The sequence below is a fragment of the Antedon bifida genome, chromosome 5, assembly GCF_963402885.1.
Source record: "Antedon bifida chromosome 5, ecAntBifi1.1, whole genome shotgun sequence".
Lineage (NCBI taxonomy): Eukaryota > Metazoa > Echinodermata > Crinoidea > Comatulida > Antedonidae > Antedon > Antedon bifida.
This window is the reverse complement of record NC_136230.1, coordinates 11,981,460-12,125,638: the sequence shown is the minus strand read 5'-3', so window position 1 is coordinate 12,125,638 and position 144,179 is coordinate 11,981,460. Positions and strand designations below refer to the sequence as shown.

Sequence of the window (144,179 nt, the reverse complement as noted above, 5' to 3'; positions counted from 1 at the left end):
TAAGACCATTGCAATAAGAAGTCTTAGCCTTAGAATTTCAGCGCCGTGGTCTTAGATTCTAAGCCTCCTCCAGGCAGGCTTACGCCAGAGCCATATATAGAGAGAGTTTCGACATTGAATGGATTAGAAGCCTTGTTTGTGTCCAACTATTCCCATGTAGCGTATGGAGTTGAGTCTTTTGTTGTACGTATGTATGTATAACGTTCAAAAGGCTTTAATTATCGAATTTAATATCAAAACAATCAATTTGTTTAAAGGTTTTTGTTAAAATAATAAAAAAATTATAAAGTTACTGCGAACATGATTTTAAACAACAAAAATAGCAATTTCGGAACGGCTCTGGTTGTGCGCTCCATGCACGCTATACGCGTGCGCGTTTAGTTTGTACAGCGATTCTCTATAGTAATGCATTGTTTTTACATTTTGTTTTTTAAAATCATGTTCGCAGTAACTTTATGATTTCGTTATTATCTTAACAAAAACCTTTAAACAAATTGATTGTTTTGATATTAAATTCGATATTTAAAGCCTTGTGAGTGTTATACATTTTTTAAGCAAATGACTCGACTCCATACGCTACATAGGCATAGTTGGACACAAACATGGCCGGCGTGCACACCACGTGACATTCTAAAATCCGTGAACGCAATGCTGTAACTCTCTCTATATATGGCTCTGGCTTACGCTAACCGCGCGACGCGAGCGATCCTAGGCTAGCTAGAAATATCATGGCGAAATTAACATCTTTAAATACTGCTGTGAATTGATTTTATGATACTAGTGTAAAAAAGGGGTATTGACCTATAAGACATGTGTATTATTATTTTCGCTGTGGTTAGGATTCCGGCACCGGAACTCAACTGCCCACCGTTAGGGAATCCGACACGCTATTGCGCATGCCCAGAGCTCTGAGAAGTGAATTATAGCTTGCACTAATAGTGCCACACCACCACACCACGGAGGTCGGAGTGTTATAGGGATTTACTGTAGCCTAGATAGTCGTTGCGCGGGGGGAGAGAGCGATGGATGAAACTTGGCCTATGCCATACATGAATTAATAATTAAAATACGACTACGCCACGCGTTAGAATAATTATAATGATATTAATAAGTATCAGTATCTATCTAAGAATTTTAGCGTTGCGACCCTGACTTCCCGAACAGTTTTTTCACATCCACGCGGTGGCTGCCGTCAACAAATCAACTTGTGATTGCATTATGTACAGTATAATGCGTTATGAAAAATCATAAAACTAGTCATGTAATTATATAATTCATAATGATATGAAGTTTATATATGAATGAAGCAACCACTTTTTAATTACAAAATAAATACTATAGGCCCACCGGTCACGTCTAACTGGTAGCCTTAGCCTGTGGATCCCATATTAGTAGGCATCTAGGCTAGTTCGCCGTATGTGGCGCAGCTATGAAATGATCCATCGCTGTTGATGATAAGTATAGAGTCGCCGATTACCTCGCTCTGGGCATGCGCAATAGCGTGTCGGATTCCCTAACGCTGGGCAGTTGAGTTCGGGTGCCGGAATCCTAACCACGGCGTATTATTTTTATCTACCAATTGTTACAATAGATAAAATCTATATAGGCCCACACCTACCTGACGATCAATTACTATTAGCGGTCCACAACCGCACCAACATTATTCTCCATACGCGGCCTAGCGCTACACTATTTTTACCAAAAAAGACTACATATAGTAACATATTTGAAATTTATTTTTTTGAAATATTTGTTTGTAAACTTTAAGCATGTATTAATTAACCAATATTTACTATCAAATTACATACAATTTTGTTGCCAATATTTTTAATTATTTGCTAAAACCTCCTAGTATTTACGTAATATTAACGCTATTGAATAGGCAGTGTGTCCATTCATGCATTAAAATGGCCTCAATATGTCCTACTGAGGAGCTTGTCGCTACTCCTTATTGTTAACTTACTCTTTGCACTTGTTGGTATAGCGCCCTCATTTGTCGGTAACTATAGGCTGGTTTGATTGTTTGAAATTTTTTACTAATAAAGTCTCAGTTAAGACCGCTATATTGCAATCGACTTTGCTAAAAGGCTTAACTAAGACTTTCGCGAGGGGCGAAGCCTAAGACAAAGTCTTTATATTGCAATCCGCCCATGTACTACTAAGAGAGAACACAGTGCATTGCAATAAATAAACAATACACCGCGTAATTAAAACCACATCCAAGTAACCCGAGAAAAATCTAAGTTGAAATCTGTTGAACATGTTTATTGTTTATCATGTCATGTCAACATTCAAAATGTACTACATTATATGATTATGTACGTTTTTTAGGTGTTCACATGCTTTGTTGTGTCAAATAAACGATCTCAATTACAAATGTCACCTACTATAATTATGTGCACAATTATACTTTTTGTTTTCAGTACATCATGTGTTTACCAATACACTAATATGTTTACATTTTCAACTCAACAGTATTGTTTCTATCAAAGCAGGTGAAACACTCGACATTTTAAAACACAAAATGTAAATCACCTACAATATGAAATACCCCCTCTGGAATTGACATTGTAAATAAATCACTGAGATTTTAAATGTCAAGGCAATAAGTATTATTACTAAGGCTATCAAAAAGGCCCATGCTCAACGTTTTTACTTTTTGCATAGACTTAAATATTTTGAAGTTAAACCTCCCATTAGGCCTACGTCTTTTTTTTATATAAATCTGTCATTGAAAGTATTCTCACTTTTATCATTGTTACATGGTTTACCTGGACCACATGTAAGAATAAGTTGGAACTCAAATGTGTTGTTAATTATGCTTCACGTATACTTATAATTTAGCAGATCTCAATTTGATTGATTAGAGATCACTCTACTAAGAAAACACATTTGATTTTACAAGACCCAACCTATCGCATGTACTATTTTTTAAGTTCAAGGAAGCGGTCCATCACTCCTCGTACAAAGAGATTCCGTAATATTTTTTACCATTTAGAGCACTGAATATTAGGGAATGTCTTTTTTAATGGTGATTTTTCTGTTTTTGTATGTATTGTGATGTAGCCTACAGAACAACACTATTTTATGAAAATGGTACACTAAATGGATATGAATTTTTTTTAACGTATCCCAGTAACGGCAAAATGAAACCAATAATTAAGAATTTAGAAAAATGTGTTACCTGAACACATTTTGGAGCATGGATACATTTTTAGACGTAACTGCCAGTTCAAACGCAAACACCACTATCATAATAGCCTATATTATGATTTGGGGCTTTTTTAACTTTAAAAGTTCCATATGACAGTGCGTATATCAATGTCTCCAACAAAAAATCTTAAAGGTTAAAATTACACTAACCGTATTGAACTACAGTATTCTATTACCCAATCAGTGCACTGTATCTATAGGTTCTTTGATAATTGTAGCAAAATAACTGGCAGCAGAACTAGTGGCACCTTTCATATTAAGGACAACAATTTCTTACCGAATTTGCAATATTATATAAATGCTACGTATAAAAGTACGGTACTATATAAAAAAATAGTATACAAGCAAAACAAATGCATGCATATACAATACACTATCTTAAAGAAAACATCAAAGGGTTAATAATTTTTATTTAAGTTAAAGCACAGGTACAGACATGAATTTTAAATATAATATCTGGTTAATTGTGCATAAATCAAATATTTGTAATAGAAATCAAGGATTTCCCTTAAAATGGTCAAACACAAAATGTTGTAAAATGTTGCTATAAAAACCAAAAAGACTTTTTTTCATTAGTTAAGTAGTTTAACCTTAACCTAGTGTAATAACTCCCTAGAAGGTGAAAAAAGATGGTGGATAATTTTTGCTATAGCATGAAAATAAAACTCTGAAGTTGAAAAAAAAATACTAGAAACGTAAAATTCAAGCTAACCCTCTAAATAATCTCAAGTATCAACTGAATCCCCGCTTTCCATAATTTTTTAACTGTCAACTAAACCTAGCCCTCAAATAATCTCAACTATCAACTGAACCAAACCCTATTAATAATCTCTTAACTATTAACTGAACCAAACCCTTTAAAAAAACATCACTCCAGATGTAAACCGCCAAGATATAACCACCTTCATGTAGATCGCCTAATGTGTATACCCTAAAACAAAACTTGTCAACTATTCAATGTGTATTAAGTGTATCTTATTCTGTAGTTATTAATTGTAGCATTGTGTAATTGTTATATTATTTGGCTTTAACTGTGACTACATTCAGACATGGTATGGTATAGTTGAAATACAGCTACTATAGCAGCTGTAGCTGAGGTTTCAGGCAAGTGACCAATATGTCACAGTAGGACAGCTATTCCAAGGCTATTTTCAGCCTGTTTGTTATAGCTGGTGTAAAGCAATTGCACAGTTATTTGTTTGCTATTTATGGCTATATGAGGTATAGTAATTGCACAGCTATTTATGGCTATCAAGTATAGCAATTACACAGCTATTTATTTGCTATGGCTAAATCAAGTAGGCATACAGCATTTCAAGCTATTTGTAGGCTATTTATGGCTATATCAACTATAGCACTTACACAGCTATTTATTTGTTATTTTATGTCTATATGAAGTATAGCAATTACACAGCTATTAGTGTGCTATTTATGGCTATATCAAGTATAGCAATTACACAGCTATGTGATTGCTATTTATTGTTATATCAAGTATAGCAATTGCAAGCTATTTATAGGCTATTTATGGCTATCAAGGTTATCAAGTATAGGTTTTATTTGCTATTTATGCTATATCAAGTATAGCAATTGCACAGCTATTTCCTTGCTATCTATGTTTATGCTATTTGAAGGCTATATAGTTTGATATTTATTGATATGCAAGAACAAGGCTGTCAAACTTTGCCCAGCTAGGTAATTGGTGGTATTATCAAATCACACAATGGTAAAGGATATGCTATTTTTTGTGTGGACCAATTTTACATGACTTGCATTAAATAAATATACAATAAAACATAGACATGAATAGCTATTGTTATACAATTGTTACCAATATTTACATTTATAATGGCCCTTTTTCATGAAATTATATCATCTTTGTAGGAAAATTGAATCTAACCCAATTTTCAAATAGCAACAATTACAGTAGCTAGAGAGTTTGTTTTCTATCCAATTTGACCAGAACCAAAACACAATGATATTATTACATTTTGAGATAATTGTCCAGTATAGCAAATGTTGAAATGACAGCGAATGCTTATAAAAGGCTACTGGGAAGAAATGGATATGATTTGAGCAAAGATAGAAGGCTCATCCTAGTCAGGTTTAGCCTTGCCAAGGCCAGTGCATGTTTAGCATCAGCAGTATATATTTGATTATTGGCTCCCATCTTTAATAATTTTGGTCAAACGATAATAAGTTTAAGCTGATGCAAATTAAAGGATATCTTCTTTTTGCTAAATAAACCAGCCTACTCCCAATGAGTATGAATGACATTTATCTAGAAATAGGGATGCTGTTGAGGTCCATAGAATTCTAATTACATCTGATTTAAAACAGGATGATAAATAATCCAGGGCATCTTTCGTGATGAATATGGGGTTACCCCAGTGTTCTGGTTCAAATTCAGCCCTGTTAATTTTACAGCAGTTATCGAAGCATGCCGTTTGTCAGATGCTATTGCAACCAATACCAGTATAGCTTCTTTTAAACTGCAAGATAAGTTGGAACTTAAATGTATTGTTAATTATGCTTCACGTATACAGTTGACATTTGATTTAGAAGATGTGAAATCTACACTATTTCCATGCACATAAGCTTTTAAAATTTGTTTGAAAATCATAAATAATACTAACCTAAACAATAAAATATAATTATCTGGAACGCCAACAAATATTGTGCATAGCCAAAAGACAGTAGTTTCGTCGTCTCGGTAGCGCTACATTAGCTGCTCTCCGGACTTTAGTTTCCTGTTGTATTTGTGATGTTTTATAGTCATTGAATTGATGTCTATCTTGTATGTGTTTTTGATGTCCCTTTCGTGTGTTTTTCTGGATTACGTTACTGTTTTTTCTGATGTTATTTGTTGCCAAACCTCAGTTTCCTACGAGGTAGGAAAGGAGGGGCTCGGGTAAAAATGAGGATAAGTGGTAATAAGAGTCCACTCCCCTCCATCATTCTTGCATTAGATCGCTAACAAATAAAATTGATGGAATTAGCAGTAATCTGAGATATTTACAGGAGTTTCGTGATGTTAATATAATGTGTTTTAGCAAGACCTGGCTGGGGGTAGACGTTCTCGATAGTGCATTACACATACAAAATTATGAGCTTATTAGAGGTGACAGAACCAGTGAATCTGACAAAAACAGAGGTGGTGGTGTATGTCTTTACTTCAACAATAAATGGTGCAATAATTCATCCGTTAAAGAAAGTTATTTACAACATAGAGTTGATTATAGTTGGTTTGCAGCCATTTTGTTTGCCGCGTGAATTCACCCGGGTAATTGTCTACATACACCCAAATGCAAATGAGGCGATTGCAAACAAAGAGCTAAGACGCAGGTTAAACGATCTCGAAAGTAAATCACCGGATTCCATTAAACTCGTACTGGGTGATTTTAACAAATGCCGCTTTAGCTATCCGGGTTATTTGCAATATATTACCAAACCAACTAGAGGCACTACGATCTTAGACAAATGTTACAGAAACATTAAGTGTGAATATAATGTGAAATCGCGAGTGCCACTAGGAGAATCTGATCATAATACAATGTGTATGCTGCCGAAATACAGACAACGTTTTAAAAGCAATTCAAGCCAATCACAATTAAATACCGCGCCTGTAGTGGATACATTACGCGGTTGCTTTGAATGTACGAACTGGTCGGTGTTCGACGATAATAATATCGACACTAATGTTACTGCTGTAAATGAGTACATTAAATAAAGTGTTGGAAATGTGATCCCGATCAAATACAAGAAAGTGGACGCAAATAACAAACCATAGATGTCGAGAAACATAAGACTGCTATTAATTGAGAAACAACGGGCTTTTGCAGATAACAAAGTAGTCTTGTTAAACTGAAACAAAAAGAAATCAACAAGTTAATCAAATCCGGTAAAGCTGAAGATGGTAGAACTCTTGAAAATAAATTTAAGAACTGTGATAGCCGCGGAGCATGGAAGGCAATGCGAACAATGTCTGGTTTTAACTGTAAAGAAAGTAATGATAATAGTAATACTAACAATTTTAATTTTAAACTCGCAAATGACCTAAATGAATTTTACTGCCGATTTGATAAAATGATTTTAGCGATAACATAAGGTCATTAGAAAACGAAACCAATAAAAAATACACTATTTTAAGTATTGATGAAACTTTAGTCGGGCAGGTGTTCCCAGGTGTTAAGGTGAACAAAGCTACGGGTCCTGACGGTATTAGCAATAAAGTGCTGAAGTTTTGTGGTCACCAACTCTCTCCAGTATTTACAACTTTTTTCAAACGTACTATTGATACTGGAGTTATCCCAACTATTTGGAAGACTTCAATAATAGCACCATTGCCTAAAACTAAACAAATTACTTCCTTAAACGATTACCGTCCCATAATTTTGACACCAAATCCAATGAAATGTTTGGAAAGAATGATGCTTATAATGATTATGTCGAATGATGATATTGATAATGATGTTAATCAGTTTGCATTATAGTCAAAACAGAGGTGTAGATGATGCAGTGATGACCTTGATGTGCCAAGATCTTTCATCAGATCAACTTTTATTTTCAGTGCTTTCAATTGTATCCAGTCTCACTTACTTATCGATAAATTGTATAAATTAAATGTCAATACTAAAATGTTGTTATAGCTTATCAGTTACCTTAGGGAACGACCACAGTATGATAAGATAGAAGATGCGCAATCTAAAGTATGCAAAGTCAGCACAGGCGCCCCACAAGGCTGTGTATTATCCCCCATTTTATTTACACTCTATACTAGTGACTATGTATGTGAAGACCCTAAATGCTCCATCATCAAGTATGCAGATGATACTGTAATAACGGGTTTCATGTCAGACAAACTTAACGGTTACTTCGATGAAGTAAATAGATTTGCAAAATGGTGTGGCGATAATTTACTTAGATCTTAATATTAAGAAAACTAAAGAATTAATTATTGATTTCAGAATTAAAAAACCTCAAATTGAACCACTTATAATCGACGGAGCAATTGTTGAAATATTGACAAATATAAATATTTAGGAACTATGATTGATGAGAAACTTACCTGGACAGACCAGGCTGCAACAACTGTTCGCAAAGAATTTCATTAGGAAACTCAAAAACTTTAGGGTAAATGAAGAAATACTTGTACTCTTCTACAAAGCCGTTATACAAAGTGTTTTAATGTTTAACTTAACTTGCTACTATGGTAACACGTATGAATACAATAAAAATCAATTTGAACGCATAGTTAAAAGAGCTAAGAAATGCATAAATGGAGATAATAATCTGCCTAGTGTTATGAAAATGTATGTTAATCGAATGGAACAGAAAATAATTGCAATTATGAACGATGATACTCATCCACTCCGTACTGGGTGTAGACTAAGAGTAATATCAAGGTTACGGACAGCACAGTACCGACTGTCATTTGTCCCACAATGTATATTTAAATATAATGACGACAAACACAAATAATTGTATTTTCGAACACCTGGGAACACCAGATAGCATTTATCCTTATCTGTACATATTTTACAGTTCTGTGTATTTTACTTTGTGTTTTAACATTTTACTGATTTTATTCTATTTTTATATTAAGTTGCCATGAGAAAAACCAATCAAATTTTTCGTTGATGAACTATTTGACAATAAAGTTAAAAAATTACGCGGTCACGCACGATTTAACGAAATCACGTTTGTAATCATATCTTCACAAGCATGACTCACAATTAAATAAAATGTGGTACTCATTTAAATTTCAGGTTATTTTTCATCATATGGCAATACAATTACGTGCGTAGCGCATATAACGCATGCGTACGCGGGCTTAACATTTTCAAAATTGTCAAATTTATTTTCGATGAAATTAGAGTACGTTTAGGCAATTTTAAGCGTTTGAAAAATTGCAATGAGTGCGCAGATTTTTACCCGCGCACTGCACGTTAATACGAAATCGTTTTGCCCGATTTCTGTTTTACAACCTTTCTTTAATGTCATCATATTTGATTCACTTTACAACTCGAAATTACGTTATACGAGCACGTCAAAAGTGACAGGCTACGCACGTGTAAATTAAAAAGATATAAGCATCTGCTTCAAGAATTTTCCCCTTTTCTTTGTTAAATCAATTTTGTAATTATAAATGTTAATTTTGTTGTTTATTTATTTACTTTATTTACAAAGAAAATAAAAGAAGTTGTCATTGTCATTGTCATAAATGTTTTTAAACATTTTCATCATTTTAAGGTCATGTTCAGCAATTTTGGTCGGTTGGTCGGTCGGTCGGTTGGTTGGTCGGTAAACACTAACTTGAGCACGCGACTGCATGTATATGGCCTTGTTTTACTTACAAACACTCGCTCCGTACTCAACAAAATTGACGAATTAGAAGCCGTTATTAAGAATAACTGTATATGCCCTGTTGATATAGCTGTTGTACAGAAACATGGCAGTCGAATTCAATCTCGACAGATTTCTTATCAATTGATGGCTTTAATGTTTTCACTAAATTAAGAGAGGAAAAAACTGGTGGCGGAGTTGCCGTCTACGTAACGGACAATATCCCTGTATGCAACGCCGATTAAAGATGTTATTATTCCCAATGTTCTTGAATGTTTGTGGCTGTATGTTCGTCCTTACCGACATCCACGCAAGGTGTCTGCGATAGCTGTCTGTGCTGTTTATACCTCCAAAATCTGAACATCAGCAAGTGCTAGTTGACCACATAATTTTTACTGTTGATCAGTTAAAGACAATATACCCAAAAATTGGTTTCGTCATACTGGGCGATTTTAACAGAGTTGATATCAACCCCATGTCTTGCTCACTCCATGAAACAAGAGTTCGTGACACCTACACGTGAACTTGCTATTTTCGACATTATTGTTACTAACATAATAACGTTTATTGTAAACCAGTTGTTGGTGCACCAATTTGTAATAGTGACCATAATACTGTTTTTTAGGCCCCGAGTGGCCTTAAATTAAATGGTAGTATTAGGAAAAGTATTTTTAGACCTGCCTAAGCATCGTATGTTTGAATTTGGGAGGTGGATAATTGGCCAATCTTGGGTTGAAGTCGATCCTAGAAGCTAAGTCACCCCAAGCTAAGGCTGATTTATTTTATCGTACAGTCAATAGCGCTTTTAACACTCACTTTCCACTAAAAACTTCTAAAATTCATACTAATGACAAATCTTGGATGACCCCAGAAATTAAGATTCTCATTAAAAAGCGCCAAGTAGCCTTTTGCCAAAATAAAACGTACATGTGGCGCATCCTTAGAAACAAAATCATTTTCTCTATCAAATCAGCAAAAAAATCCTTTTATCAAGACCGCCTTTCAAATTAAAAAAAGAATGATCCATCCAATTGGCATAAAGGAATCCAAATTATGATCAATAAATTACAATCCCATCCCAACAATTCAGTCCCCGGAGTCCCCCAAAGTGACCACTTTGAAATTGCTAAGGCAATCAATCAGAGTTTTGCCTCAATCTCACATAATAGCCGCCCGATTGAACGCCATAAGCTACCAGTCTACATTCCAACCTTACATCCCTACCAGATTCAAATCTGGGAAATGTTCACAGCCTACTAAGTTTGGACCAATTATTTTTTAACGTTATAATTAATGATGCGACCGTAAACGCCCAATCATCTAAATTTAAGTATGTTGACGATGTTAGCCTTGTTGAGGTCCGTCGTGCTAGCGATCCCACTTTTGTTGGTTCTGACGTTTGTGATCTAGAAAACTGGGCTAGTCAAATATTTCTCAAACTCAATCCATCAAAATGGAAGCCTTGCAAATTTGTTTTAAAAAACACCCTCCCGATCCTCCAAACTTAGTTATAGTTGGTAAATTGCTGGATTTTGTGCATGAAATAAAAATTATCGGTATCCCTATACAAGCAAATTTAAGATGGGATACTCTTGTTAGCAATATGATTTCTAATAGTAGCCGTAGATTATATGCTTAATCGTCTCAAGCGTTTTAGAGTTTCTGCTTGCGATTTGGTGTCCGTTTATGTGGGGTACGTTCGTCCTATTGTCGAGTATGCCTCAACAGCGTGGCATAGTTGTAGTACTATAAAACAGTCTCTCATGATTGAGCGAATTAAAAAAAGAGCGCTTCGGATTATATTGGGACCTAAGTACGACACATATCTTAACGCACTTAAAAGTACTAATCTTCAGACGCTTGATACGAGAAGAATTAAATTATGTAAAGAATTTGCACATCGATGCGTCTGTTCCAATTCCATTAAAGAGTGGTTTAATTAATTCTCGTTCTCACAGTATGCTCCTTAGAAAATCCAACGAATTTATAATCCCCCGTGCTCTTTCGTGGGAGTCACCCACCTTTATTGTAATTTTTTCTCATTTTCATTACCATGACTTAATAAATATTTATAAACGTATTCATTTACAAACCAATGTATAGTAGTAAAATAATTCTGTCATTCTCAAAACGATATAGATACATATTTGGCATAAATGTACCGAACCGAAGGAACCGAAAGATATGCCAAAAGTGCTATACCCTTTCTCGCCAAACTCCTTAATGACAAATGATTCTTGTTTTATTGGTCATCATATGCAATTTCTGCTCGCGTGCTTGTGTGCTAGTTTTTGTCTATTTTTAAATTTGTATATTTTTATCGATTCTTGAATGTTGTACCTTTATATTTTTATATTTGTAATTTTTTAGATTTTTTGTCCTTTTAATGTGTACATTATCATGTTAATATTGTTTTAATTCAGCCTTGTGCTGCGATTACGATATATTGAATAAAAAAAAAAAAAAATACATTTTAAAAAAATACGTGATTTTGGCCCTCCATCGGCAAAACGTCCTCCCGTCAACACTTTATCATAATTTTCACTGAGACTAGTTAGCACTACCGGATGAAGTGTTTACATTTCAGGCAAAGAAACACTTGTTTTACATTTATAAAGTACTATAAAAGTTATACAAGCAAGACAAATGTATACGTATACAATACATTAATCTTTATTTAATTTAACAATGTAGCATACTTAATTAAATCCATAACGTTATTGTTAATTGATCACATCGTATTGATTTCAGGAAAATATTATAATACTTTGTTTAGAGAGAAAAATATTATAACATAATGTTTGTAATATTTCAGACTGGAGCGTCACCTTTACATATGGCTGCACAAAACGGCCACACAGATGTTTGCACTATTTTGATCAAGGCTGGAGCTAAATTGGATCTTCAAAGGAATGTAAGTGTTACAAACATTAATACTAATATGTGCTATAATTCAGTGTGATTAAAACAAAGTGCTAATTTTACAATTTAAAGGGCGTGTCGGTAATAACATACCTAAATGAACCAACTAAGGCCTACTTTGTAGTGAGGATGACTGTATTGTCACTAATATTATTTTGCAAATTAATGATCCTGAAATTCAAGAAAGAACACAAATAGGGTCAATTCCTGATAAGTACTGTCTTGAAACATCGCATATAATTACTATCTGTAAACCCCGTTTGTACTGTCGCACTTGTAGTAATCGAGCTGTCACACTTTTTAATAACTGTCTGTCGCACTTTGTAATACATTTTTTAATTTGATTATGTCATAAACTTTATGAATTATTAATTATTACTGTAATGTTATTACGCGTTTCACTAATACTATTTTGCGACTGTTTTTTCTTACGGCCACGCATAATATTTAAAGCTCTGTCTACACTATAAATTTAGTTTGACAAAACAAAATGTGATGTGCCCAACTATGGTAGTTATATGACATCATCACATTTTTGTTTGTGCAAAAAACGATCGCGGGGGAAATTGTGAAATCAGTATATACAATTTTAATTATCATAACCCGGGTAAAAAGTACATTATGCCTACATCGGGAGAACTGATTATAGCCTATTATTATATTATATTAAAATCTCGATATAGCCGAATGATAGCCGAGTTGTTGAGTTGATGTTTGGTTTGAACAGGTTGCACACTATCTGCATGTGTATCGCCATTGAGCTTTGGCCCATGTTGCAAGCCGTCTAAAACGTGTTTGCCAAAATGACCCACTGATGATTGTCATTATTTGGTGTTTGAATTAAAGTAAATAATGTATTGATTAGTATCCAATTAGGCCTACCGCATTTATTTGAATAAACGCCCTTTCCCCTATAAACTATCTTTAAGATATTCAACATCCACCCTCTCATAAACAACCCGCCACATAGTATTTATCAACGCAATATTGTATTATAACACAAACACATTTATATTTGTAGAAGAATTTATTGACTGCTATATCTACAATTTACCAAGCATTGTTTTTTTATTTATCACTTCTTGATTATAATTAGGCCTAATACGGTGTTGTAGTTTTTACGTTCTCCTAGTCACGAATAGCAAAAGCAAATTGGAGCAAACAATTAATAGCTTTCACTAGTTGAAGGTTTGCCCCATTCTAACAAATACATTTACTTCAAAGACTAACACTAAAACAGCAAAAGCATACATATCAATGGAATTAACATACAGTAATAAAGGACATAAACAAAACAACACAAAACCAAGACCTACAAATGTGAAAACGACCACAAATGTTCTGCTATTATTTTTAACAACATTATTGTTAATCTTAAAATTCTTTGCTTGATTTGTTCATATCTAGAGGAATTTATTAATTATGAAATGTTACCAACAAACGCCTCCCTCGAATGAACGCCGCCACCCCTAAGACCCACCTCACACCAAATAATAAACATGGTACTTTAAAATGTTATATTCCTCATCTTATTTAGTTTAATTAGGACACTGAGAAACAGATTAGGATTGGATAGCGACTCTTTAACTTTCTTGGCGTGGTACGGCGGAACAGCACTAGTCCCTCAATTGTACGCACGCGCACCAGAGATCAAATTGATAGGCCTATAGGATCATCCATCAGTATTTTGTATTCACGAAGCTGGATCTCCGGATAGATACTTTTATTTATATAAACACATTAGGTGTACATTTATCTCAAATATTCTTTAAATTTGTAGCAAAAAAAGTTGAAATGTATCTTTCCAAAAATAAAATACTTCATACTTACCAATTCGGTTTTCGCAAGCCCATATTCAACTTAAAGAAACCATAAATCTTATCGGCGGTTTAAAAAAGGCAATTGTTTTAGAAAAAGGATTTAAGTGTACTGACTGGTTCCAATCTTATATCACTAATCGTACGCAAGTTGTTAGTGTAAATGGTAACTTTACTGAACCTGTCGAAGGTAATCACTTCATTTTTTAAATTGAAAGAATTTATTAAAACACAGCCATGTATACCATCGGACCTCATGCAATGTGTTTGCCCACAGTATTTTATTTACATGTACCATTAAAAATTACAAAAGTTTCCTCCAATAAATCTGATTAAAGCGGCCTCAAATTACGCTAAAGCGCGTTGCTTGGCGGCCCTCTTCCCCCAGCCAAGTGATGATCGCTTCACATAGCCCACCAGTCGGGGACTTTAGTCTGTCACAAATATCCTGGCGCCACCACTAGTTCAAAACGGGATTGCTGTCTTTGTGCTGTAAATGCTATTACCTTTTCACTTCTGAACTCGTCGCTTAAGCTGCTATTTCTGCTAATTCCGCTTAAGCACTAACAGCAGATTTGTTATCATGCCTTTTTGCTGTAAACGCTGTTGAATTGTCTTTCATTTCTGTACTTGTCCCTTAAGGCGCTATTTCTGCTAATTCCGCTTAAGCTTATAGCAGATTTGTAAGCTGCCTTTCTGTATTGAAAGCTATTTATTACCTTTTCATTCCTAAACCAATGTGGAAATCTTGATTGACCTAAAGAATCAAACGGTCAAAGGTCGTGTGACCCAAAATGTATTTATGTGATTTAAGCCAAATTGACTCTTGTAACTACACTGAAATAATTTTTGTTGGTCGTTAGTCTTAGGTGAATGTGTATTGTATTTTGTTAATTACAGTAGACCAAGATTGTAATTTTTAGAGGTTTTGCAAGTTTCAGCAAGACTATTGTAGGTCCTTTAAAACAAATGGTTTAATTTTCAAATTTAAACCGGTAACCGGTAATAACATACCTAAAGTACTGTCACTAACTTATATAAATAATACTAAATTAGCAGACAGAACCAATAGAACTATTTATATTGTTCTGTTAAACTTCAACACAACATGGTACAACATAACAACAATAGTTATTTTCATAAAATCATATTTTTATGATAACAATCATGGCCTGTTATAACATCATACTCGATCTGTCGGTCTCAACAATGAACACTGGAAACAACGCTTTTACATAATTTATATTACAGAAATCAATCATGCAAATTGATTTTTATACGCTTCTTTAAAAAAAAAAAATTGTAAATTTTAAAAAATCTTCCAATTACGACCGACACATTTACGTCGGAAATCATCAGCACATTATTTAGCCTAAAGCATCCACCGGTTGATCTGGTGTTTCGGTAAAAACAGACATTAAGCTATACAGCGAAACCATCGATAGTAACCCTTTGTTTGTATTTTTAAATAATATCCACGAATAGGCCTATTGATACGATGAAACCAAGTAAAGCGAGAACAAGTAAATAAATAAATAACTAATATAAATATTGTCGACGAAACGTCACGAAGGTAATTTATTCCTTATCGTTTCTTTGGTTCAACATAAAAGTAAAAATCCACAAAAAATAATGTAAATATACTGTATAAGCTTATGTTTTCATTGCCTGTTTATGTGAGCTTAGAATTAAAAGAAAATTTCGCGATTGCAGAGTGAGCCTGAGAAACAAAATCCGCTAAACTGTTATATACTATTATAATTTAAATGCGAAAAACACACTGTAAGTTTACGTCTTCCTACCATTGATAATCGGAATGTAATCAATTTTGATTTGCCAAACATTCTTTTTTCAAATCCTGATGAGCTCCAATTTATCTAAAGTTAGTATAGTTCAAACGTTAACGGAATGGGGTTATCCAGGTTTTCTTTTTTCATTATGTACTTTTTATATTCTAGTATTATTTCTTTTTACTATATAACTGGCAACCTGATAGATAACATCTCTGAGGTTTAACATTCATTTTACATATTATCGTAAACATGATCACGAGGAAGGTGTTTCTAAATAACGTAACACTTTACACAGCAGTTACATAATGAAATTGGTATATATACTAAGCGACTACATTGTCTATTTCTGATCATGTTTATTTGTAGAATATAGTTGTTTTATGCTTGCGTTGGTGTCATAGGCGATTTTAACGTGCAAATACCAGGGCACTTTGCCATGCCCAATAGCTAAGTCAAGTTGTTGACATAGCTACTAGAGAAGAGGCTATACTTGACGTAATTATTACAAATCTAAAACAATAATTCTTATAATTATTTTCACTCTGACTATACAGTAACTGTTACTTCGTCATCAAATTGTTGTTAAAAAGAAGACAAACAAAAGTTAATTAGCCGACCCATGTCTCCTCTTGCTATTCAACACATTGTTTTTGGATGAGGTTTTCAATGTAACTAACATTGATTAGAAGGCTAGAATTATTAAATACTGATTAATTATTCCAATCAGTACAATTAAAGTTCATAGTAATGACAAACACATGATGAATTTTACAATTAAAGAAATTATTATTATTAAGTGACCGATCCAGTGGCATCGTGGAATACACGGTTTAAGCGTAATACACATGTTCCATCCAGGGACCAAAATGCGTAGTTGTTTTCCCGGCAAAGTTTACCGACGCGTACGTCGTGTACTGTGTATACGTACGCTACAGCAAAAGCGTACGAATTATGTTCACGATCTAGGTTGTTCGAATTATTAAATGTACTACTTGTATGACACTTTGTACCGTGGGGTACACAAAATACACGTTTCATTGCAGGCCTACTGGATTGGCCTACAGTAAAACAAAACATGCCATTTTTGTTTTTAGCCAACATTTTTGTTGCGTTGTTTCGCCAGTCGCATGCCATCGGACCTCGCCGATGTGCAATGTTTTTTTAAAATAACAAGTGGGTGTTTTTTAAAACATGTAATTCTCTCGGATCGTCGGCTTTGTCATCATGTATAATACCACCAAAATTACGAGTGAGAATCAATAATATCATAAGGCATTTAATGAAAATGCAGACCGTCTTAAAATAACGCGATAAATCTATTCTCATGCTAATTATTGACTCATTTAAATGCAACCGTCTAATATGTATACAAGTACTCTAGGCTTTGATTACAGTTCTGATGATGAGAATAGATTTATCGAAATATGTCAAGTTATTTTAAGACCGTCTGCATTTTAATTAAATGCCTTATTGATTCTCACTCACTCAGAAGCGCCGTCCCCGTAATTTCTAAGGAAAAATAATAGTAGGCCTACTAATTTTGTAGAATTTATTTTATCAAACTAATTTCTAGTAACCAATAGTAAAACGTCTAATTCGAGAACTCATTTTCATTGCGGTTCACGCGTCGATATCTGCGCTGTATCAAAGTTACAGGAACCAAAATGTGAATAAAGTTACTTACTAGTGATAGGACGCACTTTTCTGGCGGTGTCCATTTGTACGAAACATTTATACAGTAACTCTATAGATTGAGAGAAACGAATTACAGAAACTATGGCATTTAAATTGGTATATTTGTGTTCAGAGAATTGAACACATAATTTGATTTTATTCTATACTTTCTTTGATAACACAGCGGCACTATAGTATATTTTAGTAAAACTGATATTTTCAAGTTTGATTTCAGGCTCAATCGTATTCCCGTTAATTCTGTGTCAAGACATTCGAGATAAAATGATGACAATTGTAAAATACATCATTATGCAAATGATATTACAGAATTATTGTGAAAGTGAAAATGTTGAATTTAAAAATAATGGAAAGAATTATGACCATGTATAAGCCTGGGCAAAAAGATGAGTTTTTAATAATTTGTTTTAACGAATCTAAGTTATACACGTATAAACTAGGCCCAATAACAATATTTTATAGACAATGCGGTGCTGAACAGGAAGCCAATGTAATGCTTTAAGAGTATCTGTAATATGCGAATAATTATTAATTATAATAAATAATAATTAATTATAATAATACCCTGACACAGAATACCATATATAATATGTGGAATGCACAGTATGTGTGTAATACAACATTTACAATTATTGAATTGTTGAATTGTTCTTGAAAATGATATAGATATACCAGTCATTACCGTACTGAATCGTTGTTAAGTCAGGATGATCCTGTTGTTATAGGCTAAAGTACACCATTAGGGTATTCATTTTTAAATTTCTCTACTGTAGGCGATGTGATAAACACGGAGGTATCGATATTATTTTCAAAAGTCAAATTAATGTTTTTATATCTCCAACGGGTAACGTAAACTACTTTTGAGGATTCTTGTGTAACTGAATGTCAAAATGTATCCGCATATGAATAGAATGGCTTCAAGACCTCTCAGTTTCTTGAGGAATTTGATGATTTGCCTTGAAAATCATACTTCTCGGTAAAAATGTGATACATACCTTTCATCAATCTGTAAGAATGGTTTGCAGCAATTCGTGACTAGTCATCATTAACTAGGTCACATCCTTAATCACTTTATCTGTCGGATCGTCCGGATGATCATAAATTAATTGATTGCCATGTGCTACCCAATACGTATGGATCCGACAATCATTTGATCCATTGTTGTATGGACCAGTGAAACCCCCAGCCAGAGCGAAAGATCGTTAATAATTACAGAAGTTTAAAATAATTGATCTGAGTCAGATTTGAAAAAAAACAAGGCCATATTCATGGCTGCAGTCGCGTGCTCAAGTTAGTGTTTACCGACCAACCGACCGACATAGTGAGCTGTAGAGTCGCGTTACACGCACGCGACTAAAAACACTTCTTTTGCATACGTCGAAGAACTGTTAATGCCTACAACACAGTTACGTCAAGGGTTTTGAATACGCATTTTTGCCCCCAAAAGATGCGTTTGCGAAACATAGCAAACATTTATAGTGGTTTAATGATGAGATTTAGGAAGCTCGAAGAGAACGGCGTCGATTGGAAAGAGCGGCGGACATCGAAGGTAGATAATATAGCCATCAGAAAAAATGTGGTAATCAGAACAAAGTAGTTATTAAAATATTAGTATTCTTGATAATAAAGTAAAACATTTTTTGTATTAATTGATTAGTTTCTGAATTCTAAACCGTACAGTTAACATTGAATAACAAAGCCTGGCCGCTACTTGCCACTAGTTCGAATAGAATGTTTTGTGATCAGTTTGCTAATTTGTTCATTTATTTTCATTCATTTCATTTTTCTCATTTTGAATTTTGAATCAAAATACGAGTAACTCGAAAAAAAAATCTAAGTTGAACTCTGTTAGAAGAATGTTTATCATTACGTCAAAATTCCAAATGCACTACATTATATGATTCTGTACGTTTTTAGGAGTTTTTTTAAAACGCTCTCAATTACAAATGTTACCTACTATTATGTGCACACATACATTAGTTTGGTTTGCGGTACACTATGTGTTTACTAATAAACAACGACAAATCATTTTCAACTCATTACAGTATTGTCTCTATCAAAGCAGGTGAAACACTCGAAATAATGACCACATTTTATAACGTAAAATCACGTACAGTATGAAATACGGTACCCACTCTGAAGACGAGATTGTAAATAAATCACTAGGCTATCAAAAGAGCTCAACATGTTTACTTTTTGCGTATAGACTCATTTTCTCATTTTTTCCAGCATTTTTTTTATAGTTTACCAGGACCCTATGTAAGGACAAGTTGGAACTCAAACATATTGTTAATTATGCTTCACGTATACTTAGAATTGAGCAGATCTCAATTTAAATAATTGCAGATTTTACTAAGAAAACACATTCAATTGTGCAAAGACCAACACATCCCATGCACAACTGTTCAAGAAAGAGGTCCATAACCTCTCGTAATAGGGTTTACTATCTGCCTTTATAGCACTGAATGTTAGCGTGTGTCGTGTTTTTATTTTATTTTTTTTGCCGTACAGAGCAACACTATTGATTTGATGCAAATGATACAATAAAAGGATATGAATCGAGATATCCATTGATTTGGTAAAACATTTATTTTAAAACGTAATCCCTCCCAGTAATGGAAAACAGAAACCACTAGTAAGAATTTAGCAGTCAAAATATGGAGCCTGGATACGTATTCAGTCGTAACTGCCTGTTGAAACGGAAACACCACTGTATTATAATTTACATTCAGACTACTTAGCACTACCGGATGAAGTGTTTACATTTCAGGCAAAGAAACATACAAAAATGAATATTATACAAGCAAAATAAATGTATACGTAACAATACATCATCTTAAGAGCATAAATATCGACCTTTAGGTGGCCAAGTCAAAAATAGATTTTCTTTAAAATTTGCACAATGAAAGAGGTTTGGTTGAAACATGCACAGATAAAATTATTTTTGATATCTGTATCTTGTTGCCATAGTAACGGCCATTAACAAAATTACAGCATTTTCTTGTAATTTTTCCTATTATTCACTGTCAAATAAGGTAAATGTTGATTTCAATAACTCTTACACGGATTGTTGAAATTTAATTTTTAACACAAGATGATGAAAGACTTATAAACAAACTGAAATCAAAACATTTTTGGTCGGGCATGGTAATGTACCGTACCATTTATTTTCAATAGGGGTGTTTTTCCTTGTGGTAAAAAATCCAATTTTGGCCAAAGTTTTGAGCTTCACAACGTCTATGGTAACACTTGAATTGCGTTGTTCTTGATTATGCCTATAATATGTATTCTATGGACCTTGTGTGAATGGATAAAAGGCAAACAAATTTGGAGAATACTTTTTTTGTTATACTGATGTCACAAAATTAGTATTTTTCTGATTTCAGGATAATGTTATTTCTAAAGTAATGGCATAAATTGATCAAACCCTACCCAAAATTGTTTAATAATCCAGAACTCAGTGTTTTGTGTTCGTACATATTCATAGCTATAAACATGTGTATTACGATGCTTAAATGAATTAGAGTATTAGAATAAAATCCCACTTTAGGGATGAGAATATTCAATGTTAACATCAATTTTTATGTTTACTGGATATAGCTAGGCATACATAAAGATACCAAAGCATGTACGTAGTGTAGACCTCTCATATCCCATGTACTGTATTTTGTCGCTTGTAACCCGTTTTCCCTTCATTACTTCAATGCTCACACTTGTGGCCATGTCAAGAACTTAATCACAAGATGTTTTTGTTAATCTTCATCTGGCCAACTGTGCAAGGCTATCAAACAATTTGATAGCTTTGGTCTGTGTCTCTTCTATGTGACGTTTTCTTTGAAGTTGTCTTTTCTATAAATATATTGAGTTGGATGGAACAACTCGGTCACCTGATACTTCATCGAAGTGAAAATCTAATTCTTGAACTATGATTTAATCGGATACTATAAAGGATATTACGTTTATAATTTACAGTCCCTTTCCTTTTTATGCAAACAAGGCCAACAGCCATAAGTCGCGTGCTCTCAGAAAAAAATGAACTTTTAAAAAGTAATGTACTTTAAAACTTTTCTGTACATCAAACAGTTCAAAAAGTACAGAAAAGCGATAAAACGCATAGTGATACTGGACCGACAGACCGACCGACCGACATAGTGAACTATAGAGTCGTGTCCACGCGACTAAAAATAAAGAATACTAAAATCAAACATTGAAGTAATTTTGTAGTTTTAATCAGGTTATTTAAAAAATAATGATTTAGCTTATAAAAAATAAAAAAACAGTAGGCCTAAATCAAATACAAACTCATTGAGTTTCAGACAGTGGGCTTCCAGTTTACTACTCTTTTTTTTAAATTATGATTGTATTATGCTAAATAATTTTTCGTTTCCATCAATTTTTTGTCAAAGTGAATAACTATTGTAACAGTGAAATGGCTTATTCAATAATTTAATGTGGGGAGGAGGGGGGTCATTTAAGCCTTTGACCTTTAACCCTGTGTCTCCAGAAGAAAGCAGATTAAATGTTATTTTAAAGGTTTAATGCCATATTTATATTTGTACCTAATACATTCTTATTCAAAATACTCAAGTTTAAGATATAAAATAATTGTATATAGTGTAATAAATTGACCTTTGACCTAGACTCCAAGGGCAAAATTAAATTAGTTATTCTGAATTTTAAGGATGTTTGTATGTGTTTAAAACATTCTTTACAAAAAACGTAGTAGCTATAGAGATAATTAGGGAAAAGTTTTCAAATGGCAGCCATTTTGAATTTATGAAAAATAAGTAATTACTAATAAACAACACAGGGTTAATTTTAGATACTAATATCTATATAGGTCTATATTTTAGTATGTTTTAACAACAACAACAAAAAACATTTTGGACTGAAAAATCTATACCCCCTATTTCTATATTACAAATAACATGAGCGAATGCAAATTTTAACAATTTATCTAGAAACACTACACAGAAATTACATTACATTCCCCACGATAATGGAAACAGCAAGAGCAATTCAACCAACCATGCCTGCGCCATGGTTACTTTTGAAGTGTTACCATCGGAGTTATAACTCTTTCAAAAACATAAAAAATGCCCATGTATGAAATTCCTGAAAACACCCCTAAGAAAAATAATGGTATCTCCTAAATTCAATAATTGATTTACCTACTGTAAATGTTTGTTTTACATTAGAGCAAGATTGGTACAAAAAAAGATATCACAAAAACAATTCACAAATTCTTTTTCGTCCATATCGTCCATATCTAAATAAGAGCAAAATTCACATGCCAAAATGGTAAAATGTGCGGTTACCATGGTAACCATTACATTTTTTTCAAATATATTTCAGTTTTGTTATATTTACCGAAAGTGTAATTAATTACTAAATATGAAGAAAATCCATTTTTTTGCATTTGGCCACTTTTTAATGAAATAGGTTGATATTTGTAGTCTACCGCTCTTAAAAAGCTTTATTTAATTTACCAATGTAGCATTATTTAAATCCATAAAGTTATTTTTAATTGATCATATCGAATTGAATTCAGTACGATATTAAATATTGTAGAGTGAAAAATACTATAACATAATGTTTGTAATATTTCAGGATGGAATGTCACCTTTACATTTTGCTGCATATAACGGCCACACAGATACTTGCACTATTTTATTCAAGGCAGGTGCTAATTTGGATCTTGCAGACAATGTAAGTTTAACAAACATTAATTATAGGGATGCTATATAATTCAGTGTGATTTAAAAAAAGTGTTTAATTTTATAATTTAAATGGGTGCCGGTAATAACATACCTAAATGAACCAACTCAAATTGCGGGTCATATTATAGATCACAAAGGCCTACTTTGTAGCGAGAATGACTGTATTGTAGAGAACTGCACGTACCCCTCACTTGGCTTGAAACACCACATTCACCATCAAGGTTAATCTTGGCATTAGGAAGTCAGATCAAGCAAAGATAGTTAATATGTCGCGGTCATTTAAAGCCCTGGTCCTGGATAATTTCAAGCAAGATCTCACTAAAGAACTCAATACTCAAGCATGGAGCTATAACTAATTTTATAGCTCCATGACTCAAGCAAGGACATAAAAAAACTGTCGATTTCTGATAAGTACTGTCTTGAAAAAACACATCGCATCTAATTACTCTGTAAACCCCGTTTGTACTGCCGCACTTTGTAATAATCGTCACACTTTGTAGTAATTGAGCTGTCGCACTTTGCAATAATAGTCCGGTCAAACTACGGTTTGACCTAGACAAAATTTCAACAGAATTTATTTTTGTTGTAGGTACTTCCTAAGACCAATCTGAACAACATATATTAAAGCATCCGATTTTGGCAATTATGTGTTCAACCACAATCATTAGAACATATTATTTTGCAAGAAACTATCATTGGAGAAAATAAAAATGTATTGTTCAACTTTTAAAAATTCAAGATGGTAAATATAGTTCAAAATGGCTGCCATTTTTCTCAAAGTTTGAGAAAGATGTATAGTTCTTAAACCTGATTTATTAGAAAAAAATGCATTTCAGTGAAACCTTATAATCAGACCAGCTTTATGTATGAACTAGTTATAGGCATACCAAAAATAATATACTACATTTATATAGCGCCATTTTCATGAAAAAACATGCTCAAAGGAGCTTTACATAGATACATAAAAAAACAGACAAAAAGTTACATAGATTGATATATAAAAGTATGGATACAGTTTAAAATAAATCTATTTAAAAAGGTTAACATTTAAATTCAGGTTAATTATTAAAAATTTGGCTTATTATTACTACTGTATTTATACATTACACTTATATATTAAAACATTAAAAATACAACATTAAAACGTATGACAAATTAAATAAAAATAATTATAATAAGAATGTTGTCACCTTTTAAAAATACCATTATTATATAGATCGTTAAAATTTAAAATACAGTTTATAAATTTCAACATAAAAAAATACAACATTTAAAAGTACAAAAAATAGATTTCTTAAAATACCATTGTTATAAAAAAGATTAAAAGTACTATTTATACTGTATATTTACTATCATTTTAATTTTTAAACATTATAAAGCATTACAGCATCAGAAAATAAATAAAAAATAAATAAGTTCACTGATCGTTACCATAGTGCACGTGCGTTTCCATATTTAAGTGCTCATCAAAAATAACACCCAGATTGTTCGCATTTGGCGTAGATTCAATTCAATAGTTAGCTCAAAATTCTGTTTGATTTATTATTCTTATGACATGGAGGAAAAAAAACGATTTCAATTTTGTCATCATTTAGTTTCAGCATATTTTCCATCATCCACATTTTAACAACAATTCCATGTTAGCAGAGGCAAAGCGTATGTCTGTGTCATCGGTAGGACAAAAGGAAACGTACATTTGAGTGTCATCGGCATATACATGATACCCCAATCAATGTCGACGAATGATTTCGCCCAAGGGTTTAGTATACATAGAATAAAGTTTTGGTGCAAGGGATGCAGTGGGTTCGAGCGCGAGCCATTTATTGAAACGGATTAATAACGATCACTCAAATAAGAAGAATCCATGCATTAGCATTACCGTGTATTCCAAATTGATTGTGCAGCCGCTGAAGTAACGCTTTGTGGGCAATCGTGTCGAACGCGGCCGAAAGATCAAGCAAAAAAATCATTAGGTAGTACACAAGCATGAAGCAGCAAAGAATTTATAATAGCAGTAATGATCGGAATTAGTTCATCAATACACTCCTTCACAAGCCATGTTGGTATAGGGTCAAGTTCACATGATTTTGTCTTTAAGTTTTTTTTAATTTTTATTTTATTTTATTTCGTTTCCTTTCAGTAGGGTAGCCCCCTCAGTAATAAAATAAAACTGCTCTTCCGAGGGGCCCTACGGCATATTTAAACATAATTTTAAAACAACTTAAACAAAACTTAAACTAAAACTAAGATTATTGCGGACTAATGGGTTACTGTCAAATTAAGGCTCATGTGAATGAGGGCCCTATTAGTAGTAGAGCAACTTCTTTGAATATCGAGTCGAATTTTGTAAATTTTAGAACTAAAGAATACATTAAAATCGTTGGACAAATCATCTATGTGATTATAGGCCGAGTTGGGTCATCAGTCTCACCAAAAAAGTCTCTCGAGAGTTTAAACAACTTCTTGTGATCACGTCCACAATAAACATTTTTTTCCGAATGATACTTAACCCTTGATTGATGAAGTAGTCGATTAACAACAGAGCATTGGGATCGATAACATTGATGGTCTACGGTTTACTTGGTCTTACGCCATTTTCTATCATACTTACGACGAAGATGCTTAGCTTCGTGAAGCTGATATGTGTACCAGGGACAGTTGGGCCTTTGTACCACAATCTTTGAACATAGAGGTGCATATTTATCTACCAATGACCTTAGGCCAATGTTGTAAATTGACAATAATTCCTCAGTTGTACGGAGCTTTCTTTCTGTATACTACCTTCTTATAAGTTGGACTAGGTTTTACAATAGCAGTAGTAAAACGTACAGAAAGATTATCGCATGTCATTTCACCGTAATTGTCTGAGAGTTCTGGGTCGATGACTGAGATGTTTGATATTATATTGCTTGTATCACCAACAATTACGACATCAAGTATATGGCCATGGATATGGGTCGGTTCCCGAACAAGCTGGCATAAACCTTAGGACTCAAGCATGTTGGTAAAACGCCGTGAATTACAATCGGTTGAGACATCCAGATGAAAATTAAGGGCTACCACAATCAAAATATCCTGAGTAATTGTTATACAAGATGAAAGAAATGTTGACCATTAAATCGCTAATATGCAGACCATTTGTAGAAGAAGGAGAAGGCCGATACACCACTACAAGACGCAAGACAATACCATTGGTTTCAACCTCACAGTCCAAGTATTCAAACTGGGCAAACTGCTTATGTTTGCTAGAATATTTTTATCTTGATAGATGTTTTACAAACTAAGGCTACTCTACCACCATGTCGATCATCAGGCCTTGGTTCCTGCTGACAATAATATCCCGGTGGGACTAATTCAACAATCAATACTTTATCATAGACGTTCCAAACCATGTCTCAGTAAATGAAAAAATAGAATATATAATTAGATAAAATAGTCATTGATAGCTAACGTTTTTCTCTTAACTGACCGTACATTTAAACAGCATATGTCCAAATATTTTCGTGCTTGAATGGAGTTTTCTACCCGGCATTTCACCCTAGCAAGATTGTAGTATAGAATAACCTTTAGAAGAGAATTTGGAGCTGATGGTAAATCTGCTAGGAGGGGTTAAAGATGATCCTTAGCTTGAACATATCCCCATTCTTTCGGATTCAAGTTGACACCTTTGTGTTGACATTGTTGTCCAAACTACCTCTGGAGTAATTGATGTGTTGGCACGATGAGTAAGCCCAAAACAGCTCCTTCTTTGAGTTCAGGCATACTTCCAACTAAGTTTACTTTTTTTACCTATTGCACTTGCTGACTGCAGTAGAAGTCTTTTGTAGATGAAAAAAAGCCTTCGACAGAGTTTGGCATGAGGCACTATGGGCAACAATGAACAATATAACAAGAGACTCAAGCGGATCCACCCCATCTAGCAGTTATGCCAAGGTCACCAATATGTAGTGGTTCAAGAATATGTTGACGAATGGTTTCATACATCAATTTACCCCAAGGCTGTTTACTTTCGCCTACACTCTTTAATATCTTTTTCGAACGCATTATGAATGATGCTCTTCCAAAACACCAGGGTACACCATTTTCGGAGGTAATGTCAGTTCCATTGTGCAGATTACATCAATATAGTAGACTGCAGTGAAGAGGAACTTGCCCTGACGATGAACCTGGACAGTAATATTTCCAGGTATGGCATAGATATCAGTTCCGAAAAAGCAAAGATCATGACCAATAGCTACAGGCCAATCTCAATCAAGATCGAAGTCACTGGGCATGAGCTTGAGACATTGAATAAGTTCATATATCTTGGTTCGACCATCAAAGAAGAGGGCTCAAGAACAGAAGTAATTGAAAGAGCACCATAACCAACCATTGCTGTCGCAGAGCTAAACATTATTTAGAGAGACAAAAACATTAGTCTGAAAATAAAACTGGTTACTCTGCACACTGGCCATATTAATCTTCCTGTATGTATTATGAGTCATTTGACAGGCGAACTATAGTATAATGAAGAATCCAGGTTCTGTAAATGAGATGATAACCAGTTACCCTTTAATATGCATATTTCAGTTGATTTGCATATTTCAGCTAACTAGCTCCGCCAGAATGGTGAGAGGTTGTGTGGTCGATCGCGTGTGTGTGTTTGTTGCATATGTTTCCAATTTGTGGAATTCCATATATTCTACATATGTGAAAGTACTACTAGAGTAGTTATGGTGATACGTAAAATTCTTTGAAAATAAGGTAAAAGACGGCACTTATGGTCATTTGTTGGACAAAATGTTCCATAAGAACAATTTGGAAAAAAAATAACTCTCTACAACTAGCGGTTGGCTTTCTATGGGTAGCTTATACCCTATATTTTAATCATTAATTTGCATATTTCAGCTAATTTGCATGATCCAAAGGTGTGACCGAGGTATGATTTGTGGAATTCAATCCCTTCATCATATGTGAAAGTATATAGAATAAAATGAAGTTTCTACCTATATTAGTTATGGAGATATGTAAATCCTGATAAATTACCTATAATCCTTTAAAAATAAGGTCAGTAGTCAAATACAGCATTTTCGGTCATTTTTGGACAAAAAGTTCCATAAGAAAGAATATAAACATGTATATTCTGAACAATTTAGAAAAACATTAACTCTCTACAACTAGCGGTTGGCGTTCTATGGATACTCTATATTTTTACCCTTTATTTGCATATTTCAGCTAATTTGTTCCCGGCCCAAGGTGTGAACGACGTGTGATTTGTGGAATTTCATCTCCACATCATGTGTGTTCATTTAAAAACAATAAAAGCTTTGTTTGCAATTTGTTTGACTTTAAATTCTAGAATGCCTTGACTATACCTGATATATAGAAAAATACTGTATATAGCGGCCATTTTGGTTTTATTGACATTAGCCTAATTTCTTCAACTACATTTTTTCTCCATTTAGGTCTTTAGAGATATTTACCACAAAAATAAATTCTGTTGTAATTTTTTAGGTATACCAATTAATGTTGCTACATGACCGGACTATAACTGTCTGTCACTAAGTTTTAAACAGTCTGAGCATAGAAGGAAATGCATCGACGGTGACATCAAACCATTTTCCAAATACTAAAGCACTGCTGACAATCAAACAAAGCTCTTTGAACTCCGTGTCTCTAATCGCGGCCCTCTATAACGCTGTGAATCAACTGTTACATTTTTTGAGAACAAAACGTAGCCATGTAGAAATCGTACGCGCAGTCTGATTGTTCTGTTGACATGTCTGCGTTGATGATTAATTGACAACAACAATATATTGCTGAACAATTCTGTTTTAATTTCATCACAATCGGACTACGAAAAGTTCGCTTTCTTTCGACAGGTAATTTTAAGTAGTTGGTAATCTATATATCAATTTAAGTAAGGGCAACATTCGGTAAATCGCGCTTTATTTCTAGAATGTTTTACTCGATAGTATAAAAATGTACTTTCGGAACTGATTTTAACCACCTGATGTAACCCTGTTTACTAATTGAATTGACTTCGATAATTAGTTATTTACAATTAAAACGAATTTAGGTTGAACGATTTGCCCCAAATACTAGGGGTGTTTTCTGATCGTGGTATACACTGTCTAATGGATGTCCATTTTGAAAAATACCCGCATTTCCTCCTACGATAATTGTTTTTAGTAGCTTAAAACCGTTCGAACAGCTCGAGTGCAGCATCATAATGTTGAAGACAGGCCGATTTTCTTTAAAAAATACTATTTTGATATATTTAATATAGGCCTACGTTTATACAAATGTATTGATTTGCGATGAATGGACCATTCCAATCTGAGAAGCTTCAAATTCCTCGGTAAATTATAGATGGCGCATTATCTCGACAAACGCTTAGTCAGGTGTTGTAAACAAAACAGTAAACTCTAATCAACAATAAGAGTGGCTTTCGGATAATTTTAGATCGACGACCGATACATGAAGATTCATCAAACTGGGGTAGGCTTATAAGAACTAAACTAGGTTATTTTTTCCGGCTATAGCTCACGTTTTTGGTCACCATCCAACCAGAAATTAGGCCTACTGATGTGTGCATGGTTACATAAACAAGAATACAAAAACTCAAAACCAAAACTCATGATATTATTTTTTTGCTCACAAAAGTGAATTCAGAACATCAATCATATATTTCTGAATAAAACTGAAAAAATTATTTGTTTAAATATATTGCTTAAAAATTCCTTAAAAAATGTTATAAATACTGGGATTTACTTTTATACGGCATCTGAATGTATACATACACCTTAACTGTATACCTATCCAAAATGAATACAGTGTTTAAACAGCGAATAATACTAGGCCTTAATTGTAGATTCATTCCATAACATAGTTTCATTCCATAAAAACTTATACAATAGTAACAAAACATTATCATATAACCATCACTTTTTCAATAATATTTCTCTGCTCGAATGCTGGATTGTACGAAAGCACATTAATGCCATTTTAAGTATATGTTTTTCGAACGTAATCCGTTCTAACGAATTAGTAATTCGTTTGAACGGATTAATAATCTGTTCAAACAAATTAGTAATCCGTTCAAACGAATTGAAACATATACAACAAGTGCTATTTAAAGTATATGTTTAAACAGATTAATAATCTGTTCAAACGGATTAGTAATCTGTTTGAACGAACTAGTAATTCGTTCAAACGAATTACTAATTCGTTTAAATAGATTAGTAACCCGTTTAAACAAATTAAACAAATTACTAATTTGTTTAAACGGATTACTAATTCGTTTGAACGAATTAGTAATTTGTTTGAACAAATTAGTAATCCGTTTAAACAAATTACTATCCGTTTGAACGGATTCCTAATTCGTTTGAACAGACTATTTATCTGTTTAAACAAATTAGTAATTCGTTTGAACGGATTAGTAATCCGTTCAAACGAATTACAACATATAACTTTAAAAACATTAAACCATGTCATTTCTTGTCTTAAATGTACGTTTTATGGTAAATTATGATAAAAAGTGAGAAACAATGCACTACTTAAGTAGCTCGCGGCGACCGACCGCTCGTGGACGGTCTTAGGCCTAGCCTAGCTAGGCTTAGTTTTGTAGGCCTAGCTGGTAAACATCGGTAACGTACGAACATCGTACGCTAGCTATATACCTAGCCTGACGTTGTATAGTTGCTGCATTAATTGTCTTTCTATTTTTGCCAGACTCCGTTGATACAAATCGGGGAAAACCCGGTATTTTCGCTGAAAAGTTAGGAGTCTTCCATTTGTTTTGGCCTCACGATCAATCGAAAAGCGGGCGAATTACAGGTGAAAAACAAAAATATCAATCCGCGCGCAATGCATTTTGGGATTTATAGCGGGCCGCTATAATTATTAGAATCGACTTATTTTTCACATTTTTAACCGTTTAAAGACGAAAAAAGTTATCGCAATAGGACCATATAGTATTATTTTTACATTAAATATAGTTTTTGATCTTAAATTAGATCTAAAAAACGTAGGGAAGGGGGCTTTAAAATGGCATTAATGGGCTTTCGTAGGATTGTCATGAGTTTTTTATATTAAATATTGTTATAATGTGTCCTATTAATAATGTATTGTTTGTTTAAGGTCTTTTACCAAACTGACTTTTAATGTGAAATCGAGTTAAATGTATTCAGAGTGAGATCTGACAATGTAAATTATCTTAATTAAAATAATTTACATTAAAAACTTTCAATAGTATTTATATTATATTTTATTAATGTTAATTGCTGTTCAAACACAAATGCACAGATACAAACACAGTCTACCAAATCATGGAGATATAATTAAGCTCAATGAGACTAAAAACTGTTAACTTATGATGTACACAGCCTATTTAATACTTTGTTGAAATGCAATTATTTTATCATTTCAATCATTGATTTATTTAGAGAAATTTATAAAACTTCATCAGACGTTTTAGAATGGTCATATCAGTTGTATTTTGATTATTTATACTACTTTATAACACTATATTTTCTCATTTTTTAGTAAAATAGTACCAACATGTATAGATAGTATTGTAGCAATATAACACCATGTTTGCATAGGAAAAAACAATAAAAATATGGATGTTTGTTTTTGAAAGAATATGTACGGTAATATGTACTGGATCAGTGTGTATCTTCACTATGTAAACTTTTATTTATGAAGAGTTAAAATCATGACTGAATTAAATGATTTAAAAAGATATATAAAAAGTTAGTATTAATGTGTTTAAACAAATTAAACACATTAATAACCATGCCTCCTCATTGCTAAGAAGTTTGTAATATTGTATGAAATATTATATTCTATGTTTAGGATGGAAATACACCACTCTTGTTAGCTGCTGGGTCAGGTCAAACTGCATGCTGCATAGCATTAGCCCAACATGCTGATTTATATTGTATAAACAAAGTAAGTTGTAAATAATTATTTCATAATTTCAAGAATAGAATAGTACTTTTTTTGTCCTCCTAAATCAGGAAAAATTTCAGATTTATAAAATTAGACTTTATATTAGCAGTTTTAATTAAGTTATTCAAGTCCATAGAAAATAAAAATGAACACAACTAATGATTTCTCATATAAAAAGATACAGTTAAATTCAACTATTAATGCGACATTCATTAAAATGGCATATTCACAATTCACAATATTCCCTGTTTTCAGGGGACAATAATATTTTTACGGTAATTGATTTTTTTTTTCAAATACAGCAAAAAGTTGGTGGATAGTATTTATATAACTATCCAAGTAATATTAGTAATTTTTTAGTCACTTAAACATTTTTACTGGTGTATGTTTTATTTATATGTTGTAATAATAGTGAATGCTGGTACCACACTCTATGCAAACTCCCTATATCTGTACCTGGCTGGTGCCAGACTATTATTGTAGGTATTATTTATTCCACTGTAAATTCACCAACCAATTTATTGAATCTTAAAGCAAAAAGTATATCAAACCATAGAGATATTGAGATAAAACCAAATGTTTTATCTTTTGATTCAAAAAGATGTAATGTGACAAGAAGCTTTTATATTAGCAGCCGTTATAATGAATACAATTCTAAGCTGAATCAATCATAGTATTATAACTGATCCAAGTAACCATTTTTATCGTCTGCAATTTGCAAAGTAAATTGAAATTTCACTAAAGAAATATGTCCTTTAAATGAAAAGGTTTTTTCTCTCCAGATATCTCATTAAATAAATATGCTCTTTTTGTATTCAGTAAATATAATCAATCAATATAATCAATGAAATGGTAGATAAGTATTGTTCATATCATTTACAAATCATCCATGTTTCAATTTGGACAGTTTTTACTAAAGTGTTGTATGTACAATCAAAATATAATATTATTCACAATTTATTAATAATGGCCTTATATCATAATTTTATATCAGTCGGCTCTGACAGAAAACTTTGAAAATAAACAAATAACCAATAATAAAAAAATCTTATTTTCTCTTTTTTTCAACCATATCATTTGTATTGATTTCTTGTAATATTTCTAGTTATAAATTGTATCTATAATTAAGGGCTGATCCTAAATTATGTTGCTATTAAAGACCCCTACCCTGCAATTTTGGACGTTTTTTGGAAAATAATACATATATATCACTTTAAAAACATTAAACCATGTCATTCCTTGTCTTAAATGTACGTTTTATGGTAAATTATGATAAAAAGTGAGAAACAATGCACTACCTAAGTAGCTCGCGGCGATCGACCTCTCGCGGACGGTCTTAGGCCTAGCCTAGCTAGGCTTAGTTTTGTAGGCCTAGCTGGTAAACATCGGTAACGTACGAACATCGTACGCTAGCTATATACCTAGCCTGACGTTGTATAGTTGCTGCATTAATTGTCTTTCTATTTTTGCCAGACTCCGTTGATACAAATTAGGGAAAACCCGGTATTTTCGCTGAAAAGTTAGGAGTCTTCCATTTGTTTTGGCCTCACGATCGATCGAAAAGTGGGCGAATTACAGGTGAAAAACAAAAATATCAATCCGCGCGCAATGCATTTTGGGATTTATAGCGGGCCGCTATAATTATTAGAATCGACTTATTTTTCACATTTTTAACCGTTTAAAGACGAAAAAAGTTATCGCAATAGGACCATATAGTATTATTTTTACATTAAATATAGTTTGTGATCTTAAATTAGATCTAAAAAACGTAGGGAAGGGGGCTTTAAGTATAGTGGGTGGTTGTCCTAGGAATAGTTGTCCTAACATAACACTAACAGGGTAATTTTCCTATAATGGAGTGATTGTCCTACAGTACAAGAGCGGTTGTCCTAGTGAGTAGTTGTCCAGAGGGTAGTTGTCTGGGTGTAAAAGACTTTTACTTTTATATGATGATATTGTAACTACTATAAAGTAGCTTTGCATCAGAGAGAGCTAAGTTCGCCAGACTGTGACAGTGACCTCCTCTGATGTAATGTACTCAATTCTCATTACATTGAACAACTGAGTTCCACCTGAGAAATTCTTTGGTGGAGTCGAACCCATGACTTCAGCCTGGTATTCATAGCTCTACTGACCACTAAGTTTGTGCTGATGTCTAGGGTTAGATTCCAGTACCACCACCATTATGTTGATAATAATGTAACTACTATGAAGTAATGTTGCATCAGAGAGCCATTTTAATAATTGTTAAGATGTTTTGCAAACACTCGTGAATACATTCCCAAATAATTCTCTTGTGGGACTTGAACCCATTAGTTCCTGAACTGTTGTGTATCCCAGATTATTAGGGTCCCAGAGCCTAAAAATTGTTCTATCCTTTTCATTGTCTATCATTATATATCCTCTACACTACTTTAATATGTTGGTGGTGCCATTAATTATTTTTGTTAAACTTATTTAAAATATATGCAGTACAGCTGGTGCACTTTATTTTATTTCACTTTTTACTAGAATGGAGACAATGCTATGCATCGATGTGCTCGAGCAAATATCCTGTATGAAGAACACAGGAATACTTTTGTGTTCTTCATACAGGAAGGACATATGGACATTTACAATAAAAACAAGGTTAGTTTGTTATTAAGTACTGTAATAAAATTATGTTAATAATATAGATGTTCTATTCTTTTTTTACGTTATATAATAAATAAGGTTTATTATTATCATTGACATTGACAATAATTACAGGCTACTGTTTTCTTGTCTGATCCTCGAGCAATCTATTGACCATCCACCATGTACCTGTATATTTGTTTGAATATTTGTATAAATATTAAAATGAAAATGATACTCCCAAACAAATTGTATAGTGATTAATATTTTTTTTTTTCATTACAGTATTCACATTGTATTGTTAAATTGTAAATCTAAATTGAATTGTTTATAATCACAAATAAACAGAACCATGCTTCCCTTATTGCTACTTTTCTCATATTTTACTAAACTGTAAACTGAAGTATTATACATAATTAAATACATATAATAAATAATGAGAGTACATTAAGTATTTGTTCTATATTTCTTTAAATTTTAGTTGTTGACATATCATTTGATATTAAATTTATCCTCTCAGTTGCTCATTAATACATATTAACAAAATCCTAATTTATTTCAGCTGGATGTACCCTGTCCAAAAAGGTTCCTTTTGAACTATTTGTAAGCTTTGGATTTAAAGCAAAATGATTTTTGTGGTCAAATTGTTCAGTTAATCTAATCAACAAATGTTTTAGACAATTTGAGAATGCTTAGAATGAACACTTTTATTCCCTCTGTCTAGGAGGTTACGTTTTCGTCCCTGTATGTTTGTTGTTTGTTTGCTTGTTGGTTTTGTTTGTTTGTCAATTCAACTGTCGTCTGAGGATTTGTTTAATGCTTTTCTACTGTAACTAATATTGAGATAATAAAAATGTAATAAATATTGAGAGATAGATAATCAGAACTTAGTGTTAAAGGCCTGCTACATCTAATTCTTATTTTCTTTTTTTTTTGTAATTAAGTCAGATTTGGTCAAAGCCCAATAGCTCAGTAATCAAATTTCAGGAATGTCATTAATTGTTTTACTTCATTATAGTTAATTTTTTAAAAATGTATGAAAAACTTTGCAATACTAATGTTCTTGACCCGGAATGTTGACAGAGTTCTAGTTTAAAGGGAAGGCGGTCATAACTCGCACAAAAAAAAATTATTCTTTAAAAAAGTGGTCCTCAGTGGGATTCGAATTAGGCATTCAACCATGGAAAGTTAGATGCATACTTATTTATTACATCAAATGCACATTCACGTACTTTGCAGTGCAATTAAGCTATGACACAAAATGTAATGTAGGTAGAGGTAGGTACAGTAAGCCCTCACCAGGTTTGCCATGGTTTTAATAGCAAGATAAAAATTAGATTTATATGCTGGAGAAAAATGAAAAGGGGGTTATGGTCTTGCAAATTATGTGACATTTTCAGCACACTTTTGTAATATGTTTAGGACTGCTTAGTATAATATATTTTGTAATCACATAATAACATGATATTTATAACCTTTTATTGTTAGGAGGGAAAGTCTGCCTTGGATTGCTATAATGAAAACAGTTGTGATAAATATGATAAAGATCAGAAAAAAGAAATCATTAACATTCTGAAAGGTAAGTACTATGAAACTTAAAACAAAGCTTGGAAAGGTAATAATGAACAAAATAAATATTGTGATTGCTTGTTAAAAAAATAGAAGTAATTAAATCTTAATATGATCATGGATTCTTTTATCAAGTAGTAGGCCTAATTGTCAGTCCTATTATAAGATACAATTCAACTGTCTTTTGTAAATTTGTTTTTGTTTTGTTTTTTACTATACCCCTTAATCAAATATTTACATCTTAGATGAATTTAATTAGACAAGCCTATTCAACTAGAACCCTCCCCATGGAATATCAAGTTTTTGAACTCAATATTGTTATAGATTTATTTGCAGATTTCCTAGATTGTTGAAATCATAGTATATCCTTCTATTAATGTATAATTCTCTTGCTTTTTGTCTGAATTTTTTAATAGTTTAAGTTATAAAGTTATTTTTGTATTTTATCATTTTTATCTTCCGTTTTGCGATGCAATTATACGCTATGTCTATATTTTGGTAATATTATAAAGTAAAGTAAAATAAAACGAAGTAAAATAAAACATACTATTGATTATTAATGATAAAAAGCATTGCCCTTTTGCAAGTTTTAAATTTTAAAATTAAAACATTCGAACCCTTTGTTACAACCGCTAATGTAGACAACTGATGGTCACTTACGAGATGTGTGGTCAGTAAGAGTTGTAGTCGATTGTGGTCGATTATGTGAAGCGGTCCCTTATGAGATGAGGTGATCCCTTACGTGAGGTGGTCGATTATGAAAAGCGGTCTTTTAACAGAGATGGTTGCTTACTATGTGTGATCGTTTTAAAAGTTGGTTGCTTACAAGAGGTTGAAAGACTGATAGTTAAGTAAAGATCGATGCATTTGCACATGATTTAGACATTTTTGTAAAATATATAACATTTTCTACATTAGCTGGCGATAGTAATCACATAAGCTGGGAGGCAATTTTCGTTACTACATAAGCTGTTGACCATTTATACATTAGCTGGTGTTGATTTTTATTTACTACATAAGCTGTTGGTGTTTTTACATTAGCTGTCGGTTTTACTACATTAGCGGTGGATTGTTCTACATTAACGTTTGTTTCGACATTAGCTGGCGTTTTCTACATTAGCGATTGTAACACCCTTCAAAATTAACTTTTTTTTACTCATGCATATTACTTTTTTAGGCGGACCTTTACCATTCATAGATATGACATCATCAGGTATGAATATTCTTCAAAAACCTTTATACTATACTAGAGGTACAGTTTACACTGATTTGCTGGTTTTCATATTAGAGGTTTGGCTGAAATGTGAGGGGGATTGTGTATGTGTCTTTTTTTAAAGATTAAAGCATGTTTGCCAATTGTCAGTAGCAAAGTTGTTAATACTATTTCCTAAAAATATGTCCGCAAAGATTCAATTAAGCCTGTGCACAGTGATTTGGAGACAAACATCTAGACATGCTGGAGCTGTGAACACTGTGTTATATGTATCCCCTTTTGCATTGAATGTTTTACAAATTGTGAGAATATCTTATTTTATTTAGATATAACAACCAAAGAATTAATCAACATAATCGCTAATGTCTCTGATTGGGAACAACTAGCAGTAAATCTTGAGTTTACCATGGCAGATATCGATCATTTTAAACAAGATAATCCAGATAATGAATATAAAGTGGCTTATAACATGCTGGATGCTTGGGCCATGAAATTATCAACTTCTGAGTCCAAGCGTTCGCAACTTGTTAAAGCGCTCAGGAAATCTGATGAAAAAGAGTTGGCAAATACAATTGAAAGTAAGTGAAGACAGCTGGCTGTATGCTAACTTCCAGACTGACTCAAACCTCCCAACTCTCCCAATAATTGTAGGAGTGTTATCTCCCAATATTTTTGTGATCTCCTGCACTCCTGATGTGCTATTTCTCACAATTTTTTGGATAAATAAAGAAAATAAAATCCTGATAAAGATTATAATAAATGTATGCACTGTTTAATGGTCTAGAAAACTCTGATCTCAGATATATCTGAATTTTCTAGTTGTAGAAAATTCAGATTGTATTCTGCTATTCAGGTTACCACGCTGTTAAATTATATTGAGCTAATATAGTAAATTTAATAATTAAATCAAAACATTAATAAAATTATGCAAACCCTAATCTATAACACTGCAATGAAATAGTTTATTAAGGTATACAATATTTTTTTAAATCCCTCTGATTAAGAATGGATATATCTGAGTTTTCTAGATCTCAGTTTTCTTGTTTACTAGCCTAGTGAAATAACGAGTTGGCACTGTATTTTCTGCCAATGACAGGCATATATTTCAGATACCAATATCTTTAGAATTCCCATGAAAAAATGAAAGTACCTGTAGGAAATTATACAGTAATTTATTTTGTTTATTTTAAGATATGCATGTTCCAGAGGAGATATTGGCAAGAGGACCTGATGCGGTGAAAGCATTTCAAAATGCACTTGAAGAAGGACAAACAGAGTTTAATCAAGGAAGAACTATTTTTGTAGGACTTGAGAATGTTGGAAAAACTTCTACTATCAATTCTCTTTTAAGAAAAGAGTAAGCACATTATATTATATCATTTTTTGTTGATTGTTTGCTACTTGCAGTTGGGAACAGTGTCCTATATATTTCATTGCGTAGATGTATTTTTGTTTGATTGGTATATAACTGTACACACATAGTTCCTGTGAACACACATTGTTGAGGGTCTATACTCTCTGTAAGGATAAGTGAAAAGGTACTGATAGAAACATTAACAGATGCTTTCAATTTGTTTTCGGGGCATTCCACAGTATTTTTTTGTTACGGACGGGACATTTTTGAGAATATAACTAGACATATCTTAGAAATAAAAAAGAATACAAGATTCAAAGTAGAATAAATGTATACATATATAGCCAATGTTTATTATGAAGGTCAAAAAAATAAAAAAGACTGTACAAAAAAATGTTTATTATGAAATATGTATGCGTCGCGGATGGGACGGCAAATGGACATGACTTTTGAGAAGGTTTACGTATTGTAATATTTCTCCTCATTTAAAAGAGATTTTAAAATTTTTTTTGTATTATTATGTTGCCAGATTGTTGTTTTAGATAACTGAATGTTAATTATAAAAATTGAACTGCAAATTTATTAATAAATATGATTTATATGTCGTTACGGACGGGACATTTCTAACGTCGCGGACAGGACAACTTTGTCCACGTTAAAAAATTGTATAATTTTGCTATTAAAAAAATTTAAAAATAAGTTTTTTACATCAATGTAATCTTTTATTTACAAATCAAAATATAATTCAACCTTTGAAACACTGTTTAAAAGTTTATGTCAAGTGAAAATATTAAAATTCATAAATATGAAATATTATTTATAAAATTAATTATTCGAAGAGTTATAACGAGAAGCAATATTGTAAAATGTTATCAAAATATTTATTTACACTAATATAAAAGTTATGCTTGGCATATTAAACAAGACTTCAAGATATTAACACATTTAAGGCGAATCTTTAAAAATTGGAGTTGGCGTTTGACGTCTGAATTTGTTAGTGGATCCAAGTTGCATCTGAAATTTTCTTCTATCCTTGCTTGGATTTAATAACTGTAGGCCTACTTCTATTAAAATTCAATGTTAATTATTTAAGTATCTGATTTATAAAAGGTTCTTGGTTGCAAATTCACCAAAGAATGAAATCTACAAAGCGATGACCGCACCCAATACTCCCATTCATACTAGTCATGTTGTTTTGGATTTAGGTATTGTTCTTTTGTGGATTGTTATTTTAAATACAGACCACAATGTTTTGTGATTAATAAACAACAGTTAACACCTTTGTACAGTACTTCTCAGCCTACAGTACAAAAACACTTTTTAATTCTTACAATATTTTCATCACATTCATAAAAAAAATGTCCCATCCGTAACATTCAATAAATTTTGATAGTAATGTTTTTTAATAAAAAAATACAAGTTTTAAAAAACTTGTTTAAATCTATTGCAATTTAATATCCTTAGGAGTTGAAAATTAAAGATTTAAAATTAGGAATTAAATAACAATTTTAAAGCCATTACTTCAATAAACACAAGTGAGGAAAAAACCCCAATCGAAATGTCTCAGAAGTAACAATTATGAATTTTGAAATGCAAGTATGAAATTAATAAACAATTTTAATAAAATAATTTATTATGAATAATTGGAGCTTACTTTGAAAAAAAAGTAACTGCAGTATATTTATGGGCAAAAATATTAACAAGATGCATGGTTTTATTATGAAATAAAAAGGATTTAAATGATATGTCCCGTCCTTAACAAAAATGTCTGTCCCGTGCCTACGAAAAATGTCATCAATATATTTTTGAATATGATATTTTCACCAAAAGTTTCAAAATATTTGTTTATAATGTATTGCATATAGTTTTAAAAGGAGAAAACAAAATATTAAATTGTGGTATCAATACTTTTAACTGAAATGTAAAAACACCATAAAACTACTATTAAAATGTCGCGGATGGGACAATTATGAATTTTGAAATGTATATATGAAATTTAATAAACAAAATATGTGTTATAAAATGCTTGAATGTGTACAATAGGGACATAGAGTAACTATATCTGGCAAGAAAATGTTCAAAATATGCATGGTTTGTGAAATAATTAAGATTTAAATGATACGTCCCGTCCGTAACAAAAATGTCCCGTCCGTAACAATATATTTTTGAAATATGATATTTTCATCAAAATCTAAAATTTTCCAAAAATTTGTTCATAATATAATGAGATATAGTCCTCAGGAGGAGAAAATGAAATATCAAGATTTTTGCATCATTACTTTTAAAATAAATGTAAAAAAACCGCCTAAAACGTCGCGGACGGGACATTTATGAATTTGAAATGGATGTATGAAATTAATAAACAACAAAATTTTAATTAAATACTTGATTGTGTATTATTGAGACATAAAGTAACTATATCTGTTGAAAAAACAGTAATAAGATGCATAGTTTATGAAATAAATAGGATTAAAAATGTCCCGTCCGTAACGCCAAATATGACTTTTTCATATTTAATATTCAATAACTTAAAAAATCAATATCAGAAAAATAAAAAAAATGTTATTTAATAAACTTCAACATGTCTACTTTGAGAAATGGCCAAGAGTTACATCAAAATCAGTAAATGAAATTTTTAAACCCACGGACCAAATACTGTGGAATGCCCCTTTCAACAGGATATTGTGAACCTCAAAATATGGTGACATTGAGTTTAGGTTTGGTGATGTTTAAAAATTAGCCATGGTCAAATTGTGGCCTAATAGATGTTACCTTATTGGTTTTTTTTAAGTGGTTACATTTTTTTTTAAACTATTTCATTAAACCGCTTAAACTGTTACTGTAGTATCAATTATAAGAATAAGACATTTAAAATATTTTCCTGAATAATTTTATTATTTCATCATAAAATAATATCAAAATACATAGCAAATGTCGATGAGAGTGACCATCAAAGCAAGGCTTGTATTCCGGTCACCCATACACATAGCCTAACTATCGTCTTTTTATTAGGATCCTTAGAAGTAATCTAAACATAAATAATCTAAATATCACAATGTAAAAGAGTAAAAATATAGTTAATAATTAACATTTACTATTAAAATTGTTGTTTGGTTAAAGTATTTGGCCCTTTAGTGTTCTGGGTATGTTGAGGGTTTAAAATAAGATTATAATGCAACATAAAAACAATGTAATTGCAGTATACCATCAAATTAATTTGTGTCTCTAGATTTATCAATGCAAACATTCTTTTCTGAATTATATAATGTCATTTTGCCATAGGTTTAATCCATTGCATATAATAACAGATGCAATGGTTAAAACAACGGTGTGTACACCAGATCCCAGTAACAAACAAATGTTGAAAGAAACAACACAGGATATTTGTAAGTATTAACTTTATTCAGATACATGCTCCTGTTAAAAAAATAAAAATAGATGTTTTAAAATTCACCCTGTGACATGCTTTGTCATGTCACAATGTGTTTTTGTATTTTTTTAACCAAATAAGTAAACTGCCATTTTAATATCATATAATTGTTATCCACTTTGACCAAGGAGGATCAATTATTGCAACAACATCATTCAAATGGTTTCAATGCTTTTTAAAAACCAGTATGTAACAGTGTAAAATATAATATATATGATTTTATTAACATTTTTGTAATTAAAAAGCTTTAGACATGTATCAGGATGCTATCACTGATGTCACAGTTAAACAAATGTTGAAAAGTCTACGCCATACAGAAGGATACACATCAATAGCAGGACCATCAAAGGAGAAAACCAAATCTGGTAAAAGACTTTAATTAAAGTTAATTGAAATTTAGTTAAACTTTGTTCTTGTCAAGTTAATTTGATTATAAAGCATGATATTATTAAATGTTAATTTATTATGCTCCTTATTACAACAAGATAGCGTCATCTTCAATTATATCAGAACATTTTTCAGAAAGTAGACATGAGAAAGAGAAAAACCCCACAGGGGCATCAACATCAAAACAGGAAGCCAAATTTGCTGAAACATCAACAAGTTCAAATCCAATGCCAAGCCCACAAAAAGAGGGTAAATATTTATTTTGAAATTTGCTTGATTGTGCTGTTCATACATAGTAATGATATCAGAAATATTGAAATGATTTAAGGAGCGGAAATTTGATCATAATCATGTGTCTGCTAATGAACATATTATCTTGCAAGTTACTTTGACAGTTAATAATAGTATTTGTATATTGCATGACACTACTGTGTAATCTGTTCAACTTGCAGCACAAAATGGTTAAATAAACTCATCACTAAACCATTGATTGGAAAGGATAAGGTTTGGAATACTTAAATATTGCATTGGAAATACCTTTTCTTTTAACAAAAAAAATTAGTGTCAACCTGCTCTATATACTCAGCTTGCCTCCATCTGTCTTGTTTTTAAAATTATCAAGATTTAAATAAAAAGGAACAGCTTTATTATGATGGATTTCTATTTTGTTTTTAAATGTTGAAATGATATTGAATTAAACTGTTGTATTGTGTATTATTATTTTATCACAACAGAACCAGTGTATGAAGAAAAACTTGATAGACCACAAATTCCTAAAGGGGTCTTGAACAAAGTTGAAAGCCAACTTCGCTCTGTAAGAGTAGGTGGTGACTCTAAAGTGGATAGCAACAAGTTTGTTATGAACATCTGGGACTTTGGAGGCCAACCCATATACCATGTGATACAACGGGTAAATTGTATTGATTTATCTAATTTCTTAGTTTTGCCTTTAATTTATTATGCCTCCTGTTACAATACTACCGTGGTAGTAATATATTATCATGCCATATAGAATAGCCAATCACTGATCACCGTTTACCCATAACTTTGTACAGTTCAGTTTGAGACACCATAGAATAAAGATATACTTGCACCTTACTGAAGAGTTTGTACTTATTAATACATATACCTCCTTCTGAGGTTGTGTTGGGATCAGGATCTAGTAATCTAGTAAAATTGTCTTTTGGCCTTGTTACAATATCAGCACTGACACTCACTTGATTTGAAGTAAGAATCTACCTCTAAGGTATTACAAAAATGTTATCATATGTTGATCTAATATGGTAACAGTATATCAGTTACAAAATACAATTATTATTATTATTACAATATTATAAATTATTTTATTCTTCATTTAATTGAATACAGTCAACTCAGTCTCTAGTCTCTAATTACCAGAAACCAAAACCAGACTTGAGGTCAAAAAAGTTCCAAATTCTTTTTACCTCCCTTTCTTTCTTTCTTTCTTTCTTTCTTTTATTCAATTTTTTACACTTAAAAAATAATACAAGTTATGTGAAACAATGGTAACACATTTGGAATATCAGAATTTCTGTAAACCTAGACATATTTTGCCAGCCGAAGGGTGTCCAGTTTCGGGAGACTTTAAATAAAATAGTATTTATTGATGTCTACCATAATGTAATATTAGCATAGATGGATGGCAAAGAGAGAGATGGGGAGAGAGAATGTAATAAAACATTCATTATCCATTAACCAATGATTAAGATTGTAAATGTTTCCAAGGTGAACATGCAGTTTGTGAGGAAAAAAATAAGTATCAAATGATCAGTTGTGCCAGTATACTGACACATGTGTATAAACGGTTTTTAATATTGATAATTATGATTATTTTTAATAGATATTCATGGTGTCTTATGCTGTTGTATGTGTGGTATTTAACCTGAATCAAGATCTTGATGCCCCAGCTAAAGTTCGTGATCCAACAACTGTAATTATATTTTACAAATGTCAAATGTTCTATGTAATTGTACATAAATAAAATGTTTCTTTCATGTTATCCTTTACCTTAACAAAAACTGTGAAAATAGCAGATGCCTGATATATGATTGTTGTTATTTCCATTTCCATGATAGTGTTGTTTTTCTATATAAATTGGTGCTGCTATAATTACCACAATAATAAGATAATTTGCCACAATGTTTTTTAAACTACCTGTTTAAGAATTTAAAATGTAAATGTTGTTCATTTTCTTTGTGATTTAGGGAAAAATGTATGAACATCGAATGACAAATCTTGAGATCATTCTGTTTTGGATTCGTTCAGTTTTTGTAAACGTAAGAAAAGGACAGAAAAACAAGATAATGCTGATTGGTACACATTATGAGAGCCTTGGTAAAACTGAACAAGAAAGACAACAAAGGGTACATATGTTATCACATTTTGTTTCATTAAACATTACAAAATTGTATATTGTAATTGATTCATTGGAAACAATTATGTAGTTTCATATAATAATGGTCCATCAGTTAGGTAAAACAAATAAAAGGTATACAAATATCTATGATTTAGCACACATTTTTAATTTGAATTCTTATATTGGTATAATTATACAGTGTACACTGGGTACATAAATGCGTGACATAACTTACTTTTTGCAGTTTACAAAAGGGAGGCGAGGGCCGGGTCTGGGCTGGCACCCTATACATTTTCCCTTGAAATACGTTTAATTCCAATGTGATGTTATTTATTTTAGGTAAAGGCAATAGAGAATAAACTTTGGAAAGCCCTGGAAGGAAAACCATTTGAGGACATGGTGTTTCAAGGCGAGCTCTTTACCATTGAAAACAGTCTCCCATTTGAAAAGAGCGGTGCTTCTAAAATCATTCTCCAAATACAAAAATTAGTCCAGATGATGATTCTTACTTTGCCAATCAAATGGCTACAAGTACTGCTTGAAATTCAACAGTTACGAAAAGACAAACTATATCTACCAACATCTGAGGTTAGAATATGATACATTTATATAAAAAAATTGATTGATCAATGTGTTTTAATAAGTGTTTAACATCCATTACATTTGTTTATTCTTAAATCACATTAAAGCATTAAACCCTGTTTTTTTTTTATTGCTGCATCGAATGGTGTTAAGGTGAAAAAAATAACTTGTTATTGATAGTAACATTAACAGTATCCTTGCTTTGCTGTCTGTGTTAATTGACTGTTTATGGTGAATCTTCAACAAATGTTTATCAAACAGGAATGGTGCAATTGTTTTAGTACCAATTGTGCCATAAACAAAATGAACATTTTGTTTGGCAATAACAATTATTGAAGTAAGTAAGTGGTAAACCTTGAGTTTACTGTTGGTTAGGAAACTTTCAGATTTCAAATCTACCTTGCATGATAAAGTATTATGTCCTATATAAACAACCTTTCAACATTAACGAAACGATTGATAACATCAACAGAAAACCAGTTTGTAATTAATCAACATTTTTGTTTTCATTTCATTTTTCATTATAATATTTATTTACCTTTTAGATTAATGATTTACTTGCTAGTTGTAAGATAACTGACAGAAAACTGTTTCTTGAATACTTGCACGACATCGGTGAGATTCTGTTCTACCCAGATGACAAGATCCTCAAAGAAAAAATTGTTATAGATTTGATGGGAGTAGTTGACAAGTTTAAAACAATCATCACAGTTATAGATCCCAGCATTCAGGTTTGCAAACTTCACTTCTTTGATTGGTGTCAATTATTGGTGAATATCAGACGTAAACATTGTTTTTCAGTGTGATGGATTTAGCTGTAAAAAAATAATATCTGCCACACAGAGAACGAAATTATATCTTATTAATTCTATTATATTCTAATACTAAAATATATGCTTGTAAACGTATTACTGTAGCACTCCCATTAAGGGAAGACCCAACAAAGTGTCCCCTTATGTTAGCTGTGATGTTAACCTCATTCATTGCACAAGTAAGTTTCAATAAGGTTGTCCCAAAGAAGAGGTTTTACTGACCAGAAGAACAGTAATTACTTTGTTGTATTGACAAATTACACTTGTGCTTTAAATTTTTTTAGCCATCTTTGAAACAGCTATGGAGAAATTTAAATGGGGGTAAACTAGATGAAAAACTGTTGCGGCATATATGGAAGGATGATTCAGATGAGATGATTATCTTCTTTGTGTCTCTGATGCAAACCTTTGGGTTAATGTGTGAAAAAAGGAGTAAAGAGGTATTTACATTTTATTTAAAATATTTAGTTCAATTATTTTTTCATATATTCCATCTACTACTCTTGTTCCATTTTTGTTTCTATAGAATGTTGAACGAACGTTCTATGTTCTTTCACGCCTAAAGCCCCAACGTGATGATACAAAGGCTGTTAAATATGAAGAGAAGCGTGCTATTTCTCTATTTCATGACTTTGATGGCTACCTACCAGATGATCTCTTCCAACGTGTTACAACTAAATTTATTGAGGAATTTCAAATGGAAGATGTTGAGCCTACATTGTCCTATGAGCATGTAGAACTGCATATTGATGGCCATCATTTTGTGGTTCTAAATGTAGCTACCATCAACAATTGCCGTTTGTTTCAGGTAAACTTAATAAAAATGATGCTATAAGACTAAAAACTAAACCTGAGAAAGTATCATCTTAGGAAATGTTTAATTACCTCTGAGAAAATATCAGCCTCAGATAGAATTATAATAGAAACATTATCAGTTTCAGATTTTCAGTTATATTCTCCATTATAGATATAACATAATAAAATAACAGTAAAATGGACAACATTTACTTACAAAAATTAATATAAATATAAATAAAACACACTAAGCATTACATAGCATTACAGACAAACAAACAGAAACATGTTGGCAGAAAATCGGTGAAAATATAGCAATTATCTACATTAAAAGGTGATTATCATTCATCTTGTATGGTTATAATATTATATATAGATTATATATAGATTATAGTGGCAATTGCTTTAATGAAAATTAAAGAGAAACAATTATGAAATGAAAATAAAACAAACATTGATTTTGATATTGCAGACAACAATAGTTAGAACAGACATCATGAATGCTGCTGGCCTTCCTGAAGATGATGATCCAAAACCTAGCATCTGTAAGAAGGTAAGTTAATGTAAAAATAATATTTATGAGTTGGATATGTAGAGTATTATAATAAGAGTTGATAATTAAAGATAATTAAACAATAAACAATAATTAATAATTTATTTATTTAAACATGGACAACTTGAGGCTGCAATGCAAATATTCAAATATGTCAAGCTTTTATTTTTTTCTATTCTAAACAAAATGGATATGTTGCATTTCAGTTGTAAGCGTAAATACTTTTTTGATCATTTATAAAAACTTTTGAATATTACAGTACACATTTTGTTGTACTGTAATGTACACTTACAAGTAAAATATTAATGTTTTTTGTATTTCAATATGTTTTGGTGATCCGATTCTGAAACACGCTTACATGTTATCATTCTTTGCTCCATTTACTAATTTTTTATTTAAATAGCTAATACTACTTTTTTTTGTGGGTAGATATAATCGACTAAATCAAATTATTCTATTTTCTAGGTACTAACTTTTCTTGAAAAAGAATTGCACTTTTTGAGTGAGAAGAATGCACATGGTGTTAAAGTAAAGATGTACATCCCTTGTGTGTGTGGTTCGAAAGGTGAACATACTCATATGCATGTTATACGCAAATTTGACAAAGATGTGTTGCCATGTGGAAGCAGAGGAATGGAAGTGAAACGTTACCGTAATCTGTTTGGAGACATTGTACTAAAAGGTAGAGGGTTTGTGTTTGTATTATCCATCAGTTTCACTGCTATAGGTTAAAATTTTAATTTTTCTTAACCCAAACAAAATGAATGAGGATTCAAGTTAACAATTTTGAAAATAAAAAATATATTATATTATATTATATTCTTTATTTATTTAGGTATATTTAATTGATAAAAGACATTTAAAAAATGAATATTAATTGTATTACTTTATTATAAGAAGTTACGATCTTTCAACTATTGTATAAATGCCATAAAATGATTGAAGTAAAAAAAACACCAAACTTTTTTTAGATTTATATAATAAGTCTGTGTCATGATCATTTATGATAATCCACAGAATTTAAAAAAAACAGTATTATTGTAAATGTACATCTAGTTTATACAGTTTATAAAATGTTGCTTTTCGATTTATTTTTTAGCATCTGAATCGAGAGATAGTACAAAACAAAGCATAGCTCTAGATTCTGACAGTGATGGTCACAGCAATGCACAAGCTTCCACTTCAAGGCTTCAAAGAATCACTCGTAAAGTGAAGAGATTATTTTCCTCCAAGAAGGATAACAAAGGTGCGGTTGATGGTGAAAGATTTATTATGAATGTTTGTCATCATCATCGTACACTACAATTCTAGGTTTTTAATGTTTAAACCATGCGATAGTTGAATGCAATTGACTTTCACAGATATAAATTAATATCAACACTATACAGCGCAATATATGCTAACAAGTTGAAGTATTATAAATGAAAAACTGTTCAGTTCAGCTAATACAGCAATTATCATTAGTGTATATTTTTGAAGATCATCATTTTTAAATCTAATTCCTGAATTGCCAAACTAATGCATTCATAAATAACTAAATTTATTTTATGATATTATAACTAAAAGAGTAATACTACATAAAATAACAATACAAAACAAGCATCTTGGTTTAACTTTTATTGTCATTGTAGCTTCTACATCAAAAGAAGCTGGTAAACAGAAGAACATAGATCCAGAATATGATACTGATGATGATGATACTGTTGCTAAGGCTCATAAAATGACGAAGGGGAAAACATCTCTAAAATCAAAAGTTAAGGGATCTAGTAAACGAAGGAGGATGTCAGATGTCAAGGATAACAAGGATAACAAAGGTATATATTATGATAAAATAATTATTATGTTTAGTTACTATTGTGAAGGATTAAAAACACAATTGATTCATAATTTTGTTTTTTTGATATAGACTATGTGGATGACCTAACTATTGACAAAGTGTCCAGAGAGATGGATCTTTCCTGCAGACGATTTGGTGTTCGTTTGGGGCTTACATGGTCTAAAGTGAATACTATTTTTGATAATGAAAAGCAAACAGATAAAGCTACAGCCAAGATCCTGAAACATTGGAGGAGCAACATTGGTAGTGACCTTAATCAGCAGCAAGTATTATGCACTGTACTAATACAACATGGTCGTAATGATCTTGCTGATCTGCTGTTTCACAAATATGTTGACAATGAAATACCCAAGGTTATCAAACATCCAGGTACATTGCATTTTATATTGTAATGATTCGTGCCATTAAATAGTATACAAGTAAGGAATGTTTATGAGTATACACCTACTTTTGATAAAAGGAGAGGCAACAATAGCCTCGCCTCTTGTAACATGTGGTTGCTCACTCACCGTGTAACAAAAATGAACGTGAAAAATGAAATTACAGGTACTTGTGTGCACATATAACAACATTGCACTCTCATTGACGTCATTAAGAGAGCAATAGCACATTTAAATAAAATATGACTCACAATTCTCAAATTAAATTAAGAATCATCTTAGGTGTGTTATATAAAATTTTGCTCATAGTACTGAATGCTTTAAAACAAATTTATTCTGATATTCATATTTTTATTTAAATTTGTTAATTGATACAAAATTATGTTTATTTTCTATGGACGAGATATTCCAAAATAAAATATTGAATGGAAAAGGGAGTTGAATTTAATTGAAACAGAACTCATTACCTTATTGCTTTTATTATCTCACAGCTTGTTTTGATGATCAAGATCTCCTATTCATCTGTGACAATTTACACAAAAGTTGGAGAATACTAGCAGTGCGACTTGGAATCAAATGGGACAACATTAATAAAATTGCAGACAAAAACAAACATGTAGAAGATTCCATAATGGAAGTATTGGTCCAATGGAGAAATAGCTGTCAACATACAGAAGCACATCAACTACCTACAATGATCAAGACTTTAAAACAACAGGGACGTGTTGATTTAGCTGATAGCCTGTGTACAAGATATGAATACAAAGATGACGTCAGTTTAGAAGTTGCAGTGTTTACAGACAAATCGGGACAAGGTGGGTAATGATTGTTATTGAAAACAAATGTTATATGTATACCTGATACTACTGTAGAAATAATCACTATTTGACTTTTTATTGTCATCAGCAATCATTTGATAAACAAGAAATGTTTAAACGTGATTAAGCTTGCTACCAATTTTTTCTAATGACAAATACAACTCCACTCGCAAAGATTTGTAATAGGACTTTATGTAGAGCATCTTGTGTATATGTTTGTCTTGTGAAGGGGATTGCCACCTTTAAGAAGGTTGGTGATTGAATTCGCTTATGGTTATCCTTGGAAATTTGCCAAGATAACAAACAAAAAAAACTGTGTCGAAAATGAACACGCATCTGAAAAAACATAAAAGAGAATGGTCCCTTTCTTCCCATTCATCACCAATAAAACAAGTGTATTTTTACTGGCCATACAGATGCCTCCAATCAGTAAACCACATCCATTATTGACCCATTATATTTTTGGGGAAAATCAAATATTTCTGTAACTTATGTTGTTGTGATAGGATTATGCAATATGTATTTTACGTAAGGACGTATACAAATTTTGTATATTTTCGAGCGTTAAGTTCTCTTGTATTTAGGAAATAGGTTAGCTATCTTGTAATTCTAAGAATACAATAATAAGAAAATAATTAGTAATTAGGCTCATGCATTATTCATGATTTCTGCCTTTTTTTCTGATGGGAAAAAACAAATTCTTACTGCCAATAAGCCTACCAATAGAATGTTATATTCCAGAAATGTTGCTTCATTTTAGCACCTCAATGTTTGAAGAAAAAAAAACCAAATGTATTTTATTTAATGAAGTCAATTAAATGTGTTTTTACAGGATGCTTAACAGACTTGGACTTCCTGATAATTTCTGAGAAGATGACAGATTGGAAGAATTTCTGTAGGCATCTTGGTATTGCTGATGTTGAGCTATCACAAACTGAGAGAAGGTTTTCAGCGCAGACTATAGAAGCAACGATGGAATCACTGGTACAATGGCGATGTAAGCAAGGAAGAGATGTGAACCAACGAGAGGAAGTAATAAAAGCCTTGAGAGCAGTTGAGAGAATGGATATTGTAGAATTACTAGAAACAGTCTAAAGTGTCTATTGAAAACCTACAATAGACCATATGAACTGCAATTATATTGTAACTCAGTTCAACAAATAAACAATTTGTATGAACAATAGGAGATACATAGTTAATAAAGGACAATAAAGATACCTATTGAAATAATGTTTTTAAATGTGCAAGATAAAACTATGTTTTAATAGACCAAAGTAATACAAGTACCTTAACCTAGGTCACGTACCTGACATCTGACTTGGTATAACAATTGGGATTATGAAATAAAATGATTTGAAACAATTTTTAATCAGAATTCTAATCAGCTGCTGTCTAGTGTGTGTGACGACCATAAGGCTTCTGAAAACCTAAAACAGAATGGTTCTTTCTCCCCATTCATCACCAAAACAAGATATTTTTACTGGCCATACAGATGCCTCAAATCAGTCAATCACATCCAATATTAGCGTGATGTGGCTTGACTCGTGTTTTCTAGGAAAAATATGTTAGATAAATCATGAATGATTCCACCGAACTTTTGAGTTAAAATAACGACTGAGGCAAACTGCCTTAAAATGTCTTGACATTTTTTGAGAAACTATTTTCATCATCAGAACAGAAAAAAACGCCTAGAGTACTTATATACCAATAGGACAGGTTGTATGTAAATAATTAGCATGATAAAACAACAAGGAACGCCGCGGCAACAAACAATCATGGCAAGCGTGACGCCCAAGTTATATATTTGTTTGTTAAAGGAAGGTTTACTCCACATGATGTGGAGGGCTTCCTTGACCGTAAGTTTGAAAGCGGAATCTGCAGAATCCAGAACGGTGAAGCATTCCGTATTAGCGAGGGCCTTACACCGTTCTGATTCCTGCATATGTTGAAAAATGTTTAGAAGCCTTGTCCCTTAAATGTTGACGCACCCGCATTGATAACTGTCTATACGATAACTATACATGGAATTACATCCCATACATTTGAATTTATATACAACACGAGAGCGGAACAGGGTCCTTAAGACTAAAAAAAGTTTGACATTTTAAATGATTTGAATGCTAATTTAATATTAACTATTTTCCAATATTTACGTGTACTCGATTCTTTTTTGTGCGCATTTGGCAAACTGTAAGTAGGGTAATTTAAAATAAAAAACCTGATTTTGTTCAATAATCGACTCAACTGAGGGGAAACAGTTCTTACTTAAAATGGTTTAAGGAATGGAAATGACATTAATAATTACTTCCTCATTTACATACAACCTGACCTATTGGTATAAAAATATGTTATATTATGATGAACTGTGCAATAAGTAATTTACTGTTGTAGGACTTTCTGTAACTGGATTTTTTGTATATATATTGTTAATGTCTACGATGAGTATTTTGTGCTTTGGTGGCTATAGCTAGTGTTTGTGGCTTACCCAAAATTTCACATGAGAAATATGTGTAAACCCACTGTATATTTATTAGCAATACTTGAACATTAACATTCATAATTTAATATATTTCATTGGTATAGCTTTTTTTCAATCTTTTTTATTATTGACCTGACTAAAATTGTAAACTTATCTTTACAAGATAAGTCTTGTAAAGATAAAGTACAATGTTGTGGTGGTGGTGTGGTGTATGCATGCTGTTTATTGAAACTTAAAAAATATACATTTATTAGTAGAGTTACTACATAAATACATATTTCATATTCTATTTTAATAAATGATATACAGTATTGTTAACTTTTTTGTATTGCATTTTTAAAATCTCAACGCGACCAATAGGCTCAAAAAGAATTTAATAGAAAAACAACACAACATTGAATTCTTCAATTGATCTTAAATGCATGGGACATAAAAATCACAAAATTTAATCATATTCCTGAGAATTATTGTTATTTACTGAAATTACATTGTTAGTTTTACATTGTTAGTTTTACATGATTTGTTTATAATAAAATTTAATATTAGGATAATTTCATTTTCATAAAGTTTACTCATGCGTGAAAACCAAATCAAAGCTGAAAGAGCTTCACAAAGACTCTGAATTCTTACAGTGTAATGGATCTTAAGCTTTATTGTACAACAACTGTATTATTGTTTGTATTGTGAATAAAAATTGGTACGACAGTACAAGCATGTAAAAAATTGAATTGTGTCAATATTCATTTTTCTTTCAACATCTACAGTAGACAATTTGCAGCATTTGACACAACCTTGATACTGGTGGTAGTTCCTGGATTAACATACTTAATCCTGACATGAACTGCATTATAGCCTAACTGGACCATGATACAACAAACCAAGTAACACAATACCAAAAGCTATATCAACTGCAGGAGTGGTTGCAACTTGCACAAACTTGTTAATGATGGTTCCTTGATTTACAGGCTGTACTTGCTTTTTGTACCGTGTTAATGGATAATGCCTTTAAACTGGAATAATGGTTATGATGGTTGATTATTTATTTTTCATTGATTTCAATATTATACAGTAGTACAGGTTTTTTTTATCATTTTGTTGTACAGCTATTGTGTAATGTGTAAATAAACAGAATTTCATTTTTTTAAATTTGACAGTACAGTTTTATGCATCCCATAAATCCTATTACTGATTTCTAATATAAATCAAATGTTGTTATATCAATGACTTTACCCAATAATGGGGTACACAGTTCATCATAGTGGTAATGAATTTCTTTAAAGGCAAGCTGATAAATATTGTTTTGTTTTTTGTATGTAACAGTTATAAAGTAAATTTACAGTATGAAGCTTTTGTACCATGTTAATGGATAATGCCTTTAAACTGGACATAGTAATTGTTATGATTGATTATTTTCCAGTGATTTTAATGTTTTTACAGGTTTTTATCAAGTTGTTGTACAGCTATTGTGTAATAGGGTGTAAACGAAATTTTCTTTTTTTAAATTTGACAGTACAGTGAGTTTTATGCATCCTATTTACTTGTTAACTGATAAAATAAATACAAACATAAAATAGTGAATTTTAGATTTGTTTCTAAAAAAAATAATTTGCATGGTATTTACAGTAGTAATTGGTGAAAGCTACTCAAATATTTCTATTAGATGATGCATTTCATTTGTAAAAATATGTTGTTATAATGAATAAATATTTGGATTTTGTTACTTTATATTGGTTTCAGTTCTATTTTGTTGAGTGTTTTGGTTGCTGCCTTTTTTTAATGTTCAGTAAAAAAGATCACAGGAAATACCTTAGCAAGGACAGGCAAAACCTGGTTCAAAAGTTGGAAATTTGGTAAGAGGGAAAGTTTCCTCATGTCTCTTCTGTAACACTTTTTATATTCAGGTGCTCAGCAAATCAGCAAACTGCTAAAAATAAATGTTAAATTGTATCAAGAAAAAAAAAGTATTAGATTGGTATAAACATCATAAACTAAATGTTTATGATTTGAATAGTGAGAATATTTCATGAGTTAAAAATTAACTGATCTCTCAGTAAATTAAATATTCTCTATTCAACATTTTTAGTTTTATAACTCAATACATATCAATGATGATGTGTTAATTAAAGATCATTAAAGTACATGAGGATGAAGGAACATACTTCACATGGTAAAGTATGTTGGTGCAGCGTAGATTGAGAATTGAGAGTTTATTAAAGGCCTACCTCGTCTGAATCCAATTCATTTAGTTGTTCCTCTAACTTGCGTTGATGTAAACGAATTGAATATCCAATCATAGCATACTGTATGACACATGCTGCCTCGTGTCGTCTCTGTTTACATCTTCCCTCACCTTCCAGCCTCTAAACCCTATACAGCACATCAATTATAATTAGTCAACCCCTCATGCATCATAGCATACTGTATGACACGTGCTGCCTCATGTCGTCTCTACATCTTCTCTCACCTTCCAGCCTCTAAAACCTACAAAATTCTAATTAGTGACTCAGCATCATAGGATACTGTATGACACGTGCTGCCTCATATTGTCTCTTTACATCTTCTCTCACCTTCCAGCCTCTAAAACCTACAACATATCAATCAGTAACTGAGCATCTTACAGTACATAAACACATTTAGTTTAATTTTTGAAATGTTAAAATGAATAAATTAAACGTTAAGATGTAATTTAATGTTTAAATAGCCTTCTGTGGCTTGGTTTGGTAACAGCATGATGCCTGCAAGATATTTGGCAAAACACTATTACAATCAATACCTGTTTGACCTCTTGTTTACTTTTGGTTGCCAGGATTTTCCTCCACCATATCTGTATTACACCAGCACTTAAACTAAATGAAAAATAACGGAATATAATAAATATACAATGATGCAGATTCTTACTTACTTTTTTACACTGACAATCTAAAAACAAAGTATTTTAATTTGATGCTACACCTTTTTCATAATGTTATAAGATTGGAATTTTACTGATTTTGATTCAATGACTTACACACATTTAACTGGGTAATAATTTTTAATAAAATGGTATTTTTAAATTATGTCAAATTGATTGTTCTTTTGATTTATATTTATATACTTTTTTTAAAAAGAAAAATGCCTCAATTTTACATAATTATGTATAGTCAATTTTGATGAATTTCCTATCTTATAGGCCCTACTACAAAATATTCCTGTAGCATTACTTCTAAAAATAAAGGTTTATTTCACGACACTGATTCTGCTCTACTGCAAATGTTTATATTATACAGATATTGCCTACTTTTTTAGAGGTGAAATATAACAATTGACATCCCCGAGGGAATGATATTTTTCTCGAGGAACTATATATTACATCTGCTATATTAAAATATGTAGCAAAGTGTATGTGTCGGCTATCTTAAGTAATAAGACTGCCTAGTTACCTTACTTTGGCGAAAAATGACCGTATAAATTCAATAACATTTTCACTTTACAAACTAATATAAAATTTAATATATTCTACTGCAAATATAAAGTCAACATGTACAGTATGAACAGGGATATATAGTATATATATATATATATTATAAACATCACAGGCACAGAATAAATACTATACCGTGATATACTGAAATTTAATTAATTAATTTGAAGATGAGGAAATCTGTGAGAAGGAGAAAAAGTCGCCCCAACCGAGATTCGAACCCGGAACCTTCTGCTTGAAATGCAGATGTCCTAACTAATAGACCACTGAAGAATAATATACAGATAATTACTAATTAATGATTCCTTGGCAATAAAATATTCACTTAGGCCTAGGCCGTTTAAATTAACAGAATAATTTCCATCAATAAGCAAATATACATAATAATATTATTATCAGGTCACATCTAGGGAGGACTAATAACTAAGCGAGGGCGCTATGTATGAATAGTTTAAATAGTTTAGTTGATTAATTTCTTCAAGCAAGTTATGGAGTGACAATTCATCGCGAGTTCAAGTCCCAGTAGATGACTTTTATTACTTTTATTAACTTATTTATCGCCAAACGCGAGTGTTGCCACACGAAAATTACACAGTCTATATCATCGTACTCAAGAATTTGCTGGATTTTATATATGTTTAATGACAGGGACACGATAATTACTCGAAAATTACTCAGTCAATATCATCGTACTCAACCAATCACGTTCACGCATTTATATAGGCTATTTAATATATATATATATATATATTTCTATGCCTGTAATAAATAAATATCGAGCCTACGCGTGGATCTTAGAAACACTTTTTAATATTTAATATGATGTATTCAAATTAGTCTTAAAAGCTTACTTATAAGTATTTTGGAAGAAAACAAATTGATGGCTGTAGTTGTTTGTCTTTTTGTGAGATTCACTCTCTAAACTTTATTTCAATTTCAGTACATCATAACTTAATTAGAATTAGTATATCACTGTTACATATCATTAAAAAAATGATGTTTTGTTTTGTTTCTTTTCATATTTTTATGTTATGGCTTTTTCTGTTAATACAAAGTGTCCCATGCAACATCATCCATACATTAAAATAAAATATACAGTATGTACATCAATAACCATTATACAGTGTATTATTAAATCATTAACAAGGCAATAATTGGCTAATTTGATTATATTTTCCAATACTCTAAATATGCGTACATTTTTATAAATTTGAAATTTAATTTTCTAAAAAGGCGAATTGCTGCCTATTCTCATGTTATTTCATTAGAATAGGCATCAATTCTCCTTTTTAGAAAATTAAACAACGCTAAAAACAAGTCTAAATTTAAATCATGTGAAATACTTACAAGTTAATGAAATGCGCTTAAATTAAACCTATTATATGGATTTTCATTAATTTTTTGGGATATATTCTATAGAATACCTAGAAGTACTGATACAAATTAACATCATAATGTTGATTAAAACACAGTGTAAGAGCGTTGAATATTTAATAAACCTTATCACCCCAATTGCTTTTATGAGCAAGCCACAGGAGACTGGATTATTTTTTCTTGGGAACTGCTGTTTTTTAACGTTTTTACGGAAGTCAATCATGGTACGTCGGTGTAACCTTTCTCATGATATCAATGTTGTTTGTGTCATAGCTTCTTTTTCTCGTAATTCTGCTGACGATAATTTTGTCACAGATCTGAAAATAAATTATAAAACGTTAATATTAATTAATATTAATGGACATTAAAAAGTGTAGAAAATGAAGTGAAAGAAATTATACAAATACGCCCAAGGTACGGCTGGTTAGTTTAAACTAAAATAGCTATTTTACGTTTTAACATTTTTGTTCAGACCATGATATTCAAAAGTGATCGTAGTCCAGTAACATAGGCATACGTCTACACGTCTTCCCTGATCGAAACGAAGCTGTAAACTTAGAAAGAAGATAAACCACACACACAGAGACCTACCAAAGCAACATGCTGTTACTAGCGCTGACAACAATTGATGCAAATATTAACTTTATAATTACACAAAACAAAAAATTACACATAATAATCATAATTCGTGCCCTGATAGATCTTACTGAACCCATTATGTTTCAATGACTGCGCTATATTTGTACATTCTGAATGCAAATTTTGAAAAATTTGCAAACAAACCCTTACATTCTAAGTTGTGTGACTTCATCCATTGTATCTGGTAACTTTCTATTGGCAGTTTCGGGTAAAAGTAAAACAAGTACTCCTGATGAAATGGCTAATACACTGAATGTTAACATGGCAAGTGGCGCCCAATACCTTGACAGGTGGAGGATATATGGTGATAGGATGGCTCCAATCCGACCAGATGTTGAACAAATACCAACAGCAACTGACCTATTGCCAAATGAATAAAGCAGTCTGTTAGTTTGACAAAGACACATTCATATAATATCATTACATCATCATCGTTATGGAAAGAAGAACATATCAACATTACAATAAAAAAGAACTAGATTATAACAATGCCAAAATAAAAATGATGGCGATGAAAAAAGATGATGTGCTTTAAGTCTACACCTCATGACGTCGAATATACAATTACAATTATTAGAACAGTTGCTCGTTTAACACAGTATTTAACTTTTTTTCAATTGAACTAGATTAGATATAACCACTTAATAGAAGAAAATATTTCTAACCGTATATTAGTTGGATAGGGCTCTGCAGTATAGAAAAATATAATACCGAATGCAGCGGTTACTCCAAACTTTCCTACCATCGCTACTGTCAGTCGTCCTATTCCCATTGCTTTTCAACAAAATAAAAAATATATTACAAAGTCAATTATTGGTAAAAACAAAACACAGTAATGTCTCACTATATTTATTCATAAAAAATCAATAGGTGATTCTAGTACGAATCACCAATAATTAAGACGAACTTTTAATTCATAGATCTTCTTCATTGGCTACCAGTTCATCGCAGGATTAAGTATGAATTACTCATAACCACATTTAAAGCACTACAGAATATTGCTCAAAATTATTATTTGAGTGGAATCTTGTATCGTATTAACCAGCTCGCTCACTTAGATCATCAGATGATACTATACTGCTTAGAGTTCCATCAGACTTTGGACAGCTGGAGAATGTTATGGAAAAGTTTACCGCGTACAACAAGATCTTCAATGTGGTCACCATTTGAGAAGTTAATTATTAGAATAGAACGTATAAAAAGGAAAGCAACAAGGATAATGATGTTTAGAAAGGTTCCTGTGACACATCTTATTTGTATAGATTGAAAGTGCTAGAATTATTATCTATTGATGACTTGTTTAAATTACATAGACTTTTATTAGGACTTAATGTGCTGAAATGTTACTGTCCTCATTCTTATAATAATGTAGTATATTAAAACTACTGAAAGGTGTCCGGGTAAGCTTTTACGTTGGAATTCGAAAGGTAATACTTTCGAAAGCTAATTCTGTTTTTTTTTCCTTTCCTAGACTATGGAAGCAAATACCAAATCCTTTAAACAAACAGTTTAATTACCTTAGTATCACTAGTTGTCGTAGACATTTATGGAATTTTAACTTGTTTTATTCATTCTTTAACATAAATTGTTTTATACATGTATGTACTGCAGCTGTGGGCATTATAAATTCTTTTATTATTATTATTATTATTGGTGTTGTTGTTTACTTACGAATAAAAATATTCAGTAAACAAGCAACGCCACCGAGTAACAATGTTGCTGATAAAGATCGTCTGCGTCCAAAATAGTCCAGAGCTACAATACTCAATGCATAGGCTGGTATCTCGGTAGCACCAGATACAAGAAAAGATATGTAATGATTAACGCCAAAATCAGAAGTACTCAGAGAGAGGCCAAAGTAAGAGATATTAACAGCAATCCTTAAAAAAAAAACAATATTTAAATATTTAAACAATTATTATTTTTATTAAAAATAGTCACGGTATTGATCGTTACCATCGTTTGAAGAAGTTTGAAGAAGGCCTGCAAAATGACAGACTCCAGTAACAGCAGGCAAACAAACTTCTCCAAACAATGGTAGATGCTAAGGTATTAGACAGCTTTAGTTTGCCAATTTCGAGTTTGACAAAGGAAGTTTTCCAATGTCTATTCTGAAAACTATTTAGTTTGCAGAAGTTAGGCCGCCAAAAGCCTCCAGTAACTAGTGTCCAACAGGCACAAAACCATCTCCAAATTGTTAAGTAAATTATGCTTGTGTAGAATATGCTTTAGGGAAGTGGAGACAAACTTTTATTTTTCAGAAGTTTCCTGAGGTTCCTTAAGTTTTTGTCACCATGCAGTAAACAAAATGAAAAGTTTGCTTGTGTAGACGTTTAGTGTTTCCTAAAAAAAAGCCGTACACATCAGGTAAACATACTATAAGCATAACTTACCAGCATAACATAACATTAAATGTTCGCTTACAAACTGGCCATGGTCTAAATAAATCAAGAAACGACATGAGTGAAGATGGTTTACCCTGAAAATATAAAAGTTCAGCAAGTGAATAGAAGAAATGTTATAACTTAAAAATAATTACATCCTAGTCAAAATATCTAAGAAGCTTACCTTAAAATAGAAAAGTGCGTTTTCATTTAAGGAAACATACATTTCTTTTGCTGTTGATAACTTAATGAAATACCCTTGTTTCGTGTGTAAGTGTATACATTTTTATTATCTTCATATTTTTATCATTTGTCTATCAAGGAATACCAGAACCAAGAAATAAGATAAATGTGCCCATGTTGACTTTTAAAAAGATACGGGATAAGATACATATACATCTTCACCGTTTATAAATTAATTCCAGTATTCAACTCTGGTGGTTTGTAATTTCTCTATGCCTCTTTAAATCCGTTCGTTGTTGAAACCTCTGTATATATTGTAATTGTTTTACCTTCAGGAAAAACCAATAAAAAACATGTTGTATCTTGTATGTGAATGAATATTAATAATAATTACTGGAAATTTTCAATATTATAAACAATCATTGTTTTAAAATTAAGAAATATTCGATAACGTTTCATATACCTGATTATGTAATAACTATTATACGTACCATGTGTTCAGAAAAGTGAAAATCTGTTGGCAAATTAACGTTGTTTACAGTTGCTGCCTTCTCAGTTATCTTCTTTGCTTCATCATATCTTTTTTGAGAAATCAGCCACCGTGCTGATTCTGGGAAAAATCTTGAAAAAGAGAGATTATTTGTATTTAAAGAGAGTAATTTCGGTCAAGAATTTAAGCAAATGCATTAATTATTATTTTGTTAAAAAAACTAAAATAATTTTCTATTAGGACTATAATGTTAAAACATTATAGAAAATTATTTTAGTTTAACAAAACAATGATGTATTTGTTAATGTATCGTATTTGATAGCTTTTAACATTTTCATACAGGTTTTACCATTACACTGGTCACACTGTTTATCGTTTATGCCAAATAAATGAATGAAAACAAAAATGTTAATCACTTCAATTTACTTTCACTCTTTGTGTTGTATTCTTTATAATAATTACAAAAGGAAAGGCAAAACTCCTGTTATGGACTTTAATATTTGACAATAAAACAATAAAATAAAATATGCAAAAAGTGTTACGGTATTTATACAGTGTTGGAACTTTCTCTTACGGTATATAAAGAAAATATAATAGCCCAGGTACACTAGCCACAAGCTGTAAAGTTCGCCATTCACGGATAAAGTATGCAAGTCCTGCCATGATTATTAGACCAAATGCAAAGAAGAACTCGATAACAAGTCCAGCATATGTTCGTTTGGAAACACCGACAGTCTCAAAATTCAATATGAACAAAAATAAATACCATAATAGTGTATCATTACAGGTTAAGGCCAATTTATACAGACGATCCGAGCGGATAATGGTAGGTGGAAAACCGTACCACGTAGAATTTGTATCTATCATGAGCGGGTTTCCACTCAATCGCTCCTTGTTTTGTAAATGTCATACGAAATAACATAGATTCTATATATGCTAATTTTGTTTTCCGCTTACCGTTAACGTTCGTTCTTGTAAATTGGCATTTAGTATACTAACATTACAGTTTTAAAGGTTTGCTCCGGCAATAAAGTAACTATTGTTTATATATACATATATATATATAAAGCATAATGTATGTAGGCATATATACGGCCTATCCACGTTGAAACACCGGTTCTCGTCAGGTCACCGAAGTTAAACAACGGTTAGAGCTTTGATAAGAATCTGGGAATATCGGTTGCTTTATATGTATATATGGAGCTGGGTTCAATTAGAAACATCTAGAAACCGCCCTTGAGCATAATGCATTATAACTCAAATTATAGATTAAAATACCCTACCTATAACAAAGGCAGTGATGAAAACAGCAATGTTTGCTGCCGCCGTGATGAATCGCAACGCCGTGTAAGCAGCAAACGATTTCACAAAGGAAGTTAATATTCCAGAGCCACACTGTAAGCCTACAGCTAAAAACAAAACAGGTTTCCTACCAAACCTATGAAGAAAATTAAAACAAAAATGCATATTTGTATCATGTAATAAATCATAATCCCAAATACAGTGTCATTGAAAGAATTATTTTATTGGTAAGTCGATATATGAAAAGGGATGTCTGTAATTTGTTTATGTCAAAGATATTTGAGGTTTTTAAGTCACGGAAGAGTGGTTTAGAATATGAAAGATAATTTGAGTCGGTACATATGCGAACTGTGATTTTGATTATAGAGCAATTCAATGGAAAATATGTGTACGGTTACAACATTCGCTGTTTAGCTCATATAACAACACAAAACAATGGAATGTTCTATTAATTAAGCGTTTAGTTGCAAATACATTTGACATATGAATTTCGCAATGATAATATATAAGTAAGACCATTCATCAAAATCTACTAACTACATATACCCTTACATTTAAAAACTACAGAAAGACCAATACGTCGCCGGTCGTCTGTTCAGTTAGAAAATGTCAAAATACTTACTTGTCCGCTAAAGCTCCAAAAACAAGTGAACCAACTAGTGTTCCAACAAAAAAAATTGACTGTGAAAGCGATGGCTTTGCGGCCTTTTCACAGACAAGATCAAACTGAAATTATAAAACAAAAACTGGTAAAATCAAGATAATGGTTTACAAATGATAAACTAAAAGAAATGTTAATAGTAATGTCAGGGCAATTTACAAAAAAAGCCACGGCAATTACAGGCCACCGTAATATCGACGTCGTTAAACACTGTTTGGTAATAATATGATAACCTTCTTGTTTATACATTTTCATTACAAAATTTGATACTGTAAATGATTTAATAAACATGCAGTAAGCTGTACAGCATATACAAACAAAATATTAATATTAAATGATCCTTATATATTATGTTTATTATCTCTTTCTTGTAATTATCTTTCAACTTTCGTATTTTATAATAATAATAATAATAAATGAAAATTTATATAGCGCCGGTATCCTCCACCCATGTGGCGCTCATGGCGCTTTGTGCATTAACAACGTGCGAGAACATCAGCGAATAGCGACGTCTTTAGGTTGGTTGGTTGGTTGGTTTGTTTATTTATTCAAACATTCTGAATAAGGCATTAGTATTCGACTTATTTTGTGCCGATCGTCGTCTTTCCTAACCACAGCAAAAAGTAATTCTTTGTTAAAGTGCACAACAACATACACTTAGATTACAAAGGGGAATAATATTAAATTGTATAAACTGTAACCCTTATTTAGTTGCGTTAGAGAGTATGTATTATAATCATAACATAAACCATTGGGATTTCCGCAGTTTGTGTATCACGATTTATTATAATGTATTAGCGTTCACAGCCAACTCATGCTAGACGTGATCTCTGTACTTGGTCGTCATACCGCCGCTATGTTGAAGTAAATTGTCCGAAAGAGAGAGACGTATCGAAAGAGAAATCTTACTGAAGAATTGCCAAAATTGCAGTATTTCAATTGCAATAATTTGCACGTAGAGAATCCCTGGATGAGTTACTTCACAACGGCGCCACCTCCTGTCTGAACTAAATATGTGCAATTAGACCGATTACACTACCAGGAATGCTATAGAGCTCCACTTTCTCCTAGAATGGAGAAAATAAGTATTCTATCCATGCTCTTAGTAATATAACATTTCACAAGTAGGCCTACCAAATACGATGGTGGACATGTCGTGATACCCCATTTCCAGCTTCGAAAGCACTACATATAGGTTGCCCTGGAAAGTTATATTATTGATAATGATCTAGTCAACGTCCAGATTCAGGATGAACCAGCTTCTCAGGCGAACCGAGATTCGCCGAATTTCTTATGGACTAGTGATTCTACAACTGTGCATGGTATTCGTTTAGTTAACTTTGATTTGTGTGACTCGTTATAATCGTATCACATGCATCATTTGCTCTTTACGATTATATATATTATGTGCAGTAGGCTACTTTGAAATTTTATTCAGTGTCTTCATGAGCTCTAACAATGTCACCTACCAACGTAATAACAAACAAAGGGGGAAAAATCACCACCACAATCATTAAGACGTCATTATAAGTAGAGCGAACACTCATTGAATATACTTTCGATCGTGGCGTGTAGGGTGGCCTTTATACGGCAATTTACAAAATAAACCACGGCAATTTTTTTTTAAAGCCAGGGTGTTTCATTTTTAAGTTGCCGTGGTATTTTTGTTGAATTTATGTGTTTTATTTTTAAGTTGCCGTGATGTTTTATATTAAAGTTGCCGTGGCTTTTTTTTAAATTGCTGTGGCTTTTTTTAAATTGCTGTGGCTTTTTTTGTAAATTGCCGTGATATTTTTTAAAAGTTGCCGTGACACTTACAGGCCACCGTAGATTTGATAACCCTGACCCACTTAGTTTGGTTTTCGGTAAACCTAAATTAAGTTTGATGTACTATCTAACAACTCTTTAAAGATTACCTGATTAAAAAGGGTTGATACAGCATAATTTTAAGATACGTTCGGGTCTTTTTTTGTGTCATTTGAATTTAAAACGAAATGTTTGGAGTTGTGGTAATTTAAGTTCAATGGATGGCGCCGGCATTATTTATACTCACAAAGCATTTATAAGGAATTGAAATGTCTTGTTTTGTAAGTAACTAAGTATGCGCCAAGTTTATGACTATTATTCGATATTTTAACAAATATTAATTTTTAATTTTAATATCTATAAATTTTATACCATTTGGCCTACTATCATAAAAATTAGAGTCATGGACTCATTCATTTTAATAAACATTTCATGAAAGATGTTATTGTATAATACTGACAATATAACGTTGCAATTTATACTTATCCTATACTACAAAGTGTAACACGAAAGCATCACACTCAATCGTGCATGATAAAGTGACCATCTAATCATTTCTTTTTTTAAATGGTTAATACAGTTGAACCTCCGTGAGCGTGAGTGGAGATTCTGTCCCAGCAATCCTGTTCCCAGCCCCATAATACAGTCCTTGCAGTACCACACAGAAAGACAAACTGTCATATTGATCAACAATCAGAAAAGTGTGAATTTCTACCACCGTATGCCATTCAGCTATAACATCAACGCGTACAATATCTCTTAAAATTCTCTCCTACAAAATGTCGACATTTAACCCTCACTGGAATATTTTTCTCAACTTAACAAAACGCCAATTCTGTGATAATTTTGTAGTTAAAGGATGGGTTTGTACTAGATAATGTGCTCTCTAACCATTGTTTGGAGAGGTATCTCCCTGGTTCGACACGGTGTCTCTAGGAACTTGTATTACAAAAAGAAACAAACGCGTATAATTTTTTTAGGGGTTCGTATATGAGAAACATTTGAACCTTTATTAGCAACCAATTACGATATCGATTAATTGTATTAAAATATATAAAACAATATAATTTGAAATACACTAAGACCGTGGTGGGCGACGATTTTCAATAGAAGATACCGTAGGTGCGCGACTGAGCTATGCTTGGGGCCAAGGTCAGAACATCTATAGAATTGGACCTTTAGTTGACCGCAAATTAAATAAAAGTTCCAGCTTGAAATTAATTATATAAAATATAAGATAAATGTTCGAAGCTCAATACACGGGTTCGAGCCAATGCGATTCCAGTGGTTAGTGGTGGTGAGATGGTTTCTATCACCTAATTCCACTAGTGCTGAAGCAAGATAGTTTTGAGACTTTTACCAACATTACGGTATCATATTATAGCATATCATAACATGGGACTATTTTAGATGTTTACGTAACTATCTATACTGTATTTGACTTTACCTCTTGGATGATAGTTGACTTGTACTGAGAGGTATCGTATTCCCATCCATTTGTACACAATGTAATGTCAAGTTCTCGAGATACGTTGTTTGTAAAAAGTGCTTCCGTGATGTCTTCGCTCGTATACATCCAGCATTGTGCTTCGTTTGGTATTGTATTTACATCATCTTTAGGTCTTCCTAAGTTTTGTTTTATCTGGATACATGCTTCTATTTCGACTGAATCACTGTTTGTACAATTAAAGTTTTGTAACTCCGGTACGACACACCAGTGATCTGTTTTAGCGGAGATAAACACATGCGATAGGCTATGTATTGCAACAGGAATGACGATTAGGCAAACCATGGCATACTGTCGCTTCTGATATCGACCGAAGTCGCCAAGAAGTTTTAGAACATCGTCAAAATCCATATTGTAAAACGAAGTTGATATCAATGTAACTATATAAAATGAATAAAACTCTGGAGTAGGAGAGGACTGCACCGCACTGGCCAATTGGAAGCCACCATCCTTTTATAAGTTAGACCAGCTAATGAAACTTTATGCTGTGTACGATTAGTCCACTATTGTTGCGTGTGTACATTGTACGGTTAGGTGATTCGCTAGACTTGATCCACAAGTTTGTAGTAGTTATTGTTTGTTTATTAATATTTCCAGTGAGTGGGCGTTCCAGTCTGTGTCTGTTAAGCTTGAATTATACGTATAAGACGTCATGTGTTATTCTTTTTACCAAGTTTAAGCCAAATCGCTGTATAGAACCTATAAATGCGGTGATGGAAATATGATTATTATCCTCTATCCTAAAAATAAGTTTGCAATATGATGATTTTTCGGAACAACTAATCGGAAAAAAATTGTACATCTATAATGTTCATTGTCACCTTTTTGCATCTGAGGCGCTGTAATCGCACGAATTATTAGTTTAAATTACATGTCGTGTTTCGTTTTAGTTCATAAAAAATGGCCTCGTTAAGTATGTTTTGTACGCCGTGCATAATACGAGCGTGACGCTAACAAGACGGAAATGAAATGATAATTTGAAATGCTCAAAATGGCCGGCAACGTTTTAGGACATTTATTGTGTGCATTTTAAAAGGTAAAGCTCTATAGAAAGTTGACCCTAAAACCAGTGCTGTATTGGAAAATATCTGGTGTCGAATTTATAATCATAACATTTCATAAAGTCGCGCGTAGTTCAGACTATACGCGACCGTATTATAAAATAAAAGTCTTTTGCCGAAATGAATACAGTATAGACCTATTACCTACAGTATCCATATTTATCTGATGGTGGTTAAGTAAAAGATTACTGTTCATTCGTATGTTAAGTTAAGTTATAATATAAATTTATAGATCGTAAAATAAAAGAAATGTTTGTGCCGGTACTTTATGTTGACAACTTATATTAGAAGGATCAATAGACGAATATAGGCTATATTGAATATAGCCTATATTCGTCTATTGATCCTTCTAAACAATGACGTAACACAAATGGAAAAAATGATGTGATAAAGTGTTTTATTTGATATTATCCTATAATAATATAGCTATTATAAAAACATTTGTGTACGGTTAATACTATAAATATCTATACAAAATATTACAAGCTTTTTTTTCAAGGCACTTACGGATTACATTTAACTAATTTAATGTTTCAAACATTATATACATACACTAAATTCATAAGGTTCTAAAGACACTCACCGCGCGCACTACTTCATCTGTTGGACATTGCGAAACATCGCAGTGTCCTACGCTGTCGATTTTAAAGACGAGAAGACGATACAACGCCGTAATATAACACACAGGCCATACTACTAATAAAGCAGCATTCATAATTCTAAAATATAACGTTACGTAAAGGTTGTACTAAAGTCAATTGATTTAATGAAAAGTATATGGCAAAATACACGTACAGTTAATATCAACACTCATAATAAGTAAACGCGATCTATATTATACCTGGTATACAAATTGAAGTTGGTGCCTTCATGGCCACACATAGCTATTTATTATTGCCGATCTCTTTCTGCTAGTACAACATTAAGATCAGATACAATTATTTACAAAAATAAATAAAAATAAAATTGTGTAAACTAAGTTATAGGCCTAAATATATTACAAGATTATATAAAAAATGCTGTTGGAAAATCAGATAAACCTTTTTTTTTATTGTCACAGAATTGGGTTAGATGTGATTGTGTTTGGTATATTATTTAATAATTACATAAATACACTATTTTATAGTAATTCACAATAAAATAAAAAGCAATATCAACTTTGTTATTGTTTATGTTTTTTTAAAGGGCCGGGAGCTTTGTACTGTAATTTTTAAAGATGAACGAGTCTTACTCTTCGCTGTTTCTAGTCCATAGCCAAGATTTTAAAAAGAAAATAATATAGCTATAGGCCTAGTATAGTAGTAGATGAATGATTTGCCAAATAATTGTCATGAGGCCTATTTACCACTTTCGCTGCTGGTTTCTAACTTGAAAAGGGCACCTTAGGATTAGAATTATTTTGAACCGAACGACCCGACATCCCTGGACGAGCTTGTGCTCTTACATAGGCCTAAAATACAATAAGAATTGGTTTATATTAAATTCACTAAATACTCAATGTTTTGACTACCACTACCACTACCACATTGATACTAAAAAAAATCAATAATGTACCGGTAAACAGTTTTTTTTAAGACGGTTATTTAATCAAACATGTCTATTTAAAGATTGACATTAAACTTGAATTAAATAATTCTAATACAAAATCTAATGGCAAAAAGATTAAATTAATGACATTTATATATTATTTTTAAAACATTCTCTGCCAATTTTATATATTTGCCAAGGAAGCAGATAAGAAGAAGATGCAAGATGAAATAAAAGTAGCATTTGGAAAACAATAAATTGTAGAATAAATATACGAGTCCATGGTTAAAAATGGTTGCAATGTCATTAATATATCGATACCAAAATAATAACACGATCATAAATTTCTATTCCTTTGACATTATAATACAGTCTATTTCGAAAAAGAAGCCCATAGTATCTTGAAAAGAAGTCATGGGCTTGATATCGAGATGGACTTCTTTTCGATGTTTTACGGTATACTATATTATTGTTTGATCTTGAAAGTGGTTCCACAAAGGTTCATAAACGTTGTTATCTGTTTTTGTTATTACATTTTATATTGAAATTATATAGTAAACGTCTTTTATGTCTTAAATAAGTAATAATATACACATAAATAACAAAGTAACAATAAATACAAACTTAAAACAGTAGTAATATTACAATATGATTTTACAACCAGTACTGCTTATTAATGTTTATAGTACCCAACAGTATGGAACAGTTTGCCTTTTATATGACCTTTGTACAGTTTTAAAACTAATGTAAATGGAGTCAAATTTAGAAGAAAAAAATGTTATGTATTGACCTGTGATTGTATAATAGAGAATGAATACATTGCCGAATGGTCCAAGAAAAAAAAACAGTAGTAAGTGTATATCGTGAATTTAAGGAAGGATAAATATAAGATTGTTGACGTTTTCAATACTTTAAACATTATAAATATTCTTTTTAGCTTTATATTACTTTTTATGTATTAATTTAATAATTAAACTTTTGAAACATATCCATGTATAAATTGGAGAATTATCATCAAATCAAAAAACTAGATATTTAGGATATTTTTATAGAAGAGGGAAAATTCCCCCACCTTTGTTATGTACCTGCATAAATATTACAGGGGAAACTGTATTAAGGGGACACCTTTAGGACCAGTGTCCCCTTAAAGTCTGGTTACCAATATGACACAATGCAATGACGTAAGCCACAACGCAAAAGATTATTCGAACTTGCGTTGCGGCTTACGTCCTTGTACTGCGTCCTAGTCACGTGGGAACCAAGCTTAATAGAGTTTCCCTTGAACACTGGCTGGGAGTTCTTATTTATACAGTCAGTACTGTGCTTTAAGGTTTACTATAGAGTAACCAATTACAGTACTTTTGGTAAGCTCACTATACTGTCATAATATAAGATATTATTATAATTTTAAAAATATGTGAACAAATAACAACATTTTCACATGTTTTATATAAAATATTTATCTTAAATAAAATAAAGCACTTTTTTTAAAGGCAGCCACACCACTATACGCTACTCTAATTTATTCTTAAATCCTAATTTTTTTTGTAAAATCAACCTCTAATTTTATCACATATTGCAACTTAGCACCAAATTCAGCATGATCTAGTACCATTGAGGTATTAATAGATTGACTAGAGTGCTAACTATGTTACAGCAAAATGATGAGACAGTGCTGGTGCTTTAAAATTATCCGCTGTATCTGTTCAAAAATATTATTTTTAATATAAAACAATAACTTACAATATTATGAAGAATACAAGAGTCAGAATATATATATATGCGTGCGTACAACTGAGGACTAGTGCTGTTCCGCCGTACCACGCCGAGAATGTTAAAGAGTCGCTATCCAATCGAGTTCGAACAATACCATGAAAGCCCCAGTGGTCTAATGGTTAGGACATCTGCATATCAAGCAGGCGGTCCGAGTTCGAGTCTCGGTTGGGGCGACTTTTTCTCATTCTCACAGATTTCCTCATCTTTATCGTTTCAAATTAATTAATTAAATTTCAGTATATCACCGGGCGGTTTAGAATTAATGTTCTTTGCCTGATTTGTTTATATATATAAAAGTATCTCTTCGGAGATCCCGCCTCGTGAATAAAAATACTGTAAGATGAGGGCGTATCAATTTGATCTCTGGTGCGCGTGCGTACAACTGAGGACTAGTGCTGTTCCGCCGTACCACGCCGAGAATGTTAAAGAGTCGCTATCCAATCGAGTTCGAACAATACCATGAAAGCCCCAGTGGTCTAATGGTTAGGACATCTGCATATCAAGCAGGCGGTCCGGGTTCGAGTCTCGGTTGGGGCGACTTTTTCTCATTCTCACAGATTTCCTCATCTTTATCGTTTCAAATTAATTAATTAAATTTCAGTATATCACCGGGCGGTTTAGAATGAATGTTCTTTGCCTGATTTGTTTATATATATAAAAGTATCTCTTCGGAGATCCCGCCTCGTGAATAAAAATACTGTAAGATGAGGGCGTATCAATTTGATCTCTGGTGCGCGTGCGTACAACTGAGGACTAGTGCTGTTCCGCCGTACCACGCCGAGAATGTTAAAGAGTCGCTATCCAATCGAGTTCGAACAATACCATGAAAGCCCCAGTGGTCTAATGGTTAGGACATCTGCATATCAAGCAGGCGGTCCGAGCCTCGGTTGGGGCGACTTTTTCTCATTCTCACAGATTTCCTCATCTTTATCGTTTCAAATTAATTAATTAAATTTCAGTATATCACCGGGCGGTTTAGAATTAATGTTCTTTGCCTGATTTGTTTATATATATATATATTAAAATATAAACATACATAAACGTACAGTCCAGTTTTTATAAATTACTTATTTTTTTATGGTAATGAATATAACAATTTATTGTTAAATATGGAGTTAGCTCTCTAGCCAATCAATTAATACTTCAAGTTATAGTACAGAAACTTCATGTCAGATACCTGTTGTGAATTCTGTTTGACAAGATGCTCTGGTTGTTAGTTTCAGGTATCAGACCATTTTATATAATTATGTGGTATATTTTGTGTTGGCCTACGACATCCGGTATTATTAAATATTATTTGAATGTTTTTCTGGGATCTTTATCTGGATACCAGCTAAACCATAATAAGTAAAACACCCGGGTTTACAAATACCATACAAAACGCCAGTATTGATGCCCCTGTGTGTGTAAATTTTTAGTTTTGCTAGGCTATGTGGAAATGAGTAATATGTCTTACTAACAGAGGAGCCATCATTCACAAGGCATGTTTGATAGTCACTTATTACAATTGTATTTCTTTTAATCTATAAAACTTATTTAATATTCATAAAAGGTGTGGCATTGTCATCACAGTCATCTATGAAAGGTTTACTATTGCAAAACAATTTATATACTTTTCATGTAGTTGTGTAGCAACTTAACTAGTTACTCTAATAACGAATGTTGTCTGATAATAAGTCAGCTTGCCTCGGTTTATGTTATGTTGAAGTGATGTTAGGCCTCTTGGAATGATCTGAACATGCCTTGTGGATCTGGACAAGCCAATTTGTTCTGGACAAGCCAATTTGATCTGATGTCAGTTGTGGCCTAGTGGAGGGCATCTCATGGTCTGATAACATGCCTTGTGGATCAGGACAAGCCACTTTGATCTGATATCCTACTGTGTGGCCTAGTGGAGAGTATCTCATGGTATGTTAACATGCAATGTGGATCTGGACAATCTGATATTAATTTGATATCAGACTTTGTGGCCAAGCGGAGGGCATCTCCTGGTCTGATAACATTCCTTGTGGATCGGGACAAGTAAGTTTGATCTGATGTCAGTTGTGGCCTAGTGGGCAATTCTTTTTCTGATCAGGCTTGATGGATCTGTCAGTTACTGTCTCAACTTTGCCATAAATTATTATTCTGATATCGTTTAGTCTAGTATCACTGTGTATCAGTTATCAAATTGATCAGGCCTTGTTGGATGCTTCTGAATGAGGTCTTGTTTGGCAACAGGTACCAACATCTTGCATAAAACCTTCTATTTACCATATGTTGGATTCTTGTAGGTTGTTGTAGAAGATTTAAAAAGGGGATTTATATTCTGAAAGAAAGGCAAGTATGTCTAGGTAATATTTTCATTAACATATAATTAAATTTCAATTAATATTTTCAATGCTAATGTTCCAATGCAATGCATGTTAATCACAAAAATTGACATAAATATATACTTATACTTTTAATTAAAGGTATTTACTAGTACTGTTAGATTTAACATTTTCAATTACAATACTAGGATACATCATAATCATACTAGAAATAGATATAGAGATAGATAGAGAGTTCAAATGCAAATAGAAATGTTTAAAATAAATAATGTTTTCTTGGAACATCAGCTACAGTGAACTTGGATGCTATGTAGTGGTGACTCTACATAAAAATGGTCTGGTCTTTAAAGGGAAACCATAAATAATAAATAAATAAACATTATTAACTACAAGATAAGAAAAATAATCATTCCTTACTGCATCTGTTCGTGCATTTTCTAACTCTTTCAAAAATTTAGCATATTCTCGTTTGTCATATATATATGTAGCTATCTTCCAGGCCAGCAGAAGGGCTAGACCAACTAGTAATATACCAATAATGATGCCAATAGCCAGCCATAAAGCATCTATTCCTTCTGGGCACGCTGAAAATAAAGTAAACATTCATATAAATTATTAACATGAAGTGTTGCACATGTTGAATCAAGACAAGCTGTGTTTGCTGCACTTGACTGACATTTATTTTTCTGCAAATATTTCCTGAAAAAAGCCATTACAATCTTTTTTTTTCACTCTACTTCTATCATGTATTTTACATACTTTGTACCAACTTCTAGTATAATAATGAAGGGCATGTCTCAAATTGAAAAATAAAAGATGTTTAATATACAAAGAATACAGGTTACTTGTACTCTTTCATAATTGTTTGTGAAAAAAGTTCAGTATGCCTGCTGATGTCCATCAAATTGTCCCTGTCAAATGAGGGGATGTATACTGTATAATGAAGGTGTGTGTGCATGTGTAAAGTGCACAGAGATCTCAATATATAGCTCTATGTCTACACTATCAAAATAGTTTGACAAAAAAGTGTAATGTACCCATTACGGTAGTTTTCATCACCATATATGGGCACATAACATGTTTTTGTCACATAAAGTTTGATAGTGTAGACAGAGCTTTAGACAATGTATTGGGTTTCATTTTGCTGGGATTTTCTTTTTACATTACTTACATGTTATTTTCTGTACCAGAATCACCTCCATTGTTCCATTCATAACAAAGTTAAAAGAGAAGAGACAACCAAGTTCATCTTTGTATGTACAAGGATCAGTTCCATTTACTGTGAAAAAACCCCACCAATTTGGCATAAATAAATTCATAACCTCCATACTATTATTTTATTTTTATACACTTTTATAATTTTAACTGTAGTGAACTACTTTCTATCTATAAATATACCAGATATTTCAATAAAAGGTTAAGACAATTGTAGAGTACAATGATGATGCGTTTCATTAAACAAACATAAAGTCATGGTTATGACAAATAAAGTTAAGTGGCAATATTCAAAAAATATTTTTTTAACCAAAAGGTGTGGTTCCCATATTTATTTTATTTCAACAATATTTAACAAGGATAGTACATCCAGACAAAGCTGATCATAATAGGGACCCTTAGTACAATATAATTTGACAAGACAAGTAACATAAAAATACAACACTTAAAAATAACATTTATAAATAAATAAATAATTTAAAAAATAATTAAAATCAGAAAAAAATGATTTAAAAAACAGAAATCGCTACAAACGCTAGTGAGTTGACCAATCATAATTGACAGTTCGGATAATCCATTGCGTTGACAATAACGTACACCATACGTTTTTAAGGACACTTTGCTTCAAATAGTTATTTTTTATGATGTTAATGTAATCTACATATGTTTCATTGATTGTACCAGCAATATTAGTATTATCATTTCTAAATTGAATCAAATTGCCATCAGATTATTTTATTAACATCAATAAAATATGTTTAATATATACCATATTTTTTAACCCAATATGTTGTCAGAACAACAGCCAATCATAAAGCAGAAAATGTTGTGTTTTTTGTCGGAACACATATATTTAGTGGCTCATACAAAGTTTTGATTTGTACTGTACAATATGCGGTTTTTGTACCAATATCAAAGTGAATTCCTTGTTTTTATACCAATATCAAAGTGAATTCCTTGTTTTTATACCAATATCAAAGTGAATTCCTTGTTTTTATACCAATATCAAAGTGAATTCCTTGTTTTTATACCAATATCAAAGTGAATTCCTTGTTTTTATACCAATATCAAAGTGAATTCCTTGTTTTTATACCAATATCAAAGTGAATTCCTTGTTTTTATACCAATATCAAAGTGAATTCCTTGTTTTTATACCAATATCAAAGTGAATTCCTTGTTTTTATACCAATATCAAAGTGAATTCCTTGTTTTTATACCAATATCAAAGTGAATTCCTTGTTTTTATACCAATATCAAAGTGAATTCCTTGTTTTTATACCAATATCAAAGTGAATTCCTTGTTTTTATACCAATATCAAAGTGAATTCCTTGTTTTTATACCAATATCAAAGTGAATTCCTTGTTTTTATACCAATATCAAAGTGAATTCCTTGGTTTCCATACCAACATCAGAGTGATTCATAGAAATTTATTACAAAGCCATGGCTAACCCTTGTATTATATTCTTAAAAATTGTGAAATAATTCCAAATAATTATTTAAAACCAGAATTCTATTGTTACTATTATTACTGGAATCTGTGTGGCATTTTACCAAAATACTTATCTAAAACCAGAAATGTATATATTTATTATTAAGTTTTATATTTTACTGGAATATCTGGCATTTTCCAATTCATTACACACCTACCTAGCACAAAATATAAAGCATCCACCTGTAAAACTATGTGGAGATACAAGGTTTTTATAGAAAGCAATGCATAGTTTTCTTCATAGGGGATATATTTCAACAGTGGTTAGAGCAGTACTTTTTTTAACACGATTTATATTTTGAAAGTAAATAAAATGTTTCAGTCAGCACTGCCAAACGTCATGGGTTTATGTCCCACCTGAGAATTACCATCAATTCCTGATTTTTTTTCAGTTCGCAAAAAGTGGAAACTATTCGAACAACCAATTTCCCTGAAAGGAATTTATGAACTGGAAACATCAATATCCAAGTGCTGAAAGCTTTTGATTAACACAAACAGGCCTAGCCCTATAATTCGCTAGATCAGCAATACACAACCCCATGGAAAACAGATGATGAGGACCATTTTTTAATCAATTTAATCAACGGATGAATATATAAATGAAATTAAATAAAAAATAAATATAATAAATTAGTTTATTACTTTTCAACTTTTCGACTTCTTACCAATTAAACCTTCTTCTTCCCTTATAAATAATCTTTATTTTTTACGGATTTTTTAAATAAACAGCTAGAATATAAAACTATTAGATCACAGAAGATTTCCTTTAAGTGCTTAAGAAAATCCTTATAATAATATTTTACAATGCCATAAATTATACAGTACCTGCTAAAACTCAGTATAGATTATACTGTACTTTTATAACATCATGAACAGCTAATAAAGAGCTTTCCTTTCTGCTCATTTGCAAAACAGCATAGTTTTCAAAGAAAAGTTTCCTTAAAATATTTGTTCATTTTGATTTTGCTTCGACAGGAAGTGTAGTACGCAACGCATGTGTCGCGAAAGCAACATATGCATAAGGCACTCTTCCCAGAACGAACCAGAAACATATCCTAAATTGTCATATGCTTGTCCTACTATACTTTATAGTTTATCAACATTGTGAACCACCGATTACAGCGTGGCAACTCAAGAGATGGGATTGTACTAGTGTATTTTAATCTGTGTTTTATCCTTTTTAAAGTTTTTTTTTTATCGGAAGAATAAAATAAAAGAAATTAAAAAGGTTTACAGAATCTTGAAGACAAATATAAAAAAATAAATGAGTTTATTACTTTGCAATTAAAATGTTTTTGCAATACTTACCTATTAATTCTTCTTCCTCGACAAGTATAATTCTTTGAGGACACTCTTGGCATTTTTCCTCAGATATACCTGTACCGTAAGCTAGACATTGCACACAGTCACGATTGCGATCACATTTAGCTGGACATGTCTACAAACATCAGTAAATATGATTATGTTCAATTAGGGTTCTGTACATGACAGTCCTGACGTAAGTACAAAATAGGTGGAACGGATCGTCTATAGAACGATTCGGTGATGGGTGTCACATGACTTAAACTTAAGAAAGTTTTACATAGAAAATAGAAGTATATTATAATACAAATACATTTATTCATCATCAGAAAAATCATTGGAAAAAGTATGGTACTGTATATCTTATTATGGTACTGTACAATGTTAAAATGATGAAATAGGGTCTCAAGAAACCAGAAGCTTTGTATAAAAGAGATCCCAGATTACATGAAAGAAAATAATTAAAATTGAACTAATGGATAATAATTTATTAATATTTCTCTGAATAGGGCATTTGATCAATCCTGATGATGATGACATCATACATTTGAATTTGAGGATGCACTAAAGATTTTAACATAAATGAACTTACATCACAATCCTCACAAGTTGGGCCATCGTAGACCAGTGTTGCATTACACATGCAAACACCACATTCACAGTGTCCAGCGTCATTGCACTCTTTTCCAGTAGATGCTAGGCAGTTTTCAATGCTGGTTGGACAACTGCAATCAGGACCACTATAGCCTGGCTTGCATTCACACTGACCACAAACACATGTTCCTTTTGATGGACCTATCAAAGTTAATAAATACCTATAAGCTCTGTCTACACTATCTAGTTTGACAAAAAAGGTGTAATGTGCCCAAATATTGTATTGATATGATGGGCATGTCAATTTAGGCACACAAAGTATGATAGTGTAGACAGAGCTTAGTCATAAATTATTTCTATCAAGTCCATGTTATATAGCACAGAGCATACTGTATATTATACAGATCCCGACGCGCACGCGCACCCTCATACTTTAAATCAAACATGTCCAGAGTAATAATTTGCAGCGATAAGTATATATATGATAACCTGCATTGTTCTATAATAATAATTGTTTTACTTGGGGTGGGTTGAGGCGGGCAGTTTACACCTCACTCACATATTCATAAAATAGTGATCAAACTTCAACTTACAGGTAAGTCTCGTTTAATCTTCCTATTTTATTTCATATACGTTCGCTGTAAACTGAGATGTTTAAAGCCAACTCTGGAAACATGTTTGAACTGTAAACCAAATAATTGACGGAAATGTTAGTTTCAATAAAACAACTTTATTTCCAAAAGTCTACATTCATTCATAAGGATGTTTGCCTAACGGGCAACTTAAATATGACAACTATCGTGTTGTATTAATAATAAAGCATTTATTTTGCTTATAATCAATAGTCCAACGTTTTAGGATTCTCACCCTAAAAACATCAATTAGAAAACTAAACAACAATATTAAACTGGTTCAAAATGCAAACAGGGGCTATTTGTAGTAGCCAACAACAAACACAACCAATATTAATGAGTTGATGAATCAACTTTTCTCAACAGTGCCTGTTGAAATGACGGATTTTCTACAAATTTTATAGGCTTATTATAATATCTGTTTAGTGTATGTTCGTTTCTCCACCCAGCTGTTTTCATTATTAAGTCACCTAACAAAATTGAACATACCACCACAAATGAGGTCAGCAGAATCTCTGCGACAAGAGAAGTTATCACAGTTGCAAAACTTTCCTGTGATTTTTTCTAAAGGATTCTTGAAAAAGAAAAAAATATTAATCATAACAAAAAAGCTCTATATATAATATATATTATATTAATCGCATTCAAGAAAATATATGACCAGTATATTATCAGGATCTAGGTTACAACATTTGGCACAAAATTAGTTGGTTGGATTATAATCTAGCTTGGCATTGTAAAACACGTTAATATGGTAATAACATTTTTATTGAACTGTAATAATGATGACAATGATTACATATATTTTTTAAAACTAACTGGTCACGACACCAGTGTCTGTTGATCGTATAGTGGTTGACCATTATTAGAAATAGAGAAACTAAAATTAACATGTACAATAGTTATAAATAACAAATTGACTCCTTGAGTCTCGCCTCCTCCTCTCAAACCCTATATAAGAGACATTCTCTATTTATAGGGTTACATTATTTTTAATCTTTCGCACTTACTAATTGTCAATTATCATCAGCAACAGATTTTACAAAACTTTTTTTTTCCTCTAATTGACCCACTATAGTATACTCACAGTACATACTGTAATAGTTGATCTACTGATATGGCCCAATAAGAAAATTATAAAATCATATATATCACCTACTTGTCGCTTGTTACACACACATTTTCCACATATGCATGACCCTTGACCTGAACAAACCAAAGATGAGTTACTTCTATTGAAATAAATAAAAATAAGATTTGACCAATATTTTTTAAACATACAAGTACATAGGCCTATACATCATTTCATTGATTGGATACTGAAAATAAGAAATCAAAATTATGATTTCTGCCCTCTATAGTTTACAGTATGTGTTCAGAAAATAATAGTTAAACAATTGTAAAATACTCAACAGCAATATTTTTTTTATGCTTGATGTATGATGAATAAACACTAGTAAACTAGGTTAGCAGTATATCATGCGTTTCCAAAAAGGAAATTAAGTAAAGAAGTTGAAAAAACAAAATTAACTTACGTGACATGGTAAACTATCTGTTGTGTTTCAGTTTCGTCTGAGCCAGTGTCATCACATTCACAGACCTCTCCATACCAGCCTTCATTACACTCACAAATACCACAGACCTACATAGCCCACTGTCTGGTGTCACAGACTTGGTACATTCACATACACAATTTGTTATTATGACAACTTCTAGGTTCTCTTCAAATCCAAGCGGTTTAACTGAAAAACTAAATATTTTGATAAAAATTCAAGCACATCATGTACCCTGTAACTTATTAATATTACATGAAATCTTTTATTTGTTCAACCACTGCGTATTCAAAGTTAATCATCATCGTATCAATTTATTCAATAAATGGACATTTTACAAATAATAATAATCATATTTTTTTTTAAAGAAATAAAATAATTTTTCTTAATGATTAGTATCATATTCATGATGATTCAACATCAATGCCATTATCTTCATCACAACTATTATGTCATCATCATGCTTTATTGCAACCATTAAAAATCATCATTATTGATTAGTCACAACATTTAAAAGAGAAATGCTAGAAACACAAAGCTGATTGTAAATCTAAAAGCCCTAAACAAATTGTTATGTTGCCCAGGAACACACCATAAATTGAAATACATGGTCATATCAGTAGGACAATTTTTTTTTTATCTATTTTGTGTTTTATGAATAAATAATATACATTTTAGATTTAATAAAATGGGCAAAACATTACAATAGAAATAGAGGGCACTAGAGAAATGTTTGCATTTAATTACAACAACAAAAATGTTTGTCCAAGAAAGCCTAAATGTTGATTCAGAAAAAAATGTTTGGGAAAATATATTGCCTTTAATTTTAATTGTGCTTTTTCATTAGATGCGCATTACAATAAAAAAAAAAGAAGCTGACCAAATTTTGGGTTGGTCTGGCTTGGGCAGCAGAAACATGTGTTGTAGGCGTTCCAATGCATGCACCAAGGTTATTGCCTCACTCCTAAACTAATTTCTGAAGTCAAATTCTCTGGACCTCAAAGTGCATACGAAAGTTGATCTAGCTACTAGAGTAAATGTCTCACTTGTGATTGGTAATAAACAATGTAATCATGTCTTACAGGATTTGTTGTACACTCATCAACGCTAACATCCAGTTTAAATTTAATGACATTTCCTAAGCGAATATTACTACAGTTCTGCGAATTAGGCGTCAATGTCTCGCCATCGCAATAGGCTGAGTAGGTTACATGAATAGGAGCTGTCACCGTGTCTACAAGTTGAATCTCAGATGTAATTTTCTATAAAAACAATTATTTTAATTAATTATGATACTAATAACTAATAAAACATGTGCAATAAACAAAATGTGTGTATTAATAATTAATAATAATAATATTATAACACCACATCTGTGTGAACGATTTTTTTTAAAGAATTAAAGTAATTTTGAACAAGAAAAAAGTTACTTTAATTGAGGTTAAGTCTTTTTATGTAGTTAAATGTTTAATTTAAATTACATCAAACTTTATTTCATTTCATTTATTTTTGTCTCCATAAAAATACAATACAGAAAAACATGGACAAAGAAAAGAAAACATCACACAAAACCAGGCAGAGACAGGATTCCTAAAAAGCGAACTTAATCACTATCTAGTAGGTCTCCAATTGCACTGATTGTATAAAAAACATCTAGAATATAATTTGTATAAACATTAAAAATGCATATAATACTATATCAAAAAAAATAAAAATATATTGCAATATCATTAACAATTGTCAATACTTTATTCATCGTCAAGTCTGTAGAAAAAGAAGTTTTAATGGCATGTAGGCCTAATTTTATTTACACTCAATAAAGGCCTATAAATCAAAAAATTGTTCCACAAACAGCATAAATGTTTGACATAATAATTGGTAAAAAAAAACTACTGGGAAAAAACCTCAAATAAAAATAAAGGTGCTATGAAAAACTGCAAACTTACATCATAACTACTACGAACAAGTTCAATAATGTTTCTTGAATCACTAGCTAGTGTTCCCACAGATCCACCTGGGAAAAACTCATTTACAACTTCCTGTTGAAATGAAGAAATAAAAATTAAAATATACCTCATACTCTGCAAAAATTGGAATTACATTTCTTTTCTGGGCCACGCGCTTCGAATGCCTGATGACGAACCATGCAAAGAGTACGCTCTGTATGTTCCTCAACATGGGAAAAGAAAACCAGGAAGGCAGAGAACCAACTTTATGAGATACATCCAACAGCTTTTGGGGGATGAAGAAGGCATGATTACCGCTGGTAAGCTGTCAGAGTTAGCCAAGGACCGTTGTGGCTGGAGAAAGCTTGTAGTCGCCTGCTCCGCAGCCGACTGATGATGATGATGACATTTCTTTCTAATAATTTCTCATGAAGCTGTCCTAAAGATGGAAAATCCTGAAAATAAACAAAGTAAATGTAAAATATGTATATCAATCATACTTTTTAGCATAACAAGTAATTGACATGCGTAGGAGTACCTCAAGGCTGTGTAATATCACCTGTGTTGTATTCCCTTTTCACTTCTGACTTTAGGTCACCAAATGAGTCATGTTCTGTGATTAAATATGCAGACGATACTGTTATCACAGGATACATTTTAGGTGATAAGCATGATAATGAACATGACTACCGTAAATTGATATCAGATTTTGTAAATTGGAGCAAATTGAATAATTTAAAGTTAAATGTTGGTAAAACTAAGGAGATGGTCGTAGACTTTAGAGTAAAGAAAGATCGTATTATTCCAGTTCTGATTGATGGTAACGAAGTAGATAGAGTAGAAGAATATAAATACTTAGGTTTTGTTATGGACCACAAACTGTCGTGGGAAACCAATACAAACAGAATAGTTAAAAGAGCCAATCAAAGAATGTTTATACATCGCAAAATGAAATCACTTAGTATTGATAGCTCCCTGTTAAAATTGTTTTATACCACCATGATCCAAAGTATTATGTCGTTCTGTTTGATATGCAATTATGAAAATATTAATAAAAAAGATAAAAAGAAATTGAATCGCATTACAAAGAAAGCTGAATATATTGTTAAAGATCCGTTGGTGCAGTTAGATGAAATTTACATAGATTGGATAGTGAAGGCAGCTCATAAAATTATTAAGGATGTTGATCATCCCCTTAGCAAATACTTTATTATCAAACGCAATGGTAGAATACATGTTCCAATAACTAAGACAAACAGACCGAGATATGCCTTTCTTGCAAATGCTATTCATATAATTAATTCACGTCACCATCGATAAAATGTTATGTAATACAAGACTATGTAAACAATGAAACTTTATAAAATGTTTTTACATTTTTAATATTTTTTAAACGTTTTTAACATTTTTAGCCTACTTGAATTTTAGCAATTTATAAATTGTAAAGTTTTAGGAACATTTTAATGGTTTGAATCCTTTTAAAGCTGTTTTTAATCCTTTTAAAGCTGTTTTAAACTATTTTAATCTCCTGAATCCTATTCAATTTTAATACCTTGTCATTTTTACACCGTGTTTCATAACTTATATTTTTTTTGTGCAATTATGTGTGTGTAGATAATATATTTTATTGTATATCTATTTATTATTTTACTAATAATTGTCAATCTTCAAGAAGAATTTCTGTTGTTATTTTATGATGATGATGGACAAATAAAGCATTTCAGTATTCAGTATGCGTTTGAGAAAGCGTGGGTTCAGATAGTGCATGCGTCATTTTGTCTTGTTTCCCCTCTGATAGAATTATGTTGATTTTTAATAGATAATACATTCAACTCTCCCAATATCAGAAATCTTTGGGCTGGGCTAAATGTCTGGCAATTCTGGTATTTACAATTTGTTTTTAATGGTAAAAATTAATTTATAATTCAAGAAACGTCTGGTTTTGGGAAAGTTTTCAGAGAGTTCAGTTGGTAGGGTTGACCATATTATTATTATTGTAATTTAATTAATTGTGTTTTTTATATGATTTCAATTCAATTCAAATCAGAAAAGTAAATCAGAAAATTAGTTAAATTTTTTACAGAATGAGTATAATATCCTTGATCATCTAAATGACATTCACCATCGTTTGGTAAGGTCAGCCCGCCAACCTAAAAGAAAAATTAAAAACATTCGGTTGCAATTTTTTTTTTCTTCCACTTATAAACTCACTCATAAAGTGGTATGTAAAAAAAAAAATTTATAAATCAATGTGGTATATAATAATAAGTTTGAAAATTAATTCATAAATGGTACAAAATACCAAAGTAGGAAAAATGGTTACACACAGCAGATACACCACTCTCCCACATGGAAATTATTCACAGCTTTGGTCTTAATTTTGAATTTTTTTTTATAATAATATTAATTATTTACAATAATTAAATTATGACTAAATAATTTAGCCAGCTACCCTTTAAATGTGTCAGCTACCCCTCAAATAATCCAGCAAACATCAAATGATACAGTTACCTCTCAAATGAGCCAGCTACCCCTCAAATGATACAGTTACCCCTCAAATGAGCCAACTACCCCTCAAATGATACAGCTACCTCTCAAATGATACAGCTACCCCTTAAATGAGCCGGCTACCCCTCAAATGAGCCAGCTACCCCTCAAATGATACAGTTACCCCTCAAATGAGCCGGTTACCACTCAAATGAGCCAGCTACCCCTCAAATGAGCCAGCTACCCCTCAAATGAGCCAGCTACCCCTCAAATGAGCCAGCTACCCCTCAAATGATACAGCTACCCCTGAAATGATACAGTTACCCCTCAAATGAGCCAGCTACCTCTCAAATGATACAGCTACCCCTGAAATGATACAGTTACCCCTCAGATGAGCCAGCTACCCCTCAAATGAGCCACTTACCCCTCAAGGAGCCGGCTACACCTCAAATGAGCCAGTTACATCTCAAATGAGCCAGCTACCACTCAAATGAACCAGCTACACCTCAAATGATACAGTTACCCCTCAAATGAGCCAGCTACCCCTCAAATGAGCCAGCTACCCCTCAAATGAGCCAGCTACCACTCAAATGAACCAGCTACACTTCAAATGATACAGTTACCCCTCAAATGAGCCAGCTACCCCTCAAATGAGCCAGCTACCCCTCAAATGAGCTGGCCACCTCTCAAATGAGCCAGCTACCCCTCAAATGAGCCAGCTATTTCTCAAATGAGCCAGCTACCCCTGATATCTTATACATTTTTTTCTACAAACCTTGCCATCAAGTGCGAAGTGAAATCCTGCATCACTCATATAAATAATAAAATGTCTTGAATAATTACGCCAACCGAAGGCCTTCTCTTGCTTGGGTTTCATTTTGAATTCATGTTAAAGATGAAAAAAAAACATGAAAATTAAACTTAAGTCTTAATAAAAACAGACTTTAAATAGGCAATTTTGTAGTTGTAATAAAATTAATCACTTCCCTAGAAAAAAAAATGTTTTTTAACTTATAAAACTTAGTCAAAAGAAACAGTTAAATTAAACACAAATCAAACAAAACATTGTAAACAGTATGATCACAGTAGGCCCACTATTGTATGTCAGAGAAATCAGTTATAAATTGTTAATACATTAAAATTAAATTAATAGTATTGACACATCTCTTGATTGATAAATAAATCAATATAAACATAAAAGAATAAAACTACTTTTGACCCATCAATATTATGTAGGTTAATTTAGCATACAAACTACAAAAACCACATCCCAAATGTGAGTCATTAAACAAGTAAATAGGTAAAATTAGATACCTTGCAGACAGTAGCTTGCATCAGGGCATCAAGTCCACCCTCTGAAAAAAAAAAAAAGGAATATGATAATTTGGTATTTAAACAAAGTCCATACGAAAAGCAAGGCTCAGATTTTAGTCTATATTGGTTGGTTTTCACATTTTTGGCTTATCACATGACATCATCATTTTCACTTGCATGTAGAATGGGACCATTGAATGTCACTTATCACTGAATGCAACAAAATGACTAATGTCACATGATACAAATTAGTAAATTTGGTAAGTAAAAGTCTTCAATTCGATGAATGGGTTGTTTTGTGTGAGCAAGTGATGTGTTTAATGTGCGCTTAGAGCATTAAATCCTGAGCCATGTCAGTAGCCTTTAATGTACAATTTTATAGCTCCATGCTTTAATATAGCCATCATGCCAATACAAACAAAGTCTAGGAACTTACTAGAGGGTTTTTTACCTCAAATAAATTAATATCAACCAGTGGAATGACATTTCTAAAACCATAAGGTTGTTCACAACAATCTCCCTCTACTCTAGAAAACATGGATTTTCATGTCTAAAATGGACAATAGTTGAAAAATGTAAGCAACTACAAATTCAAGCAAATAAAAAATGAGTACGCCAGCGTATTTCAACAGTTTAAATTAATAATGACTGACGAGTAATTTATAGTATATACCGCTCTCTATAAAGATCCCATAATGTGTTTCTCAACATAACAAGCATGAATTCAATCTTGTTTGAAACTCAAGATTGTTATGTTGTTTTTATTAAAATAAGTGTACATTTATAAGAATTTACACATTTGATTAAAATAACAAAAACTGATAACATGCATACAAATCAACTGGTTGTACACTTTCTGGCGCTACTGCAGTTTCGCACCACACCGTTATATCTTCGATTTCTCACCTAAACCTTCCTTTTTCACACTCACAACATAATATTATGTAACATGTTTATACGATTCGACCACTTACGAAGTAATTTTTTTTAAATAACAATACTTTTCAAAACATTTTAAACGATATTAAACTCGCTGTCAACACACTGCGAAATGTTCGCCATCTTATATTTATCACTTAATTGCCAGAATGTATGCTTCATTTTCCCAAAACAATGTAGAAACTATAGAGGGCAGTGTTATAAAATCCGATTACACATATATAGGCCTATTTAGTTTTGAAAGGCAAGAAATGTTTTCAGCTGGTGAAATAGAGGTTAAATTAATATTTCATTATTAGTATTATTATTCATATTAATAGGTCTGACTCCTATCAAAGAAAATTATCTCGGTCACTAATCAATACATTCACTAAAACAAAAACAATAATTTTCTATTTTTTAATACAGTGAGTGAATCCATGCTGTGTTTTACATATTGAAATTGAAATATGGTTTATGATTTTTAAAACTGTGAATTGTTTTTTAAAAAATAAAATGTTTTATGTACGGACTCATATCGTCGCCGTTTTGATGTACAGCTGTTTCTTTATAAAAACCACTCTCTGCAGTTTAAAAATAAAAACAGAAAATAAAACATACATTGATTTCTGGCAATTTTCTGATTCTAAAATGGCCACAGTTCGATCGAAGTATTCGAGGAAAAGGAGCTGTTTTGAAAGGCATTTTTTATTGTGATAAATGTAATTTAACGGTGGCTAAATCATGGGAAAATATTACATAATGGCCAAAATTGTATGATGTGAGTGTGAGAAAAAAATTAGGTGAGAAATCGAAGAAATAACAGTGTGGTGCAAAACTGCAGTAGCGCCCACTTTCTTAATATAATTGTAAATGATCCTCATTGACAATGTAGGAGATGCCGCAATACAACAAACACAGACAGAGACAACTTGGTTACTGTTAATTTAAAATGCGTTGACCTGATATGATCTTCAACGATTAACTGCAATAGTAATCAAACATACATAAGATAAAGGGGCTAGGCCTAGGCCTAGGCTAGACCAGAACTAGGCTAGCCTACCTAGGCCTAGCTAGGCCCTAGGCTAGTAGTAGTAGCATAATTTATAAACACAAACATAAGCATATAATTATAAACAACAAATAAAACTGTAACATGTAAACTCAATCAAAAAGGGGTACAGATATTTACCGTATAGTTGAATGTCCCTGATATGGACGACTACATTGCGTATTCATTAATGTTTAATAGCTTCTATGTGATTGTTTTATACTGCAAATAACTAGTTTAGCCAACATCTCAACATGCTTGCATGGGCGCAGCCATTATTAATTTTGCCTTGACAAACCTTTTCCAATTAGAGGGCGACAAACACAAAATAATAGAGAGAGTTGGTGGCAAACAAAAAAGTCTTGTTTGAAACTACAGATCATTACGTTTTTATTCTAAATAAGTGTACATTTTTAAAAGAATGTACACATTTAATAAAAATAACAAACATTTTTAACACTAGAGGAAGTGTAGACGATGGTTCTCAGAATGATAATAGTCCAGGCAATCTATAATGACTCGGGTTAAAAGGGCCTTATTTCAATAAATACGTCCATCGTATTTGGTATAATTAATACACTATTTTAGTTTAAACAACTTTTGAAACCGCGAAACAGTGGAGCGTTTCGGCCAAAGAAGCACTTGCAACATTGGCAGAAGTATCCCAGGGTCCTAACGGGACTGATAGTCCACAGTTATTCCTGAGAGCTTACTCAACAACTCGGCTATCGGGGTATCACTGGATTTAAAACAAAAGGTCTTATCACCAGTTCTCCCGATGTAATTTTATATACTATTCCCCACAATATACTTACTACTTACTTAATACTATATTTAATTTAATCTTTATTAATTTGCATTATAATGTATATTTTGCTAATTACCTACTGACCTCTTGACACAGCGGCGGTCCTAAAATAAACAAAATCCGATCCAATTGATTGATTATTTAAAATATTCAAACAGTTTACAATTTAACAATTTGGATTATATGTTCAAATTTGTTCAAATGTGTAACAAAATAAAGTCTTTAACGGCAAACAACCGCAATGTAAATATATATATATATGTTATGCGTCAGAAATATATTTTCTAGTCATTTTAGAAGAAAATGTTCTATTAAGACAAATATAAAAATGCACATTATGAACACTTTGAGACCAAAATGAAAATCATAAGACGAGATACGATCAAGGTCAAGGTTAAAAGGTCAAAAGGTGGTACTTCTGGTAATTATTTTATGAAACTTTGTCATTAAGATAAATATAAATATGTGTATTACGAACAATTTGAGACCATAATTGAGTTTCTAGAGTAAGCGGTTGTCGAGATATATTCTTTTGAGAAAGCGCCCCCACACGGTGAAAAACGCATCTAAAAGTTGGACACCAAGTTGAAATTTGTTTCTTATGATGCTATTGACCACCACATGAAAGTGAAAAATCAAACTTGGCCAAATCGCGTAAAGTAAATTACAAATGCTGCCTGACTATTATGTATTATGTAGAAATGAAAATAGTTATGGTGCTCTGATTTCATTAGACTTCTGTAAAGCTTTTGATTCAATTAATAGAAATGTTACGATTAAGACCCTTGAAGCCTTCAACTTAGGTAAAGATTTTATTAATTGAATATTAATTATGTAATGAACAACGGCTGGAGCTCAGAAGCTTTTGAAATGAAAAATGGTATTAGACAGGGATGCCCCCTGTCAGCCCTTCTTTTCATTTTGACTGTAGAAATCCTAGCAATATCACTTAGAGATACATTAGAAATTCGTAGATATAACGTTCTAATATTTATATAACATATATAATGTATATTATAAGTTTCATGTACAGTATAATGTACTTTAACAAATATATTATTTGCATCTTACGTTATACATGATTAGTAGTACCAATTGTTGTAAAGTGTTTACATCATTACAGGAGTAACCAAATATATAATACATTTCGTTTACAAATCAATTCTATATTGAGTATCTTTTTACCTTTACGTTCTTATGATCACCAAATGCTGTCAAGTGTCCATGATGATCCACATCATTTCCATTTGAAACAGGGTTCTATCAATTTGAAACAGGGTGCTATCAATTTGAAACAGGGTGCTATCAATTTGAAACAGAGGGTTATCCATTTGAAACAGGGTGCTATCAATTTGAAACAGGGTGCTATCCATTTGAAACAGGGTGCTATCCATTTAAAACAGGGTGCTATCCAATTAAAACAGACGGTGATATCCATTTGAAACAGAGTGCTATCCATTTGAAACAGGGTGTTATCCAATTGAAACAGAGTGATCCATTTGAGACAGAGTGCTATCCATTTGAAACAGAGTGCTATTCATTTGAAACAGGGTGCTATCCATTTGAAACAGGGTGCTATCCATTTGAAACAGGGAGCTATCCATTTGAAACAGGGTGCTATACATTTGAAACAGAGTGCTATCCATTTGAAACAGGGTGCTATCCATTTGAAACAGGGTGCTATACATTTGAAACAGAGTGCTATCCATTTGAAACATGGTGCTATCCATTTGAAACAGACGGTGATATCCATTTGAAACAGAGTGCTATCCATTTGAAACAGGGTGTTATCCAATTGAAACAGAGTGATCCATTTGAGACAGAGTGCTATCCATTTGAAACAGAGTGCTATTCATTTGAAACAGGGTGTTATCCAATTGAAACAGAGTGATCCATTTGAGACAGAGTGCTATCCATTTGAAACAGAGTGCTATTCATTTGAAACAGGGTGCTATCCATTTGAAACAGGGTGCTATCCATTTGAAACAGGGAGCTATCCATTTGAAACAGGGTGCTATACATTTGAAACAGAGTGCTATCCATTTGAAACAGGGTGCTATCCATTTGAAACAGGGTGCTATACATTTGAAACAGAGTGCTATCCATTTGAAACATGGTGCTATCCATTTGAAACAGAGTGATATCCATTTGAAACAGGGTGCTATCCATTTGAAACAGGGTGCTATCCATTTTCAACAAAGTGATATCCATTTGAAACAGAGTGTTATCCATTTGAAACAGGGTGCTATCAATTTGAAACAGGGTGCTATCCATTTGAAACAGAGTGCTATCTATTTGAAACAGGGTGCTATCCATTTGAAACAGGGTGTTATCCAATTGAAACAGAGTGATCCATTTGAAACACAGAGTGCTATCCATTTGAAACAGGGTGCTATCCATTTGAAACAGAGTGCTATCTATTTGAAACAGGGTGCTATCCATTTGAAACAGGGTGCTATCCATTTGAAACAGGGAGCTATCCATTTGAAACAGGGTGCTATTCATTTAAAACAGGGTGCAATCCATTTGAAACAGGGTGCTATCCATTTGAAACAGGGTGCTATCCATTTGAAACAGAGTGCTATCCATTCGAAACAGGGTGCTATCCATTTGAAACAGGGAGCTATCCATTTGAAACAGAGTGCTATCAATTTGAAACAGGGTGCTATCCATTTAGAACAACAGGGTGCTATCCATTTAGAACAACAGGGTGCTATCCATTTGGAACAGGGTGCTATCCATTTAAAATAGAATAGGGTGCTATAATTGAAATAGGGTGCTATCCATTTGAAGAAAAACAACTGCAGTGTGTTCAAAAACCATTATCTATATTTTTAGTTTCGGCTTAAAATTTATTTAAAAAACATAGTAATTAAACATCCTAATTTAGAATTTAAAATAAAAACTTGGCTACATTTTAAATTTGCATCCCTAGACAACAATGGTCACCGTTTATTTTTTGTTGGCCATTTTTGGAATAAATAAATACTGTAGATAATAACTTGCAAACTCTTAATTGAAACCACATGATAATGAATCTATTATATTTAAATTCAGTTTTAAATTATCATATATTTTCATTACCTTTGTTACAATTTCCTTTTTAGGCAATATTTTGACTGCTTCCCGATGGATGTTGGCAATTGAGAGTCACATTGTGAATGAGGATATTAAAACTTGCTTGTCAGGCCTGCAGTTGCTATTTACATCGTACTATTGTTTCGGTATACAATTAAATAAATACCATGTGGATGCTATTACCACAGTGGATTTTAAGTTTTTATACCGAGTACATTGACCCAACACTCAGCTGTCTCAACCAATGTAAAATAAATAGAAACATTCAAGCGCCCTCAATATTGTCACACTGTGATACGTGCCTTAGTGTGAAGCCGCGCGAGTGGTTGAATCTCGTTCAACTTTCGCGACGTTTATAACTTATTTAGTACACTTTAAATTAATTTCGTCATAAATATTATACAGCCATTTTTATACTATTTGTTAGAATATAACTTATACGTTTGTTAATTACCGATTGTTTTGAAATAGTAAAGTACTTAAGCATAACTCTCAGACTTTACGAAATTATTTACACCCCGAAGTTTTGAAAATTAACATCGATCGGCCTAGCAAATGTAAACAATGGTACTTTGAAAAAATGGTTGTCAAATTGTACAGTTTTTGTTTTCATTGGTGATTTTTGGAAAATCTAGGTAAATGTTTGATTATATATGCTTACATGAGACATTGAATTGTTAGGAGGTGATGGTGAATGGTGGTGCCAGGATTTGCCCGACGGCGGGGCCGAATTCTCCGACGGAGAGACCGTACTACGCGCGAAACAGGGGTGGGTTTTGAAATCCTTCCTAAATACTGTACGGATTTTTTTCGACGAACTAATAATAAACTTTGATCGAAAAACACTTCAAACGAAATGAACATTTGGTAATGCGGCACTCCGAAAATGCCTCGATAGTACAGTGTTTAGTGTACAACTGTGCTTTGGTGGTCTGTTAACCTCAGATATATACCCTACAGCTACGTTAAGCTAGCTGCTACCCACATCCGTTACAAAGGCTGCTGTATGGCGTATGTTTACATTACAATTTGTTTTATGTACCCAAAAATCCGGGCGATTTCCGCTAAACGGCACGAAATCACCGAAAAACAGCTATTTTTTGAAAGTTTTTTCAATGTAACTTTGTTATTAATTGACCGATTTTTATGGCTGTTTCGACATTGTAATGCCTAATTAAGTACCTACAATGTCATGTTTTTTTTAATTTAAAAAAACCTAAAACGTCGTCGGCATTGATTTTTAAAGTTAGACGATTTGAAAATTGCCCTGTGTTAAAGAATAGGCTTGTTTTGCAAATTTGTTGAGATCTTTACAAAAACGTTCATAACGTTTGACCTAGTTATCCAATGATATTGGCTGTTCCACCATGCAAAAGCTAATCAATCAAGCTTTCTAATGACCTAAATTAAAATTTGATTGGTTCAGATACTTCGTCGGCACAGCCCCTTTTTTGAAGCAGTGTTTTAGTTTGTCAGTGACCGGCTAGTGTTAAATGATAGGCGAACATTTTCGAAGTCGACAAAGCTTTCCTTAACAGTCAGAACGTAACGTTAAAACTAAAATTACAGTTGCTGAAAAACTACTTATCCAAAACGCTTAATTTTTTCACGAAAGTTAAGAGTTATTATCCCTTATTTGTAATATGTAAATATATTTAAGATTAGGGTACAGGATTTTTTACATAAATAGTTTTAAAACACTTGGTTTATTTGAAAACCACCAGCGTGGTTTTGCCGTATTGGCGGACTCGTCCATTTTACTAATAGGACAAGGATTGTAGCACATATAAAACGTTGAATTTGACCTATGTGGTTTCCATTTCTGTTTTCTAATGTAAAATTAATATTATATTATTAGTATCTCTATGTAATATATTATATATTCATATTGTACTAGTTAGCATACATACTGTTATACTGCACTTTGTTTTGATGATTTTTCAACACAGGGAGTTGGTATACCCTTAGTTCTACTAAAATTATTATTACTTTTATTTGTTTGTGCAATATTTGAAGATTGCTATAAAAATAGAAATAATTTAAATATAATATATTTAACAGATTAAGTGTACGCACTATGCCTATGGAACAGATTACCTATTGGGCGTAGTTCAGTATGACACATCTGATGTTCTATTATTACCTTCTGTATCAGCCTCCGCCCTTTTGGGATTTTTTTCTATACAATACTTATTGTTAATGTACCATAGTTATTTTAAGGGGAATAGTCTCCTAATAAATAGTTCTTAACACTCTAACATTGTTCTTTTGTACCTATTGTATTGCTTTGTTTTCTTGTATTAAAAACTTGTGTTAACTGTCTGAAAGTTACCTCCTAGCAAAGTGGGACGACCCAACATGCTTCATTACCCACCACTGTATTAGGGAGCAGATTGAGATCAACTGATAAGAACCCAACGCACTAAAATTAAATAGGCCAAAAAAACAAAACAAATTGTAATGAAGAGGCGGTTCTAAGAGAGCAGTGTGTTACCCTGTCTACATTTCGTAAACTTTTGAAGGAACTTCTGCCTTACATCATCGTAGCATAACCTGCAACAGATCTGTGCTGGATTTGCCAAAAAAACAAGTTTGATAACAAAGCAGGTATGTTTATTTTTTGAATTACTATTTTTTTTTTAGATTTTTGTTTGTTTAGTTTTTTGTTATCACAATAGCCATTAAACCATCATTATGCATGTCCAAATTGTGAAATATTCATTTGAAATGTAATGTATTCATTCATTATTATTTACAAAAAAAAAGTCTAATACAAAAATAATGTTGGGGGACCCCTGTATCCAGCACAATTACATACTAAGTGTTTAACAATTATTTTGTTTTTGTAGGTTAATGTTCCAGAAGCACAAAAAACAGAAGCTCTGAGGATCCAGGAGACTCACTTGGAACAGGCAAGGATAGAAAGGGAGTTTTATAACCAGTGTTGTCGACAATCAAAACTTATAGCAAAGGAGATGGACATCAAACAGCTGGGTCAGAATGTTCCGAACTCAAAACCGATAACATTTCATTACAGCTTTGACTTCGCGCAACAGGTACACTATCCAGCAAATCCGCTACAACCTGGCCCAATTTATTTCAAGACGCCAAGGAAATGCCACATCTTTGGTCTGACATCTGAAGGTTTGCCATCGCAAATTAATTATTTAATAGATGAGGGTGTGAGCTGTGGTAAAGGAGCAAACGTGGTAATTAGTTATCTGCATCACTTTTTTGAACATTACGGTGTTGGTGAACAACATGCTCACCTTCATGCAGACAATTGTTCCGGCCAAAACAAAAATAACGCATTCATACAGTACTTGGCATGGAGAGTTGAGAATGGCCTACATAAGACGATTAAGTATTCGTTTTTACCAGTTGGGCATACAAAATTTGGTCCCGATTGGTGCTTCGGACTTGTAAAGAGAACCTACAGAAGAACATTTGTCTCTTCTTTACAAGACATTGTTGACGTCGTTGACAAATCAACAACTACTTCGATCAACCGAGCACAGCTTGTCGGAAATAAATCCGGTGATGTGTTTGTTTATGACTGGGTAAGTCATCTGTCCAGACATTACCGAAAGTTTCCTGGTATCAAGTCGTACCAACACTTTATGTTTGATGCTGAAACACCTGGTATTGTTTCGTACAAAGTATTATCTCACAGTGAAGAAAACACATACGATTTTTGCAGGTCAACACCACCATCTAGTCTCCCTCCAGTAATTAAGCCAGCAGGCCTCGACGATGCTCGAAAACAATATCTATTTCAGAGTATCCGGGAATTCTGTAGGGAAGACACAGTAGATATAGTATGCCCAAACCCAGATCTCTAAATACAACTTGTGTAGTAGTAATAGTGCAATTTAAAAAGAAAGAACATTTATTTATTATACCATTTTCTAATTTATTTATGTGTAAAGTTTAATTTAAAAGCAATTACTGCATTTGTTTTTTCTAATCAAAGTAATGATTGTTTATATCCATTATTCAGCTAACAATAGAATCTTTACTACTACCACTACATGTAAAGTACCAGTACATTTGAAAAAGTGGGTTGTTTTCATTTGTTTATAACTTGAATAAAAATAAATGAATTTTAATAATTTTTTCTGTACTTATTGGTTCTTGTGTGGTCTATGAGTGTGCCAAATTACAGCTGTATAGCTACATTTCTTAATATCGTTGCTAAGGAGTTAGTGTGAGCATGCTGTTTACTACTGGTGTACGCAACAGGAAGTCGATCATGAATCTTTAAAAGCTGTTTTCTCAAAACCTACTTGACTTATATGCAATCATTTAAATTCCAATAACTTGGCTAATACTTATCCAATTTTAACCAGATAAAAAATATTGTGAAGATTATTAAATGTAGAATCTAAAAACACACGTCAAAGGTAGGGTTTTGCCAGAGTAGGTCACATATAATCAATTCTTATTTTTTTTTTCAAAATGCTTGATACAGGGACACTATTACTGATGATAAAAGTTACACTTCAAAATATTTGAATACGAACTTTTTTTGGGCCATTTTAAAACATTCAAATTGATTAGGGGAAAACAAAAAACAACACATTTACATTGGTTGTGTAGTTTACTATATAATTAAGAAACTATTGTTTTTTTTAATAATACAAAATAAATATTAGTTCCGTGTTGACATAAGCCCACATTTAGTTAAGACCGTGAACAGTAACACATTGAGGGCGTACTTTATGCTTAGAATACCAAATAAGGTAATGTTCGTCATGTTTGTTCAATCAACAATCATAACAGTACGTACATTTCTGCGCAAGAAAATCCATTTCTATATAACATCATCGATATTATATGATCTAACAAGGAAAACTCGTCCAATATGTTTTTATAGGTTTATACTGTTCTTTTCGAGTAGGCTTTACAATTTAAAGACCGCTTAGCGGTAGAGCAATGGTCTACTTATATCAATTCGCCTCCTTTTATATTTGTGTATGCCTACATATTAATTATATGACACGAATAAATACGATTATATCGCTATCTACTTGTAGTGCGGCATGTATTGATTGATAAAAATGTCTTACTGCGCATTTGGCCACATGTACCTACATTACATCAAATAGAATAAGATTTCAAGGATTCTCTAGATTCACTATTCATTTTGCAGTAGGAGGTTAAGTCTGTACCACCTCAGTCTCGCGGTTTTAAAATACCTCATTCTATTCGATTACCCACTGATTACATTCACGGAAATGTATTCGTATGCCAAATAATATCAGAAACGTACCAATGGTTCAATCATTTAAAATTCACTCCCTCCCAAAAATATCTTACACACGTTGTAAGCTAGTCACGAGATCATGTTTCGAAATAATATTAGTAAAAAGATAAATCTTTTTGGCACATGTTGCGTTGTATATTTTTAAAAATTTAGCTAACATTTCTAGACAAAATCGAAACGTTGACTGGTGAATAAATGATCCAAGTCTGTTTATTGTGCATACCTGTTGTTCATATTTTTTTCGAATGTTATTGATGCACAATTATCTAATAAGTTCACATACGTAAAATGGACTACTGTTATATAATAATAATAATACAGTACTATACATCAACTGAACTTAACCTGATAACGCGTTTAACAAATAAGAAGACTGTTGACTCACGGTGCGATAAATACACATGTACTTTGATATTGTTAGCTATTTTGTTCAAATGCACGTACGCATTTTGTAGTTAAAATATCGTCTATCTCTACTGTGAATTGTAAACCAAAGTATGACCAAAACCTACATTTTGGTCTTCAATAATAATAATAATATACTGTATTAGTGGTATTATAAATGTAAAACATAATACTTTAGCCAAACTAAAAGACATCAGAACCATTAAATTGTCTATGTCACCTGGTAAAATCAGAATTTTTCACGTTTTGCAAATGTGCTTCACTCACAACCCATTACATTAACAAATGTGTCACCGATAGACAGTTCTTGGTACTTTTTAGAATTAAAGGAAGGAAGTGTTGTCATCAATTATTGAAATAGAGAACCTCGTAAAAACAAAACTTATAACTTATTATATAGCTATATATCTCAGGAGCATCATTATTTTGTTAAAGCAGTCACAGTCAAACCTTGCTTCCTAAGGATACCTACATTAATTGCTATAATCATATAGGCCTATATCACTTTGGATATGTTACAAATGGAATAAAAAAAACATGCAAACGACCACCTCACAGACTCCCCAGATAAAAGGTGGCAATGTGAAACTAAAGGAATGCTTAAATATGACACAATCCGTTTCACAGGTAAAGCGAAGGGTAAAGCGCCGATCGATGCCGGCTGGCGTCATTTAAATAATCCCTTAAATATATATGCTTGGACTTATTTCTACTTGAAGTCCAAATATCGCATTAAGTTAGGGGTTACTTGGGGTCCGGTACTTGAAATTTGGTTTACCTAAATAGAACATTGATATCAGTCTTTAGCTCCAATTAGCTTTATGACATGGATCAAAGCAAACAGTAAATCACGCCACTTTTTATTATCCATACAAACTGTCATCTTTTATCATATTACAAATAATGATATCAAAGTGTTTGATCTTCTGTGTACAACAACTGAAACATGTTATCGTTGGTAGATAACAAAATGGATTTTCTAGTTCGTCTTACCAATCTATATCCGTCACTCTGCTAACGGTATACAGCCCGGCAGGAAAATTGGAACGGCTGAGCTAATATCATTACACATACTGTTGGCCTAAATATGTGAATTGAAAATGTATTACATAATGTCAAAAAATAGAATAAATATTACAATTACGCATCAACTTTAGATAGAAATGGAGTTGTAGCTTGGTGGCAGGGTGCAATCCTGACCTAGTTCCAGGGTTGTAACTCTTTTAACTCCACTAACCAAGCCTCAAATGAGACTTAGTTTATAAGCACGATGAATTATAATTATATTTTAAAAAACCCATTGTTCTTTGAATTAGTGGTTGAGGAATGTAATGTCTATTACATTTATGAATTGTACTTCGACCTCGTTAACAAATTCGGTATAAGTGTTTACTTTGCTCACCTAAAATGGCAATTCACATCGGTGTAGCTCCAATCACCTTATGATAAGATCAAAGCAAACAATAAATAACAAATCACGCTTGTTGCAGCAACTTTTTAGAATGTACTTGTTATCGCTTATACAAATGATAATGTATAGTGCCTGGTGTTCTGTACAAAAACAGTCAACTGTTGATTGAGGAAACGTATATTTCAGCACAAGTCAAGTGAGTTTGAAAAGTAAGATACTTAACTATACGCGAGTGTATGATAGGGTTGTGTTTAATGTAAAATGTTTGCACATCATGTGTTTACAGTTATTATTTTAGTTTTATTAGCTACTACAAATGTTGCTATACAAGTAACAGATATTTATTTATATCCTCTGTTTCTGTCAACATATAACAGTTTCGTATATAAGAATTTACAATTATTTCATGCATTTAAATTACAAATGTAGGCCTATAATATTTAAAATTTATAAAAAGAATGGTTCATAAAAAAAAAACGTACAACAGTAAATGTGGTGTCCATACGAGTATTGCGCACAATAAATAGAAATATTGTCGTCGTAGTTGTGGCCGTTTTAAGCGTCATTCTTACAGCATCTATGCTTTAAGTTTATAAACAATTCTGAAACCATTTCTGAAGGAGAGAACATTGTTGGTCTGTTCTGTACCACAAGTATTTAATGATAATAAATATTAATACGGTAACTATGCTTATGAAAGCTTATTAGATCTAAATACAAACGTTTATTTTGATAGCATTTTGTTTAATTATGGTCAACTTTAACACTCTACACACCATGTTTGCATTCCTTTTATTAAATGATTTAACAACCAATTTTTAATATCCATCGTTAACCACTTCTTTTATGTTTTGCTAGTACACGGATAGCAACTACAAATGGATCTTAAAAAACATCTTATAGAACTATGTGCTGACAATAGTCTGGAGGTAGGTGATTTTACTATGCAACTATACTGACAAAAATCATATTAGTATTTACCATGATTATTTTGAAACATAAAAAGAGTAGTACCTTCCATCTTTGTACAGCATTAGACAAGTACAGACAAGTACAATTTAATTATTGAATTAGCTTCGATAAAACATAATGATAATTGACATGAATTTTTAATTCTTGATTAATTTTGCCCTCTCTCTTTTATTGAAACATCCATGCATTCTCTACTATATTATTCTAAAATACTTGAATCATCATTATTATTATTGTTGTCTATTATTACATATATAATACAGATGAATATGTTATAATATTATCAAATATTGTTAAAAAAGTAATATGACAACTGTAAAGTTGAGAATGAAATGTTTTCTTTCGAACGATTTATAAAATATAATATTCTGTAATGTGTTTAACAATAATATCAATGCATGTTATTAAATGACATAAACAGTTGGATTTATATTAATAACAATATCGGTTCACATTTTATAGATTCCGGAAAGTGCAAAGACTAGTGAGATTGGTATATGTACCCATATTATAAATACAAAGAGCGTAAACATTCATGACAAGGTAGGCCTACAAATCAATTATGATTTATTTTCTATGTAAATAATAATAATACAAATATTGTTAACACAATACCAACATATTATATGTAATGTATTAACATATTGACATCAGTCTGTGTAATATCATGTAGATACCCATTGTTTGTCATATGTGCAATAAAATACAAATACTGGAATATTAATGCAAACAATGATGCAGATAAGAAGGAAAATAACAATAAACAAAAATAATAATGATGATAATAATAATAAATAATTTAAATATACTCAATGGAAAAACATTTTAGTGTGCTTTTTCGTTTTTCTTTTAAGTATTGTTTGGAATTGAAATGGAATTGTTTTTCTGAAATTAAGTGATCAATCAAATATAGTATATAATATAATATAGTAATATTCAATATTTCAAATAACAATTCCAGCAATCTATTATAATAAATGGATTAATTTCAATAAATCATGAACAATTACTAGGTTCATTATTTATCGTTCTGTAAATATTAGAGAAAAAAAGTACTGACATGATTTCAGCAATAGTGACAAACCAACACGAATTTAAACTAAACCATTTGCCACATGCATACATTACAAGAACGCTTACTGTATAACAATAAACATATAAACAAGTAAAACAAAATCAATGAGAAATCAAAATTATTTTTATATTAAAATAAATCTCCCGGATGAACTTCCAAAAGCAATCCAGGTTTAAATTCTTTGATACATACTTGAAACAAATAGCCGTATTATGATACGATATTAACATTATAAAAATAGCATAGCTAATATATTATTTTTTAAGACAAATCAAAAACATACAATGAATTAAACTGCTTATAAACTTAATAAAGTTAAAATGTTACTTTGATCTGTCGTTTGCAGCATGCTTGTTTTTGGAACTGGATACGATGCTTGATTGATAATTCCCTTGCTTTTATTGTCTACCACATTCAATGATTCAGGGATTTCATGTGCTATGCTGTAAATACTTCCTACAATAGGGAGAAACCTACAGTATAACAATGTGTGCTATATTAATCAGTAACTAAACACGACAGTATACCACAGTATCGCATCTTTCTTTCACATCTATCTTTTTAGTCGCGTGGACGCGACTCTATAGTTCACTATGTCGGTCGGTCTGTCTGTCTGTCTGTCTGTCGGTCTGTCTGTCGGTCCGGTATCACTATGCATTGTAGCACGCGACTTAATGGCTATTGGCCTTGTTTCAATTCGATTTACTAATTGATCTGACTTTATTTCATTTATGGAATACTGTACATTCAAAGAAAAATCAGCTGGACAACTTTAATTTAATTGTATAGGCCTAAAACTAAACTTGACGTTCCATAGATGGGCTCACGTTTCTGTAGCATGCATGCTAAAATATATCTCGTATTGTCTTTACACTGTAAATACAAAATGTATGCCAAGTGTCCAACTGAGATGGAAAAATCCAAGTTCCACCTGAAAAAATTAACTTTGTTGTTGTATGGCATTTTAATGTCACATAATATTTAGTTATTTTGGTCAATAATTTGAACAAAACAAATTATCATTTACCTGAAAAACCAATGGATATTTGGTTGAATGTAACTGTTATGTTGACTTTTTGTAAGTGAAACATGCCTTTTTTTCCCACGAAAGTGTTTAACTGAAACAACGCTATAAAATGGCATATTATAGTTTTTGGACGACAATACAGATTTAACGTTTGAATTTAAAGCAGTTAATTTACCTGCCTAGTCTATCCCCAATTATTATTTTAAATATTTTATTATGCTCACCTCTCTTAAAATAAACAAAAACTATGACAAATTAATACAAACTTATGTATTAACTTCAGAGCAAATAATATAGATGCAAAAACAAAACAAATGTCTATCACACACAATATAATATTTTAAAACACATTAGTCAAATTAGTCATTGGTAATGATTATTTCAAAAACAGTTGTGCTTTAGTGAAGATAAAAGGGTAGAAAACATTGAATTGAACATGATTAGTTAATCTTCAATAATTGGTGTTTGAAAAAGATAATTGTTGCAGTTTTTTTTTTATCTCATTAGCTTGGTCGCACTGCACTGTTAGCTGGGGCTTTTTTCAATAATGTCACTGTTTGTCAGAATTTAATCGATTCGGGTGCAGATGTTAACCATCAATCTAACGTAAGTAATAAAGTATATTTAATTTTTTTTCCTTTTAATAAATCAGGAAATTGTATATAGATTCTATTTCCGTCAACTAAAGTGTTTATTTATCTATTTATATAATATAATATATAATAATAAAACATTTTATAACTCGCAAATTCAAAAGGTGAAAATGTAACCTGGTTGAAGCAATGTTGTAAACAAAAAGTACATACAATTGTTATAATTGAGATATACATAAAAAGGTAAGATTCGAATGGTAAAACTTGCTTGAACTAAACAAAAAATATTGTTTTTTTAATGTTTTAAAACGAATAAATGAATTAGAAGAATAAAGAAAAAAGCATGCCAAGTGATCTAATCTATCAATTTCGCACCACCCTCTTTCAACAATTACGGTAGTTAAATCATGGACCTATAAATTAAATTTAATTTATAGGTCCATGGTTTAATCATCGCTGTTGCGACGAAAATGTATTCGGTTCCCACTATTATTTTGCAATGTAACCACACACACATGTTAAAACACCAGTTTTAAAACGATTTGTTGGGTTTTAGTCAGTCATAATAATTCGAATAATTTCGTTGATCTGCCTCTGCTGCTCAAAGCATCTTGTCTAAAAGTGGTGGATTTAATTTGTTTTCATTCGTACGATAATTGAATGTAATTTATAAATGAAAAAGTTTAAAAAAACAAAGAAAAGAATAATTCTTAACTTCCTTGGCATGTGCTCCACAGACTGACTTATCAACAAAATGTAAACATTAAATTGCACACTCCCGGTAAGAACATTGCGCAAATGTACATTACATTATCTTGGCGTTCGCTACCTTGTAATCGACGCAGTGTGTTGCAATCAATGTGACACTCGGCGAACAGTTTAATAGAGTTGCGTTTAGGTCAACGATACCGTGTTCGAACGTGAAAAAACGCAAACAGCGAGATAACCAATGAAGTGCTTATATTGTTATGCTTAGACAATAAATACACAACACATCTTACTTGGTACCGTGCACTTTATTCATTCGTTGTGCACAACCTCCTGGCCGGGGACTCTTTCCTTTACAAATACCTCGTCTATTTAAACCAACCCACAGGTGAAAAATATGCAGATAAGTATTGTGTACCACAAAAGACTAGCGTCACAACATACGCCCACCCTACAAAAATTGACCCCTATCAATTTTGATCAAATATGATACAAATCTACATGTCTAGCATTATCCAATTCTAATATACTTTTTTTTTAAAACATTTTCCCTTTTTATATCACAACATACGCATTATCCACGTATATACCATATATACCGTACAGTTTGAGCTAATATATTAAAAGTAATTGATTATGTTGTCATCTGTACACAACCTAATATTATGATTCATTTACATTAAAATTGCAATTAATTCGGTAATCGTCATCAGTTAATTTATAGACAATAAATATACGCCCCCGACAAAATAATAACCGCATGCTTTAGAGAATTTAACATATCTAAATACAGACTTACATACATTTGCCTTTTACTGATACCATACCACTACACTATTATCATCAGAATTCAAACTTTACATTTCCCCGTAATCCTTACAGGATTATTCTCTATGTACTCAAGGGCAGTGGAATTCAGATTCTGCACGGCTTCCCATTTATTCCGAGAGTGTGGAAAACCTTTCCATTTAATCAGGTATTCCAAACAATTTTGACAATAACGTCCTCTTATAATTGATTCCAAACTCTTGCTCACTTTCAGGAATGCCAGGAAAAGTTAAATGGTATTTCCGTACCGTTTTAAATTACGAGTGGCCATCAACGGCCCAAATGAGTCCTCCTCCTTATTAGTGGGTCGTGCATATCGATTATATGCAAATTTCATCCGGTTCACATGAACCGGTGCTTTCAGAACAAAGTTCCAAACACAAAAATTAAAAGGCCACACAGATAAGGGCCAGACCAAAATTTCATTAATTTACGCGATAAACCTTTCTGTAACGAAGGTATATACACCCAAATCGAATCGCCCACTTATATGTTACCTCGCGGACGCGTTCGTCATATCGCTCCTTCGTTTTCGCTTGATTCTTAGAAACAGCTCTAAATATCTCCAACTGACTTATTAACACATGCATAATTATGATCTCGTAATGTTTTTTCGGGATAGTGGCATTGTTTTAATAATGTCACATCGACCGGAAACCTGGCTTCCCTGCCATATTAAAGGTAAAAATGACTATAACCAACAGAGTTTGTAGCCGGAGCTGTACGATAAGCGAACTGTATCGCCGGTAAATATTTAACCCAATCATTATGATATTCATTTACATAATGCGAAATGCACTCTAAGATAACAGCATTGGATCTCTCCTGTATTGAGAGTGATATGCGCTGGTATTTATTTATTTTATTTTTCGCTATCTTGGCTCTCAAATCGTCCATGACCAGAATACCACAGGAGACATTTTTCCTATCATCGAAATTACTATTAAAAGGAGGAATCACCCATTGAACCCGACTAGACGATTCAATGCTGTCTAATATATTAGAAACTTTCGCAACCATCCCCGCGATCGTATCTAGCGTTGTATTTTCATTATTAACACGGGACTTGGGATGGTTATTTATAAAAGTACCAGAGGAAGGTTCATCCACAGTACGCTGGACAAATATGGCTAGCCGAGCTGCATCTAAAGCATTTCGAAAATACTGAGGTTCTTTAGAAAAAAAATACCCGAATGTTCGGCAATAACCCTCTCATAAAATAGACAGGAGCTCAGAATCTGATTTCTTTATCTGCTTACGTCATGACATAATATCCGACGCATATTAATTAATGGTTTCTGATTGTAATTGTTTCCTAGTTAACAACTGCGATTCAATACCCCATGTCCACGATTGATTCTCAAAATGTGCTTTTAACAAGTCGCGTATTTTAGTTATATAATTCTTATGTTCAACGCTAAAAATGGCTTTAGGTTCTGTATAATCCCGCAATGAAGCATCATTCGCATCCCCTGAATATTTCAACACAGACCCACCCATATCATATTTAAATGCCATGTTGCCAATTTCACATTCAAACTTCAAATCTGATAATACAATTATTATTATTTAGAACCTATCCTATTATTAAACTAAGATAAATAAATAGAAATATAATTAACATAAGATATACAACCACACAACTACTGCCGTTTCCAATCAATACATTTCCAAACCAGCACACGAAAATATCCGCCTCAAACAGCAATCATTTCTGAATCCCGCCACCAACAGTTCTGAATCCCGGCACTACCAATTCTGAATCCAAAATCAAACAGTTCTGAATCCCAGCACTACCAGTTCCGACTCCAAAATCAAACAGTTCTGAATCTTAGCACTACCAGTTCTGAATCCCAGCACCAACAGTTCTGAATCCCAGTACCAACAGTTCTGAATCCCAGCACCAACAGTTCTGAATCCCAGTACCAACAGTTCTGAATCCCAGCACCAACAGTTCTGAATCCCAGCACCAACAGTTCTGAATCCCAGCACTACCAGTTCTGAATCCCAGCACCAACAGTTCTGAATCCCAGCACTACCAGTTCTGAATCCCAGCACTACCAGTTCTGAATCCCAGCACCAACAGTTCTGAATCCCAGCACCAACAGTTCTGAATCCCAGCACTACCAGTTCTGAATCCCAGCACTACCAGTTCTGAATCCCAGCACCAACAGTTCTGAATCCCAGCACTACCAGTTCTGAATCCCAGCACTACCAGTTCTGAATCCCAGCACCAACAGTTCTGAATCCCAGCACCAACAGTTCTGAATCCCAGCACTACCAGTTCTGAATCCCAGCACCAACAGTTCTGAATCCCAGCACTACCAGTTCTGAATCCCAGCACTACCAGTTCTGAATCCCAGCACCAACAGTTCTGAATCCCAGCACCAACAGTTCTGAATCCCAGCACCAACAGTTCTGAATCCCAGCACTACCAGTTCTGAATCCCAGTACCAATAGTTCTGAATCCCAGCACCAACAGTTCTGAATCCCAGCACCAACAGTTCTGAATCCCAGCACTACCAGTTCTGAATCCCAGTACCAATAGTTCTGAATCCAAAACCAAACAGTTCTGAATTCCAGCACCAACAGTTCTGAATACAATCTCAATCAGTTCTGAATACATATATATCCAACGACGTCGAGTCCCCACGAAACTAATCAATCCATCCGGCGAAAACAATCATGGCCAGACGAACAATACCACCTCTCATCACTAGTAAGTAAACAGCGTCAACTGTTACTGTAATAACAAACACCATAATGTATTTCAAAATCAGATTCCTAAAATCAACATAAAACACATCTTACTGGGTACCGTTCACTTTATTCATTCGTTGTGCACTTTACAAATACCTCGTCTATTTAAACCAAGCCACAGGTGGAAAATATGCAAATACGTATTGTGTACCACAGAAGACTATAGACGTCACAACAATGTGATAATGCAAGTTACATGTATCTGTGTCAGTATCAGTTGACTTCCAAAAAGAGCAAACAATAAAAAAAGATCAATTATTAGAACAGTATGCTTTTACGAAATTAATTGTTAATGGTGTACAATGATATTTATTCTTAAAAGTGGCAACGTTTGGTGCAATTCTTGTCGTTTGTTCTATCCGATTAGTTTAGGAATTGTCTTTGGGTAGAGTGAGTAACAATAATAACAATTATACTTGGTGGTTATGTATATGTTTATATTGGCCAGCCCTTGTCTATTAGTAACATTATCATTTTGTTGACGATATTTAATTATACTAGATGCATTGTTACGCTCAATTCGCTCGCGTACCATCTAGGTCGTGCCCACAGATGGTTTTAGAATACAAGGAACACCTATTAAGAGGTCACCTTTGAAACCTCACCTTTCGAAAATTGGTTATTGTCCCCTTAAAACCGCAATTGTCTCCTTAATAATTGATCTGGACTAACTGAATACATTTAGAAGAATTGAAAATTTAGACTAACCAACGATTAGCCAATAATACATTTCGAACCAGAGAAAGTACCAAAGTTTTGTATTAATAATGATGAATACAATTATTTAGTAATTGTTTTGTTTACTTTTGTGATATTGTTTCTTTTGGCAGTCAGAGTTCTCGTTCCCTGAATAGGGGAGTTCCAAATGAGAACAGTAGTGAAGTTTCGGCGTAAATAAATAAGTGTAGACAAGGCTATGTACAACAGTATACATGTCGACTACATGAACAGACACGTTGATTTAATAATCGAAAATAATTCGAACCCTGGAAATTACATCCGAAAGAGAAACTTGTCATAAAATGAGTCTAAACTATTGAATTAAATTTAATCAAAACCAAATGTGTGTTTTGTATTGTATCACCGATTACTATCCTTTTCATGGCACATTTGATGAATTTGGGGCGGTACGTTCACATTTAAAATATTCCAATTTGAATTGCTTATTGTCGAGGTAAACGCTCGTTCCCTACTCCATCAATATAATTTAAATAGATATCATGTGTATTTACCATACCAAACTCAGACGTTAACAAAGTACCTAGCCTATATAATATAATATGGCCTAACTCCTATTCTTCTAGGCCTAGTAGGATAATATAGGCTTAAATGCCAAAATAAAACAATGAGCAAGATTTTGTATCAACTGCAGTCATAGGTCGCGGTGCTAAAATCCATAAAATCACAAAAGGCTAATGGTTGACTAAACATTTGTTTACCAACTGCAGTCACAGATTTACAACAAAATATCATTCAATCATTTAAAAAACTCATATTTTTGGATCGCATTTCTGTTAGACAAAAATCCTGACGGAATTGAAGCTTGGAAAAGAGACTGGAATGTATGGAACGCCAGAGACTGCTATTTTTTTCGGCAACCTTAACATTTCGGATACTTTGTGGTATTACTTAGCGGCGACTTTTTTCTGCGGCTAGGAGACTTCAGAATTCAGAGGCTACTTTTTCATGCGGCGACTCTGCGACTTTACCATTCGACTGCAACTTTTTATAGCGGTTACTTGGCGACTTCAACATTCGGTTACAATTTTCTTTCATGTGGTGACTTTGTTTCGGTTGAATAACCTCCAATACAGTCGGAGAGCCGCGTTGGGAAATATGACCGTTATCGCTGAATTTTCGACTTCGCATGACGTCATAAATTTTAGAAGCCCTCTCTCGGCACAGAAGCATCAACGTTTCGCGCGAAAACATTAGCATAAAGTATACGTCATTTAATAGCTGTTTAATAAACATTAGTTGGCGAAAAATTAACCATATATGGTAAGATCAGTTCCTTATATGTTTAAGATGTCGCAGGTCACCTAATTTTCTGAATAATTTGTTGGATTTGTTGTCAGCGACAATTTCTTTCCAAAGTTCGTGTGCGTCCGTCAAAACTGAAGTTTTCTAACAGGTGTTTGTTTACAAATTTTCCATTAGTGGGATTTGCATCCCATACAGTGAATTACCAAAAAACCGACGTATATGGATAGAGTAAGTATCAATAGTCTGTTTTACGTTAAAATTGGCTTGAAACCCTATTTAAGCTTCCTATAGCGAACATTTTAAAAAAGGTCCTCATGTCATATATTGTTACGTCTCGCGGCACTAGTTCCGTCGTGTGTGGTGCATGGTGTGTTGATTGTGGTTGTTGTAGGTGAGTATATGCACGACCTGGTGGATCGTTGTCGTATTATATCGGCCTAGGCCTAGTAACATGTTCTGTTAATAATTTAAATACTTTAGTTACAATTTAGTATTATTAAAGTATCGTTACAATCCTACTCTATATTGAAGATGCATTGGGAAGTTTTAAAAAGATAATTAAGCAAATCGCAGCCTGATACAGGTATAGGCCTACCTATTCTATATAGTTAAATATTTATTTATAGTAAAATTATTGACAACTGAGGGGTACAATTTATTTATAATATTAATAATTATTACAATAAACAGACATAAGGAAATTTTGTATTTGCTGCTTTTTCATGGTAGGCCTATATCTGAAAATGTTTTCAGGTTGTTGAATAATTATACTGTATAACGATGCAATGTTTTGTTCATATCATAGTGACAATTATTTAAATAGTTTCATTCATTACATTTCAGCTATTCATTTTCATTTTAGGTTTTTTGTTGGTATCAAGACTCGACGATTTTCTGTCTCGTTCTTCAATATGAGGTTGGACGGTGGAAGCTGTAATGGTTTTCTCGATTTCAATATCATTGCTGCAGCTGATAGTTTTTCATTTTATTCGCTAATAATAATATAACATATACATTCATACGCATTCAAGTTTTAGAAGCGTTTCAGATCAGTCAATGATAAGATATAAATTAAGTTGCAATTGATTGATTGATTTACTTTATTAACCAGAGTCACACAGATACATACAATATAAACATATAAAACAATAATAAAATCAGTACAACCGTAAGACTCACGTAAGTTAATATGATATAGGCCTAGCTAGTTTGTTATGTTTGATGAACAAGGTGCTATTTAAATAAAAGCAAGTTTTTATATACAGTAGTAGTATTTACTATTTATATCAGTATTGTTTGAAAGATTTTTGTATTAAAAACTGCTTTTTCACATTCTGTATACGTAAAAAAAAATTGGTTGCTTGTGTGAAATGCAAGTTGTATCTAATAAAGTAATATTTATATACAAGTGTGACATTTACTGCCAGATACTGAAATACTGAGTACCAACCAATCACTGTAACAATACTCAAGTAAATGATGGACTTATATTTTTATATCTTGGTTTCAGCTGGGCCCATAATTATCTTTTTTAAAAACATGACCATATAAAAATACACGTTTGAGTCTCTGAAACAAACATGCCCGATTTTATAAAACATTCACCATATATAAATTGAAAATGGGTTATTTTTTTTTGTTTTTCCATTTATTGTTTTTTTAACAGTTTTTTATTTGTTCTGGGCCTAGTTTCTCCTTCAGGCTTCTTCTTGCTTGGTATATGAGCAGAGCTGGGATAGACCTACCACCAGCCTAGACTATAGAATACCTAGCTACTATTATTAACACTCACTAGGGTAGGCCTACCTATCTAATATTAGTATTTATATATCAGAATTACTCAGCCTAGCTAGGCCTAGAAAATACTATTTTTAGGCCTAGCTAGGCTAGAAATCAAGTAAGTAATTATAGTAGGTAGCCTTTCCTAGCTCAGAAACCAAATAGAACAATAATCGGGGAGAAAATTGAAATCTTAGGCCTATGACGTAATACGCATGCATGAAAACCGTATTGAACACAGACACGATTCGGTCCGGGACGATTCGTACCAGCTTCGTAAAACGTAAACAAAGTTTCAAAATGGCGATTTTTCGATCGAAACAGAACAGAAATGTAGTAGGTTTGGTTTGATTAGTGGGAGTTGCATCCCAAGAAAGCTTAAAATTAGATTTTTATTTTAATAGATAGCTTAATAGTTTATCTTGAAAGGATTTTAAATTCGCTTTGAAACCTTATCTAGAAAATATGAAATTTAATGATTTTTTACCATCATTTAAAAAAAAATTAAAGTAAAAAAGTTTATACATAAAATAATGATATTTCTTGAAACAAAAAATCTGTGGAATTTAGATCACAGTTTTTATCATTATTTACGCTTGTAGTTCAACTATTGAAATACGTTTATTGATTTCATTTAATATCAAAATTATACCATTTTCTAAGTGTACTAAAATAGCAAAAATTCCAACATTTTCCACGAAGCGCGCCCTCACAATGAATGAAATCAGTGATGCGTTACCAACGCGGCTTTCCGACTGAATACCTCTCTTCTTACAGTGTTTTATTGGTAATTTATTTCTTTCGTCCCAGTCTTGTGTATGCATCCTTTACGAAAGCATCTTCAAAATGAACAAAACATTGCATTGAAATTCTAGAAGAAATTAACTTAGGACATCTTTATGTCAATTTGAAATAGAATATAATTGTAAGGGTTTTTTTTTTCTAAGAGGACCTACTCTCTAGCATAGAAGCCTACTGTACTCACGAAAAATGGCCAATATATAATGCGACATTTATATAGCGCTATTTCGTAAAGATCAGAGCGCTTTGAGTGTTAGTTGATTATTAAAAGTATCTAGACTCTGAACAGGAAATAGGCTAACCAAAGACAACCCGATAGAGAGACGAGCCAATAGAGAAATTTGATTAGGCCTACTAGCCTAGGCCTAATATAAATTAATAGTATTATATTATTTTAAATATAGCCTATGAAATGGCTATTTATACTTATAGAGACCTAGTTGATGTGCCTTTATTTTATTTAGTATTTTTATTCATTTTGAATTGAACTCAAACAATGTTTTACTCCAATTCATCCGGACAGTTAAACAAATTGGAACATTAATTGTTTAAGCTGTTGAGTGGCTACTACTATCACAATGATAACGGTTTAGTATGAAAATTGTATGTATATTTTTGCATTCTTAATGTTTAAAGTATAGTTTTTAAATTAATTAAATAATTGTAGGCCTATGCCGTATGCACAAGTCGCCGGATGGTGTAGCTACCTCTCAATAACAAAGTCGCTGCTAAATGCTATTGCGGCACATTAAAAGGTCGCCGAAAGTGGCACTCTCCGCGTTCCATACTTAGTAAGAAACAATCCAATGATGAAATATGAGGGACTAAACCAATGGCCAAAAGTTTAATAATAAAGTTTATTTGTCATTTCCAATTTAGAATGTTAACAAGATCATAAAGTAATGCTGCTGTTCAGAGTGTATCAAGAGTGTAAAACCATTTTGAACATAATATATCAAGATAAATGTTTGTCAAAATTAATAATATGATGATACGTTCAAGTATTTCACAAGAATTCAATGGGACAGATCTATATAGTTTTCTAAATTCGCCCTTCTTATAAAAGAGGGGAAACATTAGCATTTTAGCCATTCATTTGGGAGACATCCTGTACACAGCGATTTCTGAAACATTTTTAGTCGGTGCGAGTGTTTTGGTACATTAACGGGGATGGTTCAGGAATACTTTTTTTTTCATATTTGTGTTATAAACATGTTTGTAAAAATGTCAGCTTTCGCTTTTGCGTTATACACATCTATCAGTCAAGGTTAATAAGCCGACTCCAGACACTATTATGTGTTGTGGATTTGATGAAATTCCAGTAAAGCTTTGTGTTGGTTCTTGCAATTTAATGTATTCCTTTTTCAAAAAGGTTACTGATATACATCATTAAGGGTAATCTTAACATTTTGCATCATCGGCGTAAAACAGTGCACTATCTTAGATGGATATGTTTGTTTTTTCTTATTCCAAATCTGAGATGCCTTCCTGAAAATTGAAGACGGACTGTTTTTACCATCTCCTCCAAAATGAAAAAAAAAGATCCATCCTATGTTTAAGGTGTACGTAGCAGAAGACGTTACCGGTCTATTATCTCTCTTATAAATAGGCCCGTAACAGTTATTAAGAAACTGAATGTACGAAAATACTTTTTTGTCGAAATTATTGTACTTATTTTTATTTCAACAAAACAAAATTACTAGTGTAGCTTATAAAACTGAATAAATGATAAATGCCTTATATATTTACACGTCTTAAGTGAATGTTTCCCTCGTCCATTAAACAGTATAATACCTATTATTCCATATTAATATCGAGAGTAATGCCTGATTTCCAGTCGATGTTGAGTTGCTTTGAGTTATGCAGATTCAACGATTTGGTATGAAAAGGGGTAACTGGTCTTTATGTCGACGCATTTTAGATTACTGACATTTTAACGATTGACACGAATAGCAGTGAAATATGTGTCAACACTGCGTTTACAACTTTAACGATAACAAAAGTTTCACAAATTACGTCATCATAATTTGATAACAAAATAGTACGCACTGCTACTTCTTGAATTCTCACAAAGCGACGACTTCTTCAATTATTGTATAAGTAAAACTATAAATTATAATAACAAAACAAATTAAATTTAATGTTTTGTCTTCAGTCCAAGCATAAACCAACCAATCAAAATCCAATTTATTTTTTACGTAGTGTTGGTGTTCCAGCAATGCTCGAGAGAAAGCGCTAAACTAAGTTAAAAAATCATACTTTAATACCAATTGTTTAAACAATTGGTGGTCCGGCTCGATCATCATCACTGTTGGTTGTTCATTCAATCCAACTCAGCGTCGGCTGGAAAACATTTTAAATACCGTACATGTTTAAAAGCCAAATTTATATTTGAGAAAATGTAGTAACTTGTAAACACTCCTGTTTCTAAATCCCATAATGTATAATAATAATAATAATATATTATATGTTATATTTTACATATTATATATTATATTCTTACAAATAATTGAACATTACATTATAAACTAACTAACAACAACAGTGTTGGCTTTTATCTGTCAGAGAACGATTAACTAAATAATAGTTAAACTAGTTAAATACGGTAGAATTTAAATTCAAATTAGAAACAAATTTGAGTTGATAGTAATACCTAAACGTGTTTTATTTATTTCAGAATGGAAATGGGCCGTTGCATTGTGCTGCAGGACAAGGTTGTACAGATATTGTTAACATTCTGCTTATGGCAGGATCTCATGTGAATGTTCAGACTAAGGTAGGCCGTAGGTGTTTATACTCTTGTGGATGTTCTATTTGGATTACATTTCATTAAAAATACATTGGCAATAATTATTGTAAATGCAAATATTACTGTACATTATACGTGAATGCATATAACTGTGAAACAGGTTAGGATTAGATAAACGTGATTCAAATTATATTAAACACGCATATTCGCATTTCTGTGTAGGATGAAATACAAAATGTATCCCATTAGGCCTATGTATTTAATATAATATTTCACTGTTAGTGCTTATTCGTTTTGTTTAGTTGTGTATTTTCTTTCTGTGTATTTATTCAATCTGTAAAGACATAGAAACACAAATAAACCATTCAGTAACTATAAGTTAACTTGCGCCCTTAACATTGGCGAATTATACGTAGTGCGTTTTTCATATAAAAAATATTCATCGTATAGCCGATAGTTTCAAACATAATATAAACTTAATCAACTAACTTCTTCTCTAGTTCCCTAACCATATTCATCAATTACTGTTGTGAAATGGCTGTATATCCCCCTTGTGACGACCTTTTCCAACAAATAGAATTGTGTTTGATTATAATACAATATTGCGTGTATAAATATATGTGGCGGAGCGTTTATTAGAGAGTGGAGGTTGAATATTCCAAAGATGTTTTATGTAAGACGGGCGTTTATTATAGAAGACGTTTAAATAAACGGCTTTCACCATGGGAAAAAGCAACCCGGGTCTGAACAGCGATACACATGCAAAACATTACAGCAACTCGGCTACCATTCGGCTATGTCGGGGTTTTACCTGAAAATAAATAAATAATACAATGCACATTGGCTGCCGTTCATTTCGGCCGCCACGTATGGAACGCCTAAAGCCCCAGTGGCCAATCAAATTTCGAATTTCATATTGCCCATTTGTTAAATTCAAAATAAGAGCTTGTCTCTTATGCCTGGCATTATTATTTGAAGTATTTATGCCACGGTAGTTTTTTTTTGCATGTACAGCAGCCTTGTGGTTGTCTCATATTAGGCGAATTTTTAATTACGCAGATACAAGACACTTTGTCAAGCCCACCAGCTAGTAATTTTAAATACTAGAGGGTTCGCTCGCGCACCCTCTAGTGGGTGTACCCGAATGGTCCTCGAAAACATGACCAACGCCTCTGGAAATTGAGGCCCGGCTGACTATGCATATGACTGATGAGTAATTGGTACTAATCATACAGTAAGAACATAAGATGCAAATAATATAATTGTAAAGAACAATATACGTATAATATACATATTATATTATTATATAATATTATCTGAACGTTACACACAGGAGGAAACCGTTAATATGGGTCATAAATCACTGAAACAGTCTCTAACGTGACCATACCAAGAGACCAAAAGCATAGTTTATCAAAGTGTGTGACAGTGAGCGGGGCTTTAACATTTGTATCACAATATATCATGACAACAGCATCTTGTTAATTTTGGAACAAAATGATCAAATAACAACTTTCGTAGCCTACTTATATATCGGTCGTAGACACCATTTATAATTATAAATAGAGCAAGCAACATAAATAATCGATAATATAAACAGTAAAGATGTTTCCCTGGTAGGCCTACCAGGCCTTCTATAGTAACATTGAATCGCACCTAAATTTGATTAAATGATTAATAAATAGCATAAATAGTTAGTTCAATTAGCCTCCTATAGTAGCATTGAATCGCACCTAAATTTGATAAAATGATTAATAAATAGCATAAATAATTAGTTAAATTACTAAAACAAATTTATTATTGATAGTTGAATATCTAAAACAAATAAATTGTAGTTCACGATTCAGTTGAATCACTAAAATCACATTGTACTAAAACAAATTGTATTTCACGTAAAGTAAATCCCTTTAATCAATATAATTGATTAGTTGAATATCTAAAACAAATTAATTGCAGTAGGCCTAGTTCACGACGATACGTTGAACCACTAAAATATTTGTATTTAATGTTGAATGTCGCCACCAACAGCCATTTTGCCGGAAGTGACGGACCCGGAAGCCAGTTGAACAACAGCGCGAGTGTGTGAAAATAACCCTGTCATATCCACAAATTTCGATAGGTAACGCTACATTTTGTCGTTGTAAAAGACAAAAATGGAACAATAGCGTCGATATGAAAACTAATGTTATCAAATCTACGTTTCGCGGTACATCTGAGATAGATAAGGTAGGTATCCAAGGCGGAGATTTGTACCGAAGTTTTTGAATTGTGCTCGCCGATGTCAGAATTAACCATAATTTATATATAGATAAAACAACCTGTAACTATCTATTCACTCGCCTATTGTGCGTAGTGATGATACATAAACTGTTACTAAGTTGAAATGCCCCTACACATCCACTTAATAATTACTATCTACTAAACAAATCAGGTATACATCATACATCACATTTTGGAATGATGTTTCATAGATGAGAAGGATGATAAATACTAACTAATTAGTATGCAAGTCTCAAACCACTAAAATAGAAATGAAAAACAGAGGACAAATGGAATAAACGTTTGAAATGCAACAGACGACAAAACTGTGATTAATAATGTATTAAGCAGGTTGCTTGTGAACTTACAGAACTTTTAGTTGATATTATTATTATTATTATGGAAATACGCCATTTTGCTCCCTTTTCCTAATAATACATCATGACAGTTTTTGGGTTGTATTACTTACCAGTTTGTAAACAATGCAGTGTGTAATTACTTGTAACTAATTGCTACTCATTGGTGAAACTTGTTATAAGCTTAATGACAGTTCCAAGATAATATTGATGACTTGATGATTTTGGTCAAGTGATGATAATATTAAGCTGATGCAAATTAAACGATATTTGATTTCTGTGAAAAAAACTTCAGTCTAAACAGAATTAAATGATAACTTTACCGAGAACCATATTTTGACAACGTATTAGGGATGTACATATTGTGTGTAGGGATGTACATATGACTCAATTGCTAATTTGACCTGCATTAGGCTTGATGTATAGAGTGCACACTGACTAAACTAACCATTTCTATTTGAAATTCCATTTAAAAAAAGGTGTGACCTATATTTTACAGGTCAAGTCATTGTTATAAATCGTTGTTGTTTATACAGTGAGATGACATTCTACTGTACAAGCTAGACCTACAATATTGTAGTCTTGTGGAAAGACATGGTGTACCACACACACAGCTTCACAAGTTGGACCTACAATTCAGGACCCAATAATAGTGTTAGACTCTTTTGTTCTATGAATTAACGGGCGTGTTGAAAAGTACGTAATGATCTAGCTCCATGACCTTTGTTCAACGGTTATTTTAGACCGTCGATGCAGCACACTGTAACGCGAGTTTAAACTTTTTAATCAAGAAATATGTGCTAAGCTAACCGTCCAAAAATTGTCCGCGAAAAGTACACGCACAAGGGTAGATGTTTTTGGGATGACACTGAAGTTTTAGATTATTATTATTATTATTATTATTACCTTGTTAAAAACTGATTCCATTGGGCCCTGCATTGAGTTAAAAACCATTTACATAATAGCATTTTGCTGAATATACTTCCTATGAAGTTCTGATTTAAATAACCCTAGGGATGTGATGGTTCTCCTCCTCCTCGTCTTCGACGCTATTCCAGAGGGTTGCACCAACAACACTAAAATTTGTGGAGAAACATTCTTTTCTCGCAAAAGGAATCTTTAACTTCAACAATGTGGACTGCCTCGTTACGCGTGACTGGGATAAGGGTGTAAATATATCAGTCATATATTTGGGAGTCATTTTATTTATGCATTGAAATACAAGGACAGTCCTTTTAAATGAAACTCTGCCCGAAAATGAAAGCCAGTCTAGGTCTGGGAACATGTCTACTGAAGGAGTCAGATATGGACATTTTAAAATAAGCCTTGCAGCTCGTTTTAAACACTTATTAAGTGTTTTATTATGGGATGCATACCTGCCACCCAATACTGTACAACAATAGTCTAATGACGGCCTTACTAGACTAGTGAATAGTGTTTTCATGCAACTTTGTGGGATACAGTCGCGAATCCGATTTAGCATGCCTAGTTTAAAAGAAACTGTTTTGTTCACGTCTCAACATGCGGTGACCAACTTAACGTTTCGTCAATTATGACACCTAAGCATTTAGAGGATTTTACCTTTTCAACTGAATTGTTTGCAATTTTTAGATTAAGGTCGCTAGTAGATGTTTTCTTTTTCGATCCGATGAGCATTGATTTAGTTTTGTTTGCATTTATAGTGAGTTTGTTTCTGTTTGCCCAATTGTGTACTATATCTAATACAATATTTAAATTTGTTTCAATTTCGTCTATGGTTGGTAAACTACATGTCAAGGTTGAATCGTCACCGTACATGAACAACTTACAGTTTTTAGGAATACAATTTTGTAAATCACTAATTGTGTAAATGATAAAAAGCAGTGGCCCCAAAATCGAACTCTGTGGCACACCAATGTTTAATGGTTGTTAATGGTCGCGTCTTCGATTTTGTGCCACCAATGTTTACATATTGACTGCGATCAATATGATTTAAACCACTCCATTACGGATGGTGACATGCACATACATTTGAGTTTTTTTAAACAGAATGTCATGACTAACTGAGTCAAATGCCTTGCTCAGGTCTATGAAAACAGTACCAGTCATTTTACCCTGTTCCATGGCATGTAAACACTCGTTGGTTAAAGATGTATTGTCCCCCAAAATCATGAAAAATAAAGATTTTTAAAATCGGACTTTGAATAGGCCATTTTGCAGTTTTAAAGTTGTTCACTTCCATAAGGAAAAAAACGGGGGAAAAAAATTATTTCACCTATAAAAAGACAAAATAAACAGTTAAATTACCCAAAAACTCATTGTCTTCCAGACAATTTGATCATTTTTTGCTTTAAATTACATTTTTCTCAGGTAAATAAATTTTTTTCAGACCCAATTTTTTGTGAGATTGAATAACTATTATGTGACATTAAAATAACATATTCAACAAAAAAATTTAAAAAAATATTTTTTTAGGGGGACAATATATCTTTAAGTCATGTAGCGTTTTTTCAGTTGAATGAAACGGTTCAAACCCTGATTGACAAGATGGGATCAGCTTGTTCACATCAAGGTACGAATGAACGGCCGAATGCACCCACCTTTCTAAAATGTGTGAAACCTTTGGTAGGATGGAAATTGGTCTATAATTATTAGTGTTACTTTTGTCTCCTCCTTTGTGAATAGGTGTAACAGAGGCCTTTTTCCACTCTGAAATGTAATGTCCGCATCGTATTGATAGGTTTAGGACATGGGTTAATGACTTTGTCACGTGTGGGTAAGCTAGTTTCAGCATTTTTACACTAACGTCGTCTGGACCTGTTGCTTTACCAGCAGACATTACTAATATTTGACTTTGAACAAATTCTTCTGTGATGTCTGGCAATATACATTGTTCGAGTGAATTTGACTCAGAGACGTTTTGGTTTGATTCAAATATACTACTGGTTGTTGCATTTGCCATACGTTCACCGATTGTGGAGAAATGTTCATTCAATATATCAGCAATGTCGTCAGGATTGTTGATAGTAATTCCATTATTGGAAATAATACAATTTGGGGCTGATTTTTTATTGCTTGGAAGGACCTCTTTTAGTTTCTTCCATAGCATTGACGAATCACCTTTGCTATTTTCGATGGTTGATTTAAAATATTCACTTTTTTGGTTCGGATTTTATCAGTCACGATATTCCGTAACGTTTTGTAGGTGTTTCAATCTATTTCCAAAACCAGATTGTTTAGCCTTTTTATGCGTGCAATCACGTTGTCGCATAAGTTGCATTATTTCACCATCAAGCCTAGTACTGACAGATTTTGTGGCTGTAAAAGCAATTCCAGCCTATTAAAAAGCAACTATTTTTCATTTCTTTGGGACCAACTATTGCTGATTTCATTATTCAAGATACTCATTTGAATTATGGTCACAGTGATCAAAGTATCATGCCAACAAAGCTGAATAAATCTTACTGGATAAACAGAGAAAACGCTTATTAAATATACATGGAAAAGATAAAACTAAGTCAAAACATTCGATACACCACCATTTGCCAATGTTGACGTGGATTATTTTGAGCCAGTAATGATAAGCAGAGGCGACAAGATATCGACATCTTCAAAACAAGAATGTTTGAAATGTATCATAGTATCATGGTACAACAGAATAGTAGACATGATTTTTATAGGAAGTGAAGCGAATTTGGTCAATTCGGTCTAGCGAGCTGGATATCATGTGAAAATTACACGTACCGGTATTAGTATTAGAAGACGACTTGAAGTGGGGTGTAGTTTATGCAAAAAAACTTAGAGTGATCAGAAGGGATTAAATAGAATATATGGCTATGTTGACTACCGGTAGCATTCCACTTCCCCTATATTGATTTCTAGGCCTCTTTTCAGATTTTTGTGTTAGCCTAGACCCTATGCATGTTAATGAAATAATTACTTCCCGAAGATTATGTACACTCTTTATTTTATGTAACGATACGGCATGTGAATTATTAATTCTTTTCGAAAAAAAAAACCCAATTAGTGAAACTAACCTGCTTGGCAGTTTCGCTGTCCTTCTCAGACAGATCCTTCAGAAGATATGACAGGTTCATTCACGTGACTGGTGGGCGATTTCGTCTCTGTTGATGGTTTGGGTTCCTCGTCGTCGGATCCAATGGCCTCTGATGCATCTGTTGTTTACATCTGGTTCTCTATCAACGATGTTATGGTTGGTGATTAGTAGTAACATGATTATCTTCAATAAAATTAGCGGTAGAACGTTACTACTGTTGGTAATAATAAAATAATGTCTACTTCACTTGTATCGGAAGCCCAGAAAGAAAGTCATTTAATTATTCATATTATACCAATATCCACATTCGGATTATAGATATGTACTATTTATTTTCTATAGATTACTTTCATATTATTTAGGCTTGGGTCAAATGACATAAAATATAAAGAAAAGATTACGATTAAATCTAACATTTTAATTATTTTGATCTTCATTTTTACACATAGCGAACCAGAACAGAATCAACATTATAACGCGTTCATAAACGATATGGGACACTATACAAATTATACATATACCATTACTTTCAATGACAAACAAAGAATGACTACATCGTTTATAATGTACAAATAATATTATTTTTAAAATAATTTCATAGTTCAAATCTATCCAACGATACAAAACAGGATAAGATTTGACAAAAGTGTATGTCACCTTTTGGTCATTTAGTATAGTTTCGATACCAACATGACATGTTAATGTAATACAATGTTTAGTATTAAATGCATGGCCATGTTTAGTGTGGAGTGTCGGACATTACGAACCAGTATTTGTATTCTATAAAACTTTAAAAATGTTAATTCGGTTACAATAATAATATAATACTACTATACCTCATAACATGATGCAAAAACTGATTTAAATTCATCGTATGTCATGACTAATTCGGTTACAACAATAATAATATCTTTTTATCATCAATAAATTAAAATGTTCAACAATCCACTTTGCATGTAGCATACTACTATACCTCAGTAACAAAATATCAATACTAAAACTATCTGAATTTCAAATCATTGCATATGACAAAGGTCTGTGTAAAGGAGACTAATTAAAATAATGTTTCAATATATCGTTAGTGTGAAGTAACACCAACCACTTAGTGTGGTCTCATAACAACAACGTTTCTCGAATAGAAAACATACTGTTAACTTTAGTAAATAAATATTCATTTAGATGGTTAATTTGCACGCGCTCACAGCTCTGATTATCAGATATTTAATAGGTTGAGTTGAATTATGATATTTTTAAATTAGTATTTTTAAGGCGAATTAGTTCCACTTCACCAAATGCGTACTGTGGTATTGTCAACTTTTTTTTAAAGAAGCTAAGTTGCTTTCGCCTGAATGCTGTCTAAAATTAGGCACGGTTATTATCATTTCAAAATGTATAATATACTACATTATTGATACTGTACGTTTTTAGGAATTACACATTTTACCTACTATTATGGTGTTCAGTACACTAATACTAATAAACTAATGTTACGACCAATCGTTTTCAACCGATTACAGTATTGTCTCTATCAAAGCAGGTGAAAACACTCCAAAATAATGACGACATTTGATAACGTAAAATCACCTAACAATATGAAATAAGGTACCCACTCTGAAAATGGGATTGTAAATAAATCACTAATGGAATAAATCTTAAATGGCACGACCAAAATAACTCAATGAATTTACTTTTTGCATAGATTTTAAGTTAACCCTCACATTAGGCATATGTCTTTTTTGTAATAAATCTGTCATTGAAAGTATTCTCACTTTTAGCATTGCTGTATGGTTTACCGGGACCAAATGTTGGATAAGTTGGAACTCAAATGTATTGTTAATTATGCTTCACGTATAGAACTAAAGTACTTAGAATTGAACTCAATTTGATTATTTTTATAGGATACTTTACTGAGGAAACACATTCAACCTATCCAATGCACTATTTTGACGTTCTAAGAAAAGTTCCATCACCTCTCGTAATAGATTCCGTAATCATTGTAACCATATGCCTTTAGCGCACTGGTTGTTAGAGAATTTCACTTTTCTGGGGGTTTTTTTGTATTGTATTGTGCCTTACAGAGCAACACTGTATTTTATGCAAATGGTACAATAAATGGATATGAATCGAGATTTCCATTTGATTTTAAAACATTTTCAAAAAACGTATTCCCTCCAAGTAACGGTAAAATGAAACCAATAGTAAGAATTTAGCAGTCGAAATGTGTTATCTGAACAGAATTTGGAGCCTGGATATATTTTTAGCTGTAACTGTCAGTTCAAACGCCACTTTATCATAATTACACTGAGACTAGTTAGCACTACCGGATAATGTGTTTAAATTTCAGGCAAAGAAACACTTATTTGTTTTGCCTACAGTACTATACAATTATTATACAAGCAAATGCATACGATACAATACATTATCAAATGTTAATACTCGTTATTGAATTTAACAATGTTGTATTATTTAAATACGTTTAATTGATCACATCTAATTGATTTAGTACAATATTAAATATTTTGCTGTAGATTGAACAATACTATGTTTGTAATATTTTAGGATGGATCGTCACCTTTAATTTTCGCTGCAGAAAGCGGCCACACAGATATTTGCTTCCTTTTGCTCAAGGCAGGTGGTAAAGTGGATCTTCAGGACATTGTAAGTATTACACAAATTAATATGACCGGAAAGATTGTGATCGTGGGCTAATTGCAACAAACTGTTTCTATAACAGATTGGATTTACAATCTGGTAAATGACCCTCAAATCCCTATCTGCGGGAGCCTCAGGTAGGCGCCCTTTACGCATAAAAATATCGGATTGGAAAAGGAACCAATGGGCGTACCCGAAATGTCATAATCAGCGTGTATACAAGTTTTTAGGTCTAAAGGCAAGCTAGGAAATACATTTTAAACAGTCTTTGACTGCAATTTTGTGTCCAAAAATGTACGACATAAATCAATATTAACTTGGTTGCGTGATAAACTCATCGATCGCGTAACTGCACAGGCAGGACAAATATTAGGAAATTCGTCAACAAGGAAGATTCTTTGTGCTTTCTACAATTTGGGGTTTATTTGTGACAATAGGCTGTACTGGAGTGACCCTACTTCCCGCTAAATCTTTACCGAGCAAAAGGGAGATGTTCCTCCCAACAGGCAAATAGTCATGTAACTAACTCGGAACGCAATTTAATCCTGTGGAGTGGGACACTATGCCTTTAACAACCGTAAATAACCCCTGTAAACGTTTCGTCAGACAGGAGAATGGTGGTACCTTTCAATAACAGACTTTGCGAGTCCAATCCAATCCCATCTACTGAAACAATACCTCTACCAGTAAAGTGGTCATACGGTTTGATAGGATTGGATGGAAAACCCACTACGGCATTAGGCAAATCAATATTTTTCAATTTAAGTTTAAACAATTCCGAAATACCATGACCAGGTTTTTGGAATACGGGCGTTTATTGTAGAAGACGTTTTAAACGGCTTTCTCCATGGGCAAAAGCAACCCGGGTCTGTCTAATTTCATATTGCCCATTTGTTAAATTCAAAATAAGAGCTTGTCTCTTAGGTCTCGATAGTAGCTATTAGGCCAATTGTATTTGTTGTTTTTATTTATTTAATTTTTGTTATGTCGAAATTTCGACATAGCTATATTATTTATATTTATGATGTGGCAGGATTAGGCTTTCGTACTATGTAATTTTTACTCGATTTCTGATATTAATTTTATTTATTGCTTTTACAATTCCCCTGCAATATACTGATTTTTTAATATAATTGATTTGATCGTTATTTTTTGCCATATAATTTCATTTTGCTTAAACTTCACGCGTGGCCCATGAATAAAGCAAAACGTATGTCACCGCCAACGGCAAACGTTGGAGAGGGGAGCAAAAACCAGGACGTTGCAAAGTAATTACATTATCAACCCGGAAATCACTTCTATACCACGGAAGGTTGAAAATTAAAAAAAATAAAATAGAAGTTTTTATAATAATAATAATATATTATTATATTATATATTGGGAGATTTACGTCGCCGTAAATTGCTGTGACGTCAAGTGTGCTTAGCATAATCTACCTCACGAGTTTTCAATGTTTTATACATACAAGAGATAGGTAGCTGTCATTTTAATTGCTAATTTGGCCTACATTAGGCTTGATGTATAGAGTGCACACTGACTAAACTAACCATTTCTATTTGAAATTCCATTTAATAAAAGCTGTGACCTATATTTTACAGGTCAAGTCATTGTTATAAATCGTTGTTGTTTATACAGTGAGATGATATTCTACTGTACAAGCTGGACCTACAATATTGTTGAAATGTGAATGAACACTAGTTAGGCTTCCGAGACATCGAAACATTCTCAATCATACAGTACTGCAATCATATACTTTATATTTTCTTGTGGAAAGACATGGTGTAACACACACACAACTTCACAAGTTGGACCTACAATTCAGGACCCAATAATAGTGTTAGACTCTTTTGTTCTATGAATTAACGGGCGTGTTGAAAAGTACGTAATGATCTAGCTCCATGACCTTTGTTCAACGGTTATTTTAAACCGTCGATGCAGCACACTGTAACGCGAATTTAAACTTTTAATCAAGAATTATGTGCTAAGCTAACCGTCCAAATATTGTCCGCGAAAAGTACACGCACAAGGGTAGATGTTTTTAGGATGACACTGAAGTTTTAGATTATTATTATTATTATTACTTTGTTTACCCAGGGTAAGCCCAAACAGTTAAAAACTGATTTCCATTGGGGCCCTGCATTGAGTTAAAAACCATTTACATAATAGCATTTTGCTGAATATACTTCCTATGAAGTTCTGATTTAAATAACCATAGGGATATGATGGTTATCCTCCTCCTACTCGACGCTATTCCACAGGGTTGCACCAACAACACTAAAACTTGTGGAGAAACATTCTTTTCTCGCAAAAGGAATATTTAACTTCAACAATGTGGACTGCCTCGTTACGCGTGACTGGGATAAGGGTGTAATATATCAGTCATATTTGGGAGTCATTTTATTTATGCATTTAAATTCAAGGACAGTCCTTTTATGCCTTATAAAATAAAGAAAAGATTACTTTAAATATTAACATTGAGACAATATTCATAATTATAATTTCAAAGATCACGATTAATTCTAACATTTTAATTATTTTGATCTTTACTTTTACGCATAGCGAACCAGAACAGAATCAAAATTATAACGCGTTCATAAACGATATGATACACTATACAAATAATACATTTACCATTACTTTCGATGACAAACAAAGATTGACTACATCGTTTATAATGTACAAATAATATTATTGTTAAAATAATTTCATAGTTTAAATCTATTCAACGATACAAAACAGGATATGATTTGACAAAAGTGTGTGTCATCTTTTGATCATTTAGTATAGTTTCGATACCAAGTACATTATAACATTCTGACATGTCAATGTAATACAATGTTTAGTAATAAATGCATGGCCATGTTTAGTGCAGAGTGTCGGACATTACGAACCAGTATTTGTATTCTATAAAACTTTAAAAATGTTAATTCGGTTACAATAATAATATAATACTACTATACCTCATAACATGATGCAAAAACTGATTTAAATTCATCGTATGTCTAATTCGGTTACAATAATAATAATATCTTTTTATCATCAATAAATTAAAATGTTCAACAATCCACTTTGCATGTAGCATACTACTATACCTCAGTAACAAAATATCAATACTAAAACTATCTGAATTTCAAATCATCGGATATGACAGAGGTCTATGTAAAGGAGACTAATTGACATAATGTTTCAATATATCGTTAGTGTGAAGTTACACCAACCACTTAGTGTGTTCCCATAACAACAATGTTTCTCGAATAGAAAACATAATGTTAGCTTTAGTAAATAAATATTCATTTAAATTGTTAATTTGCGCGCGCACAGCTCTAATTATCAGATATTTAAAAGGTTGAGTTTAATTATGATATTTTTAAACTAGTATTTTTAAGACGAATTAGTTCCACTTCATCACACGCGTACTGTGGTATTGTCTGTATTGCCTACTATTATGGTTTGCATTACTCTATATACTAATAAACTAACATTTTATTACCTTTTTCAACCCATACAGTATTTTCAACCCATACAGTAACCCACAAAAAAAAAGGAAAATCACCTAAAAATGAAATACGGTACGGTACCCACTTTGAAGTTGAGATTGCAAATAAATCACCAGTGATCTTAAATGGTACGACCCCATTACTGTGAGAGTATCAAATAGGCTTTACTTTTGCGTAGACTTAAATCTTTTCGAGTTAACCCTCAAATTAGGCATACGTCTTTTTTTTTTATAAATCTGTCATTGAAAGTATTCTCATTTATTATTCATTGTTTTATAGTTTATCGGAAACACATGTAGGAATTAGCTGGAACGTATTGTTATAGTTATGCATCACCTATAGTACTTAATTGAGCAGATCTTAATTTGATTCATTTTTATAAGAGACTTTACTGAGGACCCAACCTATCCAATGCACTGTTTTGACGTTCAAAGAAAAGGTCCATCACCTCTCGTAATAGATTCCGAATCATTGTTACCATATGCCTTTAGGGCACTGAATGTTAGAGAATGATATGTCGTGGCTTTTTCAGTTTTCTGTTTTTGCATTGTATTGTGCTGTAATATTTACATTTATAATTTTGTGATAAATAAACCAATGAAAAAGGTTTTAAGGTGATACAATGTTAGAAATTTGATTATTGGCTCCCATCTTTAAGGTTACGGTAATGCTGATAATTTTGGTCAAAAGACACTAAGTTTGAGCTGATGCTAAATAAACCAGCCTATTCCCAATGAGTATGAATGAAATTTAGCTAGAATAGGAATGGTGTTGAGGTCCATAGAATTCTAATTACATCTGATTTATAAACAGGGTGATAAATAATCCAGGACATCCTTCGTTATGAATATGGGGTTACCCAAGTGTTCTGGTTCAAATTTAGCCCTTGTTGATTTTACAGCAGTTATCGAAGCATGCCGTTTGTCAGATTCTACTGCACACAATCCCAGTATAGCTTCTTTTAAGCTGCATTAAGGATTGTCATATCAATTAAGAACCAAGTTTGTTAATGCAGTTTATGTATGTAAGGATAAGTTGTAACTAAAATGTATTGTTAATTATGCTTTATGATGAGAAAACTACACTATTTCCATGCATAAGCTTTTAAAATTGGTCTGCATAATTATATGAATTAATAATTACTACTGCAATGTTGCGCGTTTCACTAATGTTTTTGCGACTCGGCTTACCACCGCGATGCGCTATATGTGCACGTGCATGGTACTACGAGCTAAATGTGCTTCATGAGGTCAATGTCAGCGTGACTATATACAAAAAATTATGCTAAATTCTGACATAGGCGAGCACAATGGAAACACTTTTGTAAAGGTCTTCGCCTTAGATACATACCTTATTTATCTCAGATGTAATAATAATAATATTATCGTAATATACTATATACTATACTATAATATACTATTACGACATTGTTCCATATTTCTTAGGAAGAAACTCTATTATAAAGGGTTTTAAACAAAATGTCTTATTTTATCGGTAGCTTTTCTACCGTCCGCGGTATAAAAGTGACTTCCGGGTTGATGTAATCACTTTGCGACTTCCGAAATTTTGCTCTCCTCGATTGTTTGCCGTTGGCGGCGACATACGTATTTCGCTTTTTTCACGACCACGCGTGAAGTTTAAAGTTCTGTCTCAAAAGATGATGATTGTCATTATTTGGTGTTTGAATTAAACTAAATAATGTATTGATTAGTATCTAATTAGGCCTACCGCATTTATTTGAATAAACGCCCTCTTCCCTATAATCTATCTTTAAGATATTCAACCTCCAACCTCTAATAAACGCCCCGCCACATAATATGTATCAACGCAATATTGTATTATAACACAAACACAGTTATATTTGTAGAAGAATTCATTGACTGCTATATCTACAATTTACCAAGCATGTTGATGGAATTGTTTATTTATTTATCACTTCTTGATTATATTAAATACGGTGTTGTATTTTTTACGTTCTCTTTAGTCACGAATAGGAAAAGCAAATTGGAGCAAACAAAATAGCTTTCACTAGTTGAAGGTTGGCCCCATTCTAACAAATACATTTACTTCAAAGACTAACACTAAAATAGCAAAAGCATACATATCAATGAAATTAACATACAGTAATAAAGGACATAAACAAAACAACACAAAACCAAGACCTACAATTAATGTGAAAACGCCCACAAATGTGAAAACAACCACAAATGTTCACATTTGTGGATTCAACACGGGCCACCATAAATCAGTATCTTGATAATACAAGTTCTGCTATAATTTTAACAAAATTATTTTTTAATCTTAAAATTCTTTGCTTGGTTTGTTCATATCTAGAGGAATTTATTAATTATGAAATTTTACCAACAAACGCCTCCCTCGAATGAACGCCGCCACCCCTAAGACCCACCACGCCCCGAATAATAAACATGGTACTTTAAAATGTTATATTCCTCATCTTATTTAGTTTAATTAAGACACTGATAAAAAGATTAGGTTTATTTTAACGAATAACAAGCATTGCAATAATTATGGTACCCAATGTGTTTAACCGAGTTATTATTTAACATCCCGAGATCCATCGTCCAAACTTACTAGAGGGTGAGCGAGAGGTCTCGAGAGGTCTATGCAGAATTAGACAGTTTACGACGTGCAATGATGCCACTGGTCCCTTTATAGACTGAACTAATGTAACACGCTATTTGTTGGTATCTTTGTTAAAAAACTGCAAATATTACACAACCGGGCCGAAAGGCTAATTATGTGAGATGTCATTAAGTGTTTCGAACTTCATTGGCTTCTTTTACATTGTAGAATTCAATTTAAGGCACTTTGCATGTTCATATTTGTCTCGCTAACCTAGCGTCAGAGTACCTTCAATTTGTTATTAGACCCTATGGTTGTAAAAGAAGGGGACTTCGGTCTGAGAATGATACCACGTTTTTTAACAATCCAAATACTAGCCGGATTTGGGGTGATCGTCATGCATTTTGTAGCCTACTCTGAATTTCTCTTCCAGCGCAAACTAGACTGGTTAAGTCGACATTTTTGTTTAAAAGTACTTTTAAAAATAACGTATTACGTATTTTAAATTCAAAATTGAGATCTATATAACTGCTATTACATTGTACTCATAACGTCAATCGCTTTCATCAATGTGGGAAAACGCTGTATAAGCAAATATTATCATATTATGAGCACATTAGGCATATAAAACATTAATTCTAAACCGCTTGATGAAATTTAATTAATTAATTTGAAACGATAAGATGTGGAAATCTGTGAGAATGAGAAAAAGTCGCCCCAACTGAGATTCGAACTCGGACCTTATGCTTGATATACAGATGTCCTAACCGTTAGACCACTGTGGCTTTCATAATTTAGTTCAAACCCGATTGGATAGCGACTCTTTAACATTCTTGGCGTGGTACGGCGGAACAGCACTAGTCCCTCAATTGTACGCACGCGCACCAGAGATCAAATTGATAGGTCTATAGGATCATCCATCAGTATTTTTTATTCACGAAGCGGGATCTCCGGATATATACTTATATTTATATAAACACATTAGGCATAGAACATTAATTCTAAACCGGCCTGTGATATACTGAAATGTAATTAATTTTAAACGACAAAGATCAGGAAATCAATGAGAATGAGAAAAGGTCACACCAACCGAGACTCGAACCCTGGACCTTCTGGCCTATTACAACAAAACATGCCATTTTCGTTTTTCATTTTTGTTGCGTTGTTCCGCCAGTCATCGGACCTCGCCGACGTGCAATGTGTTTTAAAAATAACAAGTAGGTGTTTTCCGGGTTTTAATGTGATTCGCTCGGATCGTCGGCTTTTGTAACTGATTTTAAATCCCATTTCTCTCTTTAAATTATATAGAAAAAATATATTATATTCCTTCTTTTATGAATCTAGTATTTTATGAAACTATCTTTAAATTAGTGCATTTACTTTGTACAGCACTGTACTATCAGAATTATCTTGTAGTAGGGCTGATGTGGTAAAAAATGAAAAAAAACTACTGTAACACCTACACAGCCACCAGATCGTGCATACAGTCTATGAATGACCCATACAGTAATTAGTCTTATCAAGGAATAAGAAAGTTTGTTTAGTTCATGTTAGCTTTTCTTTCATGTTCTACATTGCAGTGCAGTGACAATGTTCAAATATTTGAATGTGGTCAACTATTTTAGTCATGATCGTTATGTTAAAAAGTTAGGTTTTACTTAACCCTTTGAAGACACAAGTGACATATGCGAGCAAAAATGCAGATCAAATTTAATGATTTAATAATGATGACTTTATTTTGTTTAGGTAGGACTGGTGTCATTTTCCGACCAGCAACTCGCATTTTCCGACCCGCAACTCGCATTTTCCGACCCGCAACTCGCACTTTCCGACTCGCACTTTCCGACTCGCAACTCGCACTTTCCGACCCGAAACTCGCATTTTCCACCCGCAACTCGCATTTTCCGACCCGCAACTCGCATTTTCCGACCCGCAACTCGCATTAGTAATACAGTAATTAGTCTTATCAAGGAATAAGAAAGTTTGTTTAGTTCATGTTAGCTTTTCTTTCATGTTCTACATTGCAGTGCAGTGACAATGTTCAAATATTTGAATGTGGTCAACTATTTTAGTCATGATCGTTATGTTAAAAAGTTAGGTTTTACTTAACCCTTTGAAGACACAAGTGACTGAGGCTAAATAAAGTACTATATTAGATGACGTGGGTTGAAATTAACATGAAGGGGTCACTTTAAGGCACGACATTACCGACCTGATATTTTGTCAGTTTTAATTTTGTTTCTTATTTACTCACATACCACTATGTTTTGACAACATTTAGTTCATGGATATTAGGGGGCTGACATGACCTTTCCAACCTGATATTTTGTCAGTTTTTGTTTTTTTGTTATTTCCTCACACACTTCTATGTTTGTACAAATTTTGGTCCAGGGATTAATGGAGTGAAATAAACCATTTTTGGGGGGTTTTCGAGGAGGTCTGGAAACCAGACCCGACCCCCGGGGTCAAGCTGGCAAACTTGTTTTTAAAATGTTTTTGGGAGTATTACCATTAGGGATCAAACCTTCTGTGTCGTATGGGGTTAAATCGTTACGGGCTCATCTGGTGGCGTTTTTGCACTATGTACAGAGTCTACACACCTGGGTGGGTTGTATCATGTCGCACTGGTCGCATATATGCGAGCAAAAATGCAGATCAAATTTAATGATTTAATAATGATGACTTTATTTTGTTTAGGTAGGACTGGTGTCATTTTCCGACCAGCAACTCGCATTTTCCGACCCGCAACTCGCATTTTCCGACCCGCAACTCGCACTTTCCGACTCGCAACTCGCACTTTCCGACTCGCAACTCGCACTTTCCGACCCGAAACTCGCATTTTCCACCCGCAACTCGCATTTTCCGACCCGCAACTCGCATTTTCCGACCCGCAACTCGCATTTTCCGACCCGCAACTCGCACTTTCCGACTTTGCAACTCGCACTTTCCGACTCGCAACTCGCACTTTCCGACTCGCAACTTGCATTGAAGTAACACTCGATTCACCCATATACTGAGGCGCGGGCCCCTTGGCAGTCCCCTGGCCATCAGCCAAGTGATGCTCGCTTCGCTCGCATATCCCCCTGTCACGAATATCCTGCCGCCACAACTAGTTTTAAACGGGATTATAAAGAACCCAGAGCATCTTTTGTAATGAAATGGGGTTACCACCCCAGTGTTCTGGTTCAAATTTAGCCTCTGTTGTTATTAAGAACCAAGAATAAAGTTGACAGTTTATGCTAATGGTAAAATATATGAGCAATAATATGGCGCACATGAAAAGGTGTTTAATCTTAATAGTTTAAGTGATAGAGTACGTAATGGTTCAAAGTGATGGAACCTGAAGCAATAACTATCCCTGATAACTTACTTGTTAGTAATGATGGATATGCGTTTTCATTGTTTGTATGGAAAAGATTATAGTAGACATATTTAAAAGGCATTTCAATTGGTATTTGAGATAATTGAACACATAATGTGATTAGATTATAAACTTTCTCAGATAACACAGCAGCACTACATTATATTTCAGAAACTTATAATCTCTACAACTTTGTTTCCTATGAAACTCAACCGTATTGCCGTGACATTTACAATTGTAAACACATCCAGTGTTGTTTATATACACATGATATCAAAGATTTATAGTGAAATGATATTGTATCTGCATGTAAAAGTGTTCATGTCAAGTTCTCTGTACAAGCGGGACTTGGACTTTTATTAAACTGAGTACTGACAGTTGGTGGCCGTTTAAGTCAATTAGGGATAATAATTCTAAAAAGAACCGATTGTCATTCGTATGTGGTCGACTGTTGCTGATTTCGTAATCGTGTGATCATAGTGAAAAGTAACACGTATCTGAGTGAAATTTAGGCCTTACTTAATAAACGGAACAGAATAGAATATTAACCTTTACTTATTGGTTATTTGCACTTAATATTGTATGACACAGAATAGACACACTATAAACATTTTGTTTACGGGTCATAGAGTATGTGTATTTCATGTTAGTTACAGGGTGTGCGTTAACGAGGATAACTCACGGTGAAGTGCAAGCCCATAGCAAGAGCGGTTCGTAGTTTCGCTATTTTCTGAAGAGAGCAGCCGTGACAATTGCAATTAATGGGCTTCCTTATGACATCTAGGATCGGCCTAAATATCTTTTCTTCAGTTGCTTACGCTTGCATTTGCTCCTACAGTATTTGCGACAAAAATGAACGTCTTTGGGCTTGATGAGTTCAATGAGTAGCAATGTAGCATTCTTTGGAAAACTATACATTCAGTGTTGGTTATGTAGCAGGTCACTCACTTTTCGGGAATTCATGTTGTTGACTAATACTAAAGTAGTCCTGGGCTGTTATAACCAATAAGGTATCAATTTCTATTAATTGCGGGACCACTGATTACGGGAGGTTCTGCCGATAGAGGGCCAAAATCACGTATTATGACTATACACGACATTTTTCGGCTTTCTGAACGCAACTAGCCTCTATATTCTCCATTTAATTTATAATCAGATGGTTTAGTATTATTTATGATTTTTAGACAATTCGGTTGGTCAAAATCTGTGTAGTTTTCTCATCTCATCTAAAAAAACACAGGAATATTTTTAAAACCACTTCAAAATAAAGATAATATAAATGCACAATATAAGTATCAACATTGTATTTTTAGTCCCGTGCAAAACGCGACTCTACAGCTCACTATGTCGGTCGGTCGGTTGGTCAGTCGGTAAACACTAACTAAAATTTGCGCACGTGAATGCAGCCATGTATATGGCCTTGTTGTCAAAAGTCAATACGATTATTTTTGGGTGGCTGCTTACAGGGAGGTAATTTACCATACAAACAATCTAATGTATTGTAAACAAATTTGCCGGGGCCTCTCACGTGAGATGGCTGCTTACAGGAGGTCCACCAATTAGATGAAGAACAAACGAGCATTTGAAAGTACGGCCGTATAAGGGAGGTGGCCGCTTTCGGGAGGTGGCCGCTCACGGAGGTTCAACTTTAGTACTATAATACTAAAACTCTCTGAATTTTAAATCATCGTATATGGCAAAGGTCCATGTTAAGGTGACTAATTAACATATAATGTTTCAATATATCATTAATGTGAAGTTACACCAACCACTTAGTGTGGTCTAAAAAAAACAACAATTCACGAAGACATAATTGTAGCTTTTTGTAAATACATATTCATTTAGAACACTTATTTCCACACGTAGGCCTACAGCTAATGCAAATGTATATTTTAATTATGATCTTTTTCATTAATAAACTAAGTTGTGTGTTTGCAGAGGTCTATGTTTTATAATAAACAATACATTTTTAAGCCACGGTGTTACCCTGTAATAATAAGAGAAATGTGCGTATCCAAACTATGTAATATCGACCTATAGAGAATACAGCGCATTACAATAAATAAAATAATACACCTTAATTAAGAACGAAATCCAAGTAACACGTGGAAAATCTAAGTTAACTCTAACTCTGTTAGAAGGAGCAATTTTAATGTTTATCATGTCATGTCAACATTCAAAATGTACTACATTATATGATTATGTACGTTTTTTAGGACTTCACATGCTTTTTCGTGTCAAATAAAACGGTCTCAATTACAAATGTCACCTACTATTATGTGCACAAATACACTATTTTGGTTTGCAGTACATCATGTGTTTACCAATACACTAATATGTTTACATTTTCAACTCATTACAGTGTAGTTTCTATCAAAGCAGGTGAAACACTCGAAATAATTATAACACACAAATTTAAATTACCTACAATATGAAATACCCACTCTGGAATTGACATTGTAAATAAAGCACTAGAGATCATAAATGGCGCGACAATAAGTATTATTACTAAGGCTATCAAAAAGGCCCATGCTCAACGTTTTTACATTTTGCATATTTTGAAGTTACTCCTCCCATTAGGCCTACGTTTTTTTTTATATAAATCGGTCATTAAAAGTATTCTCACTTTTTTTCATTGTTGCATGGTTTACCGGGACCACATGTAAGGATAAGTTGGAACTCAAATGTATTGTTAATTATGCTTCACGTATACTTAGAATTGAGCAGATCTCAATTTGATTGATTAGAGATCACTCTACTAAGAAAACACATTTGATTTTGCAAGACCCAACCCATCTCATATGCACTATTTTTGAAGTTCAAGGAAGCGGTCCATCACCCCTCGTACAAATAGATTCCGTAATAGTTTTTACCATTTAGAGCACTGAATGTTAGGGAATGTCTTTTTCAATGGTGGTTTTTTTGCATTGTATTGTGATGTAGCCTACAGAGCAACACTATTTTATGAAAATGGTACACTAAATAGATATGATCGAGGTATCCATTTGATTTGTTAAAACATTTTTTTTTAAACGTATCCCCTCCCAGTAACGGCAAAATGAAACCAATAGTTAAGAATTTAGCAGTCAAAATATGTTACCTGAACACATTTTGGAGCCTGGATACATTTTGTTGTCGTAACTGCCAGTTCAAATGCAAACACCACTTTATCATAATATATATGATTTGGGGCTGTTTTACTTTAAAAGTTCCATAGGGCTCGGGTAAAAATGAGGAAAAGTGGTAATAAGAGTCCACTCCCCTCCATCATTCTTGCAAACGTTAGATCGCTACCAAATAAAATTGATGAAATTAGCAGTAATCTGAGATATTTACAGGAGTTTCGTGATGTTAATTTAATGTGTTTTAGCGAGACCTGGCTGGGGGTAGAGGTTCCCGATAGTGCATTACACATACCAAATTATGAGCTTATTAGAGGTGACAGAACCAGTGAATCGGACAAAAACAGAGGTGGTGGTGTATGTCTTTACTTCAACAATATATTGTGCAATAATTCATCCGAGAACGTTATTGTTCACCCGAATTAGAGTTGATTATAGTTGGTTTGCGGCCATTTTATTTGGTATTTGTTGTTGTTGTCTACATACACCCAAATGCAAATAAGGCGATTGTAAACAAAGAGCTAAGACGCAGGTTAAACGATCTCGAAAGTAAATCACCGGATTCCATTAAACTCGAACTGGGTGATTTTAACAAATACAGCTTTAGCTATCCGGGTTATGTGCAATATATTACCAAACAAACTAGAGAGGCACTACGATCTTAGACAAATGTTTCAGAAACATTAAGTGTGAATATAATGTGAAATCGCGAGTGGCACTAGGAGCATCTGATCATAATACAATGTGTATGCTGCCGAAATACAGACAACGTTTTAAGCAATTCAAGCCAATCACAATTGAATACCGCGCCTGGACGGAAGATGCAGTGGATACATTACGCGGTTGCTTCGAATGTTCGACGATAATAATATCGACACTAATGCTACTGCTGTAAATGAGTACATTAAATATTGTGTTGGAAATGTGATCCCGATCAAATACATGAAAGTGTACGCAAAAGAGAAAACAAGGCCAACAGCCATTAAGTCGCGTGCTACAATGCATAGTGATACCGGAACGACAGACAGACCGACAGACCGACATACAGACCGACCGACATAGTGAACTATTAGATCTGATTTTTTTTACATTTGTGGGCGAAAAAGTCTCTCTTTTTTTTTTACATTTGTGGGCGTTATCACATTTGTGGGCGATGATCGTTTTCACATTTGTGGGCGCTGTTTTCACATTGTGGTTGATGCGTTTTCACATTTGTGGGTGATGCGTTTTCACATTTGTGGTTGTTTTCACATTTGTGGGTGATGCGTTTTCACATTTGTGGTTGTTTTCACATTTGTGAGAGTTTTCACATTTGTGGGTTCAACATGGTCTACCTGTCTTTACAGCTCACTATGTCGGTCCGTTGGTCGGTCGGTCGGTAAACACTAACTTGTATATGGCCTTGTCTTGATATCAGTTTCATCTAGCTTAGTCCATTTTTCGATGTGGTTATATTTTTCACGGTGCGCAATCAAAAATTACGCGGTCTACGCACGATTTAACGAAATCACGTTTGTAATCATATCTTCACAAGCATGAATCACAATTAAATAAAATTTGGCACTCATAAATTTCAGGTCATTTTTTATCATATGGCAATACAACTACGTGCGTAGCGCATATAACGCATGCGTACACGCGCTTAACATTTTCAAAATAAAAGAGTACGTTTCAGTAAATTTTAAGCGTTTAAAAAATTGCAATGAGTGCGCATATTTTTGCACGCGCACTGCACTTTAATACGCAATCTTTTTGCCCGATTTCTGTTTTACAACCTTTCTTTAATGTCATCATATTTGATTCATTTTACAACTCGAAATTACGTTATACGAACACGTCAAAAGTGACAGGCTACGCACGTGTAAATTAAAAAAATATAAGCATCTGCTTCAAGAATTTTCCCCTTTTTCTTTGTTAAATCAATTTTGTAATTATAAATGTTAATTTATTTACTTTATTTACAGAGAAAATAAAAGAAGTTGTCATTTTCATTGTCATAAATGCTTTTAAACATTTTTCAGTTGTTTCAGTCGGTTGGTCGGTCGGTCGGTCGGTTGGTTGGTCGGTAAACACTAACTTGAGCACGCGACTGCAGCCATGTATATGGCCTTGTTTTACTTACAAACACTCGCTCCGTACTCAACAAAATTGACAAATTAGAAGCCGTTATTAAGAATAACTGTATATGCCCTGTTGATATAGCTGTTGTACAGAAACATGGCAGTCGAATTCAATCTCGACAGATTTTTTATCAATTGATGGCTTTAATGTTTTCACTAAATTAAGAGAGGAAAAAACTGGTGGCGGAGTTGCCGTCTACGTAACGGACAATATCCCTGTATGCAACGCCGATTAAAGATGTTATTATTCCCAATGTTCTTGAATGTTTGTGGCTGTATGTTCGTCCTTACCGACTCCCACGCAAGGTGTCTGCGATAGCTGTCTGTGCTGTTTATATACCTCCAAAATTTGAACATCAGCAATTGCTAGTTGACCACATAATTTTTTTTGTTGATCAGTTAAAGACAATATACCCGGAAATTGGTTTCGTCATACTGGGCGATTTTAACAGAGTTGATATCAACCCAATTTCGTGCTCACTCTATGAAAGTGTTCGTGACACCTACACGTAAACTTGCTATTTTGGACATTTGTTACTAACATTAATAACGTTTATTGTAAACCAGTTGTTGGTGCACCAATTTGTAGTAGTGATATAGTAATCGTTTTTTTGGGCCCCGAGCGGCCTTAAATTAAATGGTAGTATTAGGAAAAGTATTTTTAGACCTATGCCTAAGCATCGTATGTTTGAATTTGGGAGGTGGATAACTGGTCAATCTTGGGTTGAAGTCCTAGAAGCTAAGTCACCCCAAGCTAAGGCTGATTTATTTTATTGTACAGTCAATAGTGCTTTTAACACTCACTTTCCACTAAAAACTTCTAAAATGCATACTAATGACAAATCTTGGATGACCCCAGAAATTAAGATTCTCATTAAAAAGCGCCAAGTAGCCTTTTGCCAAAATAAAACGTACCTGTGGCGCTTCCTTAGAAACAAAATCATTTTCCCTATCAAATCAGCAAAAAATCCTTTTATCAAGACCGCCTTTCAAATTTAAAAAAGAATGATCCATCCAATTGGCATAAAGGAATCCAAATTATGAGCAATAAATTACAATCCCATTCCAACATTTCAGTCCCCGGAGTCCCCCAAAGTGACCACTTTGAAATTGCTAAGGCAATCAATCAGAGTTTTGCCTCAATCTCACATAATAGCCGCCCGATTGAACGCAATAAGCTACCAGCCTACCTCCCAACCTTACATCCCCCCAGATTCATATCTGGGAAATGTTCACAGCCTTATTAATTAACGCCAAAAAAGCCCCAGGACCCGATGGACTTCCTGGAAAATTGATTAAAGAATTTTCATGCGAATTTAGTATCCCTGTTACTAGTATTCTTAATGCATCCCTTGCCCAAGGTTCCATTCCTCAAATGTGGAAAGACGCCACTATTACCCCTATCCCTAAATTTAAACCTGTTATTGTTTCAAATCTTCGCCCTATATCCCTCACGTCGATTCTAGCAAAGGTCTGTGAGGAGTTTGTTTGTAAAATGGTTCGGTAATGATATCTCACTCCCCCCCCCCCCGCCCCCTCCCACACCCGAATTGATCATCATCAATTTGTTGGAGTTAAGGGATCTTCAACAACTCATTGTCTGGTTGAGATGTTGGATACCCTTTATAAAGGCTCTGACAAACAAAACACAGTCGGTACGTTAGTTGCGACTGACTTCACCAAGGCTTTTGATTCCGTCAATCATACGCTTGCAATCCAAAAGCTTCTTGATCTTGGTGTTCGAATATTGTCCTGGGTAGTTGACTTTCTTTCCAACAGACGCCAAAGAGTTCGTTACCATTCCGAACTCTCTGAATGGGTAACGCTCTCTTGTGGCGTCTCTCATGGTACTAAGTTTGGACCAATTATTTTTAACGTTATAATTAACGATGCTGCCGTAAACGCCCAATCATCTAAATTTAAGTATGTTGACGATATTAGCCTTGTTGAGGTCCGTCGTGCTAGCGATCCCACTTTTGTTGATTCTGACGTCTGTGATCTAGATAACTGGGCTAGTCACAACTTTCTCAAACTCAATCCATCAAAATGTAAAGCCTTGCAAGTCTGTTTTAAAAAACACCCTCCCGATCCTCCAAACTTAGTTATATGTGGTAAATTGCTGGATTTTGTGCATGAAATAAAAATTATCGGTATCCCTATACAAGCAAATTTAAGATGGGATACTCTTGTTAGCAATATGATTTCTAATAGTAGCCGTAGATTATATATGCTTAATCGTTTCAAGCGTTTGGGAGTTTCTGCTTGCGATTTGGTGTCCGTTTATGTGGGGTACGTTCGTCCTATTGTCGAGTATGCCTCAACAGCGTGGCATAGTTGTATTACTATAAAACAGTCTCTCATGATTGAGCGAATTCAAAAAAGAGCGCTTCGGATTATATTGGAACCTAAGTACGACACATATCTTAACGCACTTAAAAGTACTAATCTTCAGACGCTTGATACGAAAAGAATTACATTATGTAAAGAATTTGCACATCGATGCGTCTGTTCCAATTCCATCAAAGAGTGGTTTCCTATTAATTCTCGTTCTCATAGTAAGCTCCAACGAATTTCTAATCCCCCGTGCTCGAACCGAAAGATATTTTTGTTTATCTTTCGTGGGAATCACCCACCTTTATTGTAATTTCTTCTCATTTTTATTAGGTATTTATAAACTTATTCATTTACAAACCAATGTATAGTAGTAAAATAATTCTGTCATTCTCAAAACGATATAAATACATATTTGGCATAAAGGTACCGAACCGAAGGAACCGAAAGATATGCCAAAAGTGCTATACCCTTTCTCGCCAAACTCCTTAATGACAAATGATTCTTGTTTTATTGGTCGTCATGTGCAGTTGTTGCTCGCGTGCTTGTGTGCTACTTTTTGTCTATTTTCAATTATGTATTTTTATCGATTCTTGAATTTTGTACCTTTATATTTTTATAATTGTAATTTTTTAGATTTTTTTGTCCTTTTAATGTGTACATTATCATGTTAATATTGTTTTAATTCAGCCTTGTGCTGCGATTACGATATATTGAATAAATCAATTTAAAAAATACGTGATTTTGGCCCTCTATCGGCAGAACGTCCTCCCGTCAACACTTTATCATAATTTACACTGAGACTAGTTAGCACTACCGGATGAAGTGTTTACATTTCAGGCAAAGAAACACTTGTTTTACATTTATAAAGTACTATAAAAGTTATACAAGCAAGACAAATGTACACGTATACAATAAATTAATCTTTATTTAATTTAAAAGTGTAGCATACTTAAATCCAAAACGTTATTGTTAATTGATCACATCGTATTGATTTCAGTACAATACTTTTTTTAGAGTAAAACATACTATAACATAATGTTTTTTATATTTCAGACTGGAGCGTCACCTTTAAGTGTGGCTGCACAAAACGGCCACACAGATGTTTGCACTATTTTGATCAAGGCTGGAGCTAATTTGGATCTTCAGAAAAATGTAAGTGTTACAAACATTAATACTAATATGTGCTATATAATTCAGTGTGATTAAAACAAAGTGCTAATTTTACAATTTAAAGGGCGTATCGGTAATAACATACCTAAATGAACCAACTCAGGTCTACTTTGTAGTGAGAATAACTGTATTGTCGAAAACTGCACCATGAATCGAAACAACGCTGCCCCAATCCCCAATCTTGACATTGAGAAGTCAGATCAACCAAAGATAGTTTAAAAGTCGCGGTCATTTACTTGAACTTGGATACCTCCAAGCCAAATCTCATCAAATTAATGATCCCGAAACTCAATAAAGGACAAAAATAGAGTCGATTCCTGATAAACTGTCTTGAGAAAAAAAACATCGCATATAATTATAATAATTATCTGTAAATTCCCTGTCGCACTTTGTAATAATCGTCACATAACACTTTGTAATACATGTCGCGCGCACTTGGTGACAAAACTGTCGAAAACTTTCGCACTTTCGTTTTCAACAACAAGATACAAAACCAATGAAGCAAAAATGTATACATATCATGAGTAGTTAAAAGGCAGACTATACTCCTAATTTTTTCCATTTTAGGTTATATGCATGCATATTATAATTTTCAAAAGCAATATATTTTTCTATTTCAATATTTCTTTTAACAATGACTTTAAATGTGTGGGTCCTCTGAAATGTTACAGTTGAATATACATCTTTTAGCTATCAAAATTAGTGTATTTAATGCATCGAAACTATGACATTTTCCGATACCAAAACATATATTAACATTGTTTAAAATTAAATCGTAGTTGATGTTTCTATTAACAAAACCTTTAAAGGACTTTCAGAATTCATCCACTAACAAATTGAATATTATACTATCAAGAAAAATATCACAAACAATACATTGGGTTTTTACGAAGAAAATATACACTATTAACTTTATTGGTTATTCGCACTTAATACTCATCATCATCCGTTACGCTATTCGTCTTGGGTAGACATTGCGTACGCTAATCGTTTCCATGACTCTCTTTCGGTGGTCTGATGGTCTGTCATTAATTTTGCGATCGATGTATTTGCTTTTTTGAGTTCTTTATTTATGTTTCCTATCCAGGTAGTTTTTGGTCTGCCCACTGGTCTTTTAACTTTTCGAATGGATTCTGTCAACGCTAATTTGGCTGGAGTGTCCATCGGAAGCCTTAGCATATGTCCGGTCCATTTGTATTTTCTTTTCCTTATTATGTTTGACCATTTTAGTTCTTTCGTTCTGCTATATAGTTCTATATTTCTGATTGTATACGGCCACTTAATTTTTATAATTTTTCTTAATAATTTCCTATGAAAACAGTCAATTTCGTCCTCTTGTTTTTTGGTTATTGTCCATAATTCTGAGTTGTACATGAATATGCTTCTGACGTATACATTGAATAGTCTTAATACTGTATGACACAAAATATACATAATTCAGCACTCTAAATAGTTTTTTTCATGTCAGAGAGTATTTGCGTATTTTAAGATGTTTGTTACAGTGTGTGCGTTATCGCGGATATCCCGAACTAATCACGGTGATAATGAGTTCAAATTTAAGTTTAATTCAACAATTCTTCGGGAAACTATTAATCATTGTCCGTTGTATGTTTGCTTTCATACTTAAAGATGTATTGTCCTCCTGAAAAAATAATTCTTACATTTTTTTTTTTAATATTCCAGATTAATGTAACACAATAGTTATCCACTTTGACCAAAAATTGGATCGAAAAAAAATGTATTTACCTGAAAAAATGTGATTTAAAGCAAAAAATAGTCAAATTGGCTGCATTTTGGTTGAATTTAACAATTTATTTTGTCATTT

At 32.8% G+C, this 144,179-nt stretch overlaps 4 protein-coding genes and 2 pseudogenes across 4 annotated transcripts; 3 read left to right on the top strand and 3 right to left on the bottom strand.

Annotated features, from left to right (window-relative positions):
- Nucleotides 1–34,696: 34,696 nt before the first annotated feature.
- Nucleotides 34,697–39,189, top strand: LOC144843333 (uncharacterized). The gene is made up of 5 exons (XM_078700126.1): nucleotides 34,697–35,061; nucleotides 36,535–36,625; nucleotides 37,793–37,828; nucleotides 38,155–38,406; nucleotides 39,020–39,189. The coding sequence occupies exons 1-5, from the start codon at nucleotides 34,960–34,962 to the stop codon at nucleotides 39,187–39,189; spliced, it is 651 nt and encodes a 216-aa protein (XP_078556252.1). The 5' UTR covers nucleotides 34,697–34,959.
- Nucleotides 39,190–42,471: 3,282 nt separating this feature from the next.
- LOC144842629 (uncharacterized) lies at nucleotides 42,472–55,357 on the top strand. Its single transcript, XM_078699105.1, has 17 exons — nucleotides 42,472–42,568; nucleotides 42,858–42,977; nucleotides 43,135–43,248; nucleotides 43,734–43,909; nucleotides 44,861–44,950; nucleotides 45,225–45,383; nucleotides 45,716–45,964; nucleotides 46,504–46,689; nucleotides 47,055–47,210; nucleotides 47,297–47,578; nucleotides 48,038–48,118; nucleotides 48,584–48,800; nucleotides 49,218–49,364; nucleotides 49,750–49,932; nucleotides 50,025–50,324; nucleotides 50,827–51,150; nucleotides 51,986–55,357. The coding sequence occupies exons 1-17, from the start codon at nucleotides 42,496–42,498 to the stop codon at nucleotides 52,246–52,248; spliced, it is 3,120 nt and encodes a 1,039-aa protein (XP_078555231.1). The 5' UTR covers nucleotides 42,472–42,495; the 3' UTR covers nucleotides 52,249–55,357.
- A 3,353-nt stretch (nucleotides 55,358–58,710) lies between these two features.
- On the bottom strand, nucleotides 58,711–67,802 carry LOC144843332 (organic cation transporter protein-like). Its single transcript, XM_078700125.1, has 10 exons — nucleotides 67,379–67,802; nucleotides 64,087–64,190; nucleotides 63,441–63,600; nucleotides 62,737–62,897; nucleotides 62,164–62,293; nucleotides 61,499–61,584; nucleotides 60,777–60,985; nucleotides 59,771–59,879; nucleotides 59,256–59,489; nucleotides 58,711–58,783 (listed from the first exon to the last, which is right to left on the bottom strand). The coding sequence occupies exons 1-10, from the start codon at nucleotides 67,787–67,789 to the stop codon at nucleotides 58,711–58,713; spliced, it is 1,677 nt and encodes a 558-aa protein (XP_078556251.1). The 5' UTR covers nucleotides 67,790–67,802.
- A 6,496-nt stretch (nucleotides 67,803–74,298) lies between these two features.
- Nucleotides 74,299–86,211, bottom strand: LOC144843331 (integrin beta-PS-like). The gene is made up of 10 exons (XM_078700124.1): nucleotides 86,110–86,211; nucleotides 84,929–84,997; nucleotides 82,848–82,940; nucleotides 81,984–82,163; nucleotides 79,838–79,922; nucleotides 78,715–78,917; nucleotides 78,129–78,258; nucleotides 75,286–75,393; nucleotides 74,532–74,698; nucleotides 74,299–74,319 (listed from the first exon to the last, which is right to left on the bottom strand). The coding sequence occupies exons 1-10, from the start codon at nucleotides 86,209–86,211 to the stop codon at nucleotides 74,299–74,301; spliced, it is 1,158 nt and encodes a 385-aa protein (XP_078556250.1).
- Nucleotides 86,212–89,782: 3,571 nt separating this feature from the next.
- LOC144843330 (uncharacterized) lies at nucleotides 89,783–96,525 on the top strand (annotated as a pseudogene).
- An 8,285-nt stretch (nucleotides 96,526–104,810) lies between these two features.
- On the bottom strand, nucleotides 104,811–105,948 carry LOC144843329 (uncharacterized; annotated as a pseudogene).
- Between the last annotated feature and the right edge of the window lie 38,231 nt (nucleotides 105,949–144,179).

What these genes read in the sequence shown, in the direction of transcription:
- LOC144843333 (XM_078700126.1), top strand. Translation starts at nt 34,960, where the DNA reads ATGCATCGATGTGCTCGAGCAAATATCCTGTATGAAGAACACAGGAAT. An exon ending in AATCATTAACATTCTGAAAG is followed by an intron (nt 36,626 to 37,792) that starts GTAAGTACTATG and finishes TTACTTTTTTAG; the next exon opens with GCGGACCTTTACCATTCATA. An exon ending in CATAGATATGACATCATCAG is followed by an intron (nt 37,829 to 38,154) that starts GTATGAATATTC and finishes TATTTTATTTAG; the next exon opens with ATATAACAACCAAAGAATTA.
- LOC144843331 (XM_078700124.1), bottom strand. Translation starts at nt 86,211, where the DNA reads ATGAAACCCAAGCAAGAGAAGGCCTTCGGTTGGCGTAATTATTCAAGA. An exon ending in ATGAGTGTACAACAAATCCT is followed by an intron (nt 79,923 to 81,983) that starts GTAAGACATGAT and finishes TTCTTTTTCAAG; the next exon opens with AATCCTTTAGAAAAAATCAC. An exon ending in TGCTGACCTCATTTGTGGTG is followed by an intron (nt 78,918 to 79,837) that starts GTATGTTCAATT and finishes TAACTTTGATAG; the next exon opens with GTCCATCAAAAGGAACATGT.
- LOC144842629 (XM_078699105.1), top strand. Translation starts at nt 42,496, where the DNA reads ATGGTTAAAACAACGGTGTGTACACCAGATCCCAGTAACAAACAAATG. An exon ending in AACCTAGCATCTGTAAGAAG is followed by an intron (nt 48,119 to 48,583) that starts GTAAGTTAATGT and finishes TCTATTTTCTAG; the next exon opens with GTACTAACTTTTCTTGAAAA. An exon ending in GGATAACAAGGATAACAAAG is followed by an intron (nt 49,933 to 50,024) that starts GTATATATTATG and finishes TTTTTGATATAG; the next exon opens with ACTATGTGGATGACCTAACT.
- LOC144843332 (XM_078700125.1), bottom strand. Translation starts at nt 67,789, where the DNA reads ATGGATTTTGACGATGTTCTAAAACTTCTTGGCGACTTCGGTCGATAT. An exon ending in TTTGGAGCTTTAGCGGACAA is followed by an intron (nt 63,601 to 64,086) that starts GTAAGTATTTTG and finishes TTTTCTTCATAG; the next exon opens with GTTTGGTAGGAAACCTGTTT. An exon ending in TTCACTTTTCTGAACACATG is followed by an intron (nt 61,585 to 62,163) that starts GTACGTATAATA and finishes TTATATTTTCAG; the next exon opens with GGTAAACCATCTTCACTCAT.